This window comes from Mixophyes fleayi, chromosome 7 (genome assembly GCF_038048845.1).
Source record: "Mixophyes fleayi isolate aMixFle1 chromosome 7, aMixFle1.hap1, whole genome shotgun sequence".
NCBI lineage: Eukaryota > Metazoa > Chordata > Amphibia > Anura > Limnodynastidae > Mixophyes > Mixophyes fleayi.
In genome coordinates, this window is record NC_134408.1 from 8,038,335 (window position 1) to 8,182,513 (window position 144,179).

At 39.7% G+C, this 144,179-nt stretch overlaps 4 protein-coding genes and 1 long non-coding RNA gene across 5 annotated transcripts; 2 read left to right on the forward strand and 3 right to left on the reverse strand.

Moving 5' to 3' along the window:
• Positions 1–4,528: 4,528 nt before the first annotated feature.
• LOC142098596 (NACHT, LRR and PYD domains-containing protein 1b allele 2-like) lies at positions 4,529–24,817 on the forward strand. The gene is made up of 10 exons (XM_075181429.1): positions 4,529–4,706; positions 5,120–5,213; positions 7,299–7,399; positions 8,951–9,006; positions 9,436–9,656; positions 12,592–12,881; positions 15,880–16,008; positions 22,294–22,429; positions 23,130–23,171; positions 23,970–24,817. Exons 3-10 carry the CDS (start codon positions 7,301–7,303, stop codon positions 24,263–24,265), a joined length of 1,269 nt encoding a protein of 422 aa, XP_075037530.1. The 5' UTR covers positions 4,529–4,706; positions 5,120–5,213; positions 7,299–7,300; the 3' UTR covers positions 24,266–24,817.
• Positions 24,818–40,007: 15,190 nt separating this feature from the next.
• LOC142098435 (caspase recruitment domain-containing protein 8-like) lies at positions 40,008–76,577 on the forward strand. The gene is made up of 14 exons (XM_075181282.1): positions 40,008–40,420; positions 46,675–46,734; positions 47,031–47,321; positions 51,326–51,379; positions 51,856–52,134; positions 57,487–57,549; positions 57,725–57,828; positions 59,164–59,216; positions 61,176–61,402; positions 62,319–62,590; positions 63,545–63,667; positions 69,720–69,849; positions 71,521–71,571; positions 76,099–76,577. The coding sequence occupies exons 1-14, from the start codon at positions 40,144–40,146 to the stop codon at positions 76,365–76,367; spliced, it is 2,253 nt and encodes a 750-aa protein (XP_075037383.1). The 5' UTR covers positions 40,008–40,143; the 3' UTR covers positions 76,368–76,577.
• A 3,252-nt stretch (positions 76,578–79,829) lies between these two features.
• On the reverse strand, positions 79,830–81,434 carry LOC142097226 (uncharacterized). The gene is made up of 2 exons (XR_012678150.1): positions 81,110–81,434; positions 79,830–80,075 (listed from the first exon to the last, which is right to left on the reverse strand). It is a non-coding gene; the product is annotated as an uncharacterized LOC142097226 (long non-coding RNA).
• Positions 81,435–96,438: 15,004 nt separating this feature from the next.
• On the reverse strand, positions 96,439–99,774 carry LOC142097227 (apoptosis-associated speck-like protein containing a CARD). The gene is made up of 2 exons (XM_075178892.1): positions 99,166–99,774; positions 96,439–97,320 (listed from the first exon to the last, which is right to left on the reverse strand). Exons 1-2 carry the CDS (start codon positions 99,440–99,442, stop codon positions 97,016–97,018), a joined length of 582 nt encoding a protein of 193 aa, XP_075034993.1. The 5' UTR covers positions 99,443–99,774; the 3' UTR covers positions 96,439–97,015.
• A 14,112-nt stretch (positions 99,775–113,886) lies between these two features.
• LOC142098436 (uncharacterized) lies at positions 113,887–140,384 on the reverse strand. The gene is made up of 9 exons (XM_075181284.1): positions 139,187–140,384; positions 133,144–133,200; positions 131,170–131,217; positions 130,564–130,641; positions 128,147–128,194; positions 123,333–123,386; positions 116,027–116,080; positions 115,420–115,473; positions 113,887–113,957 (listed from the first exon to the last, which is right to left on the reverse strand). Exons 1-9 carry the CDS (start codon positions 139,461–139,463, stop codon positions 113,887–113,889), a joined length of 741 nt encoding a protein of 246 aa, XP_075037385.1. The 5' UTR covers positions 139,464–140,384.
• Between the last annotated feature and the right edge of the window lie 3,795 nt (positions 140,385–144,179).

The following is a 144,179-nucleotide window of genomic DNA, read 5'->3' on the forward strand; positions in this document are numbered from 1 at the left end:
TTAATTTTTTTTTATCCTTGTGAAGTTATCTCAGTTTTCATTTACATATGACTATTACTATTATTATGTATTTATGTCACCCTCACAATATTATTCTAAGAGACCACTAACATATACTGTGGTGCTAGAAAGTGTGTGAACCTTTTAGAATTTTCTGAATTTCTGCATAAATGTGTTCAGATCAAAGTCATAAAAGTAGACTGCTTAATAAATCAAATAACACACAAATTGATATATTTTTGCATTCATTTATTGAGCAAAATGGTCCAACATTATATATCTTTGTCAGAAAAAGTAGATGAACCTCTATGTTTATCAGTTCAGTTAAGGAGATAAGTTAGGAGTGTCAATCAATTGGTTGATAATCAGGTATGAGTTTGACTGGGCCTGATTCATTTAAAGAAACATAGATACTGATCTTCACCACACAGATTTGTGAACACATGCCTTGAGTTAAGCAGATTTCTGAGAACCTCAGAAAAGAATTGTTGATGCTCATCAAGCTGTAAAATGTTACAAAACAATTTCTAAATATTTTGTGTATAAATAGAGAAAATTCAACGCTATTATTACTCTCCTCAGGAGTGATCGGCCAGCAAAAATAGTTCCAAAAGCAAAGCATATGATCACAAAGAACCCCAAAGTAATGTTAAAGGATCTCTTTTGCACTATCGAATGTCTGTGTTCATAAGTCCAGGCAAACACTGAACCAGAATAGTGTGCATGGGAGGATAGCAAGGAAGAAGCCACTACTCTCCAAAAAGAACATTCCTGCCCATTTAAAGTTTGATAAAGACCACCTGGATGAGCCATAAGACTACTGGAAGAATGTTCTGTGGATGGATGAGTCTAAAATATAATTTTGTGACTTAAATGAGAAATATTATGTTGGAGAAAACCAAACACTGCATTCCAACTATAGAATCTTAGCCCAACTGTAAAACATGGTGGTGACATTATTATGGTTTGGGGCTGTTTTGCTGCCACTGGACCAGGGCAGTTTGCCATCATTGATGAAACACACAATACTGGATTGTATCACAAATTCTAGAGGAAAATGTCAGGCTATCCATGAGTGAACTGAAAGTCAATATATGATGGGTCTAGTATAAAAATAACAACCCTAAACATACAAAACCATCTACAAAAAAATGGTTGAATCAGAATACATTTTTTGGAATGTTTTGGAATGGGTGTTTCAAAGCCCAAACTTTAATATGGACCTAAAGTGGGGTGTTCATGCAAGAATGTCCACAAATATCAAAGAATTTAAGTCCTTCTGTAAGGAAGAATGGGCCAAAATTCCTTCAAGCCAATGCACAAGGCTGATCAACAATTGCCATAAAAATGTTTGAATAAAGTCATTGCTGCTCATATACTTTTTCCAACAAAGCAATTTAATTTTGGGTCATTTAGACCAATAAATTAATGAAAAGGTATATCATCAAGATCAGTGGTGCCACATGTCATCATCATCATCAGTTGTTTATATAGTGCCAGTAATTTTGCAGTGCTGTATAGAGACCTCACTCACAGCAGTCTCTGCCCCATTGGTGTTTACAGTCTACATTTGCTAACATGCACACACAGAGAGAGAGAGAGATAGAGAGAGAGGATAAGGTCAATTTGATGGCAGCCAATTAACCTACTAGTATGTTTTTGGAGTGTGGGAGTAAACCCAAGACAACACAGGGAGAACGTTCAAACTCAAAACAGATAAGGCCATGGTTGGGAATCAAATTTATGACCTCAGTGCTGTGAGGCAGAGGTGCTAACCACTAAGCCACCATGCTGTCCTTGTGAATCAAACAAGGGACTCATCACTTGCATATATTTGCAAGTATATAAATATGTTATGTAAAATATATGTCATGTATATCATTATGGAATGTATATAAATATGGAATGTATAAACAATACATATACAGATTTACAGAGCAGTAATCATAACAATGGGTACAGTAAAGGAGAAAAGTAAATGCATAGGTGAAATCTAACAGAAAACTCACATGACATACAGAAACAGTTCATCATAAGACATAACAGGAACTAATGAGGAATATAGAGACATAGGATAGAAGACACTGCTTACATTCTAAAAGAAGGGGGTAATGAGAGATAATAGGAATAAATGGAACAAAATACCTAGTGTGGTCCGCTATGGTGCATAGGTATGCAAAATTTTGAGGCCAGGATGGTGCAGGGGCCTAGGTTAGACCGTGATGGTGCAGGGTCTAGTTGGTGCGAAAGCCTAGTGGGTGCGGAGGCCTGGTTGATGCATGGGCCAAGAAAGTGCAGGGGTCAATAGGGGTGGAGTTGTAAAGCACTAAGCTTAAGGTTCATGATTGCCTGGTAGCAGGAAGTTCTGAAGGAGTCAAGGCAGAGAGAAGGTAGGATGAAACGGATACCATCAATGTAACAAATTTGATGGCTGCTGTAGTAGTTAAGTCCTTACATTGTTTACCAGGCATCCTGGTCTTTGTTTAGCTTGCTGTATAGAGTAGGGGAGATTCCCGATGACTTGCTTCTCATTGTGATTGGAGATGATCCATCTGGCAGGTTCCCCTAATTTTGGAAACTTAGGGCTGCTGAAGCTGGAGCTCTACATGGGCTTTAACACTTTTGTGTTATTTCATTTTTTGTGTTATCTTTACCTATTTTTATGACTTAGATGAAGAACTGAACGCATATAATGTCAAATTTATGCAGAAATTCAGAACATGCAGTAAGGTTCACAAACTTTCTAGCAGCAGTGTAAGTTTATTAGCTCCAGACATATTATCCCAGATGTGAATCTTAATTCTAACTGTTTACTTAATAAATCCATCTGCAGCGCCAATTATACCTCTGAGCATTTACTATTGGTTATTTACCTATATACTATATACCTTTAGTTTATATATTTAACTTTCACTTATGATGCACCTGATCCATCTTGATAGAGCTCTGTCACACAGCATAATTAGACTAATGAAAATGTTATTTTTTATGATTTAAGACACTGTTGTTTGGGGATAGAGATCCACCTTCTGCTTTACAAAGGGCATTGCAAATGATATGTGCATTAAAGTGGCCCTGTTTGTGGAGCTCTTCTTTAAAAGTCAAGTTGTGTTTGAGGTTTAGTTGTCCTTTAAGAATTAGGCATTTTATGGGGATATCAGCTAGAGACCAATAGTTTCCATATTTGCTGGTATGTTAGGTTGGTTCCTGAATCTATGTGCACAATGGTTTTATTCAAACATAATTTTTTAATATGGTGGATGTAAAGAAGCACCCTCCCCACAGATCTCAATGCTAAGCAATGTTTAAAGGGTTGAAAAGAATGGAATTTTCTATAGACTGGAGACAAATGTCAGATGGAGACACTTTGCTCTAAGAATCTATTAGTATCTTATTATTATTATTATTATTATCATTTATTTGTTAGGCGCCACAAGGTATCCGCAGCGCCGCACACAGTACTAACAGTAGACTATACAGGGTGACACCATACAGAACAATGAACAAAAATACTTCAGAAACTCCGGCCAGTCATATGCAGTAAAGACGGAGCGTAAGAACAGGTATGGAGACAGGAGGGGAGGGGGCCCTGCTCATATGAGCTGACATCCTAAGGGAGGGTAAACAGACCAGGCACAAGAGGAGCCAGTTGAGGCAAGAGGAGAGAAGGGAGGGCGAGCTAAAGGGAGGATATGGGGGTTAAGTAGATGGTTGGTAGGCTTTGAGGAAGAGGTGAGTTTTGAGTGCACGTTTGAAGGAGCACAGAGTAGGAGAGAGACGGTTGGAACGAGGGAGGTCGTTCCAGAGAAGGGGGGCTGCACGGGATCTTATCTTAATAATGTTTTGAACTAGAGTTCAATGTTATTTAAAAAAGTATAAAGAAAACATATTTGAACTGAATGTGAAGCATAATGTACAACAGAGTCAGAAGCAACATGTAGAGGTCAAGGTGTGGGAGATATAGAATAAATGCATGGAAGCAGAATGTGAGCATTGCAGAAAAGTCACGTCACAGTAATTAGAGAAAAAAAGTGTGAGCCCCTGGATTAGGAAGGTATGAAAAAGGATTCTATTAGACTCCTTTCAGGAAGTGGACATGTCAGATGCCACAACAGATGTTATCTCCTTACAAAATATAAGAAAGTGTTGAGATGTGAGAGACACAAGAGCTCAGGGATAGAAGGGTGAGGAAAGTACAGGTGAGGTATGGGTGGTACAGGTATTATTATAAAGTATATTTATGAAGTGCAAATCTTTTATGCATTGTAGTACAAGTATATGTATTTGTTGAGTAGGACCAACCTTAAGGACCTCACGCTGTGTAAGCAGTGCCTAACAGTCACTTCATTGGACTCATTCTGTCCCTTAGTTTGACCTGTCTGTCTTCCCAGTATTATTTCACCTGTTGTGTTCTATAAAGACAGACCATTACAGCCTTCTCAGGCTGCACATTACATACGTCAATGGAAAACGCGGGAAACAGACACTGCATAGACACGTGAAGGTGAAGGCCAGCATTCAACGAAGCTGCAGAGTGAAACAGGAAGGTGGAGTCAGATGAACCCACCTCCTATCTCAGAATATAACTATGAATACCTGGAATGTTAAGCAATAGGCTGTGATGTCACCATGTAGGGGATGTGGCTCTTTCTGAGACCTCTGTACCCAACCAGGCAGCCAGCAGCTCCTCTTCTCTCCCTGATCTAGTAAGTATCTAATCTGAGGTCACCCTGCTTAATGCAGTAGACCCCTGTCATTTCTATATATGTACTCAATGGTATTTATGTTGTATATAGCAGCTGTTTCTGTGTCTGCCTCTGTGTGTGCTTGTCTATATTTTTGCTCTATACTTACTTGTTATACTTGTTATACACTCTATACACAATATACAAACTGTTTATATTCGCACATATACTATATTTATATACACACTCTATAGTAACATACTGAGACACTGGACTTTGGATTTGTGTTATGTTATTTTATTGAAAACTTTTGGCTACATATTATATATTCAGTAATAGCTATAAGGGCTGATATATGACTGTGTTGTTTTTTTTATTAGTATTATGATGATGATGATGATGATGCATGTTTGCTATCTCACCATGTTTATTAGAAAGTGCACTCGGAGGCCAGGCCATTACCAGTAACAGTGGTGACGCCCTATATATTGCGAAATCATTTCAGTCTGTTCCGGCTCTTGCTCAAAGGTAGGAGGAACCCAGCTAAACGTTACTATTAACCCTTACTGCTGGTCTAGGAAAGATCTTTTGCTCTTCAACTTTATTATCAAACATTTTTTATTATTTAATTGCTGACACTAAGTAGAGGCACAAATTGTTTATTTTTTTTATTTGAAGTAGTCGGCGTAGTTAAAACACTTAGGGGTATATTTACTAAACTGCGGGTTTGAAAAAGTGGGGATGTTGCCTATAGCAACCAATCAGATTCTAGCTGTCATTTTGCAGAATGTACTAAATAAATGATAGCTAGAATCTGATTGGTTGCTATATGCAACATCTCCACTTTGTCAAACCAGCATTTTAGTAAATCTAGCCCTTAGTTTTCAGATCATGTTCAATCTGTAGGATTATGCGATCTGGTAATATCCTGGACCACATAACACATATTATGTTTGTGCAATTTGCCATATTCTGTGTGTAAAGATTTTCTCATAGGCAGATAAGAATCCCTACTATTAAGGTTTTTTTCAACTATATTGCTACAAATATAATTATCTTTGTTCACTAATTTCCAAAAAAAGGCATAGTTACACGGCCGCTGGGAATCGAAGGCTGTAATTGCTATTTTACATAAGAGCTCACTAGAGTTAATTCATTAAACATTTTAGCAATATAAAATAGAACTCAATTACATCTAATTCTCATCAGATTATTGTGGATCACAAAATTAACATCGAAAGAAGAGAGCATAGCAAATGAGTATTCTTAGGGGCAGATTCAATTACAAAAAACATGAGGGGTTAAACCACATGATTAACAATAGCAATGCTGACCATGCTGCTCCAATACCTGCACTGCCAACACCAGCTGAACAGCCCATATGTTGTCTCATTGTAAAGGGGGATTGTGGATTAATAAAATTGCAATTGTAAAGGGCAGTGAAGAACATAGAGCATTTTCTTTTCCCAAATGGAACAAATAAAAAAAAACCAGGATATTAATGCAAAATTATATGAGGACACTTAAATGTATAGGAGATATCAAAGAACATAATAATAGAAGATAATGGGAATAATTTATAATATTCATATGAAGTGAGAAGGAGGGAAAGCAATAACATTGTATGATAGTCATTTCATGTCCTATTGAGGAAAATTGAAGAGGAATATTATTATACAGGTCAAGTGAGCCTGTTATTAAGATCATTTAAAGGTAGTAAAATAAATTGCCATGAAAATAAAAGCAGGGGTAAAATAATTAACAAATGCTGAACATTGCCCTGATCTTGCTGATAATATAATCATTCCAAAATACATTAAAATCCAAATTATCATTAAACCCAGTTTTGATTAAAGTGTTTAGCTGGTAAATCCAAAAGGTTTCCCTCCTCCTTAATAAAGTAAGCCAAACCAATCTTGTCAATAAATTGCCCCTATAGATCAGGGGGTCCAGGAAGAGTCCCAGCACTTTCAGTGCAGGGCATGGTTATAGGGGAGTCAAACTTGCCTGTCTAGCACAAAAGCTGGTTGACAATTTGGGGAGGGGGCATGCTGGCCATTTTTGAATTTCCATTATTATTATTTTTTTACACAGTGCAGCATTTGTAGTCTGAAAAGAAGTAACTGTCAATCACTTGTAATTATCTGATGATAGGGACTGAGAGTTACCTGCAATTTATTAATTTAATGCAAACCAGGCACTTAACCATGGTATTGCATAGAAATCCTGCCAATGGCTTAGTGTTTAACTTAAAATTTGGTAAGACAGGTAGCAAACAATGGGAATCTATGGATGATTAAAGGATCATATCACTGAATTCTGAAACCCAGGCTGACTGAGGTTAATCACCAAAATTCTCTACATGACAATAAGTTTGATTTGATTTCCATTTAAATGTCTCCTACCTCCATAAGTGAGCAGTTCACTCTTCTACCTCAATAACTGACTTATAATAATATAACGCAATCCAAACGTTAATAATGTTCATACTGGGCAGTGACTGGGTCATTATTGATAGAGTAATGTAAATGTATATGTACCTAAATTGTAACATTGTAATCATTTGGGCTAATGTCATTTTATTTGAATTATTTATATTTAATTGTACCTTAGATATGAAAAATCCATTTACAGAAACAAGTGGTGACAACATTTCAGCCAAGATGAGCTCTGTTCAGCTGGAAGAGACTATGAAGTCCAATCTCTGTGCAAAGGTAAAATATATATATATATATTAGTGTCAACTTGAGAGGATATATTAGATAGCTAAAGTATAAATATCAATTCTAGTTAGTTATGTCAGAAAATGTCTTGTTTCACAAACTAATTAAAACAAACCTATTAGCCTCTTTGTTTGCTATTTTCATCAAATCATTAACACAAATCTTTATGTTTTTATGCATTTATTTTTTTTCAAGAGCAACAATTAAATGTTGCTCTCTGGGAACAACAAAGTTCTTACTTCCACAATGTACACGGATACCGTAATTGAATCAATCGCCTTAATTTAGCTAACGTCCCACATGTTTGAGGCTGCAATGTCAGTAATATTTGTTGTTTATTAATATACAAACAAAAATCCTACAAACTAAATCAATAAATAGATAGATGTCCAGTCCCATTAATAATTTAATAATAACTATATAATATTATAAGTCCTTTGAGATAAGTTCTGGATAAAGCTTCAGAATTCTAAACAATATGGATTTTTTAATAGTAATAATAATTATAGTATTTATTAACATAAAGTAGTTATTTGCTATAAGTCTCTTTACGTGTCCTTTTGAATTTAGTAAATATTGTTTTTTCAACTAACCTTGTCATTTTATTGAATGCATCTCTGATAACCCAACATTTCCTATTTCTGATTGTGATGTCAGTGTAATATTTAGATGCTCATTATAGGCCACATTTTGGAGAACTTACTAATCACAACTTAAGAACCAAACTCCACTTTTATGAAATTGATATAAATATAAATAATGCCATGTGCCCTTACTGTATCTTACTAAAAATTAAATACAAACACTCATCCACTCCCACCTTAACAATTGTAACCTTTTTAATTTATCTTCATATCACTAAGCTGGCAAATCATTCATCTTAAACATGGGTGCTATAATGATTTCCTTAATAATAAGATATAATTTATAATTCTATTCTATTCTAATTTTTTAATGTGTAAAGGTTTCAAGGATGCAATCCCTGTCTTTCTTTTGTCTTTATCTATAGACCCAATCATGCTTTATGATCTGCCAGAGTCTTATGCCTATTTGTATTGTGTAAACTGCACTATTATTTTATTATATTTATTTATAAATAAACAATCATAATATATAGTAAATAAAAGATAACACATATAGGGCTAGATTTACTAAGCTGCGGGTTTGAAAAAGTGGGGATGTTGCCTATAGCAACCAATCAGATTCCAGCAGTCATTTATTTAGTGCTTTCTACAAAATAACAGCTAGAATCTGATTGGTTGCTATAGGCAACATCTACACTTTTTCAAACCCGCAGCTTAGTAAATCTAGCCCGTAGTATAAAAAATGTCCCAGCTAATTTAAATACAGCAATATGGTTTGGCATACAGCTCTGACATCGCCTTGCTAGATGTTATTTGTTTCAGTAATGCAAGAAAAAGTTTAAACTGTAAGCCAGTTGATGCACATTGTGGTAAATGATTTGATTTTAAGTTTCTGTTTATTAGAATTAAACATTTCATGTTTGTTTCTTTCCCCCCTCCCCCATCCCCTATCCCCTAGGCTGAGGAGGAGTCTGATGGCTTAATAACATCAACTATAAATGGTAAAATGTACAGGTAAGGCTAGCACATTGTCCAAAAAAAATTGGTTGTGAATATAACATTATGTCACAATTTGTTTTTGTTTTTTCTACAATAGCTGGAATAGAGAAAACCTGTGTTTGTTGTCAGGTTATTAACTCTTGCGGAGATGAGAAACCAATACAAATAATGCAATAGACCTGGTAGGCCTTGCAGATTTGATTGCTACAACCTTGGTGCTACAGAGCAACGGATTCGTTTAAATATTATTTTTCATAAGGCAACAGCAACATTAATAACATTTATGAGTAATCTTGTTATCTAATTATCAAATCTAAATTTAAGTCTATTTAAAACTACTTTATGTTAAAAAAAAATAAAAAAAATATATATATATATATATATATATATATCGTAAATATATTGGGCTGCATAAAGATTGCTCATTATATCTTTCTTATTCAGACATAAACTGAACCCTGATCAACTTTTCCACTGCTCAGAGACTGGAATTAAGTTCCAGGTGAAATCCACAGCGACCATTGAATATGAACTGGAATACGGGGCTGACTATAAGAGGCAGATTGAGGAGAACGGATATGAGATTGTGGGTCCTCTGTTTAAGATAAATGTTGTGTCTGGTGCAGTGTCAGCAGTGTATCTGCCACATTATCTGTGTTTAGAAGGTAAGTCACACAAATATTATTACTTCTGTTTCACCTGAAAACTACTAGTACTGTCAATACTGGTGAGATCTGTCTGTGATTGTGACACCTTGCCTCTGTATCACATATATCTATCTATCTATCTATCTATCTATCTATCTATCTATCTATCTATATCTATATCTATACATATATCTATATCTAAATCTGTCTATACCTATATATATATATCTATATAATCTATCTATTTATATATATATATATATATATAAATGTAATCCCTGCTGGATATTCCATAGACAACTGTAAGTGATATTATTAGACAGTGGAAGCATTTAGCAACAACAGCAACCCAGCTATGAAGTGGTAGACCCCGTAAAATCACAGAGCGGGATCAAGGACTACTAAGGCACATGGTGTGTAAAAGTCACCAACACTCTACTAATTCCATAGCTGAGGAGCTCTGAACTTCCATTGGCATTAATATAAGCACAAAAAACTGTGTGGCGGGAGCTTAATGGAATGGGTTACCACGGCCGAGCAGCTGCATGCAAGCCTCACATCTCCAAGACCAATGCCAAGCGTCGGATGGAGTGGTGTAAAGCACACCGACACTGGACTGTGGAGCAGTGGAAACATGTTCTGTGGAGTCACGCTTCTCTGTTTGTCAGTCAGATGGGCGAGTCTGGGTTTGGTGGATGCCGGGAAAGCATTACCTGCCTGACTGCATTATGCCAACTGTGAAGTTTGGTGAAAGAGGGATAATGCTATGGGGATGTTTTTCAGGGTTTGGGCTAGGCCCCTTATCTCCAGTGAAGAGCAATCTTAATGCTTCAGAATACCAAGTAATTTTGGACAATGCTATGTTTCCAACTTTGTGGCAACAGTTTGGGGAAGGCCCTTTTCTATTCCAACAAGACTGTGCCCCAGTGCACAAAGCAAGGACTACACAGACATGGTGTGATGAGTTCGGTGTGGAAGAACTTGACTGGTCCGCACAGAGCCCTGACCTCAACCCCATCGAACACCTTAGGGATGAACTTGAGCGGAGATTGCGAGCCAGGTCTTCTCATCCAACATCAGTGCCTGACCTCATAAATTCTCTACAGAATGAATGGGCACAAATTAACCACAGAAACACTCAACATCTTGTGGAAAGCCTTCCAAGAAGAGTGGATCCTGTTATCCCTGCAAAAGGGGGACCAACTCCCTATTAAAGTATATGAATTTGAATACAATGCTATTACAGTCCCCGTATGTGTAATGGTCAAGCGTTCGAATATTTTTGGCCATATACTGTATCTATATGAGGAGTTATAGGATGGTAAAATGAATAGAAAAATAAATTGTTAAGTATTTGTAAAACTTTTTCCTGTCTCTGATCCCTACACCTATGATAGCCCTGAGTATTTACATAGGATGACATATTTGTTTACCAAATTTTACAGAAAAATTCTAAGTGAAATTGACAAACATCATTTCCTAGGTAATTCTAAAATGTATTCTTCAAAAGATTAGCTAAATGTTCAGCAACATACTTATCTCTTTACGCATTTTCATATAAAATTTTGCACATTTCATCATTAGCGCTTTAGCTTAAATATGTTTCTAACCCTACCCCAGCCACATCAAAGTTGAATTAATTTATTGTCATTCCAGCTCTATTCATTCTACAAAAAAATGTGCATTTTTAATGTTTTCATTATTTATGAATTCTATAATAATATTAATTATTTTACAGAAAATATTTTAAACAAGTTAGCCCGTGCATGATACTCATGCATTCTAGTCAAATCAAGCTACTTAAGGTGTTAAAAAGGTTCTTGTCATGCATTTGGGCCATAGCCCAGGCCTCCTCAGGGGAAGAGCGTTACATCCCGACGCAAGCGCCCTTTTTTAACGTGGTTTTGTCCACATGTCACCACCTCATCATTCTTCTCCATCACCTCATCCTTCATCTTTATCGCCACATCTATCCAGATGTCTATCCAGACACAGGGATCTCTCTCAGCGATCCTGAGTAACACACTCCTCTTGCTCTGTCACCCCCGGCAACCACCAACCACTCCCCACTGTCACCCCTGGCAACCACCAACCACTCCCCACTGTCACCCCCGGCAACCACCAACCACTCCCAACTGTCACTTCTTCAAGAAATATATATTAACAAATTAAATTAACAAATTAAAAACATCTTAGTATACCAAATTTCAGCCCTTTCTGAGTTTTTTTTTCCACACACTAAGAATTTAGTAGGTCAGTGTATAACTCCGCCCAGAAGGTGGCGCTGCAGCTTGGTTTTTTTTTCCCCACACACACACACAGACTAACGCACGCCACTAGGCTTATATATATTAGATATTCCCCTCATTTCTTTGATGCTTAGGTTATTGTTAATAACACAGTTCAAAAAATCAACATGTCAAGAGATATGTCACTGGAGTTCAAAGAATTAACTGCTTAATTATAATGTAATTATGTTGGCAGATTGCAATTGATAGTCTTTAAGAACGTATAAGGGTCATTTACAAAGTGCATGCGTCTGGGGCCTGGCAGCACTTGAATCTCAACCAATTGTGAGTAAGAAGCAGTGATTTTACACGAATAGTGGTGTCCATATATTCAACATTTTTGAATGGTTTCTGTGGGCAGATTAGCGCATTCATCGCTCAGTGTGGGACTGGAGTAATCATGCAATTACAGTAGTTTTGCACCCACATGCAAAAGCATCATTTAATTTTGCAGAAGAGGATTATTTAAATTAGATTCAAGGGGTGGAGTGGCCACATACAGGGAGGTGTCTCCAGTTTGATGCAATGGAATACAGAATGTTTCTCCTCGTAAAAGGTTAATTTTTCTATCTTTTCTGAGTTGGGGGTGGTCCAGCCCCAGTCTATGTGCTTTTCAAGCCTCTATATTGTATTTCAACATAGACATTGCTATTTTATTTCTTCAGATCTTGGTGGAGATAAATCCTTAATTAAATGTGTCCACTTCAAAGATGGGAAAATGAGCTTACAAACGCCGGATAAAATTGAGCCTTCTAATATCATGCTGGAAAATCCCACCTTTTCCTGTGTAGCTCCACTAATGATTCGTTCTCACTTTTGGAAGTTAAGGAAGAAGTACACCCCAATTCATGGGAAGGTTCTCTTATACTTCCGTGTTGTTTGTCCAGAAGTTTCAGCATGCAAGCTGTATAGAATTCATCTCTATCTGATTCCTAGAGGCCAACCACAAATAAAGGTAAATTAATGTAATTTAAGGTAGTATTGGAAAACGTGGAATTACCTTCTTATATGTGTGATTCATGATCACTATTCTTTGATTAAACAAGATGCAAGGAGAATTAAAATGGAATCATTCACATGAATCCCTGCCCCATTGGAGCTTAGAGTATTAATTTTCTAACACACACATACACACTAGGGTCCATTTTTGTCAGAAGCCAATTAACATACCAGTATATTTTGGACTGTGTGGGAAGAAACCCCATGTAAACATCGGGAGAACATACAAATTCCTTCCCACTGCTGCGAGGCAGCAATGCTAAACACTGTGCCACAATACATATCACATTCTTAATAGGGTTACCAAATATGAAGAATTTCAAGAATTAGTTGAAACAAATTTCCATGTTTTACATAGAAGGGTTTTTATGCAAATATAAGTTTGGACATTCCAATTTGAATTTCAAAAGATAGTAATAACAATTGGGGGCTGATGTGCAAAAATGATACAAAATGATACAAAAAATATATATATAAAAAAAAATATATAAATACACAAAAAAATACTTAATTATTAAGTGAGGTGTGTTTGCCCTTTAATCTTAGTTTTTTTTGTTCCACATTAGTGATAAATATGGAAGAGAAGGAAAAGAACAAGACATAGTGCGGTCCAGTTTCCACAACATAAATAATATAAACCAATATTTTCTTAAGTCTATACTCCTTTCAGAAATAAGTGCTGAAGTGCTAATTCTCTTTGTGCAGTGAACGCTTACTAGAAACCAATAATTAGATGGCATCTATGATTTCCAAATATGTACAGCAAACTTTGTGATTCCACACGTCCTTCCCTTAGGATTGAAGACTTTTAGAGCTCATCTTGAAAAGCAACACTCAGGGGTTCTTTTCCCCACACATCACTCACATTTTGGAAAGTATTCTTCTTAGTAGATTAATGCTCAACAAATATAGAAGAAAGGATTCTAGCATGATATTGTTTTACTAAAATTGAATTTATTTATAAAACTTAAAATAAACACTCACATTTTCAAATTAATGAAATTGCATATCTATACATCACATAGGTGTGCAGGATATGGTGTAACGGTGCTGAAAATTCTGACACCAAGGAGAGCTTCAAGGAAAATACGAATGTCTAAAAAACCCGATTTGAATATAACCAGACTTACCTCCAAAGCGACGCTGTGCATCTCCGATTGCAGCAACATGCTCCCAGCGAGTTATTGCGAATACACAGACGTCCAGCACAGCGCTTTGACGTCATTGTGACCCGCATAAATCTTAATTTAAAGCGGCAATGGCAGGACCCCTCAGGTTAAGTGTGTAAACTCTTAACCTGACATTGCCGCTTTAAATTAAGATTTATTCAGGTCGCAATGACGTCAAAGTATTGTGCCGGACATCTGTGTATTCGCAATAACTCGCTGGGAGCATATTCAAATCGGTGTTTTAGACATTCAGATTTTCCTTGTATGTATCATCGGTGTCATCGGTGTCGGAATGCTGGTAATCATGAAAACCATTACCTTACCACCGACATAGGTAATATACTCCTACCAGAAGGAAGGAAAGATCAGCGTGGTTCTAATGGCAAAGTAAGATGTTAATTGTTCCCAGGATTCCACCAATTCCAGGCTAACTTAATCCTTTTTAATGTAGTTACTGGTTAGAGTTAGAGCTCATACACTCTCTCAGGAGAGTGTATTTTTTTGTATTTTGAGTTATTTGTTTTTTCATTTGTTGTTTGATTTGTGACACATCAGCGCCTAATTGTTCTTAATATCTTTTGTCATTTATGTATTTGTAAATTTGTGTGTTGGGCAACAGGTGTGGGTGGAGCGCTGAGAGTATCTGTATTTTATCCAATTTGAATTTCAGTGAGAGGAGAGGTCTGTAAGGTCCTAGAAATACTACCACTACTACTACTACTACTACTACTACTATTAATAATAATAATAATAATAATAATAACAATAATACATTTCCCTGTCACTACTGTACAATGGAATGATAATGATGCACAAAAAAGGAAGGGTAACTAAATAGAAATCCATGTGATGGATTTCTACCCTCAGATTGGCTCTTTTCTATGTCCAGACTGGTTCATGATGCTTTTATAGCCTTGATTTTCTGTATTGTTATGATTGGTCATAAACTACTGTTAATCAGGGAAATCAAACATGTGCTCATCTCTAATTTAGATAAATACATTTTAAAAAAAGGCACATTTCATTCAAAAGAGCAGTGTAATATTTTTAAATAAATCAACATTTGTGAAGTCTGAACATTTGAAGACAATGTGCAATGTTACTTTCATTACCCTTTATTCTTCCTCGATAAATAGCTTGTAAAGTTATTTCTAATGAATCCACTGCCACTGTCTTACACTGACTGCATTATCCATGTATATTATTATTTATATGGTGTCACAAAATATATATGAAATATTGAGTTTAATGCACTAAAGGTTTGCAATCTAAATAAACCATATGACAACTAGCTCAAATTAGCTGGGAATTTGTCATTTACAGAGCCAAGAACAGAGTAGTGAATTAACTTTGCTGGTTAAAGCTGAATCTTGCTGTGAGAACTTCTTGAGACCAATATTGGATCTTTAAATACAAGCACCTCCCACCTACAATAAGCACCACCCCAGTCAGTCGAGGTCTTCTGGTGAGGTTTCCAGCTGTGCACATTACTCGCCTGTATCCAACTCCCAGTCTGGTTTTGTTTTGTGTATTTATGAAGTGACATTAGGGGGTAAATGTATGAACCTCCGGATTCTTCAACTCCGGCGAGTTCAGCGTCTTCAGCGCTTAAATTTAAAGCGGCGCTGCCTTGTAAAGGGAAACTTCCCTTTACAATACAGCGCCGCTTTAAATTTAAGTGCTGAAGACGCTGAACTCGCCGGAGTTGAAGAATCCGGAGGTTCATACATTTACCCCTAGTTGTTTTATGAAAATATTGTCTTTTATTGTCTCCACCTCACCCAGAAACTTGATAAACTGAAAAAAGAATTTGGATTTAAGAGGGTCGATAAACCTCCCCAAACAAGAAACTCATTAAATACTAAAACAGATTATACTATTGATGGAGGACGAGATGTGGATTTATCAGATAAGGTAAAATTACACATATAAAACATGTTCTGTTAACATATACTGTGTTTTGTTGTCAGTAAAAATGTATACACAATATCCATGACTTCTTATTTTTATTTACATATAGCTGTCTGCATTGGAAGAGGTATTTGTAGCAGAAAGCTTATATTGCCATTATACTGGGTCACTGTGTAAGGCCAGTGGTGGTCTGCGCTGAGATAAGATATTAGAACCAAGCTAACTGTGACGTTCACCTATATGAACCCCTTTTTCCATAGACCTTATAACTGTTCCCTGATACTCCGCTTCCCCCAGGACTTAAGCACGTATTAGTAGTGTGACAGGATGGACAACCTATGTCACCCTCTCTGCTGTTGCTGGGAACTGGCTGGGCTTACTTTGCCACCGTTCCTTTTCACTATCCAAAATGCGCCCTCTTGCCGCAGTAGGAGGGGATTATAAATGCTGCCACCACTGGACTCCTTACCGGCATTCAGTACGGTTTTTTGGGGGGTAACTGACGCTGCTAATGTACCCCTTGCTGGTTTACCTGGGCTGGTACTCCTGACCTCTTCCAATTGATCAGGGTTGCTGTGGATGGATCCCCCCTGGCCTATCACACTGTCAAGAGCTACTGGGTAGTGGGCAGAGTGGTGGTGCTGGAAAAACTGGGTGCAAACCTCAGTAACAGCCAGGAACGGATTAGACTTTAGATCTAATATGTAGGTCACAGGAATAGAGAAGTTTCCAAGCAGATCTTTGAATCAAGTGTTGTTTATTTGCTCACACTGGTTAAAGTTACCAGGAGCAGGTCAGATGAAGCAAGAAAGAACAATTTTCAATACAAGACAGGGCTTTTTATACCAATTTGGCTATTTTTAGAATCAGGATGGAATTTTGTTTACCCAAACATAAATTTACATGCAATGCAAAGCTAACAATATTTACATTTCTCTGTTATGTGCTAAAACTTGAGGCTTGCATTACCTGAGATCCAGTAACGCCAGACAGCCAGGCAGCGCCGCCCTGCTGGGTATACAGGCTAAACAGGTTTTTGTCACTTCACATATAGATCTACTTAACATTTCCTGCTATCAGCAAACAGACTTCCTCTAGCAAAGATGCAAACCCAAACAATGACACATCCCAATGCAACACGATAAGTGCCTTTCAAATTATACATTGGTGCCTGCACCTCTGATTGAAATAAATTTCTACAATACATTATTTCTACATGATCCAGCCACAAATAAGTTATTTATAAGTGATCCAGTCACAAGTAGTATATAGTAGTTCTCCCTGTCCCAGTGTGTAATGTGAGGAGCACAGTTTAGGCAGTGTCCCTCCTTCTCTAGCCCTGGCTAGCTCATGGGCATAGGTGCAATTTACCAGGGGGTCCCTGCACACACAGGTATTTTATTTTCAAGTCTCTTTGTAGTTGGTGGGACACAGGTGATGTAACTTGGGGTGCAGTGCAATTAGTTGTTTCAATAACTTGGGCACCAGGCCATCTCTATATTGCAACATAAATTCTTTATATACACCTCTCTTCACTTCAGCACAAACTGTTGCAGTGATAAGTAAATATATACAGTCCTAAATATATATCTCCTGACTTGTTAGCTCACATATCTCTTTCTCTTGTTAGAGGCACATAAATCAGTCTCACTTGGCATCTGGCCATGAACCCTCTCCCAGGCTGTTGACACTCTTAGTGTCTATATCCAGGGCTCTCTCCCCCATTTGCTCACACAAGTGCTGCTTTGTGGCAGCTGCCACACACTCACCCCTATGCAGGGTCTCGGTACATCACTCATACATGCCTCTCTTCTCCTGGCAAGCTCTTACAGGCAATCCTCTGTAAAGACTCCCCTTCTCTTCTCTCCACTGTTGTAGGGGACTCTCCCCCTCTTGTGGTGGCACACCCAACCAGGAACTGGTGTTTCAAATGGGTTACCCCTAAGGGAGGGGATACCACTCTATCACTGCCCTTCTCTATGGGCTTTTATTACTTGGGGCTCATTATTGCTCTTAGTGGGATCTCCATGATGCCTTGGTGGCTCTCGGCATCCGCTGCACCTCTTCCTTCACTTTCCAAGGACCTGGGACCACCCTCCTACTTCCTGGGTCCTGGCTTGCAAGATGTCTTCCCCCAATGGTCAACTGTCACACTCTCAACTGTCATATAGGATCTGATTCTCCCATACCAGCCTTGTTACAAAGCAACCCACCTGGTGTGTCTCCTCTGGGTTCTGGTGCTGAGCCACACACTCAGCCACTGGGAGGCATCAAAAACAACAACAGAGGGGGTGTTACATTACGTACGTTCGATGTGCAGATGTACCCAACTCTAAGTAAGGCCCAATGCGTAGAGGTTGAGGAAATTTCCGCTCAAATGTCTTCTAATTTACTGAGCGTTCCAAGCAATTAAGGAAAAGGTCTATTTAATATTCTGCCAACTACATCTAGGCATTTCAGTCAATTTTTGTCACTGAGTAGACATCAGTAGTTTTTGGAACCAATCTATCTAGTAAAAGAAAATTCAACTTTTTTTTGCCAATATTTTTATTATTATACTATATTTACTATATACTATATACTATATTTAATATATACTATATTTACTATATTTTTATTATAGTTGTCATATATCAAGGGGAAATATGCTGGCTCATGATTTAATTAGTCATACACACATAGACTGAAACACTGGCAACAAGATCATATTTCCAGAGTCCCGCTGGTATTCCCTATAATAATAATATAGTGGGAAATAAGGATTCATGCAGGGAATATAAAATCCCCATAGCCATAAAGGGATTCCCCTCACCATATATATTGGGAGATCTCTGTTGACTTATACTATTGATGTTTTTATATGGTCAGATCGACTTATACTAGTACTATCTGTATTATAAAACTATACAAATATATAGAGTTATTTCAGTAGCGGGGCGGCTTGGTAGTCTCGTGTTTCTACCTATTTTAACAGAATATAAATTTTCTACACACTCATTCCAATTCTCTCATTTTAAATATTTTGCTATAGGTCCTCATGGAACTCATTATATTGAGAACTTTTAAAATATACTAATAAAATTTAAGTTTTAATCTTTGACCATTAGAGTGCCTCTTTGTTTGGACACACTCTTTCTTTCTTCCTCCCTACAATATTGACTTCAATACTGTGTGTGAGTGCACCCTCCATCATAGGTGATATAAAATTACCCACTATATGGTATATAGGAGTATTAATGGTCAACCTTGTGCGGTGTAAAACAATTATCTTACTATTTATTGATTTTTATTTTGTTATTAGCAGAAAGCCCAAATCTGTTTTTCAGTTCTAGTGCACACACCAGAGCTGGCTAGGGGGACTGGGTGCAAAATTTCGGAGGTGGTGTCACCAACAGTGACTATCATGAAGGGAAAAAACGAAAATGACTTCCCTGACTTATAAGAAATGATGACTGACCTTAACAATGACAGAAGAAGTTCCCGGCAGTGTGAGAACAAATCACCTAAGAACGGCATCTTGTTTCTACGTCATTTTCAATTGCGACCTTTGTATCACTATTCGACCCAAGTATTACACTTAGGCTTAAGTGTAACAGGTCGGATGAGAAGCGGCTTTGCCACTTTAAAAATAGTGATACAAAGGTCGCAATTGAAAATGACGTAGAAACAAGATGCCGTTCTTACTAGGGATCGTGATTTGTTCTCACACTGCCGGGAACTTCTTCTGTCATTGTTAAGGTCAGTCATCATTTCTTCTAAGTCGAGGAAGTCATTTTCATTTTTTTCCCTTCCTGGTAGTCACTGTCAGTGTTATCAGCACCGTTAAAGTGACTACCACCGAGCTAGGGGCATAATATTTTAGAATGACCCATTGTATATCTAATTCTACAACTTACTGTAAAGTAAAAGTAGTAGCATGTTGAGAAAAAAAGGGGAACAGAAGCTGAAATAATGGGACTCATATCACTATTTAGACTCTAAACCACTGGTGTAGTCAAAATGTTACAGTTGTGGTCAAAAATATTGGCACCCTTGCAGTTTTCTCTAGTAATGCACCATTTCTGCCAGAAAATTGATGAAATTAAAAAACTATTTTGGTATTCACATATGTATTTCTTTGGTTTACAATGGAATAAAGCAAAAAACAGAAACAATTCCCATAGCTTATTACACAGAGAAATCCTTTACTATAAAAATCACTCATTAAATGAACTTAAGAAGATAAAATGACTAATCCTTCTGCTTTTTTGACTGTGTATACTGCAATAAGCATTGAGAAAAGAAAGAAAGCCACAGGATTTTCTCAGGAGTTTAGACACTAGAATGTAGCCAAGCATGGACAACCTCAAGGCTACAAATCAATCTTCAGAAACCTTGATGGTCCAGCTTCCACCATAATGTAATTAAGAAGTTTAAGGTCCATGGCTTTGTAACTAACCTCGCTTGACGTGGCCGCAAGAGAAAACTTGATTGAAGATTGGTGCACAGGATTGTTCGAGGTTTATATGTTAAGATTAAATAAACCAAAATAGCCCCCTGTGCTTGATAGGCTGATACAATCACCACATTAATATGCGTAGGGTCTGTTAGCCCCAAAAAAAGTACAAATGGTCAAAAGTGCAATAGTGTGTGTTGTACCTGAATCAGATAAATAGACTGCGGTAAGGGATATTCACAAAAAATACAGTTTTTTCATAAATATTCCAAAACATATAAAACTTTTAAAAGTGGAATAAACCACTCAACACAAAATTACTGATAAACTCAGACTAAATATTCAATTGGTACTACCATGATGTGGCATGCTGAAATATTCAATATACATCAGATGGAATAACTGTCCAAACGTATTGTTAGAATTAGGCACATAAGCTGTGTAATCAAACATAGTAATAAAGTATCTAGATGGTATAAGAGAAATAGTTCTGTGTCAAATTGTCCAGGAGCCACTTTAGCTAACGATTATCCAAATGAATAGATGTAAATACTGGATAAAGGTATACCTTTACATAAAGTATTTGATTAATCCAATACTCTCACCAGGAAGTTGTAGATTAGCACAGCTCCGTGAGCATGATTGTGTGGATCACCCAAGACACTGCAGTGGTAAACAGTGTATAGATTCTTCCTCCTCCATATACAGGGGATTCAGGTTGAGATGTAGCACAGTTCCGTGTGCACCGCTTGTAATGTGATGGGAATTGGCAATATTCAGATTTCTCTTTTCCCTAAAACGGGACGTGACCAATGTTTCCACAACTATCCAGGCACAAAGTGTTATTTGTCAACCGCAGCGAACGTGGATCCCGGTATCAATGATAAGTGGGTAAAAATGATGATAGAGGGTTTTGTGCTGCACGCTCCTAGTATGAAAAGCACCCGCATGGCATCCAGAAAGGACTGACGCGTTTCATCGCCTGTAGGGCAATTTCATCAGAGACTCTGATGAAATTGCAATGTTGAAATGAGCAATGTTGAACCCAATGTCGGAAAACTGGACCTCTATCGAAGGTCATGGGTCTTCAGCAGGATAATGATGCAAAACAAAGAAAGCACAAAGAATTGGTTCAATACAATATGCTGGACTGTACTGAACAATGAGCTCAGATCTAAATGCCATAGAACAACTCTGGAGAGATCTGAAAACAGCAGTTGGGAGAACTCACCCTTCAAATCAAAGAGAGCTGGAGCAGTTTGCACAAGAAGAATGGAGCAAACTGCCAGCAGAAGGGTGCAGGAAGCTCATCCATAGCTATAAGAAGTGGTAGATTGCACTTATTTTGACCATAGGCTGTGCTATAAAATATTACGTCTAGGGTGTCAATAATTTTATCAATACAATTTATTTTCATTTTCTGATTTAGTATGATATACAGTTTTACATTAAGAAACAAAAACAAAGGTTCTGTATATTAACAGAGAAAGAATTATGGAGACCAAACACTGTGATTAATTTCCATTTAGAGGAAATTGTGCATTATTTGAAAGAAAGTGCAAGGGCGCCAATATTTTTTAGCCACGATTATGTGTAATTTTAGTCAGATGTTTTGATATTTTTTTTCTTACTGACAGACATACGTTTTAAATTTACTTAATAATTGTTGTCTGTAGGTAAATTTACTGACGGTCGGCACCCAAATTTTAGATGTCTAACTATATTGGACCAACTGGTATATGGGGTGTAATTATCCTGTAATGGCTGGGTATATGTAGAAAGTATATTTTAATATGGATGATGGCGCTTTAGTGAATTGAAATCTATATCCAGATCTTTTCAATGTATTCTAGATTCTAAAGCTTAAAATCCATGATGACCTAGAGAAATATCCCTACATAGAGGTAAACGTGAAAGGAGATGCAACAGAAATTTTACTATCGCTAAAAGAAAAGGACAATCTCATATGGAACGGAAAGCTCACAGAGGGTAACATATCAGCCTATACTGTCCACTAACTATTGTGCCTACTCCATAGTGAATACTTGTAAAAAACATAAACAATTAACCCTAAATACCAAAAAATACTAGCGCTTCTCCTCTGCAAGTGAACCTGCTGCTAAAGGACAATGTGTATACAAAAAGAAAAATAGTATACTTCAGCGCATTGGAACACTAAATGCAGATGCTATAAAATAATGCTCATGCACAAAGTGGACAATAAAAAGAATGTTTATGCTCTTTTGTGAAAAAATGTGTAGCACTGTAAAATCTTACCCTGCTCTTTCCCTGTTCTTATAGTTCAAAAGTCCTCCACAATGTTTTCAAACAGGAGTGTTCACTCTGTAGTCCTTTTCAAGAGAATTTTCGTCCTAAAAGGACTTTTTGAAAAAGAACTTTTAGGACGAAACGCGTCGTAGGCACTATTTTACACTTTTCTTTTTGAGCTGATCAGGCTTCCGTCTCTACAGGAAGCGCTCAGTGGTCTTGCGGTCCATATGCGTTCCACTGCGAGCCAAAGGAAGACACGGCCACAGCAGATATTGTTTGGAACTACCCTCTATCCCCCAAAGGAAATTCTCTTGAAAAGGACTGCATTTGTTTGAAATTGTACAACACTGCTTCACCTGCATTAATGTAAATATTCTGTAATTCCTGTAATATTTATTAATTCCAAGTTATTATCTAGGAGATTTACGAGAGCTGACATTCCAGTGTATCCAGCAGAAAGGTATGTTACATGTTGTGTTATAACAATGTTCCTTTCTTTGTATCTGTGCCCTAACCTCTGTTACAAAGTAGCTCATTGCTTTTCATGTTTGGCAGCTCAGATGCAGGGTTCCCATTTATTTTGGCTTGTGATTGTCTGGTCTGACATTCCCCTTAGGTGCTCATGCTCTTCTTTTTACATAGACGCTCACATGCCCCAGCAATGATCTGCGGACATCACCAGTGTTCCTTCATAAAGTCTTAGTTTCCCTGTATCCCACAGCTGAGCAACAGATTACTGGCCCCCATGATACTGTTCCTTGCCGTTATATGTGTCCCTGACAACTGTTTTATTTTATTCAAACAGTTGTCTAAGTCCCAAAATTTTCCTCTCTCTTGGTTCCTTATGTCTGATTAGTACCCAGTTGTCTAGAGGGGGCAATTAATTTTGTTGTGGGTTTTTGTTCTTTGTAAAGAAAAGAGCAAACATTTAAAAGAAGAGATAATAACTTGGATCCATGAACTTTATCCATCAAATTCAGCTGAAATTAGCTGTAAATCATGTTTAAATGTATCGTTTTTTTAGAGTTGTTTAAAGAATTTGTCACATTTTATTTCAAAGAAAAAGTATGAATTTAAATTTGGGGTAGATTAGCAATCAGATTTTCTTAAAAAAACAGGAATAAGATATATTAAATGTGGTGCTGTATGAGATAAATGGATAAGTCAGGCACATTAATAACAATAGTGAAAATGTCCAAAAATAAATATAGTAGGATAACTAAACAGTATGTTAAATAAATATGTTTTACGATTACAGGTAATTTTCTGCCTAAAGAGTCCTTTCTGATTAAACATCGACAAGTTCTGATCAGTGAGGTGACCAAAGTAGAGCTAGTTCTAGATCATCTCTTAGCGGAGAAGTTGCTGACAGGTGAAGAATATGATTTTGTGCTCAGCAAACAAACCTCCCAGGAGCAGATGAGAGCACTCTACGGCTGTGTCAAGTCTTGGGGTGATGATGACCAGATAAAGTTGTACAAGATTCTAAAGATTACCAACGGGCCTCTCATCAGAAAGCTGAAAAAGCTTAGTTATTCCGCTGAAAACATCTAGAAATATTGTATTGAGGCACTAGAGAAATATTTGGTGGTGGGTTTGGGCAAGAAGCAACGAATACTCATGAAACTTAGCATAATTTTATAGCTTATTTTAAATGTCACACTGAAAAGCCATTTTAATGGTTACATTTCTAGGTACATATTCAGTGTCTCTGCACAGTGATCCCAGCTACTGTACATGTAGTCAGACTCTTATATGTGATCCTCCTTTTACACCATATGCTGCACACCAACCTGCTCTTACATCTGTTCTGGAATGTGTGCAGGTAGGAAGTTGTGAACATCTCTGAATTGCTTTTGCCAATTTAATTTTTCTTTGAGTGCAATATCAAGTCACAACCTCTAGGGGGTGTTTTCTGCTTTGTCATCTAGTGAGAGTCTTTAGTGAGTAATTCATTTTAGTCAACAATTGCAATTAGTACTACAGGTTATTAAAAAAACTGGAGTTGTTGTAATAGATAAAGAAAAAGTTGTTTTTTTTTCATACGTAACTATATAAGGACATTTTATAATAATATTTTATAGATGAATATATTAAGTCAATTAAGCTTTGGTGTTAAATGCTATTATTGAAAATACAACTACAATGGAATAGTAAGGCAAGCAAATTTTTTTTTTTTTAAATTCTTTATTTTGGTTGGTCATATAAGCAAATACAGGGAATAAGACTGTTATTATTGAACAGACGTATAAAAACAGTCAGAACAATTGAATCAACATGTACATAGAAGCTTATAATGAGACAACCATTTTTACAATTTTATATGCGGTATCAAATTGTATATAACTGTAGTGAAAGTGTGAAATGTGGGAGTGGGGGGAAGGGAGTCAGAGAGGAGGGGGGGGGAGACCACAAAGCAGGTATATGAAAGAGCTCAGGAGGTGGAGAGTGTGTAGACGACTCAAGAAGATAAGGGGGCAAAGTGTATAAGGGAGCCGGACTTACCCCACATGGGTCCTTATCACGGGGCTAAGTGTTAGGGGGACGCGAGCTTTCCACAAACTGCCAAGGAGCCCAAACCTGGTTAAAAACATGGCCTCTATCATGGAGGTAATAGGTAATCTGTTCCACGTTAGCGACATGCCAGATTTGTTTTTTAAGGGCTGTTAGAGAGGGAGGGGACGTTTTTTTCCAGTTTAGCGCGATAAGGGATTTAGCCGCTGTCAGTATGTGTAAAGCTAGTTTTTTGGAAAATTTGTCAAGCTCTGGAGGAGGATAGCATAGTAGAAACACCCAGGGGTCCTTTGCAACGGGAGCCTCAAATAGAGAGTTTAGAATGCCACAAACCACATCCCAGAAGGAGGAGATAATTGGGCAGGTCCACCATATATGGAGCATAGTTCCCCTGTGGCCACACCCCCTCCAACAATAAGGTGAAGAAGAGGGAAACATGCTGTGGAGTCGAGTAGGAGTATAATACCAACGGTAATAGATTTTATAAGAGGTTTCTTTAAGTTTGGTGGATATGGAGCTTTTAGCTATCCCCAGTCTCATGTCATCCCATGCTTCATTGTCCGGAGGGGGGCCTAGATCCTTTTCCCAATCAGCCTCATGTGCCCTCGGAGTAGGAAGGACAGCAGCAATAAATATACCATAAAGTTGGGATATCAAGCCTCTGTCCCCAGGGTGATTTTTACAAAGATCTTCAAAGGGGGTTAGATCTCGCAAAACATAAGTAGGTGGCAGGGACCGCAAAAAATGACTAATTTGGAAAAACTCAAACGGACTAAGTATGCGGGATGGGGAGTGACGCTGGAGTTCCGCCAGTGGGAGCCAGTGGTTTGCTTTGGAGAAGTCTATCGGGAATTTAGGGCCAGCTTTATTCCAAAGACGAGCTCTGGCAAGCAAATTTTTAATGAACATCTACAAGTAAAATTTACAAAGGTTTACCCAATTGTACATGATTGTTTATGCAAAGAATGTCTGATTGCGCATGGACCTTTACACAATGCTATGTAATTATTTATATATATATATATATATATATATATATATATATATATATATATATATAAGTTTTTTTGCATTACTGATTTCTATTTCCAAATATAAATTAACTGACTTGTATGAATTTGTGCGTGCAGAAACTGTAATGTCAGCCATCAGACACTAGGATGATTCCCATAGAACCACCAATATATGGCTTTATCTATAGCAGTCCCTTTCCCATAGAGCATGAGATGCTCACTGGTTCTCAGTTTTCTTCAGGACTTAACGCATTGTAGTAGGGTCTCATACCAACTCTGATGCTGGTACAAGATGTACATATTGGAGACCAAGTAAACAAGAGACATTATAAGAAAACAGGTAAACAGAACAGGACTTTCTAGCATATTCAGTTTAGCAAATGTAGGAATAGATGTCCAGCTCATCTAGGGGTGGATAAAAACCAGGTAGCAGAACCAGCAATCGAAGTATAGCACCAAGCCAAGGTCAGGACATGTGACATGAACAAAGTCAGAGTCCAGCCAGCAGACAATACACAAGCTGTGTCCAGACAATGGTATCAAAGCAAAGAGTGTGTAGCTATTCAAAAAAAAAACAATAATAATGATAAAATCTCTCAATTGAATATGATTTAGCAAAATACTCAGAATTCTTATCCAAATAGAACCACTGGTCTTTGGACTTATTTCATGTAATATGGATTCTTCAGAACAACAACCTCAGACAAGTGCATAGAGCAAAGTCTCATACAAAGCGCTGCCTAAGGCGAATAGCATTTATACTAGAGGGAGTGGCCAGTTCACTTTGTTAGTAACAGTATGTATGGATAACCTATATATGCTTACTACTGCAATTACAATAGCATTCTATCTCCCCTCATGCGGGTCTTAGTCAAAAGTATGAAGGTAAGTGCCTTCTCTGTTCCAGGAATAAATAAGGAGCAATCTCAACCTATCAAGTGGTAACTGTTAGGGAATATGTCCCCCTCTTTAAATCCCCACAGCCCAAAGTAACTCCCGATCAGGACCTCTTCATAGTGATCCACATGCTGATCAACACAATTCCCAGGTGGTAAAACAGAGTTCCTCTATAAGTGTACAGCGGTAGTGAACCAAAGATCAAAGGATCGTAAGATCCAGCTTATTACATTCAGTCATAATGTAGAGGATATAATATTTTCAGCCACGTTTCGTCATTCAAAGCATGATTTTATCAAAGAACAGGGTCCAGAAAATGGTCCGTATAAACAGTGGTCAGTTTCCAGATAGAGTTCAAAGTTCAGGCAGCAGTCGGTGTACAGACATAAGGCCAATAACCATGCAGCGCTCACTATAAACAGAGAGTATAGTCTATCATTAAATATGTATATATATCAGCAGGGCCGGATTAACCCGAGGTCTAACTGGGCTATAGCCCAGGGGCCTCGGGCATCCAGGGGGCCCTTCAAACTCCTCAGCAGCATTATTGATCGGTCGGGGGCGGGGGCGCCCCCGGCCCGATCGATGCTGCTGAGTACTGTCAGTGCAGTCCTCCGTCCCAGCGCGCTGTAGTCTGCTTACTGAGGAGATCTCGCGAGAGTTCATGAACTCTCGCGAGATCTCCTCAGTAAGGAGCTTACAGCGCGCCGGGACGGAGGACTGCACTGACAGGTAAGTGCTTGGGGGGGTCCTCGCTGGGGGTGGGGGGCGGCGGACGGCTCACATTGGGGGCCTCGCGGGGAATGGAGGGCCCCTTAGCCCAGGGGCCTCCATTCCCTTAATCCGGCCCTGTATATCAGGCGCATAAACATAACCAACCTAGAGACAAAATAAAAAATATAAAATATCTACAAAAATCAATCATATAATTGTTCAGATCAGATATCAGTTTCTTATGTGATCAAGTCCTTGTGTTGGTAATAAAGAGTTTTTATTAGTTCTTCTTATGTCAATTTCTTAATCATTCTTTAAAAGGGCTCCAAACAATCTTGGGCATATATGAAAAAGGTAAAAAAAACATATATAGTATAGTAGGTAATGATAATTGGGTACCAATACATCAAAATGTATCCAAATTCAGTATAAAAGACTAATCACTTAAAGATATATGGGATATATCATTAAGGAAAGTTAAGTAAAAAGTAAGTAGTCTCCTGGACAAAATCATGTTACAATACAAGGGGTGCAAATTAGTTTTCTATTTTGCACATAAGTTAAATACTGTCTGTTTTTTCATGTAATGTTCTGGATTTTTCTTCTATTTTTGGACTTTTTTGTATTTTTCTGTATTACTATTAAACTTTTTTGGATTTTGATTTGCTAGTGCTGGTCTGTTCATCACATTCCTGGAATTTGCCCTATCAATAGAATGACAGGTTACAACACAGACGTTTCAAAAAAGGTGGATCTAAATTACAGAAGCTGTCATTTAATCAGCTGTAAAAATAATATTCTGAAGGGACAGCTTCTTAGACTACGAAGAAACTGCACCTCGGATGAAACTTTCTTGCAGCAGGTTGAATCCTTTTCAGAACAGGACTATCCACAATCTCTTTTAGATAAAGCACTTATAGAAGTTAGAAATGTTGATAGAGAAGTATTGCTAGTGAAGAGAATATTTTTAAGAGAGATGAAAGTTTGGGTTCTAGAGAACATTTGAGTTTATCAGTTAATATAATTCCTATTCTAAACAAATTAAAGGCATTGTAAAAAAAATTCTCAGTTCTCAAATATGACAAAATATTAATGACTTCAAAAAGCCCCTAGAGTAGTTTTTAGAAGAAGCGCCACCCTAAAGAATAAGTTGCTGCCAAGCCATTTTACAAGTGATGAAAAAATGTGCCAATATTCTGTGAGCCGATTAACAGAAACAAGTTGGCTTCCCGAGAAACCTAAGGGTTTCTTCAGATGTGGTAAAAAATCTTGTATAACCTGTAAGTATGTTTCAAGTAAGAAAATCAGCTTTTGCTCCTCTATAACAACGGAGAGACATGAAATCAGGGAATTCATGAACCGTCAGTCAAAATTTGTGATTTATTAAAATGCAAATGTGGTGCCCAATATGTAGGCAGAAGTAAAAGAACTCTTAATGTGAGATTCCTTTAGCACAGGAAAAATATCTTAAAAGTAAATTGTTCACACAGTTTAGCATGACATTTCATATAAAAACATAAAGGTTCCCTGGAAGGTCTCCAAGTGACTGCAGTAGATACATAAGACCAACTGCAAGTCGAGGAGACAGGTTTGCTTCACTGTGTAAAAGGGAAGCTTTTTGGATTTTTTTCTTTAGATTCTATGCACCGAAAATGGTTAAATGGCTGTATTGAACTTAATGTGTTTTAAGTGCTATATTTTAAATGATGAGGTCAATTTAGTTAATATTAACATGGGTAGTTTGTATCTGTGTCAGGGTGGGTAATAAAGTTTGTTTTTATTATTATCATGTATTAATATAGCGCCACTAATTCCGCAGCGCTGTACAGAGAACTCACTCACATCAGTCCCTGCCCCATTGGTGTTTACAGTCTAAATTCCCTAATATAGACACACACACAGACAGACTAGGGTCAATTTGTTAGCAGCCAATTAACCTACCAGTATGTTTTTTGAGTGTTGGGGGGAAACAGGAGCACCAGGAGGAAACCCACACAAACACAGGGAGAACATACAAGATACACAGATAAGGCCATGGTTTGGAATTGAACTCATGACCCCAGTGCTGTAAGGCAAAAGCGTTAACCACTTAGCCACCTTGCTGCACATATAATATACTAGATAGGAGTTAAAGTCTATTCTATCCTGAGGGAGAGTCTTAAATGCACTTAATATATCTCTTTGATAAATGAACCCACTGCAAAGAGTCTAGCCTGCAGGTAAACAGGTTAATGAAATGCCTAGAAAACCAGAGGTCATGAATTCAATTCCTGAGTCTGAAATATCTTGAAAACGGATTGTGGCAAAAAAGTTTGTTGTATACACAATACATTAGATAGGAGTAAAAGCCTGTTATATCTAGAGAGGAGCTTTTTATATATATGATTAATGTCTTTTTTTCAAATTTGCCTATGAAATAAGAACAGCCCATTATCATAAAATTAATAGCTTGATATAAGGAGTTTATTATAAACTAAATATATCTATTTGAACAATAAACCCCTTACAAAGAATCTAACCTGTTGGTAAATGGGTTAGTGAAATACCTGTAGAACGTGAGGTCATGAGTTTGAATGCTGAATCAGAAATATTTTGAAAATGTTTATTGGCATTATTAATTGATTTTAATATTATTGCTTTATCTAAAAGAAAGTTTCTATTTTTATTATTTTTGATTTACATGTATTATATGGAAATTAGGATTGTTTTCGTTAAATCAAGTTTTTAAGCCACAAATACCACCATAAATGATATTATTCAGTAATCGCTGTATTTAGGGTTAATGACCCAAGAAAACAATTAATTAAGGAATGTGTTTTATGATTGGATAGGTTTTGTTTAAAGGGAAGTCCAAATGTTGTGAAGAGCCTCTCTGGTGAAATCACACTGATCGTGGGGAAACGCGTAAGTTAGTTACCTAAAGGACCAGCTCTAGTTATATATTTTGGCTTTTACGAAAGAAGTTTTTATTGTTTACCTATTCAAATCCTATATTGTCTATATTTTGCTTTGGAACAAAGATGAACTGTGAGTAACAAAAAACGCCGGGTGTGTTGGAAATTAAGGTGTAATTAAGAGAATGGAGATATCTGTAGCCGACGGAGAGTGAGAACTGCGGACACAGCTTGCCAAGACCCATGTGTATACCTCCCTCCCGGGAAATATATTACTTAATATCAGTTCCAACTACCAAGTTCCTATATAAAGTGGAGTCATTTAAGTGCATCCTAACATTGGTATTATCAGCACTTTTGTGAAATACGTTTTTTCTAATTGACTGAGATGTTAATCGTTTATTGAAGCCAATATAAACATATGTGGAAGCCCTTTTTATCCCTACAAGTGCACTGTAGGCTAAATTAACAAACTATGAGATAATATATAATTGCACTGTGTCCTTAATTCTTTGGAAGAATTGAGTTGGACTTTTTTATTCTAATTTAATTTATTTAATTTTATTTCATATATAGTATATATGTTTTTATATGTTTTTGTTATAACTAATTGATATGAATTGAATTAAAATGTTGTTTAATACTTTTATATGAGATTTGTTATAATTTTTGGTGGTATAAATCACCTGATATAGGAGAATTTCTTGTTATCCTGTTCCCAAATGGGAATCCACTTACCAAACAAAAATAAAATGTGCACCTTGTGTGTCCTTTGTTCTTATTCTTCCTTTTCAGGTAGTTAGATAGAATCTTCTTCCTTCACCACATCTCACCCTCTTGTGATTACACTTACTTACTGCAAGAAGAGATCAGGGGGTAAATTTATCAAGCTGAGAGTTTTCCGGCGGGTTTGTAAAACCAATCAGATTCTAGCTATCATTTCTATAGTACAATCTACAAAATGCTAGCTAGAATCTGATTGGTTGCTATAGGCAACATATCCACTTTTCAAAACCGCCGGAAATCTCTCAGCTTGATACAATTATCTCCAGGTATTGTATTTTAAATTTTTGCTGGCCTTTCCTTGCAAATCCACTGATGTGTTTTCCCATGTGTATCAATGTATCATGTATGGAAGGAAAGGAATATGTCTAGTGTGATATTTAAATATCATACTTTAATAAATCCTACATATATAAAAACAAGTATAAAACATAAAAGCATATAGATTTTTATATTTTGTATTCTGTCTCTAGGGTGGTTATGTTTATGTGCCTCATATATCCACATATTGTGAGTTTGCTAGTAGAGTGGAGTGGCACTCAGGAGTGTATTTGGGCTGCAGGATGTGGGAAGCGCTTATAAGGAGTATCATTTTCTAAAAAATAGATCATATACCAGGCAGAAATCCATATCCAGGAAACAAACAGACAAGAATGCAGGCACAGTAACACACATCATGGCCACAACTACCACCGGCAAGGAAGACGGGGCTGCCTGCTTTATAAAGGATAAGTAGCCAATCTGAAAGCTCCTCCTTGACCGAGTTCCCTCTGTGTTGGTTTGCGACAGTGAAACTCTGTGATCTCACAGCACTGATTGGCTGATGATGAGGGAGCAGCTCAAGATCTTGACACCGATGTAAGGATCAAGATGCAATATAATCTGATGGGGTTGGGAGCGCAAAAATAATTTTAAAGTTTATTATATGTTCCTATTTATTTCTAATTCTACTGCCACACCAAGTTTGTGGTACTCATTGCTGCATTCCTCGGAGCGTGAATATTCCTCCTTGTGATGCTTTTCCAAATTTCATTTGGCGAGACGTACAAAACTTTATGGGTGAATGCGGAATAGGGTGAATACTCTGTGGAACAGAATAAAAAATTTCGCTCATCTCTACTCACTGTCTCTGCTACATAGGTCGGGACTTTGTAGAGATCACATCTAGTTTTACATTACTTTAAAGCAGACCTGGCCAACCTATGGCTCCCCAGGCGTTGTGAAACTACAATAACCAGCATATGCTTTGCCAGTAGATAGCCAGCCTATAGCTGACAGGGCATGCTGGGAATTGTATTTTCACAACACCTGGAGAGTCACAGATTGGCCAGGTCTGTTTTAAAGGAATGGGTTTACCAAAAAAAGGAGGGTCTCAAGTTTGACTTGTGTGCCAAAGCAATTTGTTCCCAGCATTGCTGTGGATATAAAACTTACATGGTGCAAATATATATCCCCCATAACACTGATCAGACAGTAGCAATGATTGGTCTAATACAACTTAGTATAATGTAACTGTGGATTTCAGCATATGACATGTGCTATATCATCTTTCATAAGTCTACAATGTTTATCAACAGTATGGAGGCAGTAATTAAAGAGGCACTTGCATCTAGTCCTTGAAGACATCTCACCAAATACATACTGCTGCTATCTAGTCCTTTGTTCTGGGGCAGCAGTTTCATAAATACAGCTGGTGGTTTATTACCTTATCACCCTTTAAAAGATCCCTCTGAGTTGTTGGTGGAACCACCTTTCTTCTATTTTCAAAGGATGTCAACAGTGCATTGTTACTGTTACAGTGCATTGGTCTACCTGGATTAAAAATGAATCCAGGTAGACCCTTAAATTGATCTTTAATAGTTAGAAGGTGTATATTTGTGCTATCCAGTTCCTGTCCAGTTACTAATACTATCATCACTATTTATTTATAAAGCGCCACTAATTCCGCAACGCTGTACAGAGAACTCATTCACATCAGTCCCTGCCCCATTGGAGCTTACAGTCTAAATTCCCTAATATACACACACTCAGACCAAGATCAATTTAATAGCAGCCAATTAACCTACCAGTATGTTTTTGGAGTGTGGGAGCACAATAAATCGTGCTTTGTTTATCAAATACCTATTTGCGCCGGGTCTACACCCTACTATTAAATATTCTCTTACGACTTGATGTCACCTATGATATCACATCTGGGTCAGATAGAGCATAAATCCGTCTGAAAGGAATTTGCATGCTGGATAGCAAGCCAATCATACAGTCATATGGCCAATGATTGGGTAGCTGCTCACCATTACCTCTTTGAAAAACATTGGAATAACTTGAGGAATGCTTCTCAAATCCGAGAGGGTGGATCACCCCCCCCCCAAAGGTCAAAATGATTATGCCCTAAGCAAGTGTCCCTGCTACTGCCTTTGAATGAATTCTTCAAGTCATTCATCCATGCTAGTTCATTTTCAATCTCGTAAACGACCACAAAGCTGGTGCCTCATTAAATTCAGTGTTGTCCACTCAGCATAGGACATCGGTCTCATATTCAGACACTGATGGATTATCCTTCCATAGGTGTGTCAGAATCGGGGAAGAGAGTTTAAGATTGGATCTCCAAGTATGGAGTTGCCCAGAAAAGAGTGTCTCCTTTGAATAGTGTCAGAATCATCCCCAATTTTAAGTGGTTACTGGAATACATGTTAGGTCATAATTTGAAGACTAGTCAGGAACCAGGAATTAGCATTATTGACTGTGCTTCACACTGGGCCGATATGGTGTCTGGACAGCTGCCTGAATATTATTATTGAAGCTGGGTGGTTGACATGTTCTCTTACCTCTCTGTCTGTAGGTATTACCCAGTATTATTTTATTAATGTGTGTTCCCAATTGTAAAGCGCTACGGAATTTGCTGGCGCTATATAAATACATGATGATGATGATGACATCTGGCCCATAATTCCTGTACTGCCTGCAGGATAAGATATTTATTGGAGGCACTGGCAATTGCTCCTGTGCAATCCATATGTGGTCAGATTATTAAAGCAGGTCTGCTGTGATATGGAGGTGCAAGACTTAAGTTCTCCTGAGTTGAATAGAGGCAAAAGATTTCAGTAACAAGTAACAGTAAGAAAAATATATTTATCTGACTTATCAATCATTTAATTTATCTAAAGGTATGAAATATTAAGATTATATATAAAAATATATATTATACATAAATCTAATAAGAAACAATTGATTAAGTATCTCGTAATTTATTTGAATGAATAGAGGAAGGGCTGTCATAACATTGAACATGCATATCAGTATATTTTACTGTGTTACACAAATTAATTCTACTTTGTAAAATATTAAAATATAAAAAAGATTTATTGCATTTAAAATCAGAATGTAATAGTTCTTAACTGAACTTGTTACATCCAATTCACATAATACAAAAAAGAAACATAGAGATAAAACACTAAGGGGTATATTTACTAAACTGCGGGTTTGAAAAAGTGGAGATGTTGCCTATAGCAACCAATCAGATTCCAGCTGGCATTTTGTAGAATGTACTAAATAAATGATAACCAGAATCTGATTGGTTACTATAGGCAACATCTCCACTTTTTCAAACCCACAGTTTAGTAAATATACCCCTAAATGTACTAATGTAGACTTTAAGCTCTAATGGGCAGGGTCCTCTTTACCCTATGTCTCATGTCGGCACCTCCGTTGTCTACCTCGAATGTACTTATTATGCTATGTTTAAATTGTATTTGTGTGATTTTTAGATTTTTATGTTTAATGTTTACGTATAGATTTTGTACTTGTATTTGCTACTTTAACTTGTGCTAATATGCAGCTGACTTGAACATGTAGTATATGGCATTATATTATTAGATTAGAAGCACTTAAACCTAACTTGTTAATATTATCTCTTATTCAAATCTAGCATTTATTAAATAATCATAATATGGAAGCTATCATGTGAATTAATATTAAATGTATAGAGTTTTAGACCTTCTGTACTAGTTGGCATTATAACTACTTCATATGACCCAATTGTGTTAAAATTGGGTACTTCCGACTAATATAATTCCTTTCGGTGGTCCAGAACTATACAAGACAAGAGAAAAATGTTATTCTACTTTAGTTACGCCATTGGGATCACATTAGAAATAGACCCAAGAAATTAATAGTCTTAAAACTTTATTGTAACATGGTTTTGTCCAGGAGACTTAAATAAGAAATTTCTTAATTTAAGATCCTTAATGAATCAGGCCCATATACAGTATATGTATATTCAAGGAGCAAAAATAACCCTCAAAAATGATATATTGATGTAATACCGACAGGCTAAAAGCCAGTATGGATATTCCCCCCAATGTATAAAATCCCAACATTGTGATTGCCGACAGTGAAAATGCAGACAGTCACAATGCCGGCATTAAAATGGCAATGCCAGCGGGTGGAGCGGCTATACAGCCACTGAACCTGCCAGCAGTAAACTGTGAAAAAAATAAATAAATATATGTTTAAAAAAAAAAAAGTGGACCCCCACATCCCAGTTATATTAACCCTAGTACTGCCAGCCTAGTGCTGGTCGCTGGAGAATTGGGGGACAAATAGCCTGGGGTCACCCAAATTCTCCTCTAAACAGCCCTTGGCTTAGCCAGCCAGGGCTGGTGGCACTAAAGCAGGGGAGCTCGTAGCAGGTGGTCCCCCTGTCATTATGTCAATGAGCCCCAGGCTGGTCAGCATGTGGCTAGTTTCCCTAGAGAGTTTGTGTCTGCAAAAAACATGAGCGCCCCTTCCCTAGGCATATCCAGCCTTGTGTCGACAGCACCAGGACTATTCTCACACCCCTGAAAAAAGAAAAAGTTATGGAAAAACACTATTTTACATTGATGAACTACAGGTCCCAGCAAGCCCAAGCTGCCATGAGCAGTCTGGGCATGCTGATGCTTGTAGAACTACAAGCACCAGCATATCCTTGGCTGCCAGGGCATTCTGGCACTTGGAGAACCACAGCTGTGTCCTGTAGTACACCAAAGCAAAATGTAAATAAAACACAACCCTCATTAAAACCACAAAACTTTTTTAAAAAAATGTTAAAAAAAAAAACATTCATATTTACCAATTCTGTTCTTCTTTCTGCTGTAGGCTTTTAATCCAAGTTGAAATAGTACAAAAAAGCATCTTAAAAAAATAGCTGGAACATACTTGGCAAAAAAAAAATCTTCAAAGAGATGCTGCAGCTGTTTCTGAATACAGAAGCAACCCGCCGCATAATGAAATTCTAATAGTCGACAGGTTTATTTATAACCTGTGGCTTGCGTCAGTGACGCTTTCCCACTCTGTCAGAGAATTGGCAGGCATTAAAACAATGTAAATCACCATTCTCCCCAAAAATAGATTAACTATAGAACATCAGACTTACTGTGCTGATTTGCTGGATCGCAACCATGTGATCATGTGATCACACAGCATTGATCTAGCTGGCTGCTTGAGGGATGTCCAAACAGTTCAGCTAAGGGAAAAGCTCAGTATATTGACAGTGTCATTATAATTGAATGCTTCATACTTTTGAGTTAGTGTTGTATGAGACTGTTCATATATTTGCATTTATTATTGTAATAACATGATATCATGGGGCCTGATTCATTAAGGATCTTAACTTAAGAAACTTCTTATTTCAGTCTCCTGGACAAAACCATGTTACAATGCAAAGGGTGTAAATTAGTATTCTGTTTTGCACATAAGTTATATACTGACTGTTTTTTCATGTAGCACACAAATACTTCATAGCTTATTTGTACACTGAAATGTAAAGTTGATATTTGTGTGCTACATGAAAAAACAGTCAGTATTTAACTTATGTGCAAAACAGAATACTCATTTGCACCCCTTGCATTGTAACATGGTTTTGTCCAGGAGACTGAAATAAGAAGTTTCTTAAGTTAAGATCCTTAATGAATCAGGCCTGTGATTATTATTGTAATAATAACATGATATACAACATGATATGCAAACTAGAGATGTGCGCACCCCACCTTCCCTTTGTTTTGGTTTGGTTCTTAAACCATCTTCATGTTTTGGTTTTAGCCAAAAATCTTCATGTGTTTTAGTTTTGGTTTTGGATCTTGATTTAATTAAAAATTGTGAAAAATAAGTAAAATTATGTGATTTTGGGCTGTTTCTGTTCCTCCATTACTATTTATAGCACTAACATTCATTTACAGTCATTTGTAATCTGTTTTCTAACAATCTTCTAACAGCTGCCACCGCACAGCTGAAATGGTTTGAGAAAATCGCTAAACCATATAAAGTGTGGAATTCTACCTCCTTACTACCTCTTGCTGGGAGTGATACAGATGTTTGACAGTTACATGATCAACATCTATATTGTCGATCTGAAAGTGGACAACACTGACATCAACAATATTGTTAGGAGGACAATTAAAATACAGACAATATTATTAGGTTGACAATAATGGGGTCTGATTCATTAAGGATCTTAAATGAAGAGGATCCTTATTTCAGTCTCCTGGAGTGTTCTGTTTTGCACAAAAGTTAAATACTGACTGTTTTTTCATGTAACACACAAATACTTGTACACTGAAATGTAAAGTTGATATTGGTTGTTAAAAAATTTTATATTTCTAAGCAGCTGCTCAGAATCAAAGAACACCCTGTTTTTTAGCCACTTACTAAATATAACGCCCCTCACACTATTTGATTTTTGAGGTATGCTGCTCAGAGTCATCATCATCATCTATTTATTTATATAGCGCCACTAATTCCGCAGCGCTGTACAGAGAACTCACTCACATCAGTCCTTGCCCCATTGGAGCTTACAGTCTAAATTCCGTAATATAGACACACACAGACCAAGAGAGACTAAGGGCAATTTTGTAGCAGCCAATTAAACTACCAGTAAGTTTTTGGAGTGTGGGAGGAAACCGGAGCACCTGGAGGAAACCCACGCAAACACGGGGAGACCATACAAACTCCACACAGATAAGGCCATGGTTGGGATCTGAACTCATGATTCCAGTGCTGTGAGGCAGAAGTGCTAACCACTAAGCCGCCGTGCTGCACACACAGATGTGTATAAGGGACTGATGTGTATAATTGTCTGATGTATGTAACTGACTGATGTGTGTAACTGGCTGATGTGTATAACTGTCTAATGTATATAACTGACTGATGTGTATAACTGTCTGATGTGTGTAACTGACTGATGTATATAACTGCCTGATGTGTGTAACTGTCTGATGTGTATAACTGCCTGATGTGTGTAACTGACTGATGTGTATAACTCTGATATATGTAACTGCCTGATGTGTGTAACTGCCTGATGTGTATAACTGACTGATGTGTATAACTGCCTGATGTGTATAACTGACTGATGTGTATAACTGACTGATGTGTATAACTGCCTTATGTATGTTACTGCCTGATGTGTGTAATTGCCTGATGTGTGTAACTGACTGATGTGTGTAACTGACTGATGTGTATAACTGTCTGATGTATATAACTGACTGATATGTATAACTGTCTGATGTGTGTAACTGACTGATGTGTATAACTGCCTTATGTATGTAACTGCCTGATGTGTGTAATTGCCTGATGTGTGTAACTGCCTGATGTGTGTAACTGACTGATGTGTGTAACTGCCTGATGTGTATAACTGACTGATGTGTGTAACTGGCTGATGTGTATAACTGCCTGATATGTGTAACTGACTGATGTGTGTAACTGCCTGATGTGTGTAACTGCCTGATGTGTATAACTGACTGATGTGTGTAACTGGCTGATGTGTATAACTGCCTGATATGTGTAACTGACTGATGTGTGTAACTGGCTGATGTGTATAACTGCCTGATATGTGTAACTGACTGATGTGTGTAACTGGCTGATGTGTATAACTGCCTTATGTATGTAACTGCCTGATGTGTATAACTGTCTGATGTGTGTAACTGACTGATGTGTATAACTGCCTTATGTATGTAACTGCCTGATGTGTGTAATTGCCTGATGTGTGTAACTGCCTGATGTGTGTAACTGACTGATGTGTGTAACTGCCTGATGTGTGTAACTGCCTGATGTGTATAACTGACTGATGTGTGTAACTGGCTGATGTGTATAACTGCCTGATATGTGTAACTGACTGATGTGTGTAACTGGCTGATGTGTATAACTGCCTGATATGTGTAACTGACTGATGTGTGTAACTGCCTGATGTATATAACTGCCTAATGTGTATAACTGGCTGATGTGTGTAACTGCCTGATGTGTGTAACTGCCTGATGTGTGTAACTGCCTGATGTGTATAACTGCCTGATGTGTATAACTGACTGATGTATATAAGTGACTGATGTATATAAGTGACTGATGGGTATATCTGAAAATCCACAATAAACTAGATCTCCCATTGCTAGTAAAACACACAGGAAATTGTGCAACCAAATATGTGCACACTTTCACTTTCACTTTCACTTTCAAACTATAGGCTGATTGTGTCGTTCTTCTAGACAGCTCTGGTTCTGCAGAACAACTGGAGATTGAGCAAGTGCTGCAAGCAGGTAAACCCTGCAGATAGTGCTGATCTTGGCAGTGTGAAGACAACATATAGGAAGAGATGGGGAGGACCGTGCGGGACGCCCTGGCAGCTGCCCTCTATAATTTGGGCAAGAAAGGACTGAAGAAGTTCATAAACAAGTTAAACGACTGGGAGATCAAAGACGGGTATAACAAGATACCAAGAGGCCAGCTAGAGGACACAGACCCTGAGGACATTGCTGATCTTATCAGGAAGTACTACACTGATTCCTATGGGATTGAGGTGACCTTGGCTGTTCTAGATGCTATAGATGAGAAGAAAGTGGCTGAGGACCTCCGAGCAGATCTAGGAAACGGTAAGAGAGCAGCCAACAAGACGTGTGAGACTAGTAACAGCTGCACTATTAACGTCTGCAGATGTGACTGAGCTTTATGGAAAATAACATAAAGGAGGAAGGTAAATCTAGGTGTAAATAATGGTAATTGTGTCAGCAGTACAGACTTTATTTATGTGTTGATTTCAGATACATAAAGTTTGTTGCTTCTTGGCGGCAAAGGATGTTTACTGTTGTAATAGTCACAGCTCGCAGCAGAGAGGGAGAAGTTAGTCTGACTGTACAGATCCGTGTTACAGATAACAGGAGGGTAATGTCAGACAGGAGGGTAATGTCAGACTCCAGCTTACAGAAATAACACTGTTTTACCAGAGCTGTCAAACTCCAGTGATCTATATAATACACTCACACAAATCCTAACACCAGTGTTCAAGTTACAAATGATGGTTACCTGGAAATACATGTGATTGTATAACACTCGGCTACATATCCATGCTCCCCGCCTTTTAAGGATCACTCCACACAATACTGAATATGTGGGAAATATCAGGACACTTCTTAGGATTTATGGATAAATCTTAGGATCACTGAGTCCAGAGCCCCTTACATGTTACAATCATACTTACCAACTCCCGGAAACTTGTTTCGCGGGGGGCGGGACCAAAATGACGCGATTTGCATCGTCCCGCCCCCTCCCGCCCTCCAAAATGGCGTGATTCACCGAGAATCGCGTCGAATGACGCGATTCTCGGTGTGAGATTGGGATGCGGGAGAAATGCCAGCTTGCCCGGGAGCCCGGGAGACTGACCTGAATTTCGGGAGTCTCCCGGACTTTCCGGGAGAGTTGGCATGTATGATTACAATGGCTGATTAGTCATTGTAACATGTGGTACACAAAGTGCTCCCTCATTTATGTCCTTTTGATTGCTTTTAATGTCTTACGTCGAAATAATTAAAATATAACTTTTATTAACCTTATTTAAAATAATTCCAATATAAAAGTATCAGCGACATATGATAAAAGAATGTGCATGTGAATAAACAAAAAGTGTATAAAAATTGCGGGATACACTGTTACTGTCTCCTGTATTTGAGGAATTCACACTTCCAATCATACAGGTATGTTGATAATGAATTAGGCTTAGTGTAAATGTACTATTCCCTAGGATAGAGGTGACAGTGTTCTTTATCAGCGTCTTTCTCAACTACACCAAAACAATTTTTCCCGGAGATCTTGGAGAGTCTAACCAGTTAATTTGTTACAAATAATCATGGGTTTAGAGAAATGTATAATTTATACCTTCTTTATTATATCTCTGGTTCATTTTATCATCCAATGTGCATTGTCCTAAAAATTAGTAAGTGTAATAAAACTTACCTCTCCTCGCTCCGCGCCGGCTCCTCTGTGCCGTGCGCGGCACCTCCGCTGAATTTATTCAAATTTATTTATATGTTTTATTGATATACATTAAGAACTTTAGGTCATATGAATCATATAGGTTTATTATTCAACTCAATTTTTTATTAGCAAAATAATTAAAACCAAGATTGAATGTAAAAGAGAAAAACCTTCTTTGAAAAACTGTTAAAAATAGCAGTCAAACCTGCTATGCCACGCCACTGATTAATGTATTCTATATAGGAATTGTATCATTAATTATGAGCTTCTATATATCATTAAAATAAGCTTGAATCCATAATGCAATTCACTTCAACTTCCAAGACAGTGTTCTTTATCAGCGTCTTTCTCAACTAAACCAAAAGATTTCACCCTGTGATCTTGGAGAGTCTAACCAGTTACTTTGTTGCAAATAATCATGGGTTTAGAGAAATGTATCATTTATACCTTCTTTATTATATCTCTGGTTCTTTTTAAAAAAAAAAGGTAATTTAGGTGTCTTGTGGATGTTAAGCTGTCATCATATATGAGGGAGACAGTAAGTTATGTATGTGATAGCTGAGCACACAAATCATGATATTCCATTAAGATAGGATAACATATATTAAATATGAGCTACTTTACTTCTAGTAAGTATAATACAGTAAAAAGTCACTAACCTTTTGATTAATATGTAATTAACTAACGTATAAATAAATAAATTTGGATCAATCCAGCGGAGGTGCCGCGCATGGCACGGAGAAGCCGGCGCGGAGCGAGGAGAGGTAAGTTTCGTTGCACTTACTAATTTGCACATGCAAATTGGATGTTAAAATGAACCAGACATATACTAAAGAAGGTATAAATGATACATTTCTCTAAACCCATCATTATTTGGTTAGACTCTCCAAGATATCAGGGTGAAATCTTTTGGTTTAGTTGAGAAAGACGCTGATAAAGAACACTGTCATCTATATCCTAGGGAATAGCAATTTTACACTAAGCCTAATTTATTGTCAACATACCTGTATGATTGGAAGTGTGAATTCTTTAACAGTTATAAAGCAATTTTAATACACTTTTTGCTTATTCACATGCACATTCTTTTATCATATTTCGCTGATTTTGTTATATTGGAATTATTTTGAATAGTGTTAATAAAAGTTATATTTTAATTATTTATACATTATACATTAAAAGCAGTCGAAGGACATAAATGAGGGAGCACTTTGTGCACCGTTTGGAATGAACCTCGTTCCTCATTCCTTTGTTCTATTAGTATTATTAGGCTTGTGGTCACACCCCATGGTTGATGAGTAAGAAATATCTCCAGATTTGAAATTCAGGGTACTGTAACTACCAACAATTGATGCGACATTAAAACTGTTCCTTCTCTCCGGCTATGTTAGAATGACTGGCAGCTCTTACATCCTCCAAATGGGGTTTTTTTCATACCTATGACATGATTAGAATGAAGTAAATATTGATGTTGTAAAGAATCTCAGGGGTAGCTTGTTTAGAAAGTTCCCACCATGTATAGAAGGGACGAGATGCATCTATATTCCTTTTGTATAAGAGGCCTATTATATAGCTTCTTTGGCAGCATAGGGGGGCACAGGATAGTACATCAGGGAAGTCAATGACATCGTAGAGCAGTATAGAGAGAGATAGGACCTCACAGGTCACTGATCTGAGTCAGTATGAGACCTTCTCAGGCTGTGTAGTCTTTATTGCCACAGGGTTATAAGCTATCACCTTCCCCTTTTACACCAATACCTCGTTCCTGAAATAGGACCAATGAAGAAGAGAGCAATGAAAGAGAGTGTAAAAGGAGGAATATCGTCCCCCATCCCATCATACAAGGCTTAGTATCCAGAGACCTGACAGAAAACTGTATAACATTGGGAAGATTTTTAAAAAAAAGATCACATATTGTAATCAAGTTGTTTTGTTTCAGTAAATCCTATGAATAGAAGAATTGTGGGTAAAGCCAGTTCTTCCTTGCTGGTGGGTCTTCCATAGGGTTCTTGGGTAGCCCTGCCCGAAGGAAGAACACTGCACTTTCCATGTCCATAGACAGTACCTTAACTGACCAACAGAGCTGCTTATTTTCATTGCTCTGTGAGTCTCTATTTTTACCTTGAACAACACAGTCTAAGGGTACAGCATGAAGTTCAATGTAGGATGGTATCTCTATATATCCCAGGATAGGGCAGTGATTCCAGTTAACAACAAGTATGATTAGGGGCAGCACAGTGGCCTAGTGGTTAGCACGTCTGCCTCACAGCACTGGGGTCATGAGTTCGATTCCCGACCATGGCCTTATCTGTGTGGAGTTTGTATGTTCTCCCTGTGTTTGCGTGGGTTTCCTCCGGGTGCTCCGGTTTCCTCCCACACTCCAAAAACATACTGGTAGGGTAATTGGCTGCAATCAAAAATTGACCCTAGTCTCTCCCTCTCTGTCTGTCTGTCTCTGTGTGTGAGTGTGTGTCTATAGTAGGGAATTTAGACTGTAAGCTCCAATGGGGCAGGGACTGATGTGAATGAGTTCTCTGTTCAGCGCTGCGGAATTAGTGGCGCTATATAAATAAATGATGATGATGATGATGATGATGATTAGGGACTCAACCCGTTTCGTTCTGTTAAAGAACTTCATCAGGAGAAATTAGGGAGTGATGTGATAATGCTCGAGATTAAATGCTGTGTGCGGCACCAGCTTGTACCGACGTCAAGGAGACCCCGTGACGTCATGCGCCCTAGCGCCTACAGGGGCCGTGACTTGTATTTACTATTTTCTCGAGTTAAATATTCAGTACAAGAAAGTGATGTGGGCGTTCTGGTGCTCGATACCTAGTGTAAGGGGGAAAGTATATTCTAAAAATTATTATTTATTTATTATTTATTTATTTATTATAATTAAGATTATTACTTAATTTAGATAATTGTAGAGGGGTAAGATATGCTCTATCTAGGAGAAAAAGTTGGATCTGACGAAATCTAGCAGATGCATTGATTTTATATGGACTTTCAAGTATATTAATCCAGTTATTATCACTACTATCCCCCAAATCTGTCTCTAGTTTCATCATTTACTCCAGGGCCACTTTAAATTAATAATCCACCCCTGCCCACATTATTAAACAATGTAATAATCCTTAATTGCTCGTCCATCAATTTATATCTTCTATATGGGCCCATGGTAATTCCTCCTATACACCGCCGTGTATATTAACTCATAGCTGGGTGGGCAAGTAATGTTCCGATGTTCTAACCTACCCAGCTCTGACAGTTCTTCCCTCTATGTCTGAGTATCGTGCAAGCCCAGAAAGAGGAGACATTGGCATTTATAATGTACATGAAACTCTGCTGTCCTTATAAGAAAATAGTTATGTTTTCTAAGGCCAATAGTGGCAATCGATGTATGACACTGCAGGGCTGATGTTCTTACTTACAGGAATGTTGTGCCAAGTGGTCAATGTCAGATGTGGTGTCTGACATTGAGGAATGGGATAATTTTATAGTGTGAATAAAATATAGATTATTAAAGTAATTTTATCGTTTTCCAATAAGCATTGTCTAAGCGATTTCTTGTGTTTCCAAAGCACAAAATAATTTATTTAGCAGATGCAAAAGTTAGCAGTTCAATACATAATTATAATACAGTACAGCCAATACCAAAGATACATACATACATAATGCTGCGCTAACTGCGCTCCACTGGTACCAGCTTACAGTACTTCAGCCCAGAAGACTGTGGTCAGAGAATGACTGGCCTAGCTGGTCCCAGGGAGCTTGTATATATACACTCAGTGCTACAGAGAAAACAATACAGATGATGTGGCTTGCTTCCCCATTTCTTTGTTCTATTAGTATTATTAGGTTTGTGGTCGCACCCCGTGATTGATGAGTAAGAAATATCTCCAGATTTGAAATTCAGGGTACTGTAACTCCCTACAATTGGTGCGACAGTAAAACTGTTCCTTCTCTCTGGTTATGTTACAATCACTGGCAGCTCTCACATCCTCTAAATGGGGGGTTTTCATACCTATGACATGATTAGAATGAAGTAAATATTGATGTTGTAAAGAATCTCAGGGATATCTTGTTTAGAAAGTTCCCACCATGTATAGAAGGGACGAGATGCACATATATTCGTTTTATATAAGAGGCCTATTATATAGCATCTTTGGCAGAATAGAGGAGCACAGGGAAGTACATCAAGGAAGTCAATGACATCGTAGAGCAGTATAGAGAGAGATAGGACCTCGCAGGTCACTGATCTGAGTCAGTATGAGACCTTCTTAGGCTGTGTAGTCTTTATGGCCACAGTGTTATAAGCTATCACCTTCCCCTTTTACACCAATACCTCGTTCCTGAAATAGGACCAATGAAGAAGAGAGCTATGAAAGAGAGTGTAAAAGGAGGAATATCGTCCCCTATCCCATCATGCAAAGCTTTGTATCCAGAGACCTGACAGAAACTGTATAACGTTGGGAAGATTTTTTTTAAATAAGGTTACATATTCATCATCATCACCATTTATTTATATAGCGCCACTAATTCCGCAGCGCTGCACAGATCTTCCTTGCTGGTGGGTCTTCCATAGGGTTCTTGGGTAGCCCCCCCCCCCCCCCCGAAGGAAGAACACTGCACTTTCCATGTCCATAGACAGTACCTTAACTGACAAATAGAGCTGCTTATTTTCATTGCTCTGTGAGTCTCTATTTTTACCTTGAACAACACAGTCTAAGGGTACAGCATGTGTACATATGTATGAAGCCATTTTACTTTATATCTGTTTTCTGATCACCAGGATAAATAGTGAATTTAACAATGTTCTTACCTGCACTAACCCTGCACTAACCCTGCACTAACCCTTCCATTTCTGCCTTTTCAGTGGATGACTTTACATTACAAGTGGAGCCCAAGGGAAGTGATCAAAAAGCTGCCTCTAAAGGTGAGCAGTGGAAGAGCAGGCAGTCAATAGGCCGCCTCTGTGCGGAGATGATAGGTCCACTTTAATAGGAAATGAAATACAGGAAATGGAAAAGAAAGACATAAGATATTGGTTATCAAGAGAGAATTGGCAAAGAATATAAACATAAAAATGATGAAGGGTAATATAGGGGCTAAAGAGGAAAAACAAATAAGGGACATGGGGGATTAAAATGTCAATCCGTGGGCACATTATCATTGTCAGAGGACACACAAAGGACAAATCTGTAAATCTGATGTTTTTTTTTTACATTTTAGTTAATTATCCTCCTATCCATGAACCCAGAAAGCACTTTGTAATTGAACAACGGGAAACTCTTATAAATCGGATTTCTCTGGTGAGACCCGTCCTAGACGAACTTCTGGGGAAGAATCTGCTGACATATGAACAATACGACACTATCCGCAGCAAACCAACTCCTCGGGAGCAGATGAGAGAGCTCTACCACTATGTCAGATCCTGGGGTGATACCGATATGGATGTGGTCTATAAATCCCTGACGAAATATAATTTTCCCCTCATTCAGAACCTGGAAAGTGTGGAAAAAGGTAAACTGATGATAAACATTAAAGATCCTCATTTAACAGATGTAAGGTCACTGCCCAGAAACTGATTTTACGCAATAAGTGCAATTGCAGTTAACTTATTTCCTCACCCACCTGACACTTACCACTCACTACAACCTCCCTTACAACAACAGTGGAGGGAAGGAGTGGACTGATATAAGCACGTTAAGGCAAAAAATATACATGAACCATTTGGGTTATGTCCAGGCGCTAAATAGATGTGTGTATTGTGTATTTTCACAATTATTATTATCAACCTTCTGCAAAGATATAACTATATAAGGCTTACAAGTACTCCTGCAGCTCCTATCCAAGAATTTTGTGAGCAAATCCACAAGTGAACTTAAATATAATTATATACAACAACAAGGAGCGCAACGAGTAGTAGTCTAGAATTACCTAAAAATATTTAAAAAATCTTGTTTCACCATCCACATAGTTTAAAAAAACAATTTAATCATATATATAAAACATATAAAAACATAAAAACTCTCAAACAATAATAATAGAATTGCCACTCAAACAATAATGATTATATAAGTGGCAAGTTGATGGTGCACACATCAAGTGCCACAATAGCCGTGGTTATCTCTTGATGTTAAAATAATGGGAAATGAATAAACAATAACAAATAAAAAATGAAAAGTACAGATGCTTATATATAGCAAGTCCAATATATAGATCAGTCATCAGTTTAATGTTTCTCTATCCTTCAAACCAGTTCTCTTTGTGTTAGTGTCCAGTTATATTTTCTATAACACAGTCAGTTAGTTTTGCTGCTAATGATGTGTCTGTCCTCTGTAATTTGACAGGTAGTGGTAATCCAAGTCAGTATGATAACAATCCTCTAGGAATGGGAGAAGCCCTTTATTCATGATATCAGTTATCCTTTGGGCAGTGCTTATACAGAGAGCTTTATTACTAGTTATCTGAATTTTGCGCAGTGTACGCTAAGCAGCTCTTTCTGCTGATAAGTGACATTTCAAAACAAAATATCCAACAACTTTTTATTCAAGCTACAGACAGTTACATTTGTATCTAATAAATGAAGACACCATAGGGGATTATACAATCTTTATTGAAAGATTAATAATATTAACACAAGGATGTAATAAACTTTTATTGTGTGTACCAATTCACCATAAGAAAATATCTAACATAATCACTTATTCTGCACTTTGTTTCACTGTCACTATTGTTATTAAATATTTCACTACTGGTGGCACACAGGCCAAATTGGGAACATTGTTTTTATTTTTTTTAGACATATCTAATAAAGTATTACAGCTTTAACAAATATTCATTCTATCATAGAGTGCCCCTAGTTTACCTATTTCTCTTTTTTGTCTTTTGTCAAATGTGAACACTAATACAAACAGAATTGGTTTGAAGGCTAGAGACACATAAAACTGATGAGTAATCTATATATTGGACCTGCTATATATAAGCAGCTGTACTTTTTATTTTTATTATTATTTTATTGCTTATTCATTTTCCATTATTGTAACATCAAGAGATAACCACGGCTATTGTGGCACCTGATGTGTGCACCATCAACTTGCCACTTATATAATAATTATTGTTTGAGTGGCAATTCTATTATTATTGTTTGAGAGTTCTTATGTTTTTATATGTTTTACGTATGTATATAAATATATATATATATATATATATATATATATATATATATATATATATATATATATATATATACTGTGAGAAAGTACACCATTCACAGGAATCGGACACAGGTATGCTGAACCATTTAGCTGTTTATTAGCAGTTGTCAGGATGTTAAAACAGCTCCAGCATCGGAGCAATCATATCCAGTAACGGTGCACGAAAATCCCCACCACCTACATCTGGCTAGACATTACTTCCCTGTCTGCTTGCCGGCCACCTACTGGCATCGGTGGTCCCACCCACACATACAAACAGTGTCTTTATCCTCCACCCCAAGCACTACAAACAAATCACAGCAAGCCAATCATACCCATGTGGAACACCTGTGTGTGTACTAAGTTAGGAACGCTCCTACCTGTTCACTTATAGGGAACTGTGGCAAATATCCTTCTTTGCCACAATATATATATATATATATATAGCAATGGATCAGGATTTCTATATAGCGCTTCACCTAATGTTTGGACTTCTTGAAACTTGAAAAAAAATAGGGTATATTCAGAAGACACCTCCACAAGTATGTGTGACAGCCAAACTTCAAAAACGGATGGTAAGTCCGGATACATAAGAAGAAACAGATGAAGAAGGACAGCGCCTTCAGGTGTAGACACAAGATAATAATATCAGTGCGATATAAATCAAATCAATTTGAACAAAACAACCCAGAGGGTATATTTCTAAATAGTGCCTCTACAGGACACCACATGTAGTTCATGTATCCAAAATATAGATAAATAATAGTTCAATGGTTCAATAATAGTCCAATGCTGACAGCATAAAACAGCATGTATCAATATAGACCTTGAACAGTGCAGGGTGGTGAGTATTACGGAGCCCAAATTGCTCCAAGATAACATGCGTACCAAATGTGAAAATATAACCAGCTTATCTGTATGATGGCTCCTTGGTCAATGTGAAAAGCCGCTCACCTGTCTCTAAAACGCCTTTTTCGTCCGCTAGGCTATGATGCTAAACCGCTTATAATATTTAAATCCGCATCATCATTCTTAACCACTCGCCAGATAGGGAAGAATAAATATAAAATACCATATGGTGTAATATTTTGATATAAGGTTTAATCAGCCATAAAATATAAATAACAAACTCACAATATGTAAAACATATAAAGGCTAATCTGTGTTGCATAAGAGCGAATTCACTGGTCTGTTGTATCATCCCCAGGAAGTATATATAGATGTTCCTCAAAGACTCCACACAGAAGTTCAGTGTAGGATGGTATCTCTATATATCCCAGGATAGGGCAGTGATTCCAGTTAACAACAAGTATGATTAGGGACTCAACGCGTTTCGTTCTGTTAAAGAACTTCATCAGGAGAAATTAGGGAGTGATGTGATAATGCTCGAGATTAAATGCTGTATGCGGCACCAGCTTGTACCGACGTCACGGAGACCCCGTGACGTCATGCACATGCGCCCTAGCGCCTACAGGGGCCGTGACTTGTATTTACTATTTTCTCGTGTTAAATGTTCAGTACAAGAAAGTGATGTGGGCGCACTGGCGCTCGATCCCTAGTGTAAGGGGGAAAGTATATTATAAAAATTATTATTTATTTATTATTTATTTATTATAATTAAGATTATTACTTAATTTAGATAATCGTAGAGGGGTAAGATATGCTCTATTTAGGAGAAAAAGTTGGATCTGACGAAATCTAGCAGATGTATTGATTTTATATGGACTTTCAAGTGTATTAACCCAGTTCTTATCACTAATATCCCCCAAATCTGTCTCCAGTTTCATCATTTTCTTCAGGGCCACTTTAAATTAATAATCCACCCCTGCCCACATTATTAAACAGTGTAATAATCCTTAATTGCTCGTCCATCAATTTATATCTTCTATATGGGCCCGTGGTAATTCCTCCTAAACACCGCCGTGTATATTAACTCATAGCTGGGTGGGCAAGTAATGTTCCGATGTTCTAACCTACCCAGCTCTGACAGTTCTTCCCTCTATGTCTGAGTATCGTGCAAGCCCAGAAAGAGGAGACATTGGCATTTATAATGTACATGAAACTCTGCTGTCCTTATAAGAAAATAGTTATGTTTTCTAAGGCCAGTAGTGGCAATCGTTGTATGACGCTGCAGGACTGATGTGCTCACTTACAGGAATGTTGTGCCAAGAGGTCAATGTCAGATGTGGTGTCTGACATTGAGGAATGGGATAATTTTATAGTGTGAATAAAATTTAGATAAGGACAAAATACATATCACATATATTACGTATGTATATATATATTTATTATTTGATTTTTATTTTTTTATTTATTTATTTTTTGCAGTTTTTGATTTTGAAAAAATATCTGAGTACACATCCACATCAGTGTCCTTTACAGGTGAGTAGATCATAATCCCTGGATGTACATTGAAGTAAAATGATGATGATGATGTATAACACTTACTTTAACATGGCCACAGTGACGTACAATAGAAGACCAGTGACAGTTCCTTTGTTTAACAATATACAAAAAAACACCTTTCAACACATATGGAAATTTTGCTGGTGTGTGGTACATTTCCTCAAGCATATGGATCGTTCCTCACTATGATAATATGCATAGACTGCTGTGTAACAAATCAAAACCGATCAGGCTGAAAAGTAAATTATGTGCTCATTGCTTGTGTCCGTTTTGGTCAGCGGCTTTGCTACTACATACACCTTGTATGAAAAATTGGATGGTATTCATAATTGTTATAACTGTTAGTATCAATAATTCCTAAACTAAATCTTGTTCATCACTCTCAATGAGTATATGATCGGTTGATATGAGAATTGCATTATGTCCTAATAAATCTGCTCTTGTATGTGCAGGTGAGGAGCACTTTGTGGATAAACACCGGTTACATATAATAAGTAACGTATCTTTAGTGGATCCTGTTCTAGATGATCTTCTGGAGCAGAAGCTGCTGCCAGAGATCCTGTATGAAACTGTGCGCAACAAAATAACTTCTCAGGAGAAGATGAGAGAGCTCTACTATTATGTCACATCCTGGGGTAACGATGAGAAGGACCAGCTGCTCCAAGTTCTGAGGAAACATAATAAATCTCTCATCACAAACCTGGAATCCAAGAAGAATAAGAAGCCGTGTCGTAAGTTTTATCATTATTTTATTTTGTGTATGTACTGATCCATGTCATGTTGCTATATATGTATTATTATAATGTGTGGGGGAACCTGCTTAAAACATATACTTGTCCATTCCATTTGTGGAAAACACCCCTGTGTTGGCTGAATGCTGATGCTCCACACACAAGTGTTCCTTCAAATGCCATTAAAATCTGCATAGTTGCTATTACAGTTACTGCATAATAGCTGGTCTGCCACTTACTATTAAACCCAATTTAATCCTGCAATCCCATATAAACATTTTTAAACAGCAACTTTTTTAACATGATTTTTTCCTGTCTGGCACTGCAAAAAGAGTTTCTCAACTAGAAGCATTTGGTTTCTAGCTCCTGAAGATGGTGTAACCTGATCTCTCAGTCAGAGCCAGTCAGTTGTGAAGCTCTTCAATGGTCACATGATGGCATAAGAAGAAGGGAGATTTTGATGTGAACATGCATGATAAGAAGTGACACACCACTCAGACACTTACATCTAACTTGCGGACATGTACAAAACCTTTTGTTTTATACGTTATGAACGGAATTGCTGTGAAACATCATTTACACTTTAATTAACTAGCTAATGCAGCTGGAACAACTTCCTCATATGCGTACATGTAAAAATATTTATTTTATCTTTGCCCCTGACCAAATATAAACACTTTTTCAGCCGTATCTGCGACTACGTCCCAATCTGAATCAGTACACAAAAGCTAGAACATGCCCTTACTGTACATTGCCTATGTTAGGGAACCACTTCCCTCCCCTGTAGGTAAAAAAAATCAAATGAGTCCCATCCCCTAAAATCCATAACCAGCACAACACTTAAAAACCTGGGGGTTCTTATAGTAAAAGTTGAACTGAAAAGTCAGCCATGAAACTTGGCTTCAGGAAAACTTGTGCGCTGAACTGTGTATTTTGTTTGATACCAGTTTCTAACTTTTTTGCAATTTTGTTTCTAACTTTTTCCAATCTAAGGGTCTAACATATACTATATACTGTTGAAGTGAAAAAGGGGTAATGTAACTATATGAAAGTACACAGTTGTTTTTATACAGCTCATGGGTGTCTGAGTGACTTCTAATATTTACATGTAGTACAGGCTACTGTATTCTTTATAACACAAAAGTTTGACTTACGATAAAGCACAAGATACATTAAAATCCAAACACAGATACACCCTAATTCTCAACGTACTTTTCCCTCCTGGCGGTAGGCATGAGAGGGAGTGGGAGAGGGATCTGCCCCCCCCCCCCCATGGAGGAGGATTATTGGGAGATCATAAGGGATCAGGTTGCCACCAGCTCTATTTCCACCTTGGTCAAGGAGAACGCATATAAAATACTCTACCGGTGGTACTACAATCCTGACAAAATTACTAAAATGTTTCCCTCCAGTTCTCCACCATGTTGGCATGGTTGTGGCCAGATGGGATTTTTTTTTACATATTTTGTGGACCTGTCCTAAAATATCCTCCTTTTGGGACCGTGATAGGACCCTCCTCTCTTCTCTCCTCCCGTGTCCCGTTCGGAAAGACCCATGGTCCTTTCTTCTTTGCTATCCTTTAACTGATAACGATAGGCAGTCCTCGAAATTAACTTCCCATATCCTTGCTGATGTCTAGTAGCTAAATCATGGAAGCAACCTGAACCCCCTACTATGGCGGCCTTACGCTCCTACATTTGGTTTATGGCCCAGGTGGAACAGATTACATATCATTTACATGACAAGGACAATAAATTCCACCAGATTTGGGCCCCCTGGCTCTACTTGTAGTCCCTTTACTCCTATACTAGCTCCTTTTTGCTAAGTGAACCTTCTGGGGTCCTTGATGGTGCACGATTCATAGGTGACCTGATGTTGGACGTTGATCCTTCTCCCTGAGTCTTTGGGTAGTCTTTTCTTCTGTAATTTAATTTTGGCGACCAGTGCACCCCTCCTCTTTCCCCACCTCATATTCTTAGAAAATGTTGCAGTATCCTGAACAATTGGCACAACCAATGTTTGCTTACTTGTTTGTTCTGTGACAATATGTTGTTTTTCTTTGGCAATGTACCAATTGCTGATTCTTCTTTGTTAATGATATTTTCCAACATAAATAGTTGTAAAAAAAAAAATGTAAAAAAGTCCAAACACAGAGAAATACACTGGTACATAAAATTCAATTTTTTTATTTTTAACTTATTAACGTATCAACACCCCATTACTCCTGTCTCAATTACCCACCTACCTGTGCGCACCACAGGAGAAAACTGTAGAGAAAACTCCAGCCGATATATACAACAACCTTTAGAATGGACTCTCTTTTCCCTTTTCAGTACCTATTGTATGTTCTTTTTTGTTTCTCCCCCTTACTCTCTGTCACAGATCTCAAACAGAAGTACAGCTAGGAGTCACGAATTTGGTGAAAACACTCTGTGTTTATTTGCAGAGAGGTATTAACAACAGGTAATAAGGAGCAGTGATAAATACCAGGTTCCAGCTGATGCAGAAAGTAGCATGAATGTCCAGAAACAATCAGGTAAGGACAACAGGAAATTACATCAGGATTAGACAACAGGAAAGGACATCACAGGATGGGACAACAATAACCAGCCCTGTGTGCTGGGAGTGACAGGTATATAAAGGGAAAACCACACCCAGGTGCATGGGATAATTGGTGAACAAGTTAACCCCTAAGGCAAACAAGAAAGGCATAATAGCAGCACCTCTGGTAATCAGAGGTACTGCTGCAATACAATACAATAATAGACACAAAGGGCAGGAGCTGCCATGCAAAGCAGCATGTAATGCATAAGCTGAGGGCAGATCGTGACACTCTCATCAATTCTGTTCTATGAGGTACATAGCGTTCCACAGTTTCCTGAATGTCTGTCTTTCAGAAATATGTCATGTGCAACCTTAAATTTATATTACAGACTGCATTAGGGTCCTAATATCCAACAAAGTACTATTTTGAGGAAAAATTGAACAGAGATTTCGTATTGTAATTCACTAGGCTACTCTTTTTAAATAACCCAAGTTCCAAGGATAACTAACTCTTGGTACTACAGCATAATTTACTATCACATCTGTACCTTTATTGTGGTCTATACCCCTAGTATCAGATTTGCTTATTTCAGTGGGGTGCAGTAATTCTTATGGGAAACTTACATTGTCATACAACCTAAATTTGACACATCGTTTAGCACCTCATCTGTGTGTTTCCTAGCTCTCAAATAAATTAAGGATGAGCGCACTCGGATTCCTGGAATCCGAGCCCCCCCGAACATCGCGGATCCGAGTCAGATCCGAGCACTGTCCGGGTATTCCCGCCGATTCCGAAACTTAAAACGAGGCTCTGGGTCATAATCCCGCTGTCGGATCTCGCGATACTCGGAACCTTTAAATTCCCCGCTTGCCGCCGCCATCTTCACTCGGGCATTGATCAGGGAAGAGGGAGGGTGTGTTAGGTGGTCCTCTGTCCTGCTATTTCTCGTGCTGTGCTGTGCTGTGCTGTGCTCTGTCCTGCTGAGTCTAGTGGTGCATCAGTCCAGTGCTCTGTCCTGCTGAGTCCAGTGGTGCATCAGTCCAGTGCTCTGTCCTTGCTGAGTCCAGCGGTGCGTTTTGTCCTGTGCTTTGTTCTGCTAAGTTTATATTTATTTTAAAAATATTAAAAAATCTTCCATAAAAAGAAAAAAAAAGAAAAATTCTACAAAAATCCTTTTAAATTAATATAAAAAAATAAATCAAAAAAGTCCTTGCTGAGTCCAGTGGTGCATCAGTCCAGTGCTGTGTCCTTGCTGAGTCCAGTGGTGCATCAGTCCAGTGCTGTGTCCTTGCTGAGTCCAGTGGTGCATCAGTCCAGTGCTGTGTCCTTGCTGAGTCCAGTGGTGCATCAGTCCAGTGCTGTGTCCTTGCTGAGTCCAGTGGTGCATCAGTCCAGTGCTCTGTCCTTGCTGAGTCCAGTGGTGCATCAGTCCAGTGCTGTGTCCTTGCTGAGTCCAGTGGTGCATCAGTCCAGTGCTGTGTCCTTGCTGAGTCCAGTGGTGCATCAGTCCAGTGCTCTGTCCTTGCTGAGTCTAGTGGTGCATCAGTCCAGTGCTCTGTCCTGCTGAGTCCAGTGGTGCATCAGTCCAGTGCTCTGTCCTTGCTGAGTCCAGCGGTGCATTTTGTCCTGTGCTTTGTTCTGCTAAGTGTATATTTATTTCAAAAGTATTAAAAAATCTTCCATAAAAAGAAAAAAAAAGAAAAATTCTACAAAAATCCTTTTAAATTAATATAAAAAAAAAATGGGAAAGACCATTTAATAAGTATTACAGCAGTACATGTATCTCTGTGATACCCATTCTATTTTTGCCATCTCAGGATGACCAAAATAATTAAAATGTCTTTATTCACATAATAAAGAATCTGTTAATCCATTAATGCTATCAATGGTATATACAGTATTTTGATGAGTATCAGTATAAGCAATTTATCGCCACAATTAAAATAACGGAAACAACAAAAACAGACTTATAGGTGCAATTGGGTTTCTAATGATAAATAGATGTGTTGATATGGGCGGATAGGATGCTAAAGGGAGAATGGAGTGTGTTATACAGGTGAGAGGGGAAATGTGTTATCCGCATACTCTGAAACAAATCTCTCCTCCCACCATCCCCAGCAGACTCCAGCTCTTGGGGAACCACAACCTCCAGCATGCCTGAAGAAATACAATTAAAGTAGACCAGTATTATACAAACATTTGCACTCCCATTGTGGTGGGCCTGCAATGCTGAAATGCTGGGAATTGTAGTCCCACAACACCTGGATCTTGCTTGGGCAGGTGGGAAAGCAGTTCTCTTTAGGAGTATAAAGATAGTCAAGGATAAGTGAATAGAGTGGTATGTTGTAAAGGTGCAGGTAAAAGCCATGGGAAAGGCCAATCAGAGAAGGGAAGAGGGAAAAGTAGTATCTTGCCAAGGTCCACATAGGGTCTTAATTGGCCTCTGGTGTCAACAGCTCTGTAAATACCCTCCTCTTGGCCTCTGATTATTTAGCACCACAGAACGTTTAATCTCACCAAAAATAAGGCAGCTGTAGAGAGGAGCGGAGACAGGAGAGTGAGAAAATGTCCTTGTTCCAGCCAGGCTTCTGGTGTCAGACATAAACAACACTTTGGATCTTCAGGAGATCTTAGTTGTGGCTTAATAAGTGTGGATCCATCTCAATACTACTGGCTGAACAGGACACATATATTTATTAAAGGTTATTTGGAGATTTATTGGAATCTGTTGGGATTTTTAGTCCAAGTTCTTATTTTCCTGCATTTGTTTAAAGTTATCCTTATTTTCTCCTCTTTCGTCTGACCAGCACTACCATTACAACACTCGGAAACATGGGATGAGCAATGGACAATGAAACCCAGCTCCTCCGGTAAGCCTCTCACTCAGAACATCTTACAAGCAACAAAAATATTCTAATAAGAAACAATAGTATACGAAAGCAGACATTTATAATGATACAAAACACAAATGATGTGTGGAAAGCAGTACTTTATAGAAAGTCTAATTTAAATAAATATAAAATTTAAATGCTTTTCTCATTTAAGGTGTAAATGCTCCACCCAAGGATGAAGGAATACAAATAATCTCCGCTCACACAAGTTGTGATCAGCCGCAGAGACGTCAGATGGAGTGCAAGCTCTGTGGAAAGGTAATAACTATAGATAATTTTGTTATTACATTTTTAATGTAATGAAGTGAAGTAATTATCATCTAAATTAAATGGGAACTTTACTGGGTGATGGCAAAAGAATTTAGAGTCGATAGAAAATGACAAGTTCCCTGTGTAATATTTCTCACACATTAATGTAGGCTTTTTGTATTTATATATCTGTGGTTATTATCCTGGTGTTTCCTGTAATTATAAGGTGGAAAGTGCATTCATACAATGGGCAACAGACCCTCCTCACCTGTCATTATCACACTCTGTTCTTTATACATCTTTAAATCTTTCTATGTCCTTACTCGTTCAGTACACAGAACACCCTAATGTCATAATCTCAGGTGATTGGTCACAAAGAATGGCAGTATTGTATTGTAAAGAAAGGAATTCTATGTAATTTTATGGATAACTAGGACTCTATGGATATCTATACTACACACAGCGTAAAGCACATATATATATATATATATATATATATATATATATATATATGTGTGTGTGTGTGTGTGCTATACACTGTATGTAGTATAGAGGGAGTAAGTTCTTAAGTAACTCCCATTCCACATTCTGCAGATTGAGGAACCACTATATGGAGAATATATAATAATATGATCATTTCTTTATACAGCACCAACATACTATGTGGCTTTCATGCACATTAATCCCAACAATGGTGGGGTTTACAATCCAGTTGTCCTACAACAGGCTCACACATAGTTAGGTCAGTCATAAGTAATTAACGAACCCTTATGTTCTTGGACCATGGGAGGAAACAAACCACTTGAACTTGAGGAGAACATGTTAACTCAATGCAGATGACGCCATGGTTGAAAGTCAACTCTGTGGTTCACTTCGGCCCTGTCACCATAGTCCTTCACCTGCTGCAGAACATCTGTGCAGCGGCACTGGTTGTAATGTGCTGTGGAATTATAAGTGTATAGAAACCGATTGTTACTGCTGAGGGACAGTGGAAGAGAGAGATTGAGCAGGTGGTTCGGGATGGGTGAAACATGAAACTTGAGTACAGGGCCTGTGGGTGGGAGCAGCATTTTAATCTGTGAAAATATCCATCCAACTATTACCACACTGACATAGTGTTATTATAATCCCACCAGTGGAAGTCATGGATCCCAGTTCACTCACCACTACACTGCCTTATAAAGAATCAATAATAATAATAATAATAATAATAATAATAATTGTATTAAGGATTGTTCATCTGAGTGCACAACATGGACATTTCATAGTATTGTGATGTGATATGATGTTTGTAGACAGTATAACTTCATCCATGTTTTTGATATTCATTCATTATTCCATTAGGACCAAGATTCTGGTGATGTAGTTATTCCAGTTATGAATGGAAGCACATACAGGTAAGACCAGTATATATAATGCATAAAAGCAATATAAACTATATAAGAGTAAAAATATGTTATATTAGTTAAGTTACCATTTGTGGTTAGAGTTTGGCATAAGGTTTGGTTTTCAGGTTATTCTTCAGATACAACTCCGCAGTTTATGTGTCTGTTACTATGTGGCTTAGCATTTGTGTAAAGATGAATGGGCTCCCCTCATTCACATCCTACAATAGAATCCAATTACTTAATTTAGAAATTACATTTTATTAGCTAATTAAAACTAGTACAGAGAGAATGACGAGGACGAGATGAAACTGTTGGCTGAACCCAATCTTTAATCTACGATTTCATTTGTTAGTGCAAATCTGTCTGCGCTACTTACCCACAGCGCAGCCTGTCATAGAAGAGCAAAGTAGAAAGCAAGTTTCAGGGAGGCTTTAATCTCTTCATCACCTACTTCTGATTAGTTTGACAGCTCTGCTGCAGGTAAACTGGGAGTGACAGGAACAATAGAAGACATAGGGCTAGATTTACTAATCTGCGGGTTTGAAAAAGTGGGGATGTTGCCTATAGCAACCAATCAGATTCTAGCTATCATTTTGTAGAAGGCACTAAATAAATGACAGCTAGAATCTGATTTGTTGCTATAGGCAACATCCCCACTTTTTCAAACCCACAGCTTAGTAAATCTAGCCCATAGAGTTTTCTGACCAGTAGATACAGGAATGTGTGTCAAAGGAAACAGTTTAGAAATATATACATATCTGTTCTCCATAGCTATGTCATAAATGTATTCACAAAGTAGTAACATCCTGCCACTCATCTGTATTAACTCCAGAGTCCCAGGCGGGGTCTCTAGTTTAGTGATGAACAACCCACTACTCCCGCTCCTGTTTTCATGAACCAAAATGACCTTCTTGGAGGTCCAGAAATCCAATAATCGAGTATGTGCATCTATCATCATCATCATCACCATTTATTTATATAGCGCCACTGATTCCACAGCGCAGTACAGAGAACTCACTCACATCAGTCCCTGCCCCATTGGAGCTTACAGTCTAAAATCCCTAACATACACACACACACACACACACAGACACACACAGACAGACAGACAGAGACTGGGGTCAATTTTGATAGCAGCCAATTAGCCTACTAGTATGTTTTTGGAGTGTGGGAGGAAACCGGAGCACCCGGAGGAAACCCACGCAAACACGGGGAGAACATACAAACTCCACACAGATAAGATCATGGTCGGGAATTGAACTCATGACCCCAGTGCTGTGAGGCAGAAGTGCTAACTACTTAGCCACCGTGCTGCCATCTAGTCCATAAATGATTCTTCTGCCCCCAACATTTTCCAGTACCACAAAAAAAATATTTAATAAACTAGATATTAAAATAAGTTATAAGGTGTTTAAAGTGCATAAACTTTTTTTTTTTTAAAACAAAAAAGACAGATTTTAGCTTTTCTACTAATAATCCACAATTTTCTATAGGACACAATTTGTTTAGGGTAGGTACTTAATATACATTGTGAGATGGATTAATAATCAGAAAATTTTGAAAAATATTAAAAGAAAAGCCACCAGAGGCCCACTTACTGTTACGAGCTGCGCAGTGGTTACATAAGGGCGTATTGAGCTAACATTTACACTTTTGCAACCATGGACATTTAAGTCACCACAAAAAATGTCCCATGATTGCTTAAGGTGTCTAACCAGATGGGCCACAATGTTGATTTTAAGTTATAAACATAACATGTGCAACAAAATGCACTGTGATTTACTATTGTTCTTCATTGTAAATCATCTTCAATGTTATATATCTAAAATATATCTTAAACTCAAACATGTTCAAATATTATATATTGATTTAATTAAGACATTTATCTGAGCAGCAGACATGACCATGTATTGTCCTTTGACCGGGCTTCTCATGTACTGATTATTCTGTACTTCACTCGTCCTTCAGACTAGAGATGACATCTGCCGGCCTCTTCCGCTGCCAGAAGACTGGGATTAAATTTCAGGTGACACATCCAGTGACCATCGAGTATAACCTGGAATCCTGGGACAATCACTTGAAAGGAATTCAGGGCAATAAATATGAGATTGTGGGTCCTCTGTTCAACATAAAGACAGATGTTGAACCTCATGTGGTGTCAGCAGTGTACCTACCTCATTATTTGTGCATAGAAAGTAAGTCACATATTATATTGTAAGCTAATTTAGGGCCTGGCAGGAGTGTGTTTGGTTAAAATATTGTACACTTAACCCAAGTCAATAAAAAACAATTATTATTATAAATTAGCAGTATTGCTTAGACACATCATAAATTGGGGGCTCTGAGTCATTTTATATGGTGTTTATATGGATTGGTGCATGATGGGTGGGCCTTGAAGGACCCTGAACATTCTTTATTGCTGTGGTATTGGCTCAGTGTCTCTATTAATAGTAGGGTGTACTTAGGGGTAACGTTTTAAGACATGCAACTTGGAATTCCACCATCACAACTGCAAATCCTGTGCTCATTGGATGCACAGATCCTGACTATGCTCAGTGAACCTAATAACCCTTTCACACTGCCTTAAAGACCTGGGTTTTTGCTGAGGCGAGTCCCGAAGACCGGGTCTAGGCTTAGTGTGAAAGGGGTCTCCTGCATCTACCCGAGTCGGATGACCTGGAAATTGATCCCGGGTCTTTTGCATGGTTATTCCCGGGTCCAATCCGGGTCTCACTGAAACCTATTGACAGGTAAAAAACAAACAAAAAAAACCCATTACAAGAAGAACCAATCAGAGCTTCTCTTGTGATGTTGACAGGGAGACCCGGGCAGACCCCTGTTCAGTGTGAACACGGTCTAACTGGTATTTGCCTGGGTGTCTTGCACTGTTCCCAGGCAATATCCCAGTTCATGAACCCAGATATTGCCAGGGCGGCAGTGTAGAGTGGTATTATTTGGCTTTTTGTACAAATTACCATGTTACATTTCATCTTATTTTATCGTAGTATGTTAAAATGCGTTCTTTTTATTGGCATAAATATGCCGCACTAAACGTCTTTGCTGACAATCATTCGGTGTTGGTAACATTATTATTTTTTCTGTACCCTGTAGGTTTCACTGGGGATAAAACACAAATAAAATGTGCTCACTTTAAGGATGGGAACCTGACCTTGGAAACACCATCGCGGATTGATCCTTTTTATATCGTATTGGAAAATCCCACTTTTTCCTTCTTAGGTGCTCTGTTGTCCTTTTGGAATTTAAGTGTTCCAATTCATGGAATTGTATTGCTGTACTTCAGTACAGTTTGTAAGGGTGACCCGAAATATCAGGAATACAAAATTCATCTTTATTTACTGCCGTATTCAGCAGACGCAGAAAAGGTGAGTGTTGCACAAACATAAATTGCTCTTATTAAATTAATAACTTTTAAAATGCTAATGTGTAGAGTTATATGATTATCCATGTAGGCAAATTGTAGTCTTCTCTTTAGGAAGTGCAAGCTACAACCTCACCGGTTTGTCATCACTCTGTTGTCATGAATGTTACCAATGTTCCCAGACTGTAGTGATTACTGCCGCACTTGCAAGAATTTTTATCTTTAGCTTTCCATAGCTATGGGCATCACTTGCTTCCAGGTAGGCTTTTTTGGTATTTTAGATGAGAAAAGGATCTAGGATACCAGCCCACTGTTACTGTAGACAATCTTTATGGATAGCATTCTGCTCCGTTGTTGACAGGAAAGCCTCCAGAGTCATGTTTGTCAAAATGTATATCTCTTAGGCCTCTGATGTAATTGCTGAAACTACTGCAAAAGTTATTGTGGCTGCTGCTGTTGTTCCAGTCTAGACTTCATTACATCCTTCATGCTTTTCTTTGGACCTCTTAGCGTGTGATCCCACTTCTAACACCAATCTATGCAATTTGTGGTGCTATGGATACCACTACTGTATCCTATATTTGTACCCTTCTAATGTTAAATAAAACGCAACTATTTAACAGTCAGCTAAACTTATTGGCACAAAATTATACGAAAATTAGGTGAGGTCCAGGTCTCAAGATCAAGTAGTATAAATGAGATTACACTGAACAGTATTTTAGGAGCAAAACTGAAACTTTTATTTTTATGAAGGGGACGGTACTACAGTAATAGGTTGTTGGACTGTGTTGGGACATATATGTTTTTAAATAGTGCCATTTGGGAGATTCTGCCTCTCAGCACACCTAGGAGCACATCCAGTCACTCTGGTTCAAAATCAGGGTCCTGCCATGCACATCAATTGTGCTGTGTTCAGTTCAGTGTATTAATATGTTAATTTTATTTGTTCTAACTATAGATGCTTGACGAAAAGAAGTCTAAATTTCAGAGAATTGACAAACCTCTTCATACCAATAACACAGTATATACTAAGATAAAATACTTGGTCAGAGGAGACCCGGATGTATCTGTAATCCCACAGGTAACAATTTTTATCTTTTTTTTATTTTTCAAAATTGCAGATTGTAGAGTTGGATGTTATTGTCTTTTTACCCTATGCAGAGTCAGACGAAACTAACACCACACTATACCTTAGAGAGGCCCGTGCTTTAAGCAATATGGATCCTCCTACATCCCAGGGGTGGTGGGTGTGAGATAATAAAAAGTAAATTAATAAATATTTTTTCTTTTTTGCTTATGCACTGCTGGTCCTAGCAAGCCCTGGCAGCCCTGAGCTGCTTGGGTATACTGGTACTTGTAGAACTACAAGTTCCAGCATACCCATGGCTGCTAGAGCATGCTAGCACTTGTAGAAATGCAAGTGCCAACATGCACTGGCATCCAGGGCCTGCTGGAACTTGTGGTGCACCTGTGCGCTGGCAGCCATTGCTGTGCTGGCAGTAGTTCTAGAAGCGCCAACATACCCAAGTAATTTATGACTGCTAGAGTTTGCTTGGAGCAATAGTGCACCAGCAAAAAATATATACATATATATTGATTAACTAAGATTGTCATTACCCCATACCCACTGCCCCAGGGTATGGGGGGAGTCATAGTGCTTTCAGCACGGGGCTGTTTTCAGTAGGGAGGCCTGCATTTTTGTGTGGGGCACATTCCTACGGAATTTAGTCCGGTGCTAAACAGGCTAGGACTGGGTGACATTATGACAGAGACACCCCACTCTGTGGGTTCCCCTGATATAGTGTTACCAGTCTGTGCTGTTTGTGGCCTTAAAAAATATTTAATATAAAGAAAAAACAATAAAATGTAGCACAGCGTACACAAGTAAATTGCACATTTTTTTGGATGCGTTTTCCATCCAACTCTATTTGATGCCCATTGTGTGTAGAATTATCGTAATGTTCGGACATATGTCCATTTGTGTAGAATATCTTGCGTGACATTGCTCTGCACAGGCTCAGAATTGGACCTTCTACCCTTGAATGCAATTGCAGCACAAATTACACTTAAACTGGCCTATGACTTGAGAGGCGAAATAGGGGAGAGAAGGGGCGGACTAACATAGGCCATGTACAGTAAGGGCCTCCGACGCAGATGCAGCCAGATCATGTCCTGGGTTCCTCATAAGTAGGCTAGGTTCAGTCTTATCATTTGCACCCACTACATGGTAAGTGTAAGTACCGACAGATAGTGATGACACAATATAGACTTTGATTTAAAAAGTAGACATATGTGTGCTAATAGATAGAACAGAACATGTGTATGTAAGTAATATAGACCACAAAAATGCATTGTATGTACAGTACACACTGCAAGCATCTTTAATGATGAATTTAAAGAAAAAGAAATATATAAATTAAATATTTCTATAAATGATTATACTGTTAAGAGTTGTAGATTTTATATTACAGTTTTTTCTGTGTTCTGATGTGACCTTATATTGTACATACACACGTCTGTATACTGCAGTCTGTTTTGTGTTTTTACATATGGTAAGTATCGTTTAGCCAGAATGTACCTCCGCTCGGATTCAAATCGAAACATCTCTTGAGATACGTTTGGATTTGAGTACAGTTGGAAATCTTTTTAAAAATGCAACTTGTGTGTGATAATGATTAAGCACTCAAAAGCAGTAAGTGTAAAAATGGCAAAGTTATTTTATTCTTCCATAATGCAATGTATTGAGTCTTGGGGGTAAATGTATTAAAGTCCGTTTTTTTCAACTCGCCGGGAATCGGCGAGTTGACAGCTAAAAAAACGGACTTTAATACATTTACCCCTTAGTTCAAAAACAGAGCAAGACTGATTTTTTTACCCAATGCACTTAGACTATATACATAAAAATCCACTCCTCTTAACAGATGTCACTAATTGTATCACATATTATTATTTATTATTATAATCTTTGACTTATAAGGTGCCACAAAGAGTCCGCAGCGCCGTACATTACATATACAGAAAACAGAGAACCAAGACACAACATGATACAAAAATATATACAAACACAGGTGACAGGGTAAAGTAAATCAGGTTATTTCTGGGACAGATAGTGAAAGCGAAGGTAGAAATAAACGAGAATAAGGCCGAAGCTTAAGAAAACAGGGAAAACAGGGCTAGGGAAGCCAGCCAAGAGGTACAGAGGGTGATGGAAAAGTAGAAGGAGAACACAAGGAAAGAGGGCCCTGCTCATGAGAGCTAACATCCTAATGGGAAGGGGGAGACACAAATAGGGTGGTACTAACTGGGGGAGAGAGCCAGGGCAAGTAAGTTAGGAGGACTGATAGACTTGAATAAAGAAATGAGTCTTAAGGGCACGCTTGAAGCCTTTGAGAGTAGATGCTAACCTGATGGAACGTGGAAGATTGGGGAGCAGCCCGGGCAAAGTCCTGAAGACGGGAGTGAGAGGAGGTGATCAGTGAAGTAGTGAGGTGGCGGTCACAGGCAGAGCGGAGGGGGCGGGTAGGAGTGTAGGTAGAATTTGGAGATGTAGGGAGGGGAAGACATACTTTGAAATAGTAGACTACTAAAGTAAAGAAATCAAATATAAATGCTTTCAACAGATATTTCATCAAACAAAATACCTATATCCATAAGGTAAAGAGGCATATGTGACCTTTTACATTCCTAAGCTTATACCTACTTAACACATCTGGCATCAGTTGGAGCATCCTGTGTATAATGAGGCCCCTATTCATTGTAAGACATACAGAAATAATTTAACCCATGCACAGAATACTTAGAAATATAGACAGTTGAACTACGTCATTTAAACACATATAATACATTAACAATATTTTATCCAACTTATATTTGTACCATAATTTATTCTATTACAGTGTGCAAGTTGTGTTCGGACACTTTGTTAATTTTTTAACTCATTGGATGTTTCAATGGCTAAGTGTAATTTCTGATTTCTTTACTGTTTAAAGTTACTATGTCCTATTTAAGAACTAACACTATATATCCTATATAAATGTGCACAGTCATCACATTCAAAGTCTCTATTGACACACTGACAAATTGTTATTTTCCTACTTCCCTTAGTGATTGATGCTAATACCAATTATTTTACAGATTTTTTTCCAATTTCTTAATTCTACAGTCTATAGTTCCATATTACTTAGAACATTCATTGGCTTATGCAAATCCATATGAGGATGGTGGGGCTGTCTTTTTCCATCTCAGAAACATCAACACGTTACACTCTTGTACTCTGTACACTGCCCAGCCACACTGCACTGTACACCGCCCAGCCACACTGCACTGTACACTGCCCAGCCACACTGCACTGTACACCGCCCAGCCACACTGCACTGTACACCGCCCAGCCACACTGCACTGTACACCGCCCAGCCACACTGCACTGTACACCGCCCAGCCACACTGCACTGTACACTGCCCAGCCACACTGACCTGTATATACCACCCAGCAACATTACACTGTACACCGCCCAGCCACACTGCACTGTACACCGCCCAGCCACACTGCACTGTACACCGCCCAGCCACACTGCACTGTACACCGCCCAGCCACACTGCACTGTACACTGCCCAGCCACACTGACCTGTATATACCACCCAGCAACATTACACTGTACACCGCCCAGCCACACTGCCCTATACACTGCCCAACCACACTGCCCAGTCACATTGTACTGTACTCTGCCCAGCCACACTGCACTGTACACCGCCCAGCCACACTGCACTGTACACCGCCCAGCCACACTGCACTGTACACCGCCCAGCCACACTGCACTGTACACTGCCCAGCCACACTGACCTGTATATACCACCCAGCAACATTACAATGTACACCGCCCAGCCACACTGCCCTATACACTGCCCAACCACACTGCCCAGTCACATTGTACTGTACTCTGCCCAGCCACATTACACTGTACAGTGCCCAGCTACACTGCCATGTACAGTGCCCAGTCACATTGTACTGTACACTGCCCAGCCACATTGTACTGAACACTGCCCAGTCACAATGTACTCTTTACACTGCCCAGCTACACTGCCCTGTACAGTGCCCAGCTACACTGCCCTGTACAGTGCCCAGTCACATTGTACTGTGCACTGCCCAGCCACATTACACTGTACACCGCCCAGCCACACTGCCCTGTACAGTGCCCAGTCACATTGTACTGTACACTGCCCAGTCACATTGTACTGTACACCGCCCAGCAACATTACACTGTACACCGCCCAGCTACACTGCCCTGTACAGTGCCCAGCTACACTGCCCTGTACAGTGCCCAGTCACATTGTACTGTGCACTGCCCAGCCACATTACACTGTACACCGCCCAGCCAATCTGACAGGTACCTTGCAGTTTAGGTTCTAGGTCTTTCTACATAGTCAAAACACAACCCTGCTCAAAGATCATTCGTGGGAACACTCTATAAAGCATGTGGGTTAGATCACAAATTTTATCATGTATTCACTGATAAAAATGATGTTATGTGATGTGTTTCTTACTGATTATATCGTAGTCTTCCCACTGAGGTAGCAGATTAGCTGTGATATAATGTGACCAATGCACAATGTCACAACAAAGTCGCCTCCATTATAATCATACTTTATATTTATATTTGGGCAAAATATTATGCAGCAATTTGCAAGTTAGAATTTGTATCTGTTATTCCTTCCTCTGTTGATCTTATTGTTTAAAAGTCTTAGGTTTTTCTCACTTTATTCTTTAGGAATAATATTAGGCTTAGGGTGGCAGTTGGTTCACATTTAGAACTTAAGCTTATTTAAGGTCTATGTGTAATGTCAGATCCTCAAATTCTATTGTAAACACCAATAGCCCAGGATACCGTTTATTTTTTTACCAGTATCAGCCCCCTTTTCCCTTAACTTTAGAGGACTGTCCCATGAGGTTATTAGTGCTTATTACTCAGGTATAGAAAATTCCAAAACAGAGGAGGAGCAAAAATTAAACGATCCAGGTCCGAGTGGCAGCATAAACTCAGCGCACTCAGACAAGGTCAGGAACAATGCTGGAGGTGAACAATCAAAGTCAAAGGGTCAGGAAGAGTCAGTTCACAGGACAATAGCAGAAAGAGGAGCTCCTAAGTAAGAGCGCCTGAACCTATTGCAGGCAATGCTTACATGTGAGAGCAGGCATTTATACACAGTGGGCCTGATACAGTAAGGAGAGCAAAGCAAAAAAAAGGAGTAAATTTGCACATTGGCAAAACCATGTTGCATCGGAGGGGAGGTAAATTTAAAATGTGAGGACAGATTTATAGTCGGGGTATGACATGTCCAAGATCAACTTTAAATTTCAGTGTAAGAATAAAGCTATCAAGCATTTGTGTGCTACATGAAAAAACAGACAGTATTTTCCTTTACGAGCAAAATAATAAGTTAATTTGCACCCCTTACATTGTAACATGGGTCTATCCAGAAGCAAATTTACTACTGCTTTTTTTGCTTAGCTTTCCTTTATGAATCAGCACCAACATGAGAATCAGGGGGCATGTATGGTTCATTTTACTAAGTGCTATAATTGATGTTTCTTCCTGAAAATGTATGCTTGACGGTGACGATACAGTATATATACAGTGGCAGAATGAACATGTTCACACTTGAGAAACTGTCAAACAGCTGTTACCCACACACTAAGTTTGGGTTTAAATTAAGCCTACTAGGATAAGATTGCTACTATTATGTTTTATATTACTGTTTTAATATGAGCAAGGAGATTTTAGGATCTTGATCTAGCAACTGACAGTACCCATTTTCCACTTTGAAGCCAGGCTCCATTGCGGTGATAATATAAATAAATAAGAGTAAGATAATGTTGGACTTTTGCACCCAATTTGACTTCACCCTTGTGGCAGCATTGATTAAATAGTTTGTCAGATGGCTGCTAGGCTGCAAAATGCTTACCGTGGCAAAACTCACAAATACTGTTCATGGGACCACAGTTATGAGCATTAATATTTGTTTCTTCAAGGTTACCGACACCAAGAATGGCGGGGTATCTTGTTTCACCTGGATGGTGCCTTTGTGATCTGATGATGAATCCATATTAACATTTATGTTTAATTGCAAATTTTTAGAGCCTACAATTTCAATCAGAGCCTTATCAGTGCACTGAGATCAGCATAACAGGAGATGATATAAACATTTATCTAGAGGTATCAGAAGTGGACAGTGAAGCAGTAATTTGGAAAGCACATCTGACAAAAGGTACCATTTATATTATTAACCAGCATTGGCTGATCTGTTGTGCAGTGTGTCACTTTGTCAGTGTGTGCATTGTGCTACATCTTTGGCAGGGTGGAAGCACTTGTATGGAGCACAGGAATAGTGCGTGTGGTCAGGATATATATAAGGAAAGGGAAGCAAATACGGTTCTCAAAAATGGTAACAAATATTATTAAAGCAAGAAACATGGCTTTTAGGAAATAGGTGCAGACTCAGAGAGATGAATAAAAAGGTATAACCTGCTAGGCTGAAGGAGGCTAAGAAAGCAATCAAATGTCCAAAGCTGAGGAGGAGATCACGTTCACGTTCTCTTTGATCAGTAAGACAATGAGACAAAATCTTTTTTATGAATATACATGAAAGAAGATAAACAGAAGGAAGGATCGTAAGACTATAGACAGGGGAAGGTTCTAACAGAACTCTTAGAACTGTAAGTGAACGAATCAATGGGGCCAGATGGCCCCATTCATCCAAAGTTACTAAAAGAGCGTAAAGGGGGTGCTGGTAACACCCTGGTCAGAATTATTCAACCAGTCACTATTAGCAGGAGAAGTTCCGAAGAACGAAAAAGAACAAATGTAGTCTCACTGCACAAACACTGTATGGGCTTAAAGTACAGACCAGTGAGCCTGATATCAGTACTGGAGATATTAATGGTAACATTGTTGGCAGAAAGAATTACAGAATATCTAAAATCGAGCAACTTGCCAGATTCCAGCCGGCATTGGATTTACTGGGGAGGTCATGTCAAACAAATCTGACTTTTTTTGACCGGGTGACTATAGATCACGATGGAGCCATATATGTAGCCTATATCTAGATTATAATAAGGTCTTTGACACTGTCCCGCACTGAAGATTGGTTAATAAATTATAAATTCCAGGTGATTGGATGATGTTGGTTGAAGAATGAGTTGTAGTAGATGGAGTACAGATAGAGGAGGGAGAGGTTACCAGTGGAGAGTACCCCAGGGGTCCGTACTTCTACCAGTGCTCTTCAATAGCTTTTTTGGTCACATTATTAATGGTACTGAAGGTAAAGTCTGCCTTTTGCAGATTGCACAAAAATATACAACAGGGTAAACAAACTGGGGGGATAATCAAAGTTATTATTAATCTAGGTAGACTAGAGGGATGGAAAACTGTATGGCAACAACAAGTTAATGCTAATAAATGCAAAATCATGCACTTAGGTTTCGTTAACCTAAAGGCTGAATATATAATTAATGGGACTAATATATCTGCTAAAGAGAAGAAAAGGGATATAGGAGTCTCTATCTTAGGAGACTTAAAGGTAGTCAAACAGTACAACAAAGCAATGGGGGAAGCCAGTGAGATGGTGGGTTACACAGGGAGAAGTAATTAGTTGCAGAAAATGAAGTGGTGATAGGAAATATCTCCTGAAGGACTTGATACATAATACATAAATTAGAGATTGTGCAAAAAAGGGGCTACTAAAATGGCACATGGTCTAAATCACAAAACTTTTCAGGAAAGGCTATCATATATAGCTTGGAGGAAAGAAGGGAGGTGGGGATATGATGGAGACTTTCATTTTTCTTGAAACATAGATCCCTTCACAGATGCATTGATGTAAATATTCTGCAGTGATTGTCCTGTAATGTTTACTAATCCTAAATATTTTATTTTCTAGGAGAATTACGACAATGGTCAGGACAAATGGTTGAGCCCAATCAGCAGAAAGGTGTGTTACATATTGTGTTATACACAGGGCTCCTTTCATTGGATCTGTGTCCAGTTACATAGCAGCTGAATGCTTTGCATTTTACCACCTTAGGTACCAGGTTCCCGGTTGTTTCAACTTCTCACAGTACTCTTTATATAGATGCTCCTGGGTTGTGAGAAGCTCATGTGGTCCAGTGATGACCTGGGTACTTCACCGGTGTTACCTTTACACAGTCACAGTCTTTATATAGATGCTCCTGGGTTGTGAGAAGCTCACGTGGTCCAGTGATGACCTGGGGACTTCACCGGTGTTACCTTTACACAGTCACAGTCTTTGTATAGATGCTCCTGGGTTGTGAGAAGCTCATGTGGTCCAGTGATGACCTGGGGACTTCACCAGTGTTACCTTTACACAGTCTCAGTCTTTATATAGATGCTCCTGGGTTGTGAGAAGCTCACGTGGTCCAGTGATGACCTGGGGACTTCACCGGTGTTACCTTTACACAGTCACAGTCTTTATATAGATGCTCCTGGGTTGTGAGAAGCTCACGTGGTCCAGTGATGACCTGGGGACTTCACCGGTGTTACCTTTACACAGTCACAGTCTTTGTATAGATGCTCCTGGGTTGTGAGAAGCTCATGTGGTCCAGTGATGACCTGGGGACTTCACCAGTGTTACCTTTACACAGTCTCAGTCTTTATATAGATGCTCCTGGGTTGTGAGAAGCTCACGTGGTCCAGTGATGACCTGGGGACTTTACCGGTGTTACCTTTACACAGTCACAGTCTTTATATAGATGCTCCTGGGTTGTGAGAAGCTCATGTGGTCCAGTGATGACCTCGGGACTTCACCGGTGTTACCTTTACACAGTCTCAGTCTTTATATAGATGCTCCTGGGTTGTGAGAAGCTCATGTGGTCCAGTGATGACCTGGGGACTTCACCAGTGTTACCTTTACACAGTCACAGTCTTTATATAGATGCTCCTGGGTTGTGAGAAGCTCACGTGGTCCAGTGATGACCTGGGGACTTCACCGGTGTTACCTTTACACAGTCACAGTCTTTATATAGATGCTCCTGGGTTGTGAGAAGCTCACGTGGTCCAGTGATGACCTGGGGACTTCACCGGTGTTACCTTTACACAGTCTCAGTCTTTATATAGATGCTCCTGGGTTGTGAGAAGCTCATGTGGTCCAGTGATGACCTGGGGACTTCACCAGTGTTACCTTTACACAGTCACAGTCTTTATATAGATGCTCCTGGGTTGTGAGAAGCTCACGTGGTCCAGTGATGACCTGGGGACTTCACCGGTGTTACCTTTACACAGTCACAGTCTTTATATAGATGCTCCTGGGTTGTGAGAAGCTCACGTGGTCCAGTGATGACCTGGGGACTTCACCGGTGTTACCTTTACACAGTCTCAGTCTTTATATAGATGCTCCTGGGTTGTGAGAAGCTCATGTGGTCCAGTGATGACCTGGGGACTTCACCAGTGTTACCTTTACACAGTCTCAGTCTTTATATAGATGCTCCTGGGTTGTGAGAAGCTCACGTGGTCCAGTGATGACCTGGGGACTTCACTGGTGTTACCTTTACACAGTCACAGTCTTTATATAGATGCTCCTGGGTTGTGAGAAGCTCACGTGGTCCAGTGATGACCTGGGGACTTCACCGGTGTTACCTTTACACAGTCTCAGTTTCCTTGTGTTCCTCACCTGACCGTCAGATTACTGACCTCCAGTATACCATTCCTTACTATTCCATCTAACTCCTTGGTTACTTCTATAGTGAAGGAATTCTATTTTTCCTGACATCTGCTTATTTATGTATCAGTTCTCCAAACCCGAGACTTTTCTTATTTCTTGATATGTTATTACAGAACCCTTATTAGTTCTCGGTTTCTTAGTGGGGGCTGTGTAAAGTGAAAAAAAAAGACTTTTAAACGGCAGTTTTTAAGAGATTATAAGATTATATTACCTTGGATTCATCCACTTTACCTGTCAATTTATTATTAACTGTAAATCCTTTAAAATGAGTGTACTTTTTTTTTTTTTTTAACTGAAATAAAGTTTATTGAATTTTCTAAGATAATTGCAAAGGATACAAAAAAAAAGAAATAGGGAAAGGGTAGGACATAAAGGGGAAAGGGGTACATAGTGGGGACGAAACACAACAATATGTCATAAAACACCAGCAATCTAGACATGTATCACTTTGTAGTATTTAAATATAATTATAGTCAGTTGACAAGTAAAACTAAAGATTGGCACTCTAAACATAAGTCACTTTAACTTTACAATACGGAGACTAGTCCATTCCATCCTTGTACCTAGGCCCAAAAGCAAATATTTCTTAGATCAAGGCACGAGACACTGAGTCGGAGATATCCAGCCTATGGGGGGACTGGGATGGGGCCCACCTCCGTCTGTGACGTAATTATGCCAGCTACGCCATTTCACTAATGGGGAAGTAGCTGCCGTGGAATACGGAACTCCTAGGGTCTCCATCTCAAAGCTGAAGTTCACTTTAGATATCACCTTAGCCAAAGACGGGGGAGACAGTTGTTTCCAGGCCTGAGCTATAGCAGCTCTGGTTGCAATGAGCACTTGGCCCATCACGTATCTGATGAGTGTACTTTTTAAGAATTAAAATCATATTTATACAACAGTAAAGACAGATATATGTTAAACTATGTAGTAATATAAACTTTATAATATAACTAGAATAAACATAAGGTTCTTAGTGCTCATTTTGATCAAACTGTAGATGCCCATCTACCACCTCATGGTGGCCTCCTTCAGATGGCTACTTACACTAACAATGAATAATTCATAATATGGAACTTACCTCATTTAGTGACTCTACACTACAATGACAAGATTGCTCTGATTAAAAACACCTATCAAGAGATGGGTGGTGTGCTGGGCCAAAAGAAGGCAGTCACAGCCTTCAAAATATACAAAATTCCAAAGGAGATGGTCCGCACAACCTATTTTTCAAATATATTAAAGGTGCTCTAAATTAGTGCATCTGTTTTTATGTTAGTTTTAATCATTTGTTCATTTAATTTATTTTTCAATGTGACAGGATTGACCGCCTATGCCACCCTGTCCATTATGCTGAGAACCGGCTAGACATGCCACCATCCCCTTTACTTTATCCCAAATGCATCCCTCCTGTCGCAGTAGGAGGAGCCTGCTGCCACCACTAGGCATCTTCGCCAACATCTAATCCTAACCCTAGAAACGCTTCTTTCTGAGTAACTTTCACTGCTAGTAAACCCCCTCATTGGCTACCTGGACTGGTGCCCCTGACCTCTTACTTTAGATCAGGGTTGCTGTGGGTGGTTCCTCCTGGCCTATCACACTGGCCAGAGCTACAAGGTAGCGAGTAAAGCATTGGTACTGGATGCAGGGTCCCAACCTCAGAACAGCTGGATAAAGGATTAGATTTGGTCTAATCTTCAGGTCACAGGAATTACAGCAAGTAAGTAGTTGTCAAAGTAGGTTCTTGAAGCAGTGATGTTTTATTAGCTCCGGTGTCCTAATAAAGAAAGTTACATATGCCAGTTTCTGGTATTAGCGATCTCCTTTAAGTACAGATGGCATAATGAATTACATGGTCAAACAGAGCCTGCCAGGGGGTAACACCACCCCCTAATCCTAGATGGCTTTGTAACGTCTGAAATATTACACCAGACCTCAGGATGTAAAATCCTCCAGACTAGAAGTTAATACGATTTAAGCTTTAAGAAAACTTACATCAATCTCTTGATTTCCTGCATCCTAACTTAGAGGCATAGGAACTTAACATGTTTAATCACCCCCCCCCCCCCTGTGCCTTCAGGCTAAGGGATGTGTTGGACACTGAGATAAAAAGGTCTACTCAACATGAGATTACCTGCCTTCAGACACAGCAAAACATAGCCTCCCCTGGCATATACCTATGGCCTCAGAAATCAGTACATTGCTAATACAGAAATATAACAGTATCAAAATCAGTACATTTGCAATGATATACAGGGTGATTCAAAAGTCGCAGTACACCCTTTTATTTCAAAAACTCTACAGGAAACTGGGAAACCTGAATACTCCAGTAAGGTATGGGTGACGTGGTCTATCTTTTACGGTATGTACCAAACATGGGCGCCATCTTGAAATCTGCCAATCGGCCCAATTCCTGTAGAGTTTTTAAAATAAAAGGGTGTACTGTGACTTTTGACTCATCCTGTACATTAGAGCACTGCGCTAATAATTTAAATATATTTATACAATAAGTTATGTATAAGTGATCCAGCCATATTCACAATATGAAATGACAATGCTGTTGTTTTAAAAATAAACTATGGTTTACAATTTAGGGTACATTGATCAACAGAATAAAAAATACAGTAGGAACTGCAATGTAATGTGGTTCTGTATAAAATACAGAACTGTATAAGTTTTACACGTTAATAAAATTAGTTAAAAAATCCAAGAAAAAAAGAATATTACGCAGTCTGTGATATAAATGTGTTTGTATGATTAAAGGTAATTCTCTGTCTACAGAGCCCTTTGTGGATAAACATAGAGAATATCTGATCCGTGACATTTCTCTGGTAGAGCCAGTTCTAGATGGTCTTAAAACTGAAAAACTTCTGACCAGTGAACAATATGATACTGTGTGCAGCAAATCCACCTCCCAGGAGAAGATGAGAGCACTCTACGCCTTTGTCAAGTCTTGGGGTGACGATGGGAAGAAGTCATTTTACAGGATTCTACAGGATACCAATGGGCCTATCATCAGAAAGCTGGAGAGAGTAGACAGCCAATCCTGAAGATACCTACAAATATTGTACTTAGGCACTGAACAGTGGAAGATATTTTAAATGCCATAATCTACATCCATTGTAATGTTCACATTTATCACATTCGGGCATCCAGGGGGCCCTTCAAAGTCCTCAGCAGCATTATTGATCGGTCTGGGGGCGGGGGTGCCCCCAGCCCGATCAATGCTGCTGAGCACTGTCACTGTAGTCCTCCGTCCCCGGCGCTCAGTAATCTGCTTACTGAGGAGATCTCGCGAGTGAACTCTCGCGAGATCTCCTCAGTAAGAAGCTTACAGCGCGCCAGGGACGGAGGACTACAGTGACAGGTAAGTGCTTGGGGGGGGCCCTCACGGGGTACGGGGGGCAGCGGGTGGCTCACATTGGGGGCCTCACGGGGGAATGGAGGCGCTCTTAGCCCAGGGGCCTCCATTCCCTTAATCCGGCCCTGTGTATAAGCAATGGCACTGAGCAATGTCACTGGAGACTGGAGTGTGACAAGAACACTGCTACCCCTCCTGTTTCTGTATAAGCAATGGCACTGAGCAATGTCACTGGAGACTGGAGAGTGACAAGAACACTGCTACCCCCGTTTCTGTGTGAGCAATGACACTGAGCAATGTCACTGGAGACTGGAGAGTGACAAGAACACTGCTACCCCTGTTTCTGTGTAAGCAATGGCACTGAGCAATGTCACTGGAGAATGGAGAGTGACAAGAACACTGCTACCCCTGTTTCTGACTTAACAATGGCACTGAGCAATGTCACTGGAGAATGGAGAGTGACAAGAACACTGCTACCCCTGTTTCTGTGTAAGCAATGGCACTGAGCAATGTCACTGGAGAATGGAGAGTGACAAGAACACCGCTACCCCTGTTTCTGACTTAGCAATGTCACTGGAGAATGGAGAGTGACAAGAACACTGCTACCCCTGTTTCTGTGTAAGCAATGGCACTGAGCAATGTCACTGGAGAATGGACAGTGACAAGAACACCGCTACCCCTGTTTCTGACTTAGCAATGGCACTGAGCAATGTCACTGGAGAATGGAGAGTGACAAGAACACCGCTACCCCTGTTTCTGTGTAAGCAATGGCACTGAGCAATGTCACTGGAGAATGGAGAGTGACAAGAACACTGCTACCCCTGTTTCTGACTTAGCAATGGCACTGGATCTCCTGGGGAGCGAGGTACTTATGGAATCCAAAACCTGCGAGATCCGATAACGCAACAATAACGTTTTGCCTCGATTCAGATCCGAGGACGCGCGGAGATACCAACCAGGCTTGCGAGGCTAATTGGATCCCCAAGTTCAGGTGGGCTCGGTTTTCAGAAAACCAAGCCTGAGCATCACTAATATGTAATATTCAGTAATATTAAATTGCCACCTGTATTTTTAGGTCTGGCAGGTATGTGTTGATCTTTTGTGAGCTTCAGTTTCTTACATTTTCTATAAATAGTTACATAATCTTGTTTGTCGGCAGGGAGCTTCAATATGAGATATTTTAAAATTTCATCTATCAAGGCTTCATTACTAGCAAGTAATGATGGTAGGCTCAGGCAATGCCTTTTTCTTGCACCTTTATTAAAACTGCCCTTTCCACAAATATATCTATGTAAAGTTTCAGAAATCTATCAGAATATATAAGTATATAGTCTTTTACTTCTTTTCTAACACCTCCATTCCGTATCTTCCAAATCTCTTCCCCAGTCCAAAAATAGTGAGAGTGATATCTAAAGCCTGTTCTTGTTGGCTTACTAACAAATGCAAATTACCAATAATGTAATTACCTTAATTATAGACACTATCACATGTCATGAAAATATCCACTACATCAGGATTGTATTAAAAAGCTTTCATTCTGTTTACTATTATTATATTATCATATTATTTTCTATTCAGATATTTAGGACTACTTATAATATATAATAATGCTACAGAGCAGACAGAACTAGATTCTGGGAGACTGAATGGATGCACAGTTATTCACAAACATTCCCCCATGTTGGTCACTTGTGATTGGCTGAGCAGCTATTAACATTCCCTCTCAATTGAAGACCCATCAGGTGCTTCTAGAGAACTGGGGTCATCGCTTATTAAGTTTTCTTATTTTATTCTGGATCACCAAGAAAGAAGTTTCCCATTGGACTATGTCATGATTTTTGCTTCCACCACTATGAGCTGCAAGGAAAAATCAGCAATATTTTAGGTGCTGTAAATCCTGCGGTACCTCCTCAAAAGAGGCTCCTACTGGGATTTTACACATAATTTAAATCCCCACTCATCAAATTTTAAGATTTCGGTTCATACCAAATTTTGAGTGCATATATTGGAATGGACACAAACTGTCACCATCTATTATTGGAAACCTTTGACCTTATAACCTTTACTTATCTATTATTAGTGCATCTTTAGACATTTGTATAGTTTTATTATTTAGCAATTATTATTATTATTATTATTATTTATTTATAAGGCATCACAGATTCCGTAGCACCAGATACAGAAGCAAGTAACAAATAGATGAGGTAATACATGTCAGCAGCACAGATGAGTGTGAGTAATGCTATGGGGACTCACACAGAGTGCAGCAAAAGACGTGACGGTACATGAGAGAGACAGTGGACAGACGTGGGACAATAGGTAGAGAGGACCCTGCCCGTGAGGACTTACATTCTAGAGGGAGGGGTGGTGAGAGACATTAGGACCAAGGAGCTAACAGAAGAAGCATTTAGCACATAACCATATGTTATATGAGTATTATATGTGCAGTGTATGTGTATTGTATGTGCAGTGTATGTGTACTGTATGTGTATTGTATGTGCAGTGTATGTGTACTGTATGTGCAGTGTATGTGTATTGTATGTGCAGTGTATGTGTACTGTATGTGTATTGTATGTGCAGTGTATGTGCATTGTATGTGTATTGTATGTGTATTGTATGTGCAGTGTATGTGTACTGTATGTGTACTGTATGTGCAGTGTATGTGCAGTGTATGTGCATTGTATGTGTACTGTATGTGTATTGTATGTGCAGTGTATGTGCATTGTATGTGTATTGTATGTGCAGTGTATGTGTATTGTATGTATATTCCTCATTCCTGCCAACTTGGTAAATTACCTTATTTTTTTAATACAGTTCCATCTGCTAATTTGTTAGGAAATATTTTATACTTATATATACATACGCATAGCAGTTAAAATTAATAGAGGTTACTGAAAAGCTCATGACAAATAATTATAGCGTTATAAAGAAAAAAATCTATCTATTCCATTGTCGAAGGTAAATTATAATACCTCAGTGAACCTGGAGCACATCTGAACGGCTTCCATCACTCAGCGCTACAGTCGTATTTAACTCACAATTAATACCACATTTCTATCAATCGCACAAACACTAACTTATCATAGGGAATAAATCATTCTGCAAATCACCAGCGTCACCCACCAGAGTACAAATGACAGAACAGAGAAGATACGTTGGGGTCACTTTTACTGTAACTAATTGCTGCTGTGTAGTAGAACAGGAACAGTGGTCTATGGATCAGTATAGTCCCATCTTATCTTCTCTTAGGGGTCAATAGGTGGATGCAGGAAATGTGGCACTTTTCCGGGAGACTATCAGTATCACATGACTAATGATGTCACTGTCTCTGGTGTCACATGACTAATGATGTCACTGGCTTTGGTAGACCATGGTTTAGTATGTGTATGACAGCAGCCTGTGAATAGATAATCAATATATAAAACTGACAATCCTTGAAATTTGAAAAGTGAGAAAAACATATTTTGAGCTATACACACAAACTTGTATAAATGTAACAGAGGGTCAGCTCATGGATAACTACAAGTAGACTGTGGAAATATGGAACCATTTTATATGTAGAATGAAAAATAGTAATGTATAACCGTTAATAAATTAGTATTGTTATGAAAATGTCAAATTTAAATGCTTTCCGAACTAAGATGCTTCTAAAATGCTTCATACTGCAGCCATAACTATTGTATATAAACAGCAGAGATGAGAATTGATATATTGGACAGTAATAACTCATACATGCCAACTTTTAAGATTTCTCCCCCGTGAGATCCGGGGGAGAAGTCATGTGACAAGGGGTAGGAGGGGGGCGTGGAGACATTGTCACATCATCATAGCCCCGCCCCCACTACAAAATTTGCGGCATTGAATAGCGGGGGTGGGGCTTAATGACGTGATTAAGCCCAGCCCTCTCCATTCAATGCCATGAATTTCAGCGAATGCGGGAGCTTTGCCTACTCTTCCGGGAGTTCGTGAGGACTCCCCGAATTTCAGGAACCTCCCGGGAATTCCGGGAGTGTAGGCAAGTATGTAATAACTATATGATGATATATACAGCATCATTGATGCTTGCTACAAATTACCATTACATGTGCAGAGTGTTTTATCTATTTCTCTATTTCAGCCATTAATTATTATATTTTCCACTAAATCCTTATCTTTATGTAGATATTTTGAAATATAATTGGCTGAGCATGTAATCACCTTATATAGATAGAGGTTACGTCCCTACATTATGGAAAATGGAATAGTTATTTAAAAAGCCTGAATGATCCAGATATACATTATTCTGTAGATTATAAGATTATCCAATGATATAACCCTCTCTGGCATCATAAATATACCAGTGTTCATGTTATTATATCTGTGTGACACTTTTATTCTAGCTGTCTAGGAAGCGGAAGGAAGGGACATTGTACCGTATTATGTGAAATCTACCTGATTAGTATTTTCTCCTGGGTCTCCTGCGTCTTCTCATTCTCTGGGGTCCTGAGGACTTGTATCTGTATGTGTAGCCAGAGCCACAGCGGCTGCTGTACCTCCTTCTCCTGCTCCTTCCCATGGAGCGTCGGCCAAACCGTTCCATGCACATTCTCACCCCGACCTTCCTGCCTGGATACACTGGTGGTGACTCATCCAGAGATGGGCTAGCAAAGGACTGATCCAGACATCACTAGTCCTTCATATGCCTTGTCCTGGCCTATTGTGACATCACAGAGAGGTCCAGGTGAGTCATGAGCTTGTGAGTCTGAATCTGGATGACAGGACAGCATAACATGTTTTAAAATGTTTACATACATGTTGCTGATATTTCTGTATGTATATATATATATATATATGTTAATTTAATTTCTGGGTAATCATATGTCATATGTAAAGCGCTATGGAATATGTTGGCGCTATATAAATGAATGTTGATGATGATGATGTCTGTCACTCAGATCAGTTTTCAAATGAGCAATCTATGTGCTGATATGTATTACAGAAGCCTGAGATGATTGACTATCCTGACATTAGGTATTTAAGTGGAGTGATGCCATCACCTGAACAGATGCTCATTTAGAGATTGACCTTGTTCCAGGTTGAATGAGGTTCATTCAGTTTCAAAGAGTTAATGACTCATCCCTGCAAACAGGATAGTCTATAATGCTGGCACTTATTCAGTGTAACATATCCCACATCCATTATTTTGTTACAACAAGAGCCCACGGCTTTCATTCTACGTCTTATCTAAGTTAATAAAAAGAAATCATCTGGAATTTTCTGAAAGACTCTGCTAAGCCAAGGGCTTGTGCCAATCTCTCTATGAAATAACTTCCGTGTGCACCACTTGTACAGCGGGGTCCTAAACCATTCAGGTTTAATAGTATATTATTTACTGAACAGTATTGTTCTTAGAAACAGTGTTTCTAATTGTCTGGATAAGTCTATGTTGATTTTATGTCGTAGTTCCTGCATACAAATGTTATTGATATGATCAGATATGTATAATGAGTGTGTTAGTTAATGTTATGTAAATATCTATGTAAAGGATTTTGATTACAATGAAGATAAAGGTGTTGATTATATTGCAAATGTGAGTTTGGTTGTATATATATATATATATATATATATATATATATATCGTTTTAAGTTGGGTTTTTGGAGTTTAAGTTTTAATTAAATAGTTGTTAGAAGATTGAAAGTCTCTTTTGCAAGTTGTGGATAACCCTCCTTACCTCTCTGCCATTAAGAAGATATCAGAAATCGAACCAGTGTAGATACTCACCACGGCTTGGTAAGGTGCAACTTACACAACCCTAAACCACACTGCACCTCATGGGGGAGCACAAGCATGAATATAGAAGGGAATTGGTATATGAAAATAAAAGTAAAAATAAGAATAAGAGTAAAAGTAAAGATGAAAAATAAAATAATAGCGATAAAAACTAAAATAAAAATAATAAAGATAAAAATAAATAGAATATAAAAGGTGCCATCTTTGTGTCATTGAATGATATCAAACTGTAAGGGATGATCCAAGATCAAAAATCTATGTTTAATCCATGTGGAATTAAAGTTTTCAATTCATAAACCCATCTTGCCTCCACATGTGATATGTTTTCTATATAGGTGCCTCCCCTCCAAAATGGTTTTGTATGTTGTATCTCCATAAATAGCAACCCACATCTGTAGAAACTACTTGGAAATCAAGTAGTTGGGGTATGTAACTATCCATAGTGGGATATTCTTGGCTATATGAAAGTCCTTGCCGGACCCTCTATATAGAGACCATTCTATCTCAGTCCACAAGTGCGGTCAAATGATGTTTACAATAAATGGATCTACATATATTGAATAATTAGCAATGTTTTTGCTGAATATTTTTTAAAATTAATTGTATCATGTAAATCTACTACATATATTTATCTATAGATATGATTTGGTAAGTTCAATCTGTATTCAATTAGCAATAAGCCAATGAAATATAGGATACAAGCTTAAAAACTAGACCTTCTGATGCCTCAGTAGTTATTTTTAAAGAAATCACATAGTGAGTGAGTGGAGAAATGCGTCAAGTTTTAAATAATACTGAAGCTTAGCTATCCGGTCAGATGGTAGATTGTTAGATTATGGTCTACCCTAAAAACAATTGAAATTAGAACACTCCACACTGCATAGAGAACACACTGAGATTAGAACATTTATCACTGCACAGATAGACTTTCAGTCTATGCACCAGAGGTGGAACTAGCGAGCTGTGGGCCCCGGTGCAGGGAGGTGTGGAGTAGGGAACCGGGGCTGCCAACCATCTACATCTGCTATGCATCTAGCCCCATTATCACCTGCCGCACCAATGGTAGTTCCACTACTGCTGTGCACATTAATCCCGGGCAAATGTACCATGGAAGCTGAAGTTCACTACTTTATTTCAGCTACAGTTGAATAGAGGTGGGGATGAAATGAACCCTATAGGGAGCAGAGAGAGGTTGTAGTAGTCAAAACAAAGTAATGCAGGTAGACCTAAACCAGGCACAAATACTGCAAGATGACACACACTCTATAAAGTTCTCTTTGTATTATAGCCACCAATAATAGCAAGACAGTAATGCATGGATATTTTGGATGCCCTTATTAACTTGCCAGTTTAGAATCATGAACCAATTGCAAACCCTTAATCGCACTGCTGCCAGAACAGCATTTTATTTGTTTTAGAAACAGAAACTTTGAAAAAAATCTTTATATTCTATATATGTGGTTGAACGCTGGACTTGCTGATTATACATGTAAAAAGTCTACTTTGAGTAAGTTGTATGATACCAGGACAAGTTAGTAAGATGAGGGGAGCACTAAGAATTAGTATATATATATATATATATATATATATATATATATATATATATATATATATATACTGGCGCAGTAGATGTGAATAAATTATTTGTATGGATTTATTAGATTCCGCTGTCATTTGAATATTAACTGTATTCATTGATTTTCTATATTAAAATATAAATTATTAGATTTTATTATTGCACATTTTATTAATATATTTTGCAATGATTGGTTAAAATGTATATATTATCAAATGTTTCTATATCTGTTGGTGATTTTAGATTAATATTTGAAGTTATGATAATATACATTTAATTATATATGCTAATATGCATATATTATCAAAATATAAAAGCTTATCTGAGATCCTTATCAGTTCCAATGAGTTCAGTCCATATAAAGCAATCTAGAAGCACCTGGTCCTGTCTCAGCATTCAAATAGCACCAACGCGTTTCATCTTAGTAGAAAAACTTCATCAAGTGGATATAGTGGAAGCCAATATATCTCTCTTTGGGCAAACAACCCATGTTAGTCACATCCTTTTTTGCTAAATGTCACATGTTCACATTTAAAGTTAGAGCCATGTTTTTGTAGATGTTTATTAATAGAATGATTGTCAATCTTGTTTTTAATATTACGTATATGTTCCTGGATTCTATTTGCAAGCAGACGAGATATTTGGTTTTGCCTATATATTTAAGGCCATAGTTACATTCTATGAAATATAAATATATGTAGTGGTACAGTTCATACAGTTTAAATTTGAAACTCTATAGAATTATTAGAATGATCAAAATTATGGGAAAATGTTTTTACATGGATGTGAAAACCTACAGATGGCTTCATATACCCAGTCATATTGTTATTAAATAAGTTGGTTTCAATAGTCCTTATGGGTTTCAACATATTGGGAACTAGAGTATTTGAGATTATTTGCTTTCTGAAAGGTGGGAGAGAATACCTTAATATATTGTCCATCTTAAATGCAACCCAGTGCCTTAGAGTTTTTCTGATATATTTTTCTGAATCATTGTACGTTGTAATAAATGGAATTCATTCTTTCTTAGAATCTCTAGTTTTATATTTTAGTAAAGAGCTTTTATCAACAAGCCTAGTTATAGTTATAGCTTCTTGTATCAATGTATTGGGGTAATCTCTATTCATAAACACATAAAGTGACATCTGTTCCTCACAGACGCCGATCTCGCCGGAGTTGAAGAATTCGGTCATTGATACACTTACCCCCAGATCTTGCTTTACTTTTCCCCTTCTTATATATACATACGATCTGTGGCTGAGAGGGGAATAAAGCCGGATTCCTTTGACAAATTACTTTTATGACATGCACCCGATATCTTCGGCATTAGAAGACTGTTCTTCTTACAAGTACCTGCTACGGGAATGCTGACAACTTTATTATTGTAAGTTCACTACCAATAGGGCATTTGAAAACTCCCACGGGGTGTGAGCCTTTTATATGTGAACTTTTACTGCTGAAAAACGAGTTAGTAGTCATCCTTCTGTTATTGAGATTCCAATAGCGCTGAAAACATCCAAAAGAGGATGTTGTTGCGGTGCTTACATGGTAGTAGGCAGAACACGCCCTATTTTTCCAGATTGAACTGGAAAAGGTGGTACATGTTCTTAGCCTTGCACGCCACTTGTCTGCCAAGTTTGGAAGTGTTTAATAAAGCTGCGACCAAAATAATTTTGCCAAATACTTGTCTCAGAGTCTTTCTTTATTAGCTCACTGCGTGGGACGCCGGATGGTCGACCTATATCCCTTAATGATCTTACCCTGAAGTCTCTTCCTCCTGCTCTCTTCTCTTTCTAGTTTCAACACTTCCTTTTCTGTCTTAACATTTGAAGACTAACACTTTGGGAGGGGTTATACAGGAACAGAACTGAATTACATGTTGGAATTATTTCCCCTACTTAGTAGTTCCTTGTGCCAATCTGTCATCCTCTTTCCAGTAAACTGAGAGGCTTTAGCACCTGAGACAGTTTTCTTTCTGTAAAGCTGGGTACACACTACAGATAATTTCCCCAGATGCGATAGCATTACGATTTTACCAACCAATGCATGTCCCGATTAACATGCCGATTCATGTGTACACAATATACACGTTTTACTAGATTTACCTTCAGATCTGTGCTCTTGATCTCTAATAACCATCAGCTGAAAAGATCGTGACTCTGTAAACTCTATAGAGATCTGCCTACATTGCTTGTCATGAGTGCGCACGCACTGCAGAATTGGAGCGACATCGTTCCATAGTTTTTTAGTCCGTTTATAAAATCAAATCAAACAATACAATGAGCTTTGGAACGATAATCGTTGGAGCGTACACACTAATGGGATATCGGGACAAATGGTCATTTATCATGTGATTGGCCTGATAATCGGGTGAGAAACCTGTAGTATGTACCCAGCCTAACTCTGCTCTATAATGCTCAGACTTCTGCTCAGTGGCAAAGTGCCCCAATAAAAGATTTTAAAATGTCGGTAGAGCTGGAAGTCAGAGACCAGGTTGTGTCCTCCTGTTATTGCTGCGCACCTTGAGCTGAGCACACACACAGCATAATACAATGTCCAAATTTTCATATGTGTCCACCTGGCACGGGGCAGTATAGTATAAGGAATGGAGATCAGTGTCTGGCTGCCGGCAGCCACTGGGGGGAGTAGATTTGGTTGAAAGTAAGACACAAGAATAGGCACATTGCTGCACTTACAAATAAGTAAAGTGATAACCTTTATTGGCTCTGATTTGCTAAGAATTATAATTTTTTTGGCAAACATATCATCATCATCATCATTTATTTATATATCGCCACTGATTTCGCAGCGCTGTACAGAGAACTCATTCACATCAGTCCCTGCCCCATTTGAGCTTACAATATAAATTCCCTAACATACACACACACAGACAGAGAGAGACTAGGGTCAATTTGTTAGCAGCCAATTAACCTACTAGTATGTTTATGGAGTGTGGGAGGAAACCGGAGCACCCGGCAGAAACCCCATGCAAACACAGGGAGAACATACAAACTCCACACAGATAAGGCCATGGTCGGGAATCGAACTCATGAGCCCCGTGCTGTGAGGCAGAAGTGCTAACCACTAAGCCGCCGAGCTGCCCATCAGCAGTGACATTTACAGTGTCAACATCATCATATGTTAGAGTCAAATATCAGAATCAGACTGGATATCATCATTTACCATATTTCAGCATCAATTGTAAAAACAAACAAGTGTTTGGAGAGTGTGAGAGGCAATCAGTGATGAGTAATGAGTGATGTCTTGACTGACAAATGATGATGGATGAGACATGAACAATGTGCGAGGATTCACCAGTTATGGACAACAGGTTGCAGTGAGCCATCAAGATTGCTGATTCGGCTAAAGGTCAAGACAATCAGGACTAAGAGACCTCAACTGCAGCATTACACAACAAAAGCATACTGAATGTATAAAGAAATCGCTGCAAATCGCAAGACAGCGACGGCAGTTCTAAGTGCCAAGCCGCCATATATATTACACTGTGTGTTTGAGGGTCAAATTTGTAATCGTCGTCGATCTCGAGCAATATTTCACACAGCAAGAAATCACCAGCATTTGGTTTGCAAATAGCGTTTATTTTTTAAAAAAATACCCATTTCTGATTGGATGCAAGATCAACATTGTAAACTCTAATGATTATGACTTTACCAGCACTATAAAAGCCTGTCTACTGCCTTATCTGAGTTGATTGGGGTTGCAGGAATTAGAGTAAGAGCAGTGGAGAGAGCAGGAGATTGATGAGTGGTGTGAAAAAGATAAGGGTTGTTTTTTTGGGTACCTGTTGTATAAATTTATTTGCCTGGCCTGTAGATTGTCTATTTAGACTGTAATATTTGTGTGAGTGTGGTGGTGGGTGTATTGTTATTCCAAACTTGTGTTTGGTCTGTGTTTCTGATGGTGATAGGAAGGAGAGAGGAGCAGTCTAGGGACAGTGGGGAGGAGGAGAGAGCTAGAGAGAGGAAGTAGGTGAGGAGGGTCAGGAGCATCAGGAAGAGGCTGGGTCTTCTGCTGCTAGTCAGAAAACTATATCTGGACGTAATTTGTGCTTTAGCTTTCAGGAAAATTGTGATTTGTGGCAAACATAGTGCCAGTTTGCAGGGCCAGACTGGGACTAAAAATCAGCCCTGGCATTTAAAGTACATAGGCCCACCTCAGTTCCAGCAAGAAAGAAACCGTTTTCTGTGTGGCATCCTTCCCCCCCATTTTTTCTGTGTGGTATCCTTCCCCACCTTCCCCATTTTCTCTGTGGCATCCTCTCTCTCCCCCCCCCCCGTTTTAGTGTACTTAACTTCTCATTTTCATTTCTCTTCTTGTTTCTCTCTTCTGGTTTCCTCTTTTCTTGTCTGCTCCTCTGCACTGGCTAATTTGACAGTGCAGCGCTGCGCGTGGCAGGTAATCTGCTGGCTAGTTCCTGGGGGGGAGCCAGCCACCAGGAACCCTGTCACTGACTATCCGGGACCGGCCCATCTGACTATCGGCCCTTCTGGCATTTTCCACAAGTGCCAGATGGCCAGTCTGGCCCTGCCAGTGTGTGACAGGCTTTTGGGCAGTCAAACTGCAAAAACAGCACTTTCAAACAGCTTTAGTCTTCTGCATGTGCTTCAGTGAATACGGTTGGTCCTATTAAAAGATCCATTTAGAATTGCTGCAAGCTCATATCAGATATAAAGAGAAGGGTCAAAAAAAGAACGTCAGATGAGAGGAGAGCAGCTGCAGGGACTGGCCCTGTCCTGGTCATTGACTATACCTCCAATGAATAAGAATTCAAGCAGCGGATACCACGAGAGATCATGGAAAGGATCAATGTCTGGAACACAGACAGGTCTCTGTCCCAGTCTAAGGCTGGTAAGTAATGTCTACATGTAGTGAATAAAACCCTTATGCAAACTTATTCATCCAGCATCATGTAAATGTTAGACATGTTTGCCCATTGAATTCAGAAGCCTGACACATGTACAATAATACGATGATACCGTGTGGATGTTATGTTTTTATTTGACAGCTTGGAATAATTTTTTAATAAAATATATTAATATCAATCATCTCCCAAATTAAAATACACATGTTCATCTCAAACGCAGCCAACGCCACCAATCTCTCAGCAGGATGATGAGGAGTCATTAGAAGGTGAATGGACCTAGGATAACAAAGTTACATATTTACTGACACTGGCATTACACATTGTCCTGTAGACATAACACCCTGTAAATGGTTTTTCAACAGGTCATGTTGAATATTTGTTTGTTTCTTTTTTAATTAACAAAGGAACATTACAAATGTATGTGTCTCAAGAGTCCGAGAAGGATTCTGCAGAAACTACACCATCACCAGACATCGCATATGATCCAGAAATTATTCTGGAATGTGTAGATTATTTCTCAGAAGAAGTTGAGTCTGGTGAACCTGCACCACAAATCCTTCCTGGCCAAACCAGGAAACCATCCCAAACCAGTGGAACCAGCAAATGTTCCAAATTTGGCAAGTTCTATAGAATACTTTAGGGTAGTGAAAAACAATTAGTTGACATTACATCGGGATTCAATGAGGGGAATCCAAAAACAGCTAACTAAAGTAATGAAATTTCGGCACAACATCCATCAGAGCCAAATACGTAGGTGAACTACTTTGACCGTATTGATACCAGCCTGGTGCACATGAATACTAATAGTATTACTGGGGCAATCACAGTACTCTCTGGCAATTTTATTTCCGTCTGTGCCCAAATGTAAAACCTATCATCATCATCATCATCAATTTTGGTAATGCATTGGAGCGAGCTGTGAATGGCTCCAAATGATCTCTCACCTGCTCATACAGCGGCAGGAGGTTTGCTCTGGTAAGTCTAAGCATTTGAGCAACGTCCTGCTCTGAAAGGGTCCAGGGTCAAACGTGCTCTGAAGTCACGTGGTCTGCGGAGTCTAAGCGGACCCTGGTGCTGGCGATGTTCCAACAACAGATCAAACAAATTGCCAATAATCTCCATTTTCACCCTTTAAAATAATTCATTCGGGGGGCATTTTTTATAGACATCATTAGCCTGCATATACCAGTGGCTGATATTGTTGCTAATCTCGCCTATCCAAAGCAATCTTTTTATTCTTGCATTTTTCAGAGAAAGATCACTTCATACATCTGACTACTTGTATGCTTATAATGGCAATAAGTCGGGAACCCGATTTATAATGTGTCGATTTTGGTTACATCGATTTACTGGCGATTTACTATCAAGTCATACTGTCATACATCGGCGGTCGCAAAATCGCCCCAAAGAAATCACCAAATAATGGCGATTTAGCCTAACCACAGCTTGATACATTTTGCCCCTCATGTGTATGTAGCCTTTTAATTTCCTCTCTCCTAACAATCTTTGCACAAGCAAAGGTTTTAATCATTGTGCTGTTTGCCTATTCATCAACTTCAGCTTCGTCCCTCATGATTCTACTTTCTCCAACCCATCAATTTTGGCCCTCACTCTACCTTCTCCAACCCATCAACTTCTGCCCTCACTATTCTGCCTTCTTCAACCCATCAACTTCCACCCTCACTATTCTACTTTCTCCAACCCATCAATTTTGGTCCTCACAATGCTATCTTCTCCAAACCATCAATTTTGGCCCTCTAGATTTTATCTTGCCCAACTCATCAATTGTGGCCCTCACTATTCTTCCTTCTCCAACCCATTGAATTCTGCCCGCATGATTCTGTGTTCTCCAACAATCAATTTTAGCTTTTTCCCTCAAAACCCATACTAAGCAGCTTGGCCGGAATTGGTGTGTATCTGATATCTTCATCAGCCAAGTGGTTATCTCTTTGGAGACACCAGCACCATGACATAACGAGGAAGAAGTAATGAGAAATGAGTAATAGGGGACAATAAATCAGTAACAAATGATGAGGCATGAGTCATAACAGACAAATGTTTAGTGACAAGGCAAACAGTCGTGACTAAGCTTGAGACATAACTATAAATTAGTAAAAAAAAGGAAATGTTGTGGGATGAAATATCACCATGTCCTGTTTCACTCTGTTTGATATTTTTTTTTATTATTTTTTTTTAAAAAAAACCACAAAATCCATCTGAGGAAGCTGCTCACTGCTGAATATTGCATCACATAAAATCTACTTTAAATTATTTATACTCCAGTCAATCAGAGAACTCCAGTCAATAAGAGAGCTTACAATCTAAAGAGGAGGGGCTGGAAAGGAAACTTCATGGTTTGACATGAAGAAGGGAATGGGGTGGAAGGGTGTTAGGTAAATGAGGGATTAGACAGAGGTCTGGTAGGCTTTTACACTGTAGATTTAAATTGCAATATATTGGATGAGCTTCGAGACCTGGTCATAAATAGATTGAAAAACATATCAGAAATATAAGGAAAGGTTTAAAAAAATCTTTCAGAAAGTTCCATAAATTTTCTCCCAAACTCCTCTCTCCCATAGTGATATTATAACTAAACTCCTTGGTGAGAGGGGTGTATTATTCAACTTATCCCACAAAAAGAAGGGGAATGGATGTATAAGATAAAAATATTTGTCACAAAATGTTTTATCATTGATTTTGATCTAGACTGTTGATTTGTAAAGTTTGACTGATTAGTATTGTAGCTTATATTACAAGAAGTAAGAGGGCCCTCCTAGCTGACAAATTATAATAAACTAGGAGTTTCATACGTGCCACAGATTGATTAACAGTCCAGCCAGAATAAAGTGGGAAAGTTTTCAGAGAACACTTGAAGGTTTGCAGGCTAGAGAAAAGTTTTGTTGTATGCGGGAGTGTAGCCAGAAAAAGGCTGGGAATGGGTGCAAGTTATGGGTGAGGATGAGAGGCACAGATCTTGGGCAGAGAGCAAGGGTTGACTTGGAAGATATTATGAGATAATAGAAGAGATGTATATTGGGGTGGTTTTGTGAATGTGTTTGTGTATTTGTTTATTAGTAGAAGTATTTTATATTGTATTTATTAAAAGTAGAGGCTACCAATGTAGGGTTTGGCAGAGTGGAACCGCAGTTGAAAAATGTTTTGCAAGGAAATTTAGTCTAGGAAGGCAAATAAAATACATTGTAGGGTGGAAGTCTAGTTAGGGGAAGACCAGTGAATGGGGAATTGCAACAGACAATGCGGGAGATTATGATTACTTGAGTTAAGGATTTTGCAGTGTTAAATGTGATATACACTCATATATTGGAAATGTTTCTTAGATGTATGTAACAGGATTTAAACACAGATTGGATGTGGGGAATAAAGGACAGTTATAATGATACATAGACAGGGAACATGGAGGGTTGAGTTTATTGTCTTGTGGTCAACAGCAAGAGACACAATATAAATATGAATACAAAGAGGTTAGAAATGTATGGAAATGGGAATCATTTGTTTAAATTGACGAGTAATTAATTTATATAACATTCATTTTGAGTAATTATTTATTAATGATTTTAACAACTTGAAATATTATATCAGGTGTAAACAATTGATTAAATATGCTGCATTATCTCTTATTTTATCTAAGAGGAATACTCAAAATGGTTTAGCACTTCTTAATGGATTATTTACTAATGAAATATTATTATAATACTATACTAATAATATTAATATAATATTATCCAATTTGAATATTGGAAGGAACTATATAAAAGGAATCAAAGCCATAGGCAGATGCACAAACTAACAAATGACGAATGGTGACTGAAACGAGGCAGGTTCACCACAAACACACATTGATACTAGTGACACCGTAGCTGGCAGTGATATAACGAGCCTATAACATCAGACAATGCCAGTGATCTGGCCAGGAAGTGGGAGAGAATGCTAAGGAGCCAGGTAATGTTTTCTGCATGCTATCACATTTATATGTAGGTGCACTGAGTTTATTTTATATATTTAATAAACTTTCCCTGTACACTTGCAATCAGAGTGTACAATTATAACAGCAGTATCTTCTGTCTATCTCTGAGGCTGACCCATTCTAATTAAGTATGAGGAACGTCTACTGTATTACAAAGTATTACAACTTATAAATCTTATGACCCCCCCCCCCCCCCCTACAACCTGATAAACAGGGCCATTATCTGGTGGCTAGTAACAAAACACACTTCCTATGTTTGTGGCTAGTGTATAGCAGATCTCCCAGTCCAGTGACTAGTGTATAGCAGATCTCCCAGTTCAGTGGCTACTGTATAGCAGATCACCCAGTCCAGTGGCTAGTGTATAGCAGATCTCCCAGTTCAGTGACTAGTGTATAGCAGATCACCCAGTCCAGTGGCTACTGTATAGCAGATCACCCAGTCCAGTGGCTAGTGTATAGCAGATCTCCCAGTTCAGTGACTAGTGTATAGCAGATCTCCCAGTTCAGTGGCTAGTGTACAGCAGATCACCCAGTCCAGTGGCTACTGTATAGCAGATCACCCAGTCCAGTGGCTAGTGTAGAGCAGATCACCCAGTCCAGTGGCTACTGTATAGCAGATCTCCCAGTCCAGTGACTAGTGTAGAGCAGATCACCCAGTTCAGTGACTAGTGTATAGCAGATCTCTCAGTTCAGTGACTAGTGTGTAGTAGATCTCCCAGTTCAGTGGCTAATATATAGCAGAACTCCCAGTCCAGTGACTAGTGTATAGCAGATCTCCCAGTTCAGTGGCTAGTGTATAGCAGATCACCCTGTCCAGTGACTAGTGTATAGCAGATCACCCAGTCCAGTGACTAGTGTGTAGCAGATCTCCCAGTTCAGTGGCTAGTGTATAGCAGATCACCCTGTCCAGTGGCTAGTGTATAGCAGATCTCCCAGTTCAGTGGCTAGTGTATAGCAGATCACCCTGTCCAGTGGCTAGTGTATAGCAGATCTCCCAGTTCAGTGACTAGTGTATAGCAGATCTCCCAGTCCAGTGGCTAGTGTATAGCAGATCTCCCAGTTCAGTGGCTAGTGTATAGCAGATCACCCTGTCCAGTGGCTAGTGTATAGCAGATCTCCCAGTTCAGTGACTAGTGTATAGCAGATCTCCCAGTCCAGTGACTAGTGTATAGCAGATCTCCCAGTTCAGTGGCTAGTGTATAGCAGATCACCCTGTCCAGTGACTAGTGTATAGCAGATCACCCAGTCCAGTGACTAGTGTGTAGCAGATCTCCCAGTTCAGTGGCTAGTGTATAGCAGATCACCCTGTCCAGTGGCTAGTGTATAGCAGATCTCCCAGTCCAGTGACTAGTGTGTAGCAGATCTCCCAGTTCAGTGGCTAATGCAGGGTTTCCCAAACCCAGTCCTCAGGGCTCCCTAACAGTGCAGGTTTTCCATATCTCCTTGCTGGAGCACAGGTGTATTCATTACTGACTGACACATTGTAACAGATCCACAGGTGGTCCTAATTATGTCACATGTGATCCGGAAAACCTGCACTGTTGGGGAGCCCCAAGGACTGGGTTTGGGAAACCCTGGGCTAATGTATAGCAGATCTCCCAGTTCAGTGACTAGTGTATAGCAGATCTCCCAGTCCAGTGACTAGTGTATAGCAGATCTCCCAGTTCAGTGGCTAGTGTATAGCAGATCTCCCAGTTCAGTGACTAGTGTATAGCAGATCTCCCAGTCTAGTGGCTACTGTATAGCAGATCTCCCAGTTCAGTGACTAGTGTATAGCAGATCACCCAGTCCAGTGGCTAGTGTATAGCAGATCTCCCAGTCCAGTGGCTAGTGTATAGCAGATCTCCCAATCTGGTGGCCAGTTTGTAGCAGGCCTTGCCATCTCTACTCCCCCTAATTACAGTATCCCTTAACAAAAGGTGAAGACTGAGGGTTATATTGTGCAACTGCTGTGGTTGGCTCAGTTCTCATATTATTACATGAGTAGTATTTATAGCACAGGCAGGAAGGAAGTTAATTCCCCTTTCATTTTACTTGACGATCATAATTCTGATTTCAGATTTTTGCTTTTACAGACTCCCCTCATACTTACCAGGCTATGACAGGAGGACCCCATGCCGCAAGTCTTCTGGTATACTGTGACCAGCCCCCCCACCCCCACACACACACAGTAGCGGTAGCCAGTCCAAGCTATGCGCGCTGGTGCTTGGTTCACATTTGGAGGGAGGCTATGTTTTATTGTTTTTTTTTTAGATATTTTTATTCATTTATCTGTAATACAGGAATATTGATGATGATTATCAGCACGGACCTTTGCTCCAGTGGTCAAGCACCCGCAGGAGATATGCCGATACACATATCTGCAGATGCGTCCTCCTCTTATTGTGTCACTATTACGTGAACACGCCCTTACTGTACCTGGCCTACCCGCACGTTTCATCCCCTGTTCCACCTTTCTAAGCATAAGGATACTACTAGATACAGATGTCTATATACACATTTATGGTGCGCACGCTCAGAATATACAACTCTAAATGAGCCTCTACATCTAACCACCTGACTGTAAGTGCATATCTTGTTTTTTCTTTGTTTTTACGTTATCAAGTCTTATAATTAAAGACCCATCATTGCACAAATGTTATATTGTTCTTTAGAGGCTCAATAAAAGGACACTCAGAAACTTGCTATGGAATATTCAAAGAACATATCTTGTAGGTCTACTAGCGTAGCACTTCCTCTGTCAGATCTTCCCCATTGTCTCCAATTCCTCCCCCACATCTCCCCTCAATACCTTCTGTGTCCTAATTAATTCATTACTCTTTATCCCCAACCTCCCCTGCCCTCAGCTCATATATCTTCTTCCCCAGAGGTCCCTCACTCCCAACTCTATATTGTCTCTACCCACAGCTCTTCTTTTTAACCCCCAGGTCTTTTATCTCCTTGCAACATGCTTTTTCTTACTATCCAAGTTCTCTGTTTAGTTTTCCTAGCTCTTTTTCCATCCCCAGAGTTCGCCCACACATCAGCTCTCTTTCATAACTTTTCTCCCCTATCCCTGGCTCTCTCCTTCCATCCCTGGTTCTCTCCCACTACCCCACAGCAGCAGACTCTTTGATGCCAAAGTGAACAAATACCAGGATAGACCACTGCATCATGCGGACCGATCAGAATAGATGTTATGTGGCCTCTGATTGGATGGCTTGGTGTGCAGTGCACATGCCATCCAATCATTAGAGACTCAGAGAACACATGGTCTCCACTGATTGGTCAGCGTGGTAAATGAGGCTTCCCCAGTAGTAGATGTTTGTGACAATCATATGCAGGCAGCTTACCGGAGGTAAAACCATAAAAAATAAAATCTGGGTAAAATCAGTGGCGCCACCCCTAGCAGCAGATCACATGATTCAAGCATGTGGGGGGTTCTGGGAAACAGGAGATCTCTCTAAGTGCCTGACTGTATGACACAGTGATAGTGGCTGTTAAACATTTTAGAATGGCTGCCTCCATTCTACATTTATTTTTTAAATAGTCCACACTAAGCATATTATTTTTCTCAATAATCTTTTATTTTTTATTTTACATAGCTCGGAAAACATATAATAAAATAAATTTCCCTTGCTGTTACAAAGGTCACATTTTCATATGGTTTGGTACTAAGTTAGAATTCTGGCAATAATACAAATGGCATTTCACTGAGATCTGGTGTATTGTGAGGTATTTGTGGCCTGGTAGATCTCACAGTCAGGTCCCAGTCTTTAGTGACCTTAAGAGATGATCGGCCATCTTGTTTGTTTTCTTCCATTACAAAAGTTCGGAGGTGGAAAGGTGAATATTGGAGGAATGTGTTGTGCGGTAAGGCCTCAATTTCTTCTCAAGTTTAGAAAATGGATGACCATCATTATAAAAAAATAACAGAAACAGCTATATGGCTGTCTGCACATTCAGAAATAAATTTAGAAAACACATATTAACTATATTTAATAAATCATTAAAGCTGCTATGGACATTACCATTGAGGAGTGGCCATGTATGAAGCCGAGGGCATCAATGTACATTGGATACTTGTCTCAGTCGGACAACTTTTTAACTGTTATGAGTATTACTATTACTCTTGGAATGCTTTAGGCTCTTTTTAGGTTCTTTTTTTTTAGGTCCTGGATGAGAGGAGAATTATGTTTCTCCAGGGCTTCGTAGAGCTTGTCCTTGTCTTTATCACCCCAGGATCTCACATAGCTGTAGAGCTCTCTCATCTTCTCCTGAGAAGTTGGTTTGCTGCGGACAATGTCGTATTGTTCATCTGTCAGCAGATTCTTCCCCAAAAGATCGTCTAGGATAGGACTCACCAGAGACATCCGACTTATGAGATCTTCCCGGTGTTCTATCACAAAGTGCTCTCTGGTGGGAACCGGTTCAGGAGGAGAATTAACTGTAATAGCAAAACATCATCTTATTCACAGATTTATTCTTCATGTCCACGTTCACTATGATAATTTACTCACAGATTGTCATATTAAGTCTATGATATATTCCTAATTCCTTTACCTAATTACTCCTCCCCCATCTGCCGCACTCGTTTTTTGTCTTTCTTTTCCTTTTTGCAGCTGCCTCTATAGCCTTTTAGCTACATATAGTATATGCAGCCTATTGACTGCCTAAGTTTCCTGTTGGTCTGTGGCCATGGAAAATTGCAGCGTTCAATTTCCGTCATGTGACACCACCCATAAAGACGGCAATGTGGCTTCCAGCAGGTCACCTCGGGGCTACCTGAAAACCCTATGGAAGCCCCACAGGAAGGCAGCTTTACCCACAATGCCTCATAATATTTCCTGTAATAAAACAACACTCAGCTAGAGTACAATATGCAGCTTTGTGTCAGGCCTTTGAGCACTTAGCCTATATGATGGGAGGGTGACAATTTTCCTACCTTTACAGTCATATTTTCATAGCTATAACTCTCTCCTACCTTCAGCTTAATTCAGGAACCAGGGGGTAAATGTTTTCCGAAGGGTTTGAAAAACCAATCCGATCCTAGCTATCATTTATTTAGCACAGTCTACAAAATGACATCTAGACTCTGATTGGTTGCTATAGGCAACCTCTCCACTTTTCAAACCCACCGGAAAACTCTCAGCTTGATACATTTACTCCCAGGTGTTAAGAGGAAGGTGATAGTTTATAACCCTGTGACCATATAGACTACACAACCTGAGAAGGTCTCATACTGACTCAGATCAGTGCCCCGTGATGTCCTGGCCTCTCTGTACTGCTCTATGATGTCATCAACTTCCCAGTACTATTCCGTGCCCCTCTGTGCTGCCAGTAATGCTATATAATAGGCCTATTATAAAAAGGGGAAATACGTGCATCTTGTGCCTTCTGTACATGGTCGGAATCTTTCTAAACAAGCTACTCCTGAGATTCTTTGGAGCAGAGGTGTCCAAGTTCAGTCCTCAAGAGCTACCAACAGTTCATGTTTTCAGGATTTCTTTAATCATGCACAGGTGAGTTAATCTATTTAGTAATTATCCCACCTGTTTCTGCAGACAGAAATCCTAAAAACATGAACTGTTGGTAGCTCTTGAGAACTGAACTTGGACATATTTACTTCATTCTATTCATGTCATAGGTATTAAAACCCCCACTTTGGAGGATGTAAGAGCCGCCAGTCATTGTAATACATGGAATAAGAGACAGTTGATAGTCAGTAAGAATTATGGAGTAAGGAGCCTGGACTGTGTGACTCTGAAATCAATACACCCTGTCCTCTGATAATTTCCACTTTTATTTCCCTTACTCGGTTCACTTCAGGATTGGGTGGAGCGATCCTTAAAAGTTAAACATTATCCTTTGTTAACTCTTGATGACTGTTTTGTTATGACTTATGTACTTTTCCTCTGGTAGTTTTTTTTCTGCAAGGCTTAATATAACCAGGGGCTGACATTACTGTCATCCCTCAAGTCTGCTACACATCTGTAACACAGTTCTGCACGGTCAGACTTTCTAACTTCTCCCTTCCTCCTGCAAGCTGTGACTATTACAAAAGAAAACATCCTTTCCCCACCACAAAGCAGCAAACTTTATATATCTAAAATACCAGCGGAAACTTTGTACTGCCAACACAATCACCATTATTTACTACACCTTCCTGACTCTTGTTATGTTCTGTATAGGTCTAATCTATCTCTAAGTAAGCAACGTGTATTAATAAGTCTGCAGACGTTAATAGTGCAGCTGTTACTAGTCTCACACGTCTTGTTGGCTGCTCTCTTACCGTTTCCTAGATCTGCTCGGAGGTCCTCAGCCACTTTCTTCTCATCTATAGCATCTAGAACAGCCAAGGTCACCTCAATCCCATAGGAATCAGTGTAGTATTTCCTGATAAGATCAGCAATGTCCTCAGGGTCTGTGTCCTCTAGCTGGCCTCTTGGTATCTTGTTATATCCCCTTTTGATCTCCCAGTCATTTAACTTATTTCTGAACTTCTTCAGTCCTTTCTTGCCCAAATTATCAAGAGCGGTTACCAGGGCGTCCCGCACGGTCCTCCCCATCTCTTCCTATATCTTGTCTTCACGCTGCCAAGATCCGCACTATCTGCAGGGTTTACCTGCTTGCAGCACTTGCTCAATCTCCAGTTGTTCTGCAGAACTAGAAGTGTTTAGAAGAAATATGTAACTTATAGTTAGAAGTTGAAAGTGAAACTGTGCCTATTTATTTTTGCTGGATTTCCTGTTCTTTGTGCTCTCGTGTCTCCTGCATTAATGTTAAGTTGCCTGTTGCTCACGTACAGCACATTGAGACACAGCTGTTTCAGCAGAGCGATAGTTGTGTTGTTCCCTCTGCCATACAATAGTTACTAGACCTATAATGCAGCTTAGTAGACAGAGGGGCATATTTAATAAAGCACGATAGTGCTTTTAACGGATAATTAAGGTCCCACAGTGTCCTCCGCAAATTTATTAAGGGGGCATCGCAGCAGATATCATGGATATCTGCTGCTTTGCACTCCTCTTCGTTTTTGGGAGCAGTCACCATTCAACAGAATGGTGACTGCTCCTGGCCGCAATCTAACAAGTCCCGAAAAAACATTTTTTTCGGGAACTTGTCATGTTAATGTAGCTGCAGCTGGCGTACATGAGGAAATATAATGCTGTCAGCTCTGCTCCGGAGAGCAGAGCTGTACAGCGCATGTGTGGAGGGATCACATGATCCCTCCCTGTCACTCACAGCTCTCTCTCTGCAACTATCGTTGCAGAGACAGAGAGGGGATCTGTGTGTGCATGTCCAGTTCTTGGAACTGGACATGCGCAATTGAAGAGTAAGGAAAAGACCCGAAGACAGCGCTTCCGAAGAGGCAGGTAAGTATGATTTTTTTTTTCACAGAAACAGCAGATTATCGGGACTGCTGTTTCTGTACTCCGGTTTTGATAAATTTGAGAAATGAATCAATACTTATCCGTCCGATAAGGATTGATAACCATTTCTCTATTTCAACGTTAAATGATAAATGTGCCCCAGAGGGAAGACAGTGGTTGTAATAACAGGCTACTCCGTCATCTTGAGAAAGTAACATTTGAGTTCCTGGAAAACGATTTACAGTTCCAGTAAGAGGAGTTTATCAGAGGTTTACACATGCCCTGTGTGGACTATGCACTGTTGTGAAGATAGCAGTGTGCCTGTGTAGGGCTTATCTACTATATACAATGGACTGGCGTCGTAGACACAGGGAGGCATTGTTTAGGGGTAGGGGAGGGAAACAGCATATATTACTTCTCTCTCTCTGTAGTTTGGTTAGTGCCTGTGACGAAACAAGATTGATATCACCTTAACCAGCCTGTCCCTTGCTTCTCACAAAATGTGGAGCATAACAACATGTACTTTTTATAGCCTTATTAATGTTCCTCAGCTCACCAGAGTGCGAGTGCTGTGTCTAATTACATTTGGATAAGGGAACATTGTAGTCATGCCTTTAGAGAAGGCTTTTTCACTATATGATACTCATTGTAAAAAAAAGTATATTGTTTATTTGTATATTGTTGATATTGCAGTGATGTTATACATTGTTCTTAAAATTAAGCCAGGTGGGTTATAGGTAAGGACAGTGTCGGACTGGGGCATGAAGGGCAAACCATGGGAATGCAAGGATAGGGGCCCATGAAAAAGTTTGTGCGTCATCGCAAAATCTGAAGGGGTGTGGTCAGCCGCCAGAGGAGCAGATGGAAAGTAAAATAAATGCCCCAGTGACTTCACTTGAGTGATTCTTCTCTCCTTCTGGCACAGTGTCAGAAATCAAGACTCATCACTCAGATGAGTGAGGCACTGATTCCCATGTCCTTCCAATGCATGGGACACATGATGGGTTGAAGTGGAGGTAGGGTGGAGGCAAATGCAAGATTTCTACAGGGGGGTTTCCATGCCATGCTACCAAAGTCGGGATGATCTGCCATCATTGGCTATGATTTTAGCCAGTGTGAGGCTGCTTTCCAACCCTTTCCCATCCACTTCAAATACACTTGCAATGCTGCGTGCACTACGGCTAGATGACACACATCTCGCCTTTCACAAGCAGAGCAGAGTGAAGTAGGACATACGTCCTGTGACAGGATGGACCGCCTACGCCACCCTGTCTGTTTTTGCTGGGAACCAGCTGGGCTTACTTTGCCACCGTCCCCTTTCGTTATTCTGAATACGCCCCTCCTCCCACAGTAGGAGGAGCCTGCTGCCACCACTGGACTCCTTTATCACATCCAGAACCACATTCCTTCTGGGTAACTGTCGCTGCTAGTGTACTCCCATGCTGGTACACTTGGGCTTGTACCCCTGACCGCTTACTATGGATCAGCGCACTGTAGATGGATCCGCCCTGGCCTAACACGCTGCACAGAGCTGCTGGGTATCGGACAGAGCGGTGGTACTGGATGCTGGGTCCAAACCTCAGAAACAGCCGGAAGACGGATTAGATTTTGTAGGTCACAGGATTACAGCAATATTGAAGAAGTTGTCAAGCAGGGTCTTGAAGCAGAGAGTGATTTTTATTTTGCTCAAGTGTCCTGACAAGGACAGTTCCACTAATTAAAGGTATCTGTGGTCAGGTCAAATGGAACATCAGAATGATACATTTCATTTTTAGACACAACCTCACAGGCTATTTTTTTTTTTAGAATCAGGGTGCAATTTATTTACCCAAACATGGATTTACATGCAATACAAAGCTAACAATATTTACGCTTATCTGTGATATCCTAAAACCTTGCTGTGATTTCCTGCATCTCATTTTGGACACAGTTGACATCTGACAGCAAGTCTAATTACCCCTTCCTTTCCCTTAAGGGGTATTGGACACTCACATCAAAAGATCTAATTAACATGAGATTATCAGGGGTGCTTTCTTCCAACAGCTGCAGATTACACATGTCCTCAAAAGAACAGATTTACCTAAGAAAAGTTGCAAGGCATTTCCTTACACCAAGATATACAAAATACTTTCTAACAAAGGCTTATTGTTTCAGATATATACATCAGAAATGATGCATTTCCTCTTGCAAGGTTAAAACAGAAAAAAATTATTTTCTCCCATGTTCTCAGAAATAAAGATTTCCTACATAAAAATATACACAATACCAAAAATAAGTGCATTGGCAATTATATAAATAAGGGCCCTGCGCTATTTCCTTTAAATAAATGTATATCATAAGTTACTTATAAGTGATCCATTCACACCTCCCACCTGTCCTTGTTGTGGGGACAAAGTCCTTACTGATGAAGACAGTCATCCAAAATGGGGACTGCTCCTACCTGTTCTTGTAGTTTTCACTTACTGCTGCTACAGGTGTCAGAAGATCAACTGCTACTTGTCTGGATCCTGGAATGTTGGGGTCCTGTTTGGAAAAAGGCTTAGGTACATGAAATATAGCAATGAGCGAACCCTCTAGGCCTCCCACCCCCAAACCAGCCTGGACGTTAAGTCAATAGCACCCAAGTTTCATAAACAGGCCTCAGCCCCAACATTAAATAACAGCATTTATATTTAATAAATTGACCTATTTCCCCCAACCTGCCTGACATTAAATAATAAGTACTCACATCTAATAAATAAAGGAATCTCCCCCCTAAGCAGCCCTGACATTAAATAATTAGTATTCACATTTAATAAATAGCCCTCTTTCTCAGTAAAATATGCCCAAAATGTAATTATTAGCCCCCACATCAACCCAGCATTAAATAAATAGCACCGATATCACAAAATTTACCTAAATTAATAGATACTATCATTACCCCCCTATTAAATTAAATAGCCTCCACCAATAAATTAATATCTCATACAGTTTAAGGGCTAGACATGGCATTAAATTAATAGCACAAACACCCCTAACCACATTACATAAAGAGCTCCTCCTCATCACACATCTTCTTCACTACCCATTCCCACATAGGTTCTCTCAAACTCCTAACCCCCCTCCCTTCCCCACACTGCTTTTCTCCACCAAGTCCCTACTTAACCCTCACCCCAGTTCTCTCCATCATCAGCAGCTAAAAAAGATGTTTAAATTTTAAATAGAAATAAAAAATCTTTTTTTACACTGGAATGTACAGTATAAGGCAACTCAGCAGTATATAATGACGCATGATATAACTGTGCAATCACTTTAGACAGGACCCAGCCCTGTCAATCACAGAGGAGGTAGCTGGGGTCCATCTCTTTTAGGGGAGTATCACAACAACCAAGCCCAATACTTAACTGTTTCACTCTTCCTAATATTAAGATGCTGCTCGCTGTTATTTTGTGTGCTGCTAGCACAAGTGGGGGATTGAGATAACCTTGGGTCCTGGGCTGAAATCTAGGAATGGGCAATGGGTGGCTACTAAATTTGCACAGTATAATCATAGCAAAGTGCAAAAAAAATAATTCAGACTGTGGAACAAATAATTATGCTGCACTCAACATAAACCTAAACACTGGATGCCAGCTTTGTACTATGAGTTTATATAATTCACTGTGTAAAACCTTTCTCCCTAGTTCTCTGCACCCGCTTCATCCTTCCCTTTCTCACTACTCTGCCAACCCCCCCCCCCCCCACACCCACACCTACACTCACACCCACATATTCTCTACAATTGTTGAGATGACTTACTTACCTAATGTTATGACTCTGCCTATTCTTTTTATCTAGCAGCAGTACCTCATATCACCAGAGGTACTGCTGTCCTGTTCCTGAACTCTTTAACATGCCTGAAGGAGTTAATCTCCTTGCCTGATGCCTAATTAGAACTGCACCTGTTGCACTGCTTCAAATACCTGCCTCTAGCTGCAATGTGCTCTGTGCAGTTCATCCATTTATTCCTGGCTGCTGATGGTTTCCCCCTGTTCCTCTGTTTGCTCCATTGCATTTGCATTTTCACTCAGGCAACTGCATTTGCCTGAGTGACTATAAGAACTTTAGAAGGTACTGAGTAGGCTTCCCTGGCATAGTAAGGCACCCCTGGTTGGCCAGCCAGAGTGAAGTAGGTATAATTGGGCCAGATAAACCCGGTATCTTCACAGTCCCTATTAGCTGCCATTTATACTGTATAAATTATATACTCCATTCAGTAGGCCCATTTCAGGTCTTCTGACCTGCCAGTCAGACATTTGGGTAATTAATTGTTGCACCTGCAAGGTGTATTTTAAGAGGCTATCAGTTTGCTCAGTTAGTCTCTATCATTACCTGGAGAAAGAGGCTGGAATTCTCCATAGAGAGAGAAAACTGCTATTTGTTTGTAAGTGAATGAAACTGGACATTTGTTGTTTGTTTGTGAGCTGGACATTAGGACCTTGCACACTTAGAGAGGGGCTCTCTAAAGTATTAATTAGAGACAGACAGGTCAGGATTTATTTTGTCGACTGATTTTACTTTTCCTCTTTAATAAATCTAGCTAAGGCTAGATGTTCCATAATATTGGACTCCTGTGACTTTTTAAGGCTGCTGTGAAGAAAAGTGTCCGGTCTACCCCAAGAGACAGCGTCTGTACCCTGATCTCGTGCCATTACTATATTGATATTGTTTAACTACTACTATTACTTTTATAGTAGTGAACAATCAACAGATGTTCCTTGTTGCAATGTATATTACTACATGTCTTGCACTTCCCAGTGCTCAGCAAATGTGAGAATGACCCACTAGACACAATTGTCTAGGTGACTTCTTGAAAAAACTTCCCAGGACCAAAGGCCAACCTAGACCTTTTATGTTTTTGACCTATGTGTTTTGAGACTAATTGTATCTGTTCCTACTGTCACATTTTTAAACAATATGGCGGGTATTTTAGAAGCTTGGATGCTGCAGCTTATTCAATAACTATAAAGGCCCTGAAGAACTCTAAATGGCACTACCTCATATTCATCCACACCTGTTGTTCCTAATGCGGCCATCAGTTGTCCTAAATTGGCTTCAGTTATGGGGCTTCTCCCGTCCTTCTTATAAGGTTCAGCTCTTTTCCCCCCTTCATAGCTCTCCTAACCATGAAATCCTTTGGTACATCATCCCACTCCATCATTTGCCTAAAGTACGATGCCCCTGCTAATGCTGTGCTTCTTGACTTGCTTGTACATAGCCCATATATTAGACAATAGGCATTGAAGCTACTTCTTACCCATCTTGTCTCCTGCCTTCCTAGACTACTCTGAATCCTTCCATGCTCCCCTACAACTTAGTAAGTAGTACAAATGATCTTTCAACATGTTCCTATATGCCAACCTGGTAATGTGCCATACATGAGAAGGACATGTTTTTCATGTTGACTGCCCTCTGATGCGGCCAACCCTTCTAATTAAAGCATGAAAGTGTGTCTGCCACTCTGTTCTCTTCACACGACACTTGTTTCACTTTAAATATATATTGGTTTTCAATCATTTATAAGCCAAATGCTTAATTGACTTGATTGTTGGTGGTGAAGATACATATACAATAAATTGTAAGCTGCTTGCACCATCCGTACGTTATCACACCAGAAACAGTTCCTCGAATTTCCAACCTTCCTCCTAACTCTATTGTCAATTTAATGACAATTAAATCTAATATTGGCATGTTCTTTGCAAGACTCTCATTCACTCACTCCAGAGGCAGAGGTACTGCAAATCTTTCTTCATCCAAAACCTATTTAGTAAGAAGCTGCTATTTGTGGTTAGATCGTGCAGGTGCCTTCCAAGTGCCAATGCCATTTAATTGCTAGTTATGTCAGCCATACATTTATGTTGCATTTTATTTTGCTTGAAAGTATTCTGAAACAACTCTGCATATTGACTTCTGCAGTGGCCCTTACTAATTTACTGCAACAAATGATCCCCCATCAGGATAACTCTACAAGCGGTATTGAAGAGCCTCAGAAGTGATTGTAATAGCTTCAGTGTTACTTTAATGGCGCCAACAAACATATGGAGCTGTCCTTTCACTTTCAGTTTTAACACATTATCATCTGGCAGCCTGCATAACTTGGCCGAAGTATCTCATTCTGTATCCAAATAGGATAACCTTGTAGCATTCTGTCTTATCCTCGGCCACAGGTGCTCCAAACGTTTTAGCACATCCCATAGCAAACATCGGTCAATGAAATAATACTTGCCAAGCTTGAAACCCATGTATGGAAAACATTCCAGGTGCAGCAGAAGGGGCCCAAGAGCTGATTCAATATCTATGTTTGCCATTAAAGCTCCTTCCCAACTATCTTCAACATCCCCTCAAAAGAATGATATACAATCATGGCCAAAAGTTTTGAGATTGACACAAGTATTGGTTTTCACAAAGTTTGCTTCTTCAGTGTTTTTAGACCTCTTTGTTAGATGTTGCTATGGTATACTAAAGTAAAATTACAAGCATTTCATAAGTGTCAAAGGCTTTTATTGACAATTACATTAACTTTATGCAAAGAGTTAATATTTGCAGTGTTGACCCTTTTTTTTGAAGACTTCTGCAATTCTCCCTGGCATGCTGTCACAGAGCCGTAACGAGGCCGGTGCGGGCGGTGCCGCCGCCCCGGGCGCAGTCCCAAGGGGGCGCAATGGCCGCCCGCACCTGCCTCTGTGTGAGGAGTGAAAAAAAATAAAAATTAAACAGACCTCAGATTCAGACTGCCGGCCGCCCGGCGCATCCAAAATGGCGGCCGGCACCCGGCTCCACCCCCTTCTGAACTCTGCCCTCTGCCTCAGCGTCTGATGTCATGACGTTGCTAGGCAGCAGAGGAGCAGAGAACCAGAGAGGAGCCAGGCAGCGACGGCTGGACAGGAAGAAAGAGGAAAAAGGTAAGTTTCAAAGCAGGGGAAAGGGGATGTGTGTTGCTATTATGGAGGGAGGGAGGGAGGGGGGGGATGTGAGCTGCTATTATGGAGGGAGGGGAGGGGGGGGATGTGAGCTGCTATTATGGAGGGAGGGGAGGGGGGGGATGTGAGCTGCTATTATGGAGGGAGGGGAGGGGGGAATGTGAGCTGCTATTATGGAGGGAGGGGAGGGGAGGGGGATGTGAGCTGCTATTATGGAGGGAGGGGAGGGGGAGGATGTGAGCTGCTATTATGGAGGGGAGGGGAGGGGGGGATGTGAGCTGCTATTATGGAGGGAGGTGGGCATGTGAGTTGCTATTATGGAGGGAGGGGGGCATGTAAGCTGCTATTATGGAGGGAGGGGAGGGGAGAGGGGCATGTAAGCTGCTATTATGGAGGGAGGGGATGTGAGCTGCTATTAAGGAGGGGGGATGTGAGCTGCTATTAGGGAGGGGGGGTGTGCTGCTATTATGGAGGGGAGGAATGTGTGCTGCATCTTGCTATTATGGAGGGGGGATGCTGCTATGCTTTATGAGGGAAGGGGGGGTATGCTGCCATAATGTGTGAGGGAAGGGGGGGGGTGTATTAATGTGTGATATGAGGGTAGGGAGGTTAGGTGTCTTAGTACATGGGTGGGAGGTAGGCTATTATTTAATGGTGACGTTTAGGTGGGGGCTAATTATTTAATGGGTACTATTTTATTTGTGGGGTGCTGGTGGGTCAATTAAATTTATTGTTGGGGCTTTTTAATTTAATGGTAGGGTCTATTAATTTCAGGTGAGGTATTTATCTGTTTTGCAGTCACAAGAATGCTCTCTGTATTGTATGGTGGTCATAGGAATGCTCTCTGTATAGTATAGCGGTCATAGGAATGCTCTCTGTATTGTATGGAGGTCATAGGAATGCTCTCTGTATAGTATAACGGTCATAGGAATGCTCTCTGTATAGTATAGCGGTCATAGGAATGCTCTCTGTATTGTATGGAGGTCACAGGAATGCTCTCTGTATAGTATAGCGGTCATAGGAATGCTCTCTGTATAGTATGGTGGTCACAGGAATGCTCTCTGTAAGGTATGGCGGACACTAGGAGGCTCTTTATATTGTATGTGTGTATGTGTGTATATATATATATATATATATATATTCATTTGGTGCGATGGTGATAAGGGGGCACGATGGGATAAAGATGGCTCCATGGCACGGTGTGATAAAGAAGAAACTGTGATGGAGGGCACAGTGTGATGAAGGGGCAGTGTGATACAAATGGTACCGTTACATTTGTTTTAATTTGTTTCAGTGAGTTTTATTTCAATAACCAATTCATTTTTTATACAGCTAGCATGTGATAGCTGCATTTAAAGTACTTTGATCTATGGAGGCTCATTACATAAAGATCCTTACAAAGCCAGACGGGGAAGAATGGGGAGCGAGGTGGTTTCAGTGCGGTCTAGAACTTGTAAAGAGCTAGCTACGCCCCCCACAGTAGGTTGACCACACCCACTCGACAATTGACACTCCCACTTAGATGGGGGGCGCCGCTTCCCTATCTCGCCCAGGGCACTAAAATGGCTAGTTACGGCACTGTGCTGTCAATCAACTTCTGGGCCACATACTGACTGATCATCACGCCGCCTCCACAGCCACATCCCGCTGCCCCCACAGACACATCCCGCTGCCCCCACAGCGTAAAGAGGTGCAGCCAGAGCCAGATTAACATATTGGTCTTTCTGGACTGTAGCCCAGGGGCCTCGGGCAGCTGGGGGAACCTAACAAAGATTTTAACTTAATGCCGGAGATTGGGTCCCATTCATTCAAGTTAGGCAGGCGCAGCTAACAGCAACTCTGATGCTGTTAGCTGCCTTGCTGTCAGTGCGGCGCTGTGCGTAGCGTGCTGCTTAGCGAAGAGGTCTCGTGAGACTATATCATAGTCTCACGAGACTTCCTCGCTGATCAGCGCGCTGCGCACAGCGCCCAAACTGACAGCAGGGCAAGAAGAAAGAAGAATTGCCACCTGAAGGCTGCAGCTAAGAGTACCAGGTAAGGTTCTATGTATGGAGGGAGCGGAGGTGATACACTGGGGCTGAGGGGGCCTTAACAAATTACTGAGGGCCTCTTAGCCCAGGGGCCTATATTAGCTTAATCTGGCCCTGGCTCCAGCCAATGTTGACCATGTCCCCATCACTATGTAACCACGCCCCTTCTATGATGCAGCCGTGTAACAGGGGCGCACATCCCTTCTCCTGCTATGTGTGTGGGGGGGGCAGAAAGTTGTTGTACCGGGACCCCAAATTCTCTTGGCGGCCCCCGATCCCACCTAAAGCAGGACGGTTGGGAGATATGTTATTGTCTTTGTTGCTCCCAATATGTCTATGCTCTACAAACGTATGGAACTGTATACATTTAAAGCATTTAAATGAACCTATACTCTACACGCATATAAATAGTGACATAGTAAAAACCACCAATACATAATGAAGAGCACATTGAGAAATAATGTCACAGTTCACGTTTTACTATTTACCTGTATAAAAATTTATTAGAAAATGATTTTCAAACAGGGACATTGCCACTGGAGATGTGGACTTGTGTAACAGACGGCACTATTGTGCACTGTTTTGTTTTTTTACATATATTATATACACTCTTCACATATCACTATAGATAGTGGTCTCGTAGGTTTACTGGCACAGGATTTTGCTGTTTTCCAGGGTCTATTAGGCAGGTTCCAGGTATTTGATCTGACATAACAGTAGAGCCCAGGGCTTGATTTGCTGTTGTATTGTTCAGATGTTAGCAGCTTCTTCTCCAGACGTTCATACAGGGTAGGATCTTTCTGCACCCCCTGTTCAGAGCTTGCAGCTTAGCTAGACTGCTGCAAAATCAAAGGAAATTTCACAATTACTTCTCACATTTTGTACCACCTTATATGTCCCTCCTTCCTCACACATTTCCCTATCACTGTAATACTTGTGTCTATTTGTTTATTTTGTTTTTGTTGTTAACCTGTGGGTTGTATGCTGATCTTCCAGCTCAGGATATGATTAGCAGTGCTGACATTTATTTAAGGATAATTCAGAGCAACACTGTGTGGGGGATTCAATTGGGCCGAAAGTAACGTAACCTGCGCACTATTACAGATATTACGGTAATAGTGCACTATTACCATTAATACGGTAATCTGTAATAATAGATTTTGCTCGCAGCTCAGGGGGCCACGAGCAGAAATCAGGGTTAAATTACCGTATTAACTGTCATAGAATTAACACCGCGCTGAGCGCGGCCGCATTGAATTCCCCTCTGTGTGTTTGAAAGCTGGAGCCATCTCAATTTTTTACATTATTGCTCTAAAACAGCCAGTCTATTTTTCTTATACAAGAAAATCACTGTTAAAAGATCTGTTCTCATGTCTACAAGTGTTTTATCGTGGAATCGATTAGGCTGGTCGTGGAATTATTGGCACAACGGTGGACTATAACTCATTTTCAACATTTACTAAATAAATGTTGAGTAAACAGTTGCAAAAGAAGGGATTGCCATATCTTTCTAAATAGCTGCGGGTCTCTAGATAAGAATGTTACTATTTGTAAAGGGTGACATAGCATATTTGTACTTGTGGCACCCCGCGCGATATTACTACTTTTTGTGTGAATCTTGTTTTTCTAATTTGAGATATGTGTGTTAAAAGGGTTGAAAAGGCACAAAGATGCATAGGAAAGGTGTGGAAGACATACGGGGGTCTAAGTCATTAAGGAGAGCAAAGCAAAGAAAAGGAGTAACTTTGCACCTGGGCAAAACCATGTTGCATTGGAGGGGGAGGTAAATTTAAAATGTGGGGACAGATATGGACTTTAGAATGGGGTGCTGAGAGCACCATTTAACAGTTACCTGAACACATATTTTTTTTATATGTCCCTCAATGTTTTTCACAATTTGAGCTGTTGTATATTTGTCAGCCCTGTGGCAGTGGACCACTCAAAATAATATTCGGATAAACAATCATTATCTTCTAAAAATATTTTGCAATGTTTCATACACCTTGCAAGGCAACTAGATATGTCGGCTTTTCATACAGGAGGTCAATATGGCTGTAATCTGATGCCACCTTCTGATTGGTAGAAATAGTAAAACTTTGGTGTAAATTTATAGCTTGATCCAATTATGTAAAAATAGTCATGGGAAGAATCATGGAAAAGTATACCTTCTTTCCTCATAAAATACTATCATTATTTTAATATGCTTCCAAAGTAGGCCCCAGTCCAAAATGGAAAACAAGTCACTAAAATCATAGAAAAGTTGGTGAAACCGATATCCTATTCAACATTGGTCTTGAGCAAAAAACCCTACATTTATTTAGTGATTCAGAGAACATAGAAATGTGATGGCAGAAAAGAATTTACAGGTCCATCTAGTCTTTTTTTTATTGAATGTGTTGGTTTTTTTTTTTATTATTTATGTAGATTTTGCTTTTTGGGGTTCTGTTATCTCATTATTATTGTCTTAACATAGCAATATGTTTATCCCAGACATTCTTGAATACTTTTACTGTAAGAGTTCCCAGGACAACTGCTGGTAGACTATTCCATGAATCTATCACCCTTTCTGTAACAAACCTCTTCCTTGTGTTACCTCTCAGTCTTCTTACCTCCAATTTCAAAACCTAACCACTTGGTCTAGAAATCATCATCTAAGTCATGAAAACACCGCCTTCCTGAACTCTGTTAATTTATTTGATGTATTTGAATGTTCTTATTGCTATTTGTGGAGCTTAAGGAACGTGTGCAGCTAATGATGGTCTATTCAAGGTTCAGGATTATTTGCATGTGGTACATGGGACAGCTGCTCCTAACGTTAATAATACCGACCTCGGATGAGAAATTTATTCATTTGGATTTTGTACTTTGGGACTTTCAGTTCTCTTAGATGCTACGTGACCGGAATATGCTGACTGTACATGAGCCACATACAGTATGAAAGTCTATTACTGAAACGTGGACTGTCCGCAATTAAGGTTCAGGTGGATACTGGGGTTCTGTATTAGTGACTGTTCTATCAAGCAACATATTAATAAATTAAAAAGAAGATAAGCACTCAGAAGACGGGCCACCATCAGAGGGGCACAGGGAGTTCAGGTGTAAGGGGAGCGGACTGCACCCCTTTTTAATTTTTTGTTTTATTTTTCTCATTGGATGCAGCAGCCCCCAGACACTACAGTGGATACGGCAGAATCTGCTGAGGAATACACCTGTAAATCCATCCCTCTCCCACCTTCTCCACAGCATGAGCCCACCTCTCCTTCGCTGACATACTATCTCGCATGGGGTGTGCACCACATGCCCTTCGCACCCTCCCACTATCCGGAAACAAGAGAGGCAGACAGTGCACTGGTACTGGAAGAAGGTACACTCTCCAAGTAGATGGTGTCTATGTTAAATGAACGATTGGCACCTGTTAGAAATTCAGGGCTGGGTTCCCCTTGCCAACGCCACCCACTGCTAGGTACACCATTATATTGAAAGTTCTTAAGAGGGCATGTGGATGATTTGGGATGAGTGAAGTCGTCAAAGTCCTTTCTGGAGAGGGGAGCATTGCCTGCTTCATTTATAGTGGGCCCTTTGTGACAGCAGCCCTACTCAGAAGGACTAAGATTTGCTCATGTACAAGTGTCCTGAGTATGATTATTATTATTTATGTAGCACCAGCAATTACGAAGCTCTGTACACATATTATTTGTCATACACCTCAGTCCCTGTTCCATAGGAGCTTACAGTCTAAATTCCCTGACACACACACATGGACATAAATACACACAAAGCAGCCAATTAACCTACAAGTATGTTTGCTTTTGTAGTATTGACTGGTGTATAAGCGCACATCTCCAGGTCTTCCCCAGAGACATTTATTTGAACAAGTCTTCCACTGCCCACCCCGTTCCTCCATCTCTCCAAGTATAAGGAGACATATGGGACATAAGTGTAAGCCGGTACATATTTTTGGTTCACTGCCTGAGTCTTATTACGTTCCAAATGTATATTATGTGTACATCTCTGCTCCATATCTATGATGGATTTGCATTTAATGCCCTATTTCTGCTCCCTGCCTTTATTTCCTCATATAAATTTGTTATTACAGATTAGTCCCTATATTCTCACCTTTAGGTTTCGCTGGTTTTTGCTTCTTCTTCGGTGTAGTTGTTTTGCCTGGTGTTACAAGTACAATAAGACAGAGATTTGATGAGTAATACAACCAAACAGATACCGTAGTCTCTGGAATGCTTTTAATTTACATCCACTAAAGCATATATGAACAGATTGCCTCTTTTATTAACTTATAAATTCAAGGGGGGAGATGAGAGTGGAAGGGAGATAGAAGAAAGGGGGTTATTGAGGAGAAACCATAAATCTGTGTGAGAGACAGGGACGTCCTGCTTTGGAAAACTGAATCCCACATTCCCTGGACGTCAGGTAGAGACAGAAGGGCTAATTTACCATCATTACATTTAGAAGCAGAATTTACACTAAGCATAGTAACCAATCAGACACTCCCTTTCATTGTCTAATTTGTACTAGACTGAAAGCTAACTGCTGATTGGTTGCCGTGGTTTAGGGCATATGTAGAACTTAAATGTAATGTTAGTAAATGATTCTGCAAGTCGCCGATATTCGGTGACTTTGCAGGGCAGATTTAAAACGGCAATGTCCTTACAGGCTAGAAAATAAATAAATAATTAGCCCCTTTCTTCTCACCTTTAGCTGTCAGTGGTTTTTGCTTCTTCTTTCCTGGTGATAAAGGGACAATAAGACAGAAATGTGATGATTAATACAACCAAATAGATACCAGTATTCTTTCTTTTTGTCAAATCGGCAAACAGCTATTTACAGTCATAAAACATATATAAACAAAATCCAATTCCTGTTTTTACTTACAGGTTCCCAGGGGAGCTGGGGGGAAGGGGGGATAAGAAGGTTATGGGGGGTACTGAGAAGGAGCTATTCAACCATTTGGAGAGTATATCTGTGTGAGATACAAGACACCCTGCATTGCAAATCTGAATAATTAACAAATTCCCTGGACATTAATTACATATATACCAGATTGTTCTTGGGAAAATGCTGCATTGTGGAAGATCTTTAGAGCAACATCTGATATGTAGTATCATCTGGTTGGGATTTATTGCATTTACAAGCGGGTTAGGTCAAGTTAAAATATCTTAAACTAGTGCCCATTTGTGAATAATGTGTTTTGGGTTTGAGTTGGCTTACAGTGAGATTCGGGAGTTATTTATCACTTGGGGTCAGCAATATGAGAAACATTTGAAACTAGGGTCTATTTAATAATTCAACAGCAGGACTTATAATCGGCTAAACGTTTCAAGGAGTATAATGTAATTACTAAGCGTTCCGCTCAGTGGTTCCCAAATCTAATACACTATATTAAAGTCTTTTCATCGTTTTTCAATAAGCATTGTCTAAACGATTTGTGTGGTTCCGAAGCACAAGCAATTTATTTAGCAAAAGCAAAAGTTTAGCAGTTCAATAAATAAGTAAAGTACAGTACAGCCGATATATTATGCATACATTCATACGCCGCGTCCGCTGCGCTCCGCTGGAACCAGCTACAGTACTTCAGTCCAGAAGACTGTGGTCAGAGATGACTGTTTTAGCTGGTCCCAGGGAGCTGTGTATATATACATATATATACACTCAGTGATATTGAGAAAACAATACAGATAATGTGGCTTGCTTCTATAGGTCCAGGCTTCAGGAGGGTCTAGTGTATTGCAGGTCATAGGCCAGTTCAAACAACCCCCTCCAAGGGTGGGGGTCTGCTCTCCAGATGATGACTCTGATTTTCCCGCCCAGAATCCAGTTTAAACTAGTCGATTTACATTCCACAGACAGTAATATTTTAAACATTTATTCCCTAACATCGCTAACTAGAGTATGCAGTGTGCGATCCTTTCGGCAAATGAACCGGACAACTGCGGATAAATAGGGGATTAAAATGATACTAAACATGACATATTTCCTGTAACCTGAAACTTAAATATCACTAAAGTGTACATATAACCTTATAATATATATAACTAGAAACCAAAAACCATCTGCTCATAAACGACTGTGGAATGGAACCATTATAAATATGAAATATATAAATAAATGAATGTGAGAGTGCAAGTGTATGCGTGCGTGTTTTATCGTGAGATCGCGCCTTTATTTCCTCTTATAAATTTCTTCTCACCTTTAGCCTTCGCTGCTTTTTGCTTCTTCTTCGGTGTAGTTTTTTTGCCTGGTGCTACAAGTACAATAAGACAGAGATTTGATCAGTAATACAACCAAACAGATACCAGTACTCTCTGGAATGCTTTTAATTTACATCCACTAAAGCATATATGAACAGATTGCCTCTTTTATTAACTTATACATTCAAAGGGGGGAGATGAGAGTGGAAGGGAGATAGAAGAAAGGGGGTTATTGAGGAGAAACCATAAATCTGTGTGAGAGACAGGGACGTCCTGCTTTGGAAAACTGAATCCCACAATCCCTGGACGTCAGGTAGAGACAGATGGGCTAATTTACCGTCATTGCATTTAGAAGCATAATTTGCACTAACCATAGTAACCAATCAGACACTCCCTTTCATTGTCCAATTTGTACTAGACTTAAAAAAGCTAACTGCTGATTTGTTGCCGTGGTTTAGGGCATATTTAGAACCTATGTGTAATGTTAGTAAATGATTCTGCAAGTCACCGATATTCTGTGACTTTGCAGGGCAGATTTAAAACAGCAATGTCCTTACAGGCTAGAAAATAAATAAGTAAATAAATAATTAGCCCCTTTCTTCTCACCTTTAACTGTCGGTGGTTTTTGCTTCTTCTTCGGTGTAGGTTTATTTCCTGGTGCTAAAAGGACAATAAGCCAGAAATGTGATGATTAATACAACCAAATAGATACCAGTATTCTTTCTTTTTGTCAAATCGGCAAATGGCAATTTACAGTCATAAAACATATATAAACAAAATCCAATTCCTGTTGTTACTTACAGGTTCCCGGGGGAGCTGGGGGTAAGAATGGGATGGGGGGTACTGAGAATGAGCTATTCATCCGTTTGGAGAGTATATCTGTGTGAGATACAAGGACACCCTGCTCCGCACATCTGATTAATTAACAAATTTCTTGGATATTAATTACATATATACCAGATTGTTCTTGGATAAATGCTGCATTGTGGAAGATCTTTAGAGCAGCATTTGATATGTAATATTATCTGGTTGGGATTTATTGCACTTACAAGCTGGTTAGGTCAATTTAAAATATCTTAAACCAGTGCCCATTTGTGAATAATGTGTTTTGGGTTTGAGTTGGCTTACAGTGGGATTCGGGAGTTATTTATCACTTGGGGTCAGCAATATGAGAAACATTTGAAACTAGGGTCTATTTAATAATTCAACCCCAATAACAGCAGGACCTATAATCGGCTAAACGTTTCAAGGAGTATAATGTAATTACTAAGCGTTCCGCTCAGTGGTTCCCAAATCTAATACACTAAGGGGCTTATTTATTAAACCTCATTTTCATGTATGTAACCCCCTGTCACTGTGTGTAGTGTGGTGTGCAATGGGTACACAGTGCACCTTCTTCTCAAGCCCTGGCTAGCTGATGGGCATGGGTGTAAATGATCAGGGGGTCCCTGCACATGCAGGTGTTTCTCTGTCATTAGTGGGACACAGGGGATGTCACTTTGGTGCAGTGTAATAGAAGTCACAATAATTTGGGCGCCAGACCATCTCTATGATAAACTGAACTTTCAATTACACTCCTCTTCCTCCAGCACGATAATCATAGTGGTTGCAGCAATAAAGAAATATATACAGCTCCTCACTCTCTCCAGCACAGTTCTTAATGAGCAATACGAATATGGTTGCAAATATCTTATCACTCCTCCTGCACAGTTCTTAATGTTATCCAGATGTTATATAACATAAATCATAGGTCTCTTACACTCCATACTCACTGCAGATCACCCTCCTCTGCAGGGGCACTCACATGGATGCTAACAGGCAGGCAGCTTCTCCTCCATGCAGCTCTGACACACTCTGTGTACCTCTCAACTGCAGCTCATCCCTCCTCTGCGGGGATGATGTCTCCTGTGCTCTGACACATCACTCTGTGTACTCTCAGCCTCAGGATCTGACACTACAACTGCCATGCCTCTTGTTGCAACCCTCCTCCAGGGTCTCTTCCATGCAAAGTGTCCCCCTCTCTCTTGGGTTATCTATAGTGACATGGAGTTCTCCCTCCTCATCCAGGGCACACATTCCTTGCCCTGGCTCAGGCACCATGCTCAGACAGCCAGGGAATGCTGGGGGAGCCTGGGAGCTTCCACCCCAGGTCTCCAGCTACCATCTCTCCTCTCCTCTGTCTCTTCCAGTCTCTGACTCTATCCCCCCTTTAAAGATAGCCCCTCCTTCCTCTACCTCAGTCTCACAGGCTGGGCTGGGTTATCACCATGGTAGCCAGTTTATGTATTTTTTTATAAACTTCTAGCTTACCCTCTAGGTGACCCCTCCTGTATTCACTGAGGTAAAGGTTTAACTAAAACACCACTAGGGGGGTGTTACATGTAAATTCCCTGAAAACAAAAGTGTTTGTCTAATCTATCAACAGTGCATCGCAGCAGATATCATAGATATAGATATCATAGATATCTGCTGCTTTGCACTTTTTTTAGTAATATATAGCAGTCCCCATAGATGTCTATGTCACATTCATTCACTGGATCAATTGCCCTCCAAAAAGTGTTTTATTAATTATAGCTAAATACACCATTTCTTCTTCTTATCCCATCTATATTTAAATTTTAAATTCTGTTAACTAATTCATCACTATCTCCTATGGTGAAGAATGTAACAGTTTAACCACTCTTACAGTAAAGATCCCCTTCCTGTACTTCCATTCGCAACTGATGGTCCCTTGTCATGTGTTCCATCCTGGGTGCGAAACGCTTATTAGACAAACCTTCATAGCTCTAATGTGTATTTTTCCAAGGCCAAAAATCCCATTTTTGATCCTCTGTTTATAATTTATTTTTTAACTTCTCTTTACTAATAATGTCGCTTTCCTCTGACCCCCCTGTTTTGGGTTTGGTCTTGGTTTTGAATCTGTATTAACTTCGGGATTTGGTTTTGGTTTTGGCAAAACCGGCCTCACGTGTTTTGGTTTTGATTTTGGATCTGTATTAACTTCGTGTTTTGGTTTTGGTTTCAGCAAAACTGCCCTCACGTTTTTTGGTTTTGGATCTGTGTTTTTATTTGAGGTTTTTTTACATGCTAAAAAATGCTAAAATTACATAATTTTGCTCTTTTTTTGTTCCTACATTATTATTAACCTCAATAACATTATTTTCCAGTCATTTCCATTGTCAAGTGACAAGAACACTGCTACCCCTCCTGACTGTATGAGCAATGGCACTGAGCAATGGCACTAGAGAATGGAGAGTGACAAGAACACTGCTACCCCTCCTGTTTATGTATGAGTAATGGCACTGAGCAATGTCACTGGAGAATGGAGAGTGACAAGAACACTGCTACCCCTCCTGTTTATGTATGAGTAATGGCACTGAGCAATGGCACTGAAGAATGGAGAGTGACAAGAACGCCGCTACCCCTTTTTCTGTGTGAGCAATGGCACTGAGCAATGTTACTGGAGATTGACAAGAACACTGCTACCCCCTTTTCTGTGTGAGCAATGGGGCTGGATCTCCTGGGGAGGGAGGTACTTATGGAATTCAAAACCTGGGAGATCCGACGACACAATAATAACATTTTACCTCGATTTAGATCTCAGAAAGAAGGAAAGTACTGAGCCGCCTCGGCTCTGTACTCCGAATAGCGATGCTCGGGGGGGGGGGAGGTGGTTGGTTTTCATAAAAACCGAGCCTGAGTATCTCTAGTTATTACATTGGTCTAAATGTATAACTCTATATTTATTTTTACTATACACTTCATCTGCCTCCCCAGCTCAGTTTGCCATTCTGTTACTGTGGTGAGAAAAGGGTGCCAGGCTAAATAAAAGTTAAGCCCACTTGATGCCAATGGGAGACTTTTGCTTGAATAGCACCGACTAAGGATCATGGCTCCTGTTGGACCCTCTCAGGACCTGCTCTAAGATATTTGGAAGTGGCTCAAGACTCCATTGACTTTATCTCTTTGTGTGCATGAAAAAAACAGGGTGACATTGGATTTGGTTACTGGCTTGGTGGCAGAGGCGTGAAGAATCGGAGGATCAGCTCTGCTGTATCAGTGTTTGAGGAGTGGAGGCCATAGCTCTCTCCAAGTAAGGGTTGAATGTGTCAGTATAGTGAAGTGAACTCCTAAGTACATTATTTTAAAAGAGAATTAGGAGTAAATTAAATTAGTAAATTTACCCTTTAGTCTTTTCAATGTAGTCGTTGTTACAATAATATTATTTTTGCTTGCATCAAGATACTTACCTAAGTGTCATTCGTACCCTCTAGGTGGTTCTGGTTGTGCTTGGCTGGTGCCGAGTCTGTCTTCTGTTAATTCTAGGGCACTTCTATGGGTCAGCATGGTAAAAGAGCTAACAATAAACCCACTTTGCCATTTTTTTTAAACCAGAGTTTCTCAAACCCAGTCCTCATGGCCCCCGTAACTGTGCACATTTTCCACATCTCCTTGCTGAAGCACAGGTGTATTCATTACTGACTGACATATTGTAAAAGATCCACAGGTTGTATAATTATTTCAGTTATCACCTGGAAAACCAGCACTGCTAGAAGGCCATGAGGACTGGGTTTGGAAAAACCATGGTTTAAACCTTCTGTTTGTCAGGCGCCGCCACCGCACCCCACATAGGTGCCAGAGACGGTCGCCTTCTGGTGTTCGTCTAGCAACAGGACGTCCTTCCGGGGTTACTGTCGGCAGCAATGTGCGCATGCGCTGTGCGCCGCATCCCGATGCCAGACAACGGGACGCCAGCTCCTCCTGCCGTCGGCAATCAGCTTTGTCTAGTCGCCAGATATCCTACCTCCTATCAGAGCTCATCCACAGGTATTTAAACCCCACTCTGGCACCATTAGGGTGCCAGAGTATTTGTCCTCACTACTCCAGCGTTCCTGTGTTATTCCTCTGCTTTATTGGTTCCTGATTGAGCTTGCCTTTGACTCTTCTTGTGGATTCCGTTTGTACTGCGCTGCCCGTTCTGGTTTTGACCCTCGGAGCGTTCCTGACTATTCTCCTGCTTAGCTCCATTGTACCGCGCTACCATTGGCTCTGATCCAGACTGTCTAACTATTCTGCCTCCATCACTGCACTGGTGACTATCTGGGAGAACCGCAACCTGCGCACCTCACGCAGCGTTGCCCATACCTCCTCGCGGGGGTCCCTGGTGAACACCGGAGGTGCGTTAGACTCCAGTGCCAATACCAGTCAGTGGTAATCCCTGTGTTAAAAACGTGACACTGTTGCAAGTTACTTATCCTACTCTATGGACCTGATTAATGTTCAGATGTAAGTAGGTTTGCGTGCAGTATAATGAGTAATGGCGATTCTGCGCATGCGCAGAGCCATTTGAAACGCAATTCCGTGCACTTCATGTCCGAGTGCAAATTACTTTGACTCCTGCCTACGACTTGAGAGGCGGAAAGGAGGAGGGAAGGGGCCGGACTAACATAGGCCATATACAGTAAAGATGTTCTGATGCAGATGTGGCTGATTCAAGTTCTAGGTTTCTCGTAAGTGCGCCTGGTTTCTGCCGTACCATTTGTACCGGGTACATGGCAGGTGTTAGGGCCGACTGACACTGCATAGTATTTATTTTAAAAACTACACATATGTGTGCCACTGGCTAGCACAGAACATGTGTATGATAGACTTTAAAACACTATGTATAATATGCATTAATAGCATTTTTGTTTATTTATTTAATGTAAAAAAACAAAAATCCATATTGTTAATAATGATTAAAATGTAAGTTGCTCATTTCATTTATAATATCATATTTTTTTAAGCATTCTGATGTGACCTTATATTGAATATACGCTTCTGCGTATACTGCAGTCGTCTCCGTTCTGCCTCTTTATACGGCACGTAACGCGTAGGCAGAGTGTACTTCCAGCCAGATTCTGATGGAGACATTTATTGAGATCTACTTTCATTTTGTTGCGGCTAGTAGCCACCTAAGGAGGTAAAGACACCAACAACAGCACACCGAAAAGCAGGAACAGACCGAGGGTCGTGGGACAGATGCAGGCAGGGCAGTCTAAGACGGGCCAAAGGTCGGGCCTGGCAGCAAGTACGGGAATCCATGAAAGAGAGCATAGGTCAGGGCAATCAGCGTTCAAGCAGGGTCCAGTAAACAAGCCATGGGTCACAACAAAAGTCGAATCAGAAGAATGGCAGAGTATCCACAGGAAACAGGTCAACAAGTGTGCGGCACAAAAGCTATAACCGGCAGGGAGGCTAAGCCCTTTCTGCCTTAAATACTGCAAGGAGCCAATCATAGTGCAGTACACTAAATCAGCCACAGCAGGCTGATAATTAATCAATTCTACTCCACATGCGCCCCGGCTGTAAAACTCCCTTCCGGGACGTAGCGAAGATCAGAAGAGCATCCCGGTCACCCTAGCAACGGGGAACAGTCGGGATGCAACCGTAGAAGGAGCCGTTGTGGCTAGCGCGGCGGCTCATGACACATTTAAAATGCAACTTGCGTGCAGGTTGCTTCCGAACATGGATCAGGCCCAATGTTAGTAACACTAAGTAGCTCTATGTCATCAGCAGGTATGCACATCGTACATTCTAGGGCATCAACAAGGTCATTAATAAAAAGTTTGAAATTACAAGGACCAGAACTGCTCCCTGTGGAGACCACTAATAGCTTTAGCCCCTTCAGAAAATGTTCTACTTCCAAATAAGCTTTACCTTTTATCAGTCAGCAAGTTGTAATGGTGTTCCTACATGTTAGTCCTAGTTATCTCATTTTATTAACCGGACTGTTATATGGAACAGTATTGAACACTTGTTCAAAATCCAAATATATCAAATCAATCCCACAACTAACATTAAAATTAACCACCTAATAAACATGAATCATACTGGTTTAACACAACTGGTCCTATGCAAAGTCATGCTGACCCTTTACCACATTATTTTCTAAAATATATTTTTGAATAAAATCTCTCAATTGCTTCATACAGTTTACCCACCTTATGGGTTTATAATTTACTGGTATTATTTTTTCCCCCTTTTAATATTGGTATCATATTTGTCTACCAACAGTCTGTACTACATTTATGCCCAATAGTGGGCACAATTAATATATATTTATAATGTAGTACACAGACATAAGAAATAGTAGTTTACCAATTACTGGACTTTAGCAAAAATATAAAAAAAACTGCAAGTCAAAAGTCTGGAGTGATGGGTAGAAGTTCTATTTGAACAAAAGAAAAGCCCTCGGTCAGGCACAAAACACTTAGGGATATGTTTACTAAACTGCGGGTTTGAAAAAGTATTTAACTGCAAATTTGAAGAAGTGGAGGTGCTGCCTATAGCAACCAATCAGATTCTAGTTATCATTTTGTAGAATGTACTAAATAAATGATAACTAGAATCTGATTGGCTGCTATAGGCAACATCTCCACTTCTTCAAATTTGCAGTTAAATAAATATAACCCTTACACTTTCATGGGTATCTTTTCTGTCACACTTTGGGCGACTAGCGTTATAGTTGGAAAAGTTCACAAAAAAATAAAAAAAAACACCTCTATATTACGATCGGCTGAACTGATTTTCCCAGTTTCCATTAAGATGAGTTTTACTATTCAAAAGTTATTAGCACCTAAAAGTAAGGGTTATAATGGACGGCTCACGTAAAAACCACCATTAGAATAATTAGAGTCATTTCAGCTGTTCCTCTTTCATTTATTTCATTGTTTATTTTTCCCTAATTGCCTCCTTATCTAGTGTTTTAATAATTTCATTCTCCAATATTTTTCTCATTCTTTTTAATTCTTGCATGTGTATATTTTTGAACACTATCAATTATATATTTCCATATAGTTCCCTACTTCTGCTCGCTGTCTATTCTTTTTCTTCCAAATGTCGTATTATAAATTAGCCCCTCCCTTCTCACCTTTAGCGGCCGCTGATTTTTTCTTGTTCTTTGGTGTAGGTTTATTGACAGGTGCTACAAGTACAAGAAGACAGATATGTGATGATTAATACAACCAAACAGATAACTTTATTCTCTAGACTTGTTGTCAAATTGGTAAACAGAAATTGACATCCAGTTAAACATAAACAGAAATTAACTCCTGTTTTTACTTATACGTTCAGGGAGAGATTGGCGGTGGAGAAGGGGATGGATGATTTCTGAGGAGGAGACATTAAACTATTTGGAGAGTATTTCTGGGTGAGAGGACAGACCCTTCTGCTTTGTAAAACTGAATCCCACATTGACAGGACATCAGGTAGAGACAGAAAGGTAACTTTACCAATATTGCATTTAGGTGCAAAATTTCCACTAAACCATAAAAACCAATAAGACACTTGCTTTCATTGTCACACTTGCAGTAGACAGATATAAGCTAATTTCTGATTGGTTGCTGTGGTTTAGGGCACATGTTGAACCTAAATGTAAGGTTAGTCAATGACTAGCAATGTGCAGGGTATGTAGAGGTAGCGAAGACACCATTGATGGGGATGAGGGTGATGTAAGGGTTTGTACTCCAATGTTTTCTTATATTCCATCTATGGGATGAAGCTATTAGTAGAGGTCACTAAGCGACCCTGAGCTTCCAATGTAAGGCTAGGTACACACTACAGAAAAAGTCTAACAATTAGCGATTTTACCAATGACAGGGGAAAAAAATCCCGATCAGCATGCAGATACATGTGTACACAAGATACTCGATTACCTTCAGATCTGTGCACTTCAACTGTCATAACCATCAGCTGAAGGAGGAAGAAGAGGGCTGCTACTTAGCTAAATTGTTGTTCCAATTCAGCAGTGTGTATACACACTGCAGAATTGGAAGGATATTGTTCCATCATTGAACAAGATTTTTAGTTCAATTTAACAATCTCGTTCAACAATATTTTGGGCTTTGGGACGATAATAGTTCCTCATTGCTGGGTACACACTACTTTGATATCAGGTCAATCAGTCATTTATTTTCTGATTGGCCCAACAATCTGCTGAAAACACTGTAGTGTGTACTCAGGCTAAGATTAACCTATGGACATTAAGGCTTGTTTACAAAACTGCAAAAGTGTAGTACAAATACTATTTTATGACAACACAAACCTACTTTTTCAAAATTGCACCCTTTTTTAAGATGACCACATCTGCAATGGTGCAAAAGATGCCATCTCCTGATGGAAAGGGTTGGGTGAATTGGGGGCATTTCTTGATGAGTGCAGATTAGCATATGAATAAAAACATGTCTCTCAACATTTAAACTCATAAAATCAAAGCAAAATAAACCCAGCCTCTGATAAACTCAAACTGCCTCTAATCACCCAAACACCGCCCGATCAGGCCAGAAGCTTTTGGACAAAACTCCACTCATTTCCCACCCATTTTGAAGTCCATGAACCGGGACTGTCCTGCTAAAATTGGGACTGTTGGAAGATATTGTAAAAAATTCTTGTGCACCCACATGCAGAAATGAGCTGTGATTTTTCAGAAGGAGAATATTTCGTAAAGAGGTGGAGAAAGAACATTTACGATGGAATTCACTGAAACCCAACATTTCAAGAGTCCTCACAAGTCTAGACTGTGGAATAGCCCTCTGTTTGCACAATGCTATGATCAATGTGATGGGCTTTAGATTGTAGCTTGTCACAGTAGTTTAATGCCTGGACATTGCTAACATCTATACCAGATTGCTGTTAAAAAAAAACAAATTTTTTTAGGCTATGTTTGAGGTTCTGATCTCAATGGAATCTTATATTTTAAGCACGGTTTGTATATTGCAACATGTGAAAATTCTAATATAGCATCATCATCATCAGCAGCAGCTATTTATATAGCGCTACTAATTCCGCAGCGCTGTACAGAGACCTTATTTGCATTATATATGTGTCTATAACCTACTTAATGTATTGTTTCTTAGCAGCTGGAAGTCATAAACATTCTGTGTGTGTGTGTAGCGCTCATCACAATGTTAAATTAATGATAAGTGGTTAGCACTTCTGCCTCACAGCACTGGGGTCATGAGTTCGATTCCCGACCATGCTCTTATCTGTGTGGAGTTTGTATGTTCTCCCTGTGTTTGCGATGGTTTCCTCCGGGTGCTCCGGTTTCCTCCCACACTCCAAAAACATACTGGTAGGTTAATTGTCTGCTATTAAATTGACCTTAGTCTCTCTTATTCTGTGTGTGTGTATATTAGGGAATTTAGACTGTAAGCCCGAATGGGGCAGGGACTGATGTGAGCGAGTTCTCTGTACAGCGCTGCGGAATTAGTGGCGCTATATAAATAACTGATGATGATGTGGAGCTAAGAGATTGGATGAGAGATTATATCTGAGTGATTATTAAGGACTTTACAAGCAGGGACTTTGGAATTACAAATTTATATGAACATGGTTTTCAAGAATTTTTGGATTATAAGCTGCTGACGAAAGAAGAAGAATTCAGATTGGTGAGCATATTGGGGTTTTCTTATTTTTAATAAATTTCTGTGGTATGAAATGAGGGTGTGTGTTGTATTTATTGGGGTTTTATTTATTTTAATAAAATGTTGTGGTTAAAAACAGGGAGTTGTGGTTTATTTAACATTTGGTTTTGTGGAACTACAGGTCTCAGACAGCCCTGGGTGTCAGGGCATGTTGGCACTTGTGGTTCTCCAAGCGCCAGCATGCCCTGGCTGCCATGGGTATGCTGGTGCTTGTAGTTATACAAGCATCAGCATGCCCACACTGTTTATGGCAGCCCGGGTTGGCTGGGACTTGTAGTTCCACAAAACAAAATGGCGACTGTTTATTTTTTTTAGTTTAATTTCCGCCATTATTACCCTAAACCCACCACCCAGGGGTGTAGGAAGAGCCCTATTACTTTCAGTACTGGGCTGGGTGTCCCTTGAGGGAGGACCCACTATTTTTTTTCAGCGGACCCCACTTCCTAGGGAATCCAGCCCACTGCTGAAAAGCCTGGGGTTGGTTAGTCATTATGGCAGGGGGACCCCTGCCGCGTGTCACCCTGTTTTAGGGCCACCCACCCCAGGCTGGTTTGCGTAGTGCTGGTTATGTGAAAATCGAGGGGACCCCATGGAAATTTTTCCCTGATTTTCACACAACCAGCAGTAGGTTGACAGCACCAGGGTTAATAGTGCTTGGGGGGGTCCTGTCATGTGCAAGCTAATTTTTAGGCATATAAATCTGCAAATATGTGTTTGTGAATTAATTCCTAGAAATAGGAATGTCACTAAAAACAATGTGACTGCGCTAATGACTTGTCAATTCATATTAATATCATAAAAAGTCGCATTCCCTTTTACAATTCCTAACAAAAATATTTATTCATAAATAAGTAAAAAAACAATAAAAGCACACAAATATGAATATAATTAGATGATAAACACTGGATTAGTATGCGGTCAGTATGGTATAGTCAGTTGCTGAAATGAAAAATGAAACAGTTCCGATTTGGTCCTCCTTTAATCAAAATAATGCTACAAAGGGCTGTATCCATATAACTCAACTCCTGGAACTAAAGTGATGCAATGTGGATATAAATAAAGTTGCTGGAAAGCGTTCATTGAAATTACCGAAAATCGACTACTCGTGGATGTTTCCGTGCTTAGCTAATACAGCTTCCTGCACACAATTCCAGTTTGTGGAGTGAAGAGGTCACGTCAGTGTAGCTCACATACTAAGTGTTCCTATCAAATGATCCAACTGTTGAGTCACCCCTAACATCCAGTCTATCTCTAGTGTGGGGCAGTTGGACAATCAGTTCCCACCTATCACCGAGCACCGCAGTGGGCTGCAGTAGGACTGCACTTTCTCAGCCCAATCCATGCTTTACAGTGCCCGCATATTGTGAAGCTGCATGAGCAGCACTGGTAACAAAAGCGCCCATACACTGCTCTGTGCCACAGTATGTTTACATTAGACAGCCGGACACAGGTGCATTACCCAGAGCTTAATCATCTTAAAACTGCTTGTAAAATGCAGGTGTCTTACCAATCACTGGTCCTTGTGGCCAGAGCCGGATTAACAATAGGGCTAAAGAGGCTACAGCCCAGGGGCCTCGGGCAGCTGGGAGGCCAGTTGAGATTTATCTGGTCGGGGGGGTCTCCACCCCCGGCTCCGACTGTCACCTGTTCAGGGAGAATGGCATGCAGCTAACAGCAAATGTTATGCTGTTAGCTGCCTGCTGTCACTGTAGTCCTTCCGCGGTACTCAGTAATCTCCTTACTGAGGAGATCGAGTGAGAGTGAGACTATGAGTCATAGTCTCACTCTCACGAGATCTCAGTAAGGAGATTACAGTGCGCCGCGGAAGCACTACAGGGAGTGGAACAACGGAAGGAGGTAGGCTCACGGGGGGGAAGGGCCTCATTGTTGGGGGCCTCACAGTACCCTTAGCCCGGGGGCCTCCCTTCCCAGCTTGTGACGGCACACTTGCTTGTTCACAGCTTGGCATGTGTTAACGCCTGATGCACTGGAAACATTTAATTAATTTAAATGTGATGGATTTTAAATGTGTGCCCAGCTGTGAGCGGGCAGGAGTGTTGTCATAGGGTTAGCAACCTCTAACCCAAGTCAGTACCAAACCCATTGCAGCTGCCATTCCATTTCTTATGTCATATGTTCCACATTTCTTTGTACATCTTTGCTCCATATCAATAATGTATTAGCATTTAATTCCATATTTCCGCTCCCTGCCTTTGTTTCTTCTTCTAAATGTCTCAATATAAATTAACCCCTCGCTTCTCACCTTGAGCAGCCGCCGGTTTACACTTTATTGGAACTTTATTGCCTGATGCTAAAACAGAAAAGACAGAAATAAAATGGTTAATCCAACTAAAGAAATACCTCGTTGTAGACGCCTCATCACCAAGGTCAGTTATATAAGTGGGTAATTATCTTACACCAAATCTGCACCAGTTACCTAGACTGCAATCAGATGTGCATTTTGTATTTATTCAATAGTTTGATTATTTTCATGCAATGTTTATTTAAGAACTTTATTGTTGGCTTTTGTACTGTGAGGTTACTGGGGGATAGTTTCAGTCACTGACCACATGTCTCTGTTATCTTTATATATTCAGTCTGTGCAGGCTGCATAGCTAGTGTTTGGCGTGTGTGTTTTAGAACATGAAGGCTATCAACCACCTTGACTACTGCAACCTCTTGATAACTGGCCTCCAAAACTTCTCTCGTGCTGTTCCATACTTATGGAAATCACTACTCTGCCTGACCAGACTCTTTTAAAATTCACCTCTTCGCTATAGCCTATCCTACGCCCACCTGATACTAATTCCTCTACAGTCCTTTCTCCACTTCAAATCGCACTAGCTCCTATTGTCTCAGCATTTCCCTCTCTCAAGATTGTAAGCTCGCATGCACAGGGCCCTTTTTATATTTTGTTTCACGTCTGTACCTCCTTTGTCAACCTCATATGTACTTGTTCTGTTTTTATGTTTGTTTTGTGTTTTGTTTGATTTGTAAATCTAACTGTCCAGCACTGCAGAGTATTGTAGCACCTTAGAATATAAGCAACGATGATGAAGGGATAGTTAACCAACATGACATTTAGGTGCCATAGTTACTAATCAGACACTTGCTTACATAGTCTAACTGGCTCTAGACAAATAAGGTAAGTTCTGATTGGTTGCTGTGGGCTAAGGCACATCTAAACCTAAATGCAATGTTAGTAACTATACCTAGAGTACCCAGTGATGTGTAGGGTAAGGTAGTGAGGACACCAGTGATGTGTAGGGTACGTTAGTGAGGACACCAGTGATGTGTAGGGTACGTAAGTGAGGACACCAGTGATGTGTAGGGTACGTTAGTCAGGACACCAGTGATGTGTAGGGTAAGGTAGTGAGGACACCAGTGATGTGTAGGGTACGTTAGTGAGGACACCAGTGATGTGTAGGGTAAGGTAGTGAGGACACCAGTGATGTGTAGGGTAAGGTAGAGAGGACACAAGTGATGTGTAGGGTAAGGTAGTGAGGACACCAGTGATGTGTAGGGTAAGGTAGTGAGGACACCAGTGATGTGTAGGGTAAGGTAGTGAGGACACCAGTGATGTGTAGGGTAAGGTAGTGAGGACACCAGTGATGTGTAGGGTAAGGTAGTGAGGACACCAGTGATGTGTAGGGTAAGGTAGTGAGGACACCAGTGATGTGTAGGGTAAGGTAGAGAGGACACAAGTGATGTGTAGGGTAAGGTAGTGAGGACACCAGTGATGTGTAGGGTAAGGTAGTGAGGACACCAGTGATGTGTAGGGTAAGGTAGTGAGGACACCAGTGATGTGTAGGGTAAGGTAGAGAGGACACCAGTGATGTGTAGGGTAAGGTAGTGAGGACACCAGTGATGTGTAGGGTACGTTAGTGAGGACACCAGTCATGTGTAGGGTAAGGTAGTGAGGACACCAGTGATGTGTAGGGTAAGGTAGAGAGGACACAAGTGATGTGTAGGGTAAGGTAGTGAGGACACCAGTGATGTGTAGGGTAAGGTAGTGAGGACACCAGTGATGTGTAGGGTAAGGTAGTGAGGACACCAGTGATGTGTAGGGTACGTTAGTGAGGACACCAGTGATGGCTATGACAAGGATGTAAGATTTTGTACTCTGATGTTCTCATATATACCATCTATGAGATCAAGTAGAGGCCAATAAGTGATCCTGAGCTTCTAATGTAAGGTGAACCATGGACATTAAGGCTCATTTAGGAAACTGTAAAAGTGCAAGGGCAAATCTTGTTTTGTCACATCATGCATCTACTTTTGCAAAATTGCGGCCATTTTTAAGATGGTTGTGGCCTCAATAGTGCAAAAGTTGGAATTTTTTGATTGAAGGAGTTGGATGGATCTGGTGCGTTTATTGTCAAATACAGATAATAACTGGCTAAGGGCATCATGATGTGAAAGGAAGAAGAATGAGATGCTGGTACCCTGGACACCAAATGTTCTCAATGTGATGGGCTTTAGATTGTAGTTTTCCACAATAGTTATGCTTGGACGTTATTAACATTTATACCAAATTCTTCTTGGAAAAATGCTGCATTGTGGAAGATCTTTAGAAGGACAACCGGTATGTAGTGCCCTGTAGTCTGGATTGTAATGCCATGGGTATATTGTATTTACAAGCTTTGTAAGTCAATTTAAAGGTATCCTTGTTATACTTACAATGAAAGGGTATTGAACTTGTTCCAACTGAATGGAAAATCACAGTAGGATTCTCAACAAAGATAGGGGAGACCATGGCTTGTGAGAGAAAAATGTGCATCAGACAAAATCCAAACATATTCATTGCACAACCAAGATCAACATTGAAATGAATCATACTGCTTTACAAAATCACATTGGTCCTTTATCAAACTGTTTTATATTATGACTAACATCTCTCAAAATTCGGAAAAACTTCACACAAAAAAATCTCCTTCTATTTTTCAAACTGTTCTATATTAACATCGATTGAATGGATTCTCCCAGTTTCCATGCAGATTACTATTCAAACCTATTAGCACCTAAATCTAGGAGTTATAATGGAGGCTTCACTTAAAATACCATGAGAACTATTAGAGACACTTTAGTTATTCCTTTTTCATGTATCTATTTCTGTTTATTTTTCGCTTTATACAGGTTTTTTTCTCAGTCATTTTATTTCTTCCTCTCATTATGTTCCTCATTTATTTGAATATCTTTGATCAATATCTATCTATTTGCATTTAATTCCCTATTTCTGCTCCCTTCGTTTATTTTCTCAGTACAAAGTAGCCTCTCCTTACTCACCATTAAAGTTCTCTTCTATTCGCCGGATCTTTTGTTGAGGTTCATAATCTGGTGATGAAAGGTATAATAACAGAAATATGATGAGTAATACAACCAAACACATGCCGGAACTCTTTGGAATTATTGTCAAATTATCAAACAGCAATTTATATCCAATAACATATATATAAACAAAATCCAGCTCTTGTTTTTAGGGGGGTCTGGGGAAAGAAGGGGCGAGGGTACTAAAGAAAAACCATTAATCTATTTGGAGAGTGTATCTGTGAGAGACAGGGACATCCTTCTCTGCAGAACTGAATTCCCATTCCCTGGATGTCAGGTAGAGACAGATGGGCCAATTTACCAACATTGCATTTAGGAGCTGAATTTGCACTAAACCATAGCAACCAATCAGACACTTTCTTTCACCGTCTAACTTGTACTAGACTGATTAAAGCTAATTGCTGATTGGCTGCTGTGGTTTAGGGCACATTCTGAACCTAAATGCAGGGTTAGTAATTGAACAATAGAGTGCCCAGTAATGTACAGGGTATGAAGAGTTAGTGGGGGCTCCAGTGATGGCTATGACCAGGGCTGGCGCTACCACTAGGTGACCCTAGGCTGTTGCCTAGGGTGGCAGTGTGTAGGGAAGCACCTAAAACACTGAACAGGTAACATAATGTTACTCATTCGGTGCCTGATTCATGGTCGGACTCAATTTGCCCGCAATTTGCAGTTAAAAAAAGAGTACGAAACTTGAGCAAAATTCCGCCCGTAATCAAGTCCGTACAGATTACTAGATGCATTTCGATTTGAAGTTGGGTAGGCTCTTTCTAAACGTTACATGTCGTGTGTTACAAATCTGCTTTGTTTTACATTACATACATAAATTAGGATGTTCTTAATGTGTACTCTACATACAAAATGCATTTTTATAGTCTCTCTTTCTTGCATATACATGTTCTGTGCTGTCTAATGGCACACATACATGTAGTTTTTAATGCAAAGACTATGCCGTGCCAGCCATCACTATCAGTCAGCACTTACACCGGGTGGGTACGGAATAATGATGATCTTTATTCCGACCACACTTACCCCGATGTGAAGGCAGCGAACGGCTCCGTCCTGACTGATGTGACCAACAACTGGAAGGCATCGCGACGAATGAAGACGCCGGCGACAGTTGATGATGTCATCAGCAACCGCGACGCTGTTATTGTTGCTGTTAAGGGGTAATGTAAGTATGCGGGCATGGACAATGTACAATGCTTTGCAAAGTACATTGTACAAAGTACATTGAATGTTGTGCGAATCACCAAACCTACTTTGTTGAAGCCACAAATAGCTGTGCTGGTCATGTAACACTTGATCCAAAAAACGTGAAAAGCCACCAAAGAGGGTTACTTTAGGTAAGATAAAGAAACCTGTATATTCAGCTCCCACGGATCTCCAATAAAGAAACTGATGAAGATATTAGAATCGGCAGTCTAGAATGTCCACACAGGAGGTAATCGCTGCTGCATAGCGTGCATGCTAGATGTTACTCTTCCCACAATATCCAGCAGCGTGTGATTGCCAAATGTCTTAAATCAACATGTGTAACACTTTCCACAACGAGAATGGTAAGTATGAAACTGTCGGGACGGCATCTACGATGGCATCAAAAAATAACCATGGCAGGTATAGAATAGCAGATACAGAGGTCCGATGATCATAGCCTGACGCGTTTCATCGTAGAATACGACTTCCTCAGAGGCATCAATGAATGTATGAATGAATTGAGGAAATCGCATTCTACGATGAAACGCGTCAGGCTATGATCATCGGACCTCTGTATCTGCTATACAGAGGTCCCAACCTTTTATACCAACTAATATTGTGTGTCTTTCTTTTCCCTTCTCTTGCTGCCTAATAAACTGGGCCCATCACTTACACATCACTTACGTGCAGCAGCCATTTTCCACTAGTCAGCCTATTGGCACTGCATCCGCTCACCTTTAGAGGTCCTTGCTTTATGTGTTCCCGTATGCTGCTGTCTAGATCCGTCATCCACTAAAAGGGCAAAAATGTAAGTGTTAGTCCAGACACTGTTTGTATCGGTGTTTAAAGCATATAAAAAATATAATGGCTTGGTACATATATACATATGCTGAACACTTTTGTCTTTTTGTCAAAGACAAAAATAAAAACACCAGTATATTTTATATCACAGAACAATGAAAATAAACAGCTCCGTCTGGAGGGGTTAGGTACGGTATCCCGATGCTTGGGATATCAACGCCGACTATACCTACCAAAAAACACAAACAGTGTAATCACAGCATAATTGAAATGTACACTTTCCTTGACATCGACGGAGGACATTACCAAATGAACTGGTACACAATCCGAAGATGCTGGATGCCAGCGGTCGATTTTGACATCACCGATGACAGCGACATTTTACGCAGCATAACTGTCACAAATTGGGGTCTTAGTCCTGTTTACACCACTCGGCAGTACCATATCACCGTACATCTCCCTCCTGGTCGAATGCAGCATTCTATCCTGGGACAAGCGTGACTTCTGTCTGCAGTATAGGAGGTTGCCATCTTGGCGGAGACATTTGCTAAACAACATTCTGTTGAGTATGAACTCCTGATCTCATCCACCAATTAGCTTCCTCTGCAGACTATAAAAATCTCCTCCTACTCTCAGCAAATGGCCAGTGCAACACTTTCCTAGTTCCTGATTTCAGATCTCCACAGTTGCTGTTGTTTTGCTGCTTCATTCTGCCTGCTGTACACGGATCTCAACCCTTCATGTGAATTCAGCTTCATTCTGCCTGCTGAAATAAATACTTTGGTTATTTATTCCTTGTGTGGACTCACCTTCATTCTACCTGCTTGTGTACAGATTCCAGCTATTATCTTCTGCATGGTTATCCCTTCTAACATCCAGTATACAGGATTAGAGCAAGCTCTATGAGAAAGGCATTCATCCGGCCTTCCAGTTTCCACTACACTCCTACCACACCTAGACCCAGGGGTCCTTAGACGGATCTCAGAAACCCTATTGCCGGGACAATAACCCTAACCCTAATCCCAACCCTATGCCTAACCCTAACTATAACATACCTCTTTAAATGAACATGTCACTGTCTTTTCTAGCAGTCGCATTGCAGGTCTTTTGGTAATGTCCTCTGTTGGTGTCAAGTTAAGTGTAAATTTTAATTATGTCGTAATTTCACTGTTCGTGGTTTTTTTGTAGGTATAGTTGGTGTCGGTATACCAAGCATCAAGATGCCAATTACCACCGGTCTTGAGATTAACGGTAGTGTCTGTGGACAGGTAAAGGTGCAGCGCTCAATTGGTACTATGTGACATTACCCATAAAGACGGTGATGTAGTTTCCACAAACTACTGGAGGTAACCTCTTTCTGTATAGATTTTAGACCTATATTGGTTCACTATAAAGTCTGGCATCAAGAACTACCCTAATACCATATGTAAGCGCCACTAGCAAAGAGTGGTTTATGATAAGTCATCACCAAGTGGTGTAATGATACGTCTCCTAACAGGCGGATATGAGACCTTCTGCAGGTCTGCATGAGCCACATTTGCATGAACACGCCTTTATTATACTCCATCATGCCTCTTCAGTCGCAAGGAGTTGTAAGCGTCAGATACACACAAGTCTTCATTTGCACATTTGCATGCATTTGATTTCTGAGCTTGCATAGAGCGTTTTCACGCAAGATACTCTTTTCAAACGCGCATGCATCCCACTCTGCATCAGTCCCAATGCTTCTACCCATAAGAATTCCAGTAAAAAAGCAACAAAATACTTTCTATGACTGTGGCTATACATTGCTGGCTGTTCAGCTAGGCTACAAAATGTGTTCTTGGAAAAATAACTTTCCCAACATTACACAACTTTCTGTCAGGCGTTTGAGTATTTAGCCTGTATGATGGGAGGTGATCATATTCCTTCCTTTACATTCAATACTCAGAAACCAGGTATTGGATGGTGTAAATGGTGGTATATAACCCTGTGACCATAAAGACTACACAGCCTGAGTGTCACGGTTTAATGCAAAATACAGCTCAAGAGCCAGGAATGAGGTGAAAACACACAATGTTTATTGCTGGAAGTACAACCTGATGGTGTAATAGTGAGCATACAGGAAAATTATGAAATAAATACCGGGTAGATGGCTGATTCATGTAAGTGGTGACATAGAGAGATCCAAGGTAGCAGGTAAACCACAAGTACAGCAGAAAGAAAGCACAGCAGCATGTAACAACAGGAAGAAACAACCAACAGCTTGAGACAACAGAGTGTAACAACAATAACCAGCAAGGTATGCTGGGAGTGACAGGTTAAGAAGGGACACACCCAAGTGCAAAAGATAATTTACAGAGCAGGTTAACCCCTGATACAAACAAGTAAGACACAATAGCAGCACCTCTGGTGAATAGAGGTACTGCCAATATAAATACAATAATAAGGACCAAAAGGCAGGAGCTGCCAGGCAAAGCAGCATGCAATCCCTAAGCTTGCAGGCAGATCCTGACACTGAGAAGTTTTCATGCTGACACAGATCAGTGCCCTGTAACGTCCTGTGCCTCTCTATACTGCTTTACATAGTCATTGACTTCCCTGAAGTACTACCCTGTGCCCCTCTATGCTGCCAGAGATGCTATATAATAGGCCTCTTAAATAAATGAGATGTATTACAATTTCTCATGCCTTCTATACATGGTTGGAAACATACCTGCCAACTCTATGACCCTCCCCTCCAATATTTTCTGGAGGAGAGGTCAGGTAGCAAGTGCAGGGGGGCATAATGCCGCAAACAGCTACATTTTGGTCATGTCATCGGGAGAACTACCCGAAATTCAATAGCCTCCCAGACATTCCTGGGAGAGTAAGCAAGTATGGTTGGAAACCTTCCAAATAAGATGCTTTAGATCATCAATATTTAATTAATGTCATAAGCATGAAAAACCTCCATATGGAAGATTTCTGGAGGAGAGTAACAGCTGACAGCCATTGGAATAAGAGACAGCAGAGTGAGAGCATTGGAGTCAGGGGGTTTGAAATAAGTGAGCCTGAGATGTATCCATAAACCCTTAGGGCAGCACGGTGGCTTAGTGGTTAGCACTTCTGCTTCACAGCGCTGGGATCAAGAGTTCAATTCCTGGCCATGCCCTTATTTGTGTGGAGCTTGTATGTTCTCCCTGTGTTTGAGTGGGTTTCCTCCGGGTGTTTCGGCTTCCTCCCACACTCCAAAAACATACTGGTAGGTTAATTGACTGCTATCAAAATTGACCCTAGTCTCTGTGTGTGTGTGTTAGGGAATTTAGACTGTAAGCTCCAATGGGGCAGGGACTGATGTGAGTGAGTTACATCGCTGAGTACAGCGCTGCGGAATCAGTGGCGCTATATAAATAAATGGTGTTGATGATGATGATGTGCCCTGATATTTTCCATTACTGTTTAAATTCTGCATTTAAACAAACCTTTAAAAAGACGGTGCAGATGGATATGAAGCCGAGTGTTATATAATCACATATATTTCCAGGTAACCATCATTTGTAACTTGAACACTTTTGTTAGGATTTGTGTGAGTGTATTATATAGCTCACTGGAGTTTGACAGCTCTGGTAAAACAGTTTTATTTCTGCAAGCTGGAGGCTGGTATTACCCACCTGTTATCTGTAACGAAGATCTGCACAGTCAGACTTTTCTAACTTCTCCCTTTCTGCTGCGAGCTGTGAGTGACTATTACAAAAGTAAACACCTTTCTGCCAAGAAGCAAATATCTTTATATCATACTTGCCTACTCTCCCAGAATGTCCGGGAGACTCCCAAATTTTTAGGAGTTCTCCCATACTCTCGGAAGAGCGGGACAACATCTCGGGTCCAGCTCACCTCGTTTGTGAAGCGGGTGGGGCTAAAACTGTCATCCTGGCCCACCCCCACCCACCGATAGGCTGAAATAGGCAAAGATTGAGAGGAGTGTGGCCTAACGGTGCAATTCACGCCGCCAGACCCCCAAGATGGAGCCCTCTCCCGGACAGCTGGCTGCAAAAGTTGGTAAGTATGCTTTATATCATTTTTTGCTGATTGTTTTCTCCCTGAAGAAGCCCCCCTGTGGGGTGAAATGCATAGACCCAGCATTACAACCAGCTTTGGTATCGATACCTTCATTTATATTTCGATCTTCAAGGAGCGACGCTCTGAAAATTCATCTAGCACGCATGCGCCACGAGCCGGCCTGTATCTTTCCCACAATCCAGTGGGCCCATCTATTTCGGGGTTTTCTAACAAGTGAAACCGGACGCCTGGAGGATGCATCCTCAGTAAGGGTAAGTGCACTACCCTCATCGCGGCCTGCATTTTTTACAGCAAGCGGAACACCGTTTTATGGGTTACAGACTTTATTGCTATCCAGGCCCACGGACGGTTGTTGTGAAGACTTTTACTTACAGCGTGCAGTCTTCATTTCCGGCTCACGGTATATGATATGTTTTGCCACATTGACTCACGGAGATGCGATTCAAGGGTTTGATAGATCTTTATCATATTAGTGACCTTTTGATCCCCTTTGTGGTCTAGCTGTTCAAGCCTTATACGAGACTTTATCAAATTATTGGTACTGTTAGTATATTGGATACATCCGCTGCCGATAAGAAACAGGAGCAGCATATACATATAGTTATCCAGGTTATACTACAAAGTACCTTTCAATAGCCTTTTCAGTTGGGCATACTACATTTTAACTCTCTTTTTGTGTGTTGACACTCACGGTAGTGTTTTAGCCGGCTGGCCTGAACACCAGGAGAGTATACTGTTGTCTATACAAATTGGTACTGTTTGTTGGATACACTCGCTGCCGATGAGAAACAGGAGCAGCATTTGCATATAGCTATCCAGGTTTACTATAAAGTACCTTCATAAAGTTTTTCCTGCAGGGCAAACCATAGTTTTAGCCCTTTTTTTGTGGGCTTACACTCACGGCAGTGTTTTAGCCGGCTGGCTTGAACACCAGGAGGGAAAGACTGTTGTCATATACTCATGTCCCTATTTATATGTACATATATGTGTGTTACCAATTTTATGACCATAAGAATCCAGCTATGCTGGAACTGATCTAATAGATTAGTTTTTTCCACGTCTAATAAATTACAAGTTTACCGGATGGTTAACTTGCTTCACTCATTCTCTGTCTCACTCCTTTTTAATATATTTTTTATTTTTAAATTTTTTTTTTTATTTTTTTTTTATTTATTTTTTTAATTTAATTTTTCCATCCCCATCCTCTTTTTGGTTCCCCCCCCCCCTATTTTTTCAGCGCCGGGGAACCTTTTGACATGCTTTATATCATACTTGCCAACTCTCCCTGAATATCAGGGAGACTCCCTGAAATAGGGGTGATCTCCCTCACTCCCTGAAATGTCTGTCATTCTCCCTGATGTTGAGCCAGTACAAGACGTGGTTGGCTTCCCCATCTGTGGCATGATGACACAGATCAGAATTTAGGTCCTATTTCCATGTATTGATGGCTATGGAGGAGGCCATTTTCATGGAGACCAATATTTAACCAATATTTAAGACTGACAGGTAAGACAACATGACTTCAGTAATGGAGACAGAAATGTAAAAGACCCTTCAGTCTCTAGGAATTCATTAGCTGCTTTTCTTTAAGCATAGTTGTCTACTCTTGTCAAAATTGTGACAACCGTTAAGGTGGGGGGGCAAAATGATGCAGTTCGTCAAGCCCCGCCCTTGCACATCCACCTCCCCCGGGATCTCCTTGAAGCCAACGAGGAAAAGTTGGCAAGTATGCTTTATATATCTAAGAACAAATTATAAGCTCTGTACTGCTAACACAATTACCATTATGTATATCTAGATTTACCTTTCTAAATATTCTACATAAATTTTATTTATCTCTAAGTAGGCAACTTGCACTAATAAGTCAGGTCACATCTGCAGAAGTGAATAGTACAGCTGTTACTAGTCTCACATGTCTTGTTGGTTGCTCTCTTACCGTTTCCTGGATCTGCTTGGAGGTCCTCAGCCACTTTCTTCTCATCTATAGCATCTAGAACAGCCAAGGTCACCTCAATCCCATAGGAATCAGTGTAGTATTTCCTGATAAGATCAGCAATGTCCTCAGGTTCTTTGGCCTCTAGCTGGCCTCTTGGTATCTTGTTATACCCATCTTTTATCTCCCAGTCATTTAACTTGTTTCTGAACTTCTTCAGTCCTTTACTGTCCAAACTTTCCAGGGCAGTTACCAGGGCGTCCCGCACGGTCCTCACCATCTCTTCCTATATCTTGTCTTCACGCTGCCAAGATCAGCACGATCTGCAGGATTTACCTGCTTAGAGCATGTGGTTAAAATCTGGTTGTTCTGCACAACTTTTTCACAAGAGAAATAAATACAACTGAACTGGTGTTAAGTTACACATGAAAAGTGAAAGAAAATAAGAACATACATTTCTCCGGTCTGATGGTTACATACAAATTCTTGAGACCCGGCTGTTTCAGGCACGAGCTAGTTGTGTTGTTCACTCTGCCATACAATAGTTTCTAGACCTGTGAGGCAGCTTAGTAGACAGAGGGAAGACAGTTGTTGTATTAACTGGTTCCTCTATCATCTTGAGAAAATAAAATTAGAATTTTTGGAAACTGTTTACTTACAGTTCAAATCAGAGGTGTTTACCAGAGGTATGACTATGACTATGACTAGGCTAAGACTATGCACTGCTGTTAAGAGACCACTGTGCCAATGTAGGGAGCAAAACAGCATAAATTACTTATCTGTGTAGTTTGATGGTTAGTCCCTCTTAGCTGCCATTTATATTGTATGAATTATATATTGTGCTTTGTATCTTGTGCATTACTAACTGTCCACCTTGCCTATCTCTCATAAGAGGGGGGAACAAAGCACACCTGCTATTCAAATGCATCCTGTAAGAGAAATAACAACTGGTGATGGGGGAAAGTGGACTATACATGTCCCGTGGAATAATATGGAATTAAGACACATTGTAGAAGAATGTTCTAATTACCAAACAAATCAGGGATATGTATTGAGTAAGTTAGAAAAAACTTACAAGACGTTACACCCCACAAACAGAGATATAGTACAGTTATTTACTGCATTACTCACAACCATAGAAAGTGTTAAGCTTTTTGAGGAAGCATTTTACGAGTGTGCCAGCAGACAATGACAGTGAAAATATTGACAAAACATGGGAAAATTTTAAGACGCAGTTTAAAAATGTATTTCCTTGTAAGCCAGACCCGCATACAGGCACTTAAACAAGAATATAATGAGTCAGTGAGAGATTATAATGGACGATTTTGTCAAGAGGCTGAACATTATAATGGGTTGAAAGCAATTTTGTGGGAGAATAGTGTACTAGAATCTCTCATGTTGCAAACATTTTTAGACGGTCTTAGACCAAACATTAAAACTCGAGTAACAACGAGTGTGCCAATGTGGAGAAAGCATGAATTCCATGAAATGGTCCAAGAATCACAAGCACATGAGGATAATTTAAATGCACAAACACTAAAAAGTAAACCATTGCAGCACAAAAAAATAAATTAATGAATGTACAATTGAAATGTGCTTATAGGGCTACTTCAAATGTACAGGGTTACAGACCCAGGTTTGATAAATCTGCAATTACTTGCTACAATAGCCAAAAGAAGGGCCATTTCTCAAGGGAATGTACAAAACCAAGAAAGAAAAGGTATCCTCAGGGTAAGTCTCATCAAGATGAGCAACCTTTTTAGTTGACACAGGTGCTGCAAGATCTTTGATATCTGGAAAACAAAGATATCCCCTAACTGAAAATGTAATACATGCTGTTGGTTTGGCAAATAAAGTGATACCATTAAGAGAGACAGAAAAGCTACCTGTCACTATAGGACCACTTACCAGTGAGCATTCCTTCCTGTTAGCTGCAGATGCTCCTACCAATTTGTTGGGCAGGTACCTGCTTTGTAAATTGGGGTGCACAGTTTTCTGTACAGCTGATGGGGTATATTTACAAGTACCAGACAAGCACGAAGATATAGTCAATAGTGCATTATAGGATGATCCTGGTAGATTTGATAGTGCACTAATTGTAGTCAATGTAACACCAGAAGTGTCTCAAATGCGTGACATGGTACCCGAGAAATTATGGGCAACAAGCTCACATGATGTAGTGAAAATGTTGACAGTTACTCCGATACAGGTTAAACTGAAAATGGAAGCAGTTATTCCTAGCAGACCACAATACCCATTGTCTCCAGAGGCGGAGAAGGGTATTTGTTCTGTAATTCAAGAGCTGTTAGAAAAACAAGTATTGATTAAAACTCAAAGCCCTGCAAATTCTCCAATTTTCCCCATAAAGAAACATGGTTGGTGTGGCTATTGGATCATTCCAGACCTAAGAGCGATCAGTTCAATTGTAGAACCACTACACCCAGTTGTCCCAAATCCTGCCACGATTCTAATGCAGATTCCGGTGTGAAAGTACACACTTTACAGTGATTGATTTGTGGGTGGCCTTTTTCAGCATACACCCAGACAGTCAGTATCTTTTTGCATTTACATACAGAACCACACAGTACACCTGGACCCGAACACCACAGGGGTGGGCAAATAGCGCCAGTATTTATAGTGAAAATCTGGCAGATAGCTTGCAGTCACTCATTTTACCCGGTGAATCCGTACTCATTCAGTATGTAGATGATTTGCTGCTATGTTCACCTGATTACACTACCTCACTTTTAGACACTAAAGCACTGCTTGTTTTTCTGGCAGAAAATGGACACAATGTCTCAAAAAACAAAATGCAATTATGTCAAGAGAGGGTCACATATATTGGACATTGCCTAACACAAGGGTTCAGACACCTCTCACCAAAAAGGTTGAGAGCAATACAAGAGATCATGCTACCCATCAACAAAAGGAAACTAAGAGGGTTTCTTGGACTAACTTCCTACTGTAGACAGTGGGTCCCAAATTTGGTTTTTGTCATGATTTTGGAGACATTTGGAAACAAAGAGACCTTTCAACTGCAACATGTTCACCTATTGCTCAGGCAGAGTCCGTAAAAGAGTTGATAACAGCCATACAGTTACCCTCACAAATTGCTGTTATAAAGTGTCAAGCACATATGACAGGACATGATGAAGTTACCAAGGGTAACCATAGAGCAGACATTGCAGCCAAAGCTGCTGCACAAATGTGAATTGAGGCAGAACAAACATGTACACTACATAATGTTGTTTCTTTACCTGATGTACAAACACTAATTGATATGCAAAAAGTTTGTGATTCACAGGAAAAGGCCAAGTGGGAAGATGTAGGATGCTCACAAGATGAGCTTGGCATGTGGCACAGTAAGGAAGGTAAGCCTGTCGCCCTCAGATCACTCTTGCCCGCATAGGCACAAATGTCCCATGGATTGACCCATGCAGGTAAGATGGCCATGATTAGTCTGATACAAACATATTGGTATGCACCTGGATTTACACCAGTAGCAGCCAAGTACTGTGCATCTTGCATTATTTGTTAAAAAGCAATGCAGGAAGACCAGTAAGAACTATACCTTCACATCTTCCACAAACTGAGGGTCCTTTTCAAATCTTGCAGATAGACTTTATTCAACTTCTAAAAGTTAGGATGTTGCAATATGTGTTAATTTGTGTAGATCAATTCAGCGGTTGGGTTGAAGGTTATGCAGTTGCAAGTAACCCAGATTCAATTACGGCAAGCTAGTACAGGAGTTTGTATGTAGGTATGGTATACCTTATGTCATATCCTCAGAACAAGGCCCTCGTTTCACAGGACTAGTGTTTCAGAAAATGTGTGAATTAATGGGAATTGATCAACAACTCCACACACCATACCATCCACAGAGTAGTGGGAAAGTGGAAAGATACAATGGGAAAATTAAAAACAAACTCTCATAAATATGCAAAGAAAAGAGGTTACTATGGCCTGAGGCGTTGCTCATAGTGCTACACTCAATTAGAGTGATGCTTAGAGGACCTTTGAACATCTCCCCATACGAGATCTTGTTTGAAAGATTGCCTAATGTTGTTGTTGCTCCCGCACATGAACTAAGTGCTGCAAATGACCTAACTGTAAATTATTTGATTTCCTTCAGCAACCAGCTCAAGAGAATCCAAACATCTTTGATAGGCACACAGTTGATATCAGTGGACAAGGCCTGTCACCATCTCTGGACCAGGAAGGAGGTAATGATCAGAAGTTTCCTTAGATCTGGTTCTCTGACTGACCGGTGGGAAGAACCTTATTTGATCCTGTTGACCACGCCTACAGCAGTAAAGGTGAAGGAGAAGTCTGCATGGATTCATGCCTCTCATTGCAAGAAGGTAAATTCTCCTAAAAGTACAGTTGCTGCAGAATATCTGTTGGAAGACACACATATCCTTTACAACGAAGAAGCTACAAGTGATCCTGTCCACAAGTGAGTGATATTGATATATTTTACTATGATCATAATACAATTGTAGCACTCACCAATAGCAGAGACTCTGATTAATTGGTCGAAACGGCCTAAGGACGAACTTTGGGAAGACAAGAACTGATAAAATACATCAATCTAACAACAAGATTGGGCAAGCAAATCCTGAAAAGAAATTGTGTATACTCATATGTGTGTGGGCTATAGTTGCAGCATTACTCATTACCATTGATGTCACTGTCATAGTAATGCATCACCGACAGGCATATAACACAAATACAGGTGCAGGGGAAGGAGCTAATTGAATAGGAGTTCCAAAGGAGTCATTGATGGGAAGGTTTGGTGTGCATAAAGAAAAGTGTAATGATTTATCCCCTACTGAGATGTGTATTTGTAAACATTGTCTACCAGTCCCTGAGAAAAGGTGTATCAAATCGTGTGAGGATGCCAAAAGTCATGAGATAAAGAGATATGGAAATTGGAAAGGTAGAAATGTCAAATTCTGTATTAGAAATGCATAGCAAGATAGCTCAGAGGCTAAAT

Excerpts from the sequence above, each read along its gene's own strand:
- LOC142098596 (XM_075181429.1), top strand. The coding sequence starts at position 7,301 with ATGAAAAATCCATTTACAGAAACAAGTGGTGACAACATTTCAGCCAAG. Across the intron at positions 7,400-8,950 it reads AGTCCAATCTCTGTGCAAAG|GCTGAGGAGGAGTCTGATGG; the intron begins GTAAAATATATA and ends CCTATCCCCTAG. Across the intron at positions 22,430-23,129 it reads GAACGGAAAGCTCACAGAGG|GAGATTTACGAGAGCTGACA; the intron begins GTAACATATCAG and ends GTTATTATCTAG.
- LOC142098435 (XM_075181282.1), top strand. The coding sequence starts at position 40,144 with ATGGGGAGGACCGTGCGGGACGCCCTGGCAGCTGCCCTCTATAATTTG. Across the intron at positions 57,550-57,724 it reads AATGAAACCCAGCTCCTCCG|GTGTAAATGCTCCACCCAAG; the intron begins GTAAGCCTCTCA and ends TTCTCATTTAAG. Across the intron at positions 57,829-59,163 it reads AGTGCAAGCTCTGTGGAAAG|GACCAAGATTCTGGTGATGT; the intron begins GTAATAACTATA and ends TTATTCCATTAG.
- LOC142097227 (XM_075178892.1), bottom strand. The coding sequence starts at position 99,442 with ATGGGGAGGACCGTGCGGGACGCCCTGGTAACCGCTCTTGATAATTTG. Across the intron at positions 97,321-99,165 it reads CCGAGCAGATCTAGGAAACG|TTAATTCTCCTCCTGAACCG; the intron begins GTAAGAGAGCAG and ends TTGCTATTACAG.
- LOC142098436 (XM_075181284.1), bottom strand. The coding sequence starts at position 139,463 with ATGGTGAGGACCGTGCGGGACGCCCTGGTAACTGCCCTGGAAAGTTTG. Across the intron at positions 133,201-139,186 it reads CCAAGCAGATCCAGGAAACG|TGGATGACGGATCTAGACAG; the intron begins GTAAGAGAGCAA and ends TTGCCCTTTTAG. Across the intron at positions 116,081-123,332 it reads AAAATCAGCGGCCGCTAAAG|CACCAGGAAATAAACCTACA; the intron begins GTGAGAAGGGAG and ends TTGTCCTTTTAG.